Raw genomic sequence first — 101412 nt, 5'->3', positions numbered from 1 at the left:
CTGTACATAATATATTACTGTTCAAAACTTTTGAACTAGTTGTTATTTAGTTTTTTTTTCACAGTCTATAATAATCTACTATAAGTTTTTCTGACACACCTAATTTATTGAACACTCTCTATTTCTTGACCTTGTATCCCTTTTCCATCAGTTTGATGAATACAAACCAAGAGGAGTGTCCTGTAACATCAGTTAGGTTGCTTAGTCACTTTTTCAAAAAGTAACCATGCAGTGAAACTTGTCTAAGTGCTATCACGATACCTGGTGAGACAACTATTCCTTTTACATCAGTCACGTTCCTGTTCAGACTAGCTAGGGGCCAGTAACTTGTTTGTTTAAATGAGACAAACTTTTTTTTTGTGATCACCCGTACTTGGAGAATAAAACCACAAGATTCTACCATTTTGAACCAACAAAATTAAACTTTATAAAGTTAGAACAGCAAAACAATATATTACAAGTTAATCACTAGCATTCTGAATGTATATTAAATAACACGTAAGGAACAAAATATGATCAAACACCCAATACGGTTCGACAAATCATAAATGTGGTCAGCACTGATTTTTTCTGTGGCTTTCTCAGCACCCGAATCTCCTCCTGAAGGTATACGTTCAATGACTTGGATTGCTCGGCCTTTTAAGAAATGCTGAAATAAAAGGATCAGAGTAAGTGAAGTCTGGTGGGTAGCATGGTGCCTCAGTGATTAGCACAGCTGCCTCACAGTGCTGGAGACCCAGGTTCAATTCCAGCTTGAGCAACTGTCTGGGTGGAGTTTGCACAATATCCTCATGTCTGTGTGGGTTTCCTCCGGGCGCACCAGTTACCTCCTACAGTCCAAAGGTATGTAGATTGGGTGGATTGGTCATGCTGCATGCACATCTCCTGGACATTATTGGCAGTCTAGGTGGGTTTTCTGTGGGAAATGTGGGTTTATGGGGATAGGGTCTGGGTGGGTTGCTCTTCAGAGGGTCAGTGTAAACTCAATCAGCTGAGTGGCCTCTTTATGGATTCTGTTGTACTGCTGCTGTTGCTCTATCAGCAGGCCAAAACAAGGTAAGTTTGTGTTCTATAACAGTGCATACTTGCAAAATGTTGACACGCTTTATTTGTCTCAGTAATAAAATAGGCTGTCTGAAACTACTGACGTGCAAATTGTGAACTGCATTTTCAATGCACTACATGCTCTCGCTTTCAACTACATGTTCTGTGATTGAAAGCTTGCATGGCTCTGTCCCAGGGTGCACTGGCTTCTCTGCTGCAGAAGCTGCGTAAAGAGCATTTCTTCCCACAAATGCTGGGAACTCCACTTAAGCAACCCAGCATTTCAAATATTAGCAGCTGCAACACCAAGGAATGGAGAGCTCCCAGCAGTAAAGAGACTGGACATTAAATACACCTACACCCTGGACAGGACAGCAGGGGTCTCCTAGATGCTCGAAGCATACAGTAATGACTTTGTTGTTTTCTGCCTACTAGTGCAGTAGATCTCAGGAACTGATGACCTCACTTCTTTTTAGAGGGGCCGAGGTGTTGAAGGTTGACTGGCCCGGAGATTTTTTTTTCCCCCTGCTGTGTAGAGCAATTGTACTAAGAGTCATGACTACCTATCAACCTTCCTGCAAATTTACTGAATCCGTTTGAAGAGTTGCCCTTTTTAGAGGCTTGAATATATTGGTACGACCTGTCATTATGTTTTCTCCCAGTTTGCTTGTTGGGTGATTGCCCTGCTGCTGGCAAGTGACACTGAAAGATGCAGTTTGTTAACCAAGTTACACCGAAGAGAAACCTGTTTTGAGTTAAACTGGGATTTAGACAGTGGTGAATGCTGGTGCCCTGGATCCTGATTCTTAGCATTGCTGTCATAATAATTGTCGTAATCTTGGCTGATTGGAAAGATTTGAGCAGTACACAAAATGATTGTTTTGAAATTGGAGACACTTGCAAAACAACAAATAGCTCGAAGGTGCTTGGGGCACAGTGGAAGTATCCCTGTCTCTGAGCCAGGAGGCCTAGGTTCAAGTCCCATCCCCTGCAGAGGCATGGCACAATCCATCTGAACAGGTTGATTTAGAAAAACAAGTTATACCAGATCCTGAGGTAGCTGTAGTTTGCAGGTTCCAGTCCACAAAGCAGTTACTACATAATGGACCTATTGTTTATATCTTTGTTTCTAGACAACATGCAGCAGCAAATATTTAATTAGTCAGTAGTAAGATCATAAAGTTCTTGCTTCAAAATGCTACACAACTGGTCTCTGTGTGCCTGGGCTTTGGACTGGAAAACATTAGTAAGAGTTTGCCACTCCTACGTTTTTGCACAGCCTCCACCAGGACAGTGTGTGTATGTGTACATATGGACATTGATGAGGCTAGGATGATGAACAACTAATTTTATCAAGGAACTTTGAATAATAAGCTATTTTACAAGTATATCCACAAAAGGAGACTTTGAAGGCAACAGGACTGCGGACAGAGAGGATAATGCTACAGGTAATGATAACACAACTATTAAATGTTATTGCTTGGGAGTACAGTACCTGAGTATTACATTTTAAAAAAAAAACATGCACGCACACAATTGTTCAGCATGCGTTATATGTATCTGTAATCTGCTATTTGATAAGACCTACCACTCATTGGGACGTTGATGACAGGCAAGGTACTGATTGATTGCACTCAACTAGTATGTGCTTGCAAAACAAAATGTCTTCGCTGTACTTCTGCGATTGAATAACACTTAGCGCAATCAGAATTGTTACATAAGAATTACACAACCAGTTAATTGAAGAATGTCAGTAGGCTTGCAAATGGCTTTTGCATATTTATTCATGGAATGTTGGTATAGCTAGCTGAATTTAATATTTATTGCCAGTCTTAATTTGCCTGTTAAAGGGAGAGGTGAGCTGGCTTGTAGAACTGTGGCAGCCATTAACCTGTAGGAAAACTAACAATGCTGTTCAGAAGAGACTTGTGCCTTGGACAGACGTCGGGAAACCATGAGTTGAGTCAGTCACCATAGGATTCTGTGAATTCAGTGGATGATTAATGCCATTGAATGTCAAAGGGCAACAGTTAATTGCTATCACTTCAGGTACACATATGACCAGGCATTTGTCAGCCCAAACCTGGATATTGCCCATATCGTGTTGCATTTGCACACACAATGCTTCAGTATCTGTGGGGTCATGAATGGTGCTGAACACTGAACAATCACCAGCAAACATCCCCCTGCTGAGATGACTGACCTTCAGCAACCACAACCGCTTACCTCCATGCCAGGCATGACTCCGACCTGTGGAGCATTTGCTCCCTGATAACTGTTGATTCCAGTTTTTCCCCAAGCTCTTTGATGCCACACTCGGTCAAATGTGGCCTTGATGTCAAGGGCTGTCACACTCACCTCACCTCTGGAATTTGGCTCTTGTCCATGTTCCTTAAGTCGTACCTTTGCTGCCGCATAAACTTCAATCGCCTCTTCCATTACTTAGCCTGGCTATTGCTTCTTCTTCAAACCTCCTGGCTGGCTCACCAATAACCTGTCAGCTTTTATTCCCACTTTTCCTGGTCCATGGGGTTTACTCTAGCTATCAATAACCCAAGGCAGTTCTAACAACAGAATATATTCATAAAACCACGTATTCTACAAAGGCGTCCACTTACAAGTGAACACCTTTACATGGATTTGTCTGAGGATCAGACCAGAACAAGTGATCAGCCTGTTCCGTCTCAACTGCGAACTGCTGACTGGATGACCTATGTTCCCAAGCTAGCTACCTGTACTCTGAAACAAGCTTGTTTTCAAATATACTGTTTCCATACAATGGAGCTGTGCAGTCAAGCTTTGACGCTACCCAGTCTCCAGCAAGTGATAGGTCAGACCAATGACAAACCTCATAAATGTGTCATGTTTTCTTTTTGTTTTGATTGATTCACTCATTAAGACTTGCTTGCATACCCCTGAAAAGAAGCTTTTCTTGCTTTTACTAAACTCTGACCTCAGCTCTGGCTTGCTCACCCTTCATTTCATTCAATCAACTGTGAGATATTTACACAGCACAATTCTGTGACAATCACAAATTCAGCTGATGTATCAACAGTCCACATTATCATGTCTGATTCACTGTGTCTGTTTTAAACAAACGTTAAGCTTTTCCAGACTTAGTGACAATTCAGTTTGTTTTCCTGAGTTACAATTCTTAATCTGAGCTCAAACTCATTCCTTCAGCAAAACCCAGAAACACTTTAAAACCAGTGATCTTTCTGATCATCAAGTCATCAGCAGGCTTCATATGTTCTATTTCATATAATTTCATTTTGGCAAACCCAGCAAACTTTACCTTAACATCTACACTGGTACTGTTGCTTCAGAAAGCAGACTTTAGAAGGGATTGTTGAACTAGGCGTGAAGGAGATTTGATGAGCTCATCTATCTTGATGAAAGCTGCTGTTGAAGATTTTTGACTGAAGTAAACCGTGTCACAAAGAGTGCGCTGGCCTTGTTTCAGTATTTCTGTTGGATGTGCGCAGGGAAAAGACTACAATCTCTCAGATGCAGGACAAATCAGCTCCTGAATGGATTTGTGCCTTTCTCTGTAAGCACCTTTAATTGGTGTTTGATGAATGGGTGAGAATCTGCACTTACAATAGAATTCTAATCATTTTCAGTTTTAGTTCTTACATTTATTTCATGAAAGTCAGACTTTTATGAATGAGGTAATTTTCTTCTTAGTATTTATTTGTAATGAGTTAAATTACATACGTGAAATAAATTTCTGAATGGAAAATAAATTGGGATTATTAGCACACATATTTTCATTCTTTTAACCAAAATAAATTTGCTGACACACAGCCGTAAAGACGTATTAAATAGGTGCTATCTACCACCACCCTATACACCCAGCAGACATCACCTGTACAACCAGGAAGAGTCCATTTAGCCTGTTGTGCCTATTCCGCCACTCAGTTAAGACAAATGGCTCATTTGGATCTTAACACTACTGCCCTGTCTCAGCTCCAAATCCTTCAATACCCTTGGCTGACAATGGAATATATATCAAGCTCAGTTTTGACATTTTTAGTTGAGCTTCAACTGCAGATTTTTAAACACCTCCAGCTGATACACTTCACGCTCCTATTCAAAGGAGCCTGGGTTTCTCACATGGAACAGGATGTACACTCCACAGATCAGAGGTGCTCCTGCCATTCTGAATTTATGGAATCAACTAAACATAACTAGAGATGTATTAAAGACATGTATGGAAGATTTATCAAGTATATTAATATTAGTTATAGACATAATCTATACATATTATGTGTTCCTAGCTCTAGGTATCACCACTCGTAATTTACAGGAAACCTGGTTTAAAAAAAGTCCGATGTTCACTGAACTTTCAATAACCTCTTTCTAAAAAAAACACTCCACATATTTCCAGAAAACATGACATAAGGTTTAAAGGATTATGGAAAGTAAATTTAAGTCCTCCAAGCAATATTAAATATAAAGCATCTTTAGAACAATGTAAATGAAGAGAGTTTGCAGAACTCTGGGTGGGATCTGGGTGTCCTGGTATGTCAATCACAAATGTTAGGACATAGGCATGACAAGTGGTTAGGAAGGTTAATGAAATGTTGGTACTTTTTTATGAGAGATCAAATATAAAAGGAGGGAAGTAGAGCCTTAGTGAGACTACATCTTAAGTATTGGGCACAGAATTGGTCACCTTATTTGAGAGAGGATACAGTGCATCAGAAACAGTCATAGAGTCAGACAGCACAGAAACAGTCCCTTCAGTCCAGCCAGTCTGTGCTGACCATAATCACAAAGTAAACTAGTCCCACCTGTCTGCTCCTGGCCCGTATCCCTCCAAATATTTCTTAATAATGTACTTTTTTTAAAAAAAAGTGTTGTAACTCTACCCACATCCCCAGAAGTTCATTCCACACACAACCATTGACTGTGTAAAACAAATTGCTTGCGTCTTTCTTAAATCTTTCTCCTCTCACCTTAAAAATGTGCCCCCTAGTCCTGAAATCCCCCACCTTTGGGAAAAGACACCTGCCATTTGCCTTATCTATCCCCTTCATGATTTTATAAACCTCTAAGGTCAGCCTTCAACCTTCTATGCTCCAATGAAGAAAAAGTCCCAGCCTATCCATACAACTCAAATCCTCTATTACCAGCAACCTCCTGGTAAATCTCTTCTGAACCCTCTCCAACTTAATAATATCCTATCTACAACAGGGTGACCAGAACTGGCACAAAACTCCAGAAGAGGCCTCACCAAAAACTTCAACATAATGTTCCAACTTCTGTACTCAAAGGTCTGAGCAATGAAGGCAAGCATGCTAAATGCCTTCTTAATCACCGTATTTATATGTGATGCAAACTTCAAAGAATTATATACCTGAACCCCTAGATCACTGTTCTACAACACTGCCCAAGGCCCTATCATTAATTGTATAAGTTTGTATCACCAAAATACAAATAAACCTTCCGACAGGGTTTGCTTGACTGATTTCTGGTGGCTTTGAGGAAGGTTTGGACAGATTGGGCCTGTATCCATTGGAGTTTAGAAGAATGAAAGGTGATTACATTAACACATGAAATCCTATGCAGACTTATCAGGGTGGCTGCTGAGATCATGTTTCTTCTTGAGAAAAAGACGAGAATTAGGTAACACAGTATAAAGTTAAGAAATCTCTCTTCAAGGGTAGAGATGAGAAGAATTTTCTTTTTCTCAGAGGGTTATTAATCTGGAATTCTCGTCCCCCAGAGAACAGTGGACGCTGGGTCATTGACGATATGTCACTGAGACAGATTCTTGTCTAACAAGACAGTCAAAGGACATGGGAACAGACAAGAGATTCGAGCTAAAGCTACAACCAGATTGACCATGATCTTCTTGAAGAATGGAGCAGGCTTGAGAGGCTGAATGGCCTATTCCTGCTCCTAGTTCTTACGTTATTGTGGTGTGGGGTGTGGTATAGAATCATAGAATCCCTACAGCCCTTCAGCCATTGCGTCCACAATGCGAAACAGCATCCCAACCAAACACACCACTATCCTGGTATTTCCCATGGCTAGCATGCACATCTTTGGACTAATTTATTAGTGTTATTTTTGGAAGTAATTATTAATGAGACATACTTACATCTTGCATTTTACCAGGACAAACTCAAGAATGCTGAATTTCAAACAACAATTTATAATGACAAAAGGGTATGGATCGCTTGGCAGGTTGACTCTGATTGGCTGTGGCCCAGGCTCCACAAGCTCCTAGATCATTCAAAACGGGACCAGTCTTGAACAGCTTGTTTTCATTTTCCAAGAATAAGTCCCAATGTATGAGTGTATGTTACTTCTAGCAAACAAGCCACATGATAAGCTTCACTGACTTACTTAAAATTGTGTTAGTGTAGCTGCTAGCGTACTTAGGATTGTTCAGCACATGCTGTCCAATTGGGCAATCAATTGAAACAGGAGACATTTTGGTTTTGAGTATTGAGAGTGCAGGCCAAAAACCACTCAATCTTGACTTGGGATTTCACCACAGTTTCTTTATTGTCACCAGATCAAAATTGTGGAACTATTTCAATCAACATGAACTATCACAGTTCAAAAACCCAGCTCAACACCATCATCCCAAGGGGAACTGGGGACATATGCAATAAAAGCTAATCATACCTGCAACAGCCATATCTCAATTAAAGATGATAAAATTATCCAATTCCCTTGCAAAGCCACATTTGAATCTATTTTGAATATCTTGATTAGACCTCTGTACACAGTCCAGGTCTCCTTGTAGTAATGATGCAGAAATACTAAAAGGAGCTGTTGGCTGTTGCTCATCTATTTGAGAACCCAGGCAATTGGACATTATTCCTTTCCTCATTAAACACTGCAGGGACTCAAGCATTGCCCCCCAACTCCAGTGAATGCCATGGATATTCAGGCATCACCCACCCCATTGACTCCAGTGAAGATATGGCATCAGTCCTTCAAAAGACCCCCTGAAGACTGCCCCCCCTCCCCCCAAACCCCACAGCGGTGTGGGCATTACTGTCCCCAAACCTTACAGAAATGTGCACATCAACTGCACCCCACTCTGTGGGGTCTCCATACCTGCTTGCAGGAGCTGCCCCATCTTTTACCAGGAACAAATCAGCATCTGGAAGATGGTGTCCTCCAGGCAGAGATCTCCTGAAGCTATTGCCCGGGATCCACAGCTTAGGAATCCATACCTCCTCCCATCAGTGTGGGTTCATAGGGCTGTGGGTTACCAAGTTGACCAGAGTCATGGGCATACTGAATGGCAGAGGGAGTGGGCTGGATATTACTGGATGAACTAGCACAATGGGTATTCTAGATAAAATACAACTCGGTCAAAGTCATCAGATTTCTTGAAATCATGCCATTACTCTGTATGGGGCTGATACCAATGGTATAATGGACTGTGAAGGAAATAGCAAGATCTGTAGATGTTGCAGTCAGAGTCAATACAGTGTGGGAAGGGTCTAGGCCCAAAACGTTCATTCATCTGTTCCTCTGATGCTGCCTGACCTGCTGTGTTCCTCCAACTCCACACTGTATTGACTGTGAAGGAGGTTATCTAAGAGTACAATGGCATCTTGATCATAGAACATAGAACAATACAGCACAAAACAGGCCCTTTGGCTCTTGATGTTGCGCTGACCTGTGAACTAATCTAAACCTATCCCCTACACTATCCCATCATCATCCATATGCTTATCCAAGGACTGTTTAAATGCCCCTAATGTGGCTGAGGAATGGCAGATGGAGTTTAATCTAGATAAATGCAAGGTGTTGCATTTCGGTGAAACAAACCAGGGTAAGATTTACACAGTTAATGGTAGGGGCCTGGTAAGTATTGGTATGGAATAGGTTGAACAGATCAGAAACCTCCCGGGTCTGGCTAAGGTAGCTGTTAGCACATCTAGGAGTTTGGTAAGCCACATCTCCTGCATCTATTCAGCAATTATGCTTGTGTCTGAGTGCTCCTGGAGAGGGAATACACAGGAACAACAAGTATACTTGTTTTGAGGCCTTTCGTGACTGATGAGCACCCAGGTGTCTGATGTGCATTATCAACTCCAGTAATAACTTTTTAAAATTCCCTTCAAAAGTTTGACTTTGTTATCACAGTGGGTTAATACCATATTCAAATGGGGCACTTAAGTGAGAATGGGTTTACAGCAGAAAATGTAGTGGACTGAAATTGTTGTGGTCAGAATTAGGTGTGCGTGTATCAGTAAATAAATATTTAGATATGTAAAGATGAATCTTTCATTCTGCACAATGCTACCTTGATCAGAACAGTGAGGATGGTGCTACCAGAGGCCAGCCACATCACCATCATCCACAACTTCTCTCTCAATACTTCACATACTCTCATTTCAGGAGGACAGTGAATCATCAATATTTATCATAAAGCAGTTTATTATATCTGAAAGCTTTAAAGTGCTTCATACATAACGAATTGCTTTTTTGAATTGTAGCAACTGTTAACACAAAATACAGAAAGCAACTTTACAACCACTTAATATGCAGTTTAAAATAGGACTATACAAATTAAATAAAGACACTCAAACTGTGCATTAGTATGACAATAAACCACATATTTTTTGAAGTCCTTAACAGCTAAAGCATATTTTTGCTGGGCTGAAAATATTAGAAACTAGCATCAAGATGTGCAAAATAATTTGCTTTATGTAACTATGGTTAAAGGGGTGGATTAATTCACTGGAATTTTCTTTCAGTAAAAGCTTCAGCCTAACTATGCAACTGATATTGAAACTCCACTACGGTAAGAAATTCTGCTGAAACACTGAAAAACAAGATCCAAACCCTTAAGTGTTCTCATATTTTCAGCTTGTCTTTTACACTGACTGACAGAATAGCATACAAAGCAGATGAACTAGACTAAACTTGCTTTGATGGATATTAACTCCAGAGATTATTTTGACTGATAACAATGCTATAAACCTGTAATTTTCTGGTAACTTGATTGGTCTCCAACATTATCACATGGTTTTCTTTGTTTCTAATTATACAAAAGCAACATTACTCAAACTGTCAACATGCAACTCATTGATCCCATGTTGTCAGATCAAACTGCAGTTCCCAGCCAAATGCTGAAAGAACCAGCAGTTTAAATATGGCTAATTTGAGTATTACTGAATTAAATAAATTTTGTCTCTTATTAGGACAATTTGTCAGAATCACAATTTAAGGCAATAACCAAAGTTATTGAGAAGCGAGCGCTGCCTGCCTGGCAAATGCACGAGTGTGTAAAGAATTATGCCGATTGTTTATGCCGATTGGATTGTTAGTTAGGCTCACAGTCTGACACGCTTGCATCTATTGGAAGTTAAGTCCATGAACCTTCAGGTCCTTGCTCTTGGCAAACAAAAGAACATGCATGCCATTGTCTTGCAGTTAACTGTCAACCATCATTAACTGGTGCATTCTCCACAGTAACACTTCTACTACAGTCCATTTGACAACTAATCAGCACTGTCAGTATAAATGTCAGTTTTCCTCTTAAATAGATTATTTGCAAGAATACCAGATGAGTCAGTAGTCATACCAAACTTGAAACTTTAACACTCACTCTCTCCACAGAAGCTGCTAGACCTACCGAGCTTCTCCAGCATTTTCTATACTTATTTCTGGAAAATACATGCATAGGTTTTCTTGCTAATTAATGAAAACGAACTGCAATGCTTTTGTACCAAACTATTTTATTCCTGCCGGTGAGGTGACTGGATAAGGAATTGTCGTTACGGTGTTCATTAGTCAAATGGCAAAGAGGCAAATGTCTGCAGAAATTAACTAAAACGTTAAACAAAATGTGGGAACTAAAAGATACATATCCTAGAGGCACATGAAACTGAGACAAAAAAAATCACTGGGTACCAAGGTCACCACTTGGTCAGGTACTGGTACTGAGATTTTTATGAGCTGAGGTGGTGGCAGACAGCAGGAACGCCTTTAGCATCTGGTCTGGTTTGGGCTGGCACTGACAGCTTAATGACATCTTTTGCAATTGATCTCTTCAAACAGTGAGGTGACGATCAGGTTAAATTGATCTGCAAAAACTTTGCTGTGAAAACATGTAGCAGCAAGAGACAGATCTGGTTACAGGAGACAAGGACCATCCTGCAGACAATTCTCTCAGAAGTACCAGAGCTGATACAGACCACACATACATGTTCCACATCAAGTGGTACGACCAGGGAGTGGATGCCATGAGATGATGCTTTCTCCAAAGAGACAATGATAATGTTGTACTTCATATTACTGTCCAAATGACAACAAGTGTCAAGTCTTATTGATATTGAGGAAAATATTTCTATTGTCATCAATAAAGATCATTTCAAATTGTTTCAGAATTGGAGAAAGGAAGTAAAGGTTAACTGACTCTCGCATCCAACTTCTAACAGCTGATAGTGTAAATTGGAATATTGCATTCTGGAATGGCAACGCGAGTTTGTGTCCATGATCACTGCATGATCAGAGAAGGAAAAGGTGCCAAGGTAAAGCCAACTATTTTTAATATGCAGCAAGATCAGAGAGAGAGCCAGCTATCTATCTATCTAGCCCATAGAAACACCTACCTAAATAAAGGGCTGTGACTCACTGACAAATCCAGGCAATATACCAGCTAAGGTCTAACAAGTATCTTAAAGAAGTTCATTATTATTTCCCAGCTCTTGTACTCTACGCTTCCATTAATGAAACTTACAATACTGAGCTTTATTAACTGCTTTAACTGTCCTGCCATCTGTAATGACCTATGCATATATACACCCAAGTCTCTCTGCTCCTGCACCCCCTTTACACTGTTTGAATAGTGCCCTTCACTTTATACTGTCTTCCCATATTCTTTGCACAAAAGTGCATAACCCCACACTTCTCCACATTGAACTTCATCTGCCACCTATTCAACAACCATCTTTCTTCATTCCACCAACTTGTTAATGTGCTTGTGAAGTTCTACACTGTCTTCCTTCGCTTAAAATTCTGCCAAGTTTTGTGCTGCTTGCAAACTTTGAAACTGGCCCCTGCACACCAATATCCAGACCATATTTATGTATGTTAGGAAAAGCAAAGGTCCCAATACTAATACCTAGGAAACTTTACTATAAACCATCTTCCACAGCCTGAAAAATACTCAATTAACATCACTGTGTTAGCTATCACTCAGACAATTTTGTATCCCCATAGCTACTGTCCCTATTATTTCACGACCTAATCATTTTCTTAGAAGTTTGATGCCTGGCACTGAATTAAATTCTTTTTGGAAATACACTCTCACAATATAATCAGCTTTACCTTCATCAACCCTGTGTTACCTCTTCCAAAAACTCTGCTAAGTTAGTGAGACATATTTTGCTGAAGCAAGACTTTGGGATTTCATTTTACGTTAGCAGCCAGTCTTCTCCTCATAATTCCTTGCCACTTTTGATTTTGCTTTCTCACCTCCTTTCTGAACCTTCTGTATTCCTCTTGGTTCTCAATTGTATTTACCACCCGACTCTTGCCGTAAGTACAATCTTCCTTTTTTAAACTTAATTTCTATCCCCTTTGTTACCCAGGCAGCTCTGGATTTGTTTGTCCCACTTTTCCATTGACTACACCCGAACAAAAAGGAGGCCCATTGTTCAGCCACTGTTATTCTCACCAACTTTTGTTTTCAGTCTGACAGTTCTGTTCTTGCCTCACTGAAATCTGCTCTCTACCAGGGAATTATTCTTACTCTGGCTTGATCAATGTCATTTTCCCACTGCCAGCTGAAACCTTATCATACAATGATCACTAACCTCCAAGCATTCCCACAATAACACTTGATCTACTTGGCCCACCTTGTCCTGAAGAACCAGATCTAACAGTGCCTCTAGTTGGAAATTCTCCTGAACACAACCCAGAAACACTTGTTCCTCATTGGCCTTTGCACGACCTCTATCCCAATCTATATGTGGGTAATCAAAGTCCCCTATTATAATTACTCCATGATGTTTAACACCTCTAATTTCCTTCAGATTTGTTCCTAGCTGGTGGTTTATGTATTACACCAAGCAATATACTAGCACTGTGTCCTCCAGCCCCTGCATCCCTCTGGAGATCTCTGTGCTTCTCTAACACTGAGCTCCTAAATATCCCAAATTTCTATTGCTCTGCTGTTAGAGGCTGTGTCTGCAGCTGCTTTAAGCTCGAGACAATAACGAGTCTCCTCATGTAAGAAAAAGAACTTACCTGTCTATCCCTTTAGGTATTTTGTTGGTTTCAATTAGGTAACCCCTCATTCTTCAAAACTGGAGAATACAGTCCCAGTTTGCCCACTCTCTCTTCATGGGACAGTCCCACCGTCCCAGGAACGGGTCTAGTGAACATTTGCTGCACTCCCTTATGACAATAATATCCTTCCTGAGATGAGAAGACCTAAACTATTACAGGAGTTGTCTAAACAAGCTCTAACATAATCAAAACAAGACGTCACTATTCCTGTCCTCAAATCCTCCTGCAACAAAGCCTAACATTCCATTAACCTTCCGCATGGCTTGCTGACCCCTCACGTTAGCCTTCAGTGATTTGTCGATGACGACACTTATATTCCTTCGTACATCTACACTTTTCAACCTCTTACGGTCTAAGAAATACTCTGCATATCTGTTTCTCCTACCAAAGTGGGTATTTTTTCCACCGAATATTCCATCTGCCCACTCACCAAACTTGTCCAAATCCTCCTGAAGCCATTTTATATCTTCTCAACACAGATTCCCACTTGGTTTTGTATCATCCACAGATTTGGTCCCCACCCCCAGGCCATTTGTTGTTTTGTGAACAGTTGGGGCCACAAATTCTGATCCTTGTGGTAGCTCACTGGTCACAGCCTGCCAGTGTGAGAACAAACTAATTATTCTACTCTCTGTCTGGTGGCCAATCATTAAACCATTCCAGCACATTGCCTCCTATCCCATGTGATTTACTCTTTTAATCAGCAGCCTGTGGAGGACTTTAGCAAAAGCCTTCTGAGAATAAAGTATACTAGTGCCATTGGCTTGCCTTTACCAATTATGCTAGTAATCTCTTCAAAAAGACTCCAACAAATTCATTAAACGCAACTTTCCATTTGCAAATCCATGCTGGCTACGCCCATCAGATCACTTATCATCAAGCATTCATTTATCATGTTGTTTATGATAAATTCTAGCATTTTCCCTCCTGCTAATGTAAGGCTACTGGGTCTGTTGTTACTTTCTCACTCTCTCTCCCTTCCTAAACTATGGACTGATATTTGCAAACTTCCAATCCAGAGGAATCATTCCAAAATCTGCAGGAGTTTGGAAGAGAATCACCAATGCATTGACCATCTCTACAGCCACCTGCTTCAACACTCTGGGATGGAGACCATCAGATCCTGGGGATCTATCATCTCTCGGCCCCATTAATTTCTCCAGTGCAATGTTATTGCTAATACTAATTTCCTTCAACTTCTCAATCTCCCTAGCCATTTGGATCTCTGGTACCTGCCTCACTGGAAACAGACAATGTAATCATTTAGCTTCTCTGCCATTTCTCCATTAGGAATTTTTCTGACTGTCTGTATTGGACCCACAATCATTTTAGCTGGAAATTTCCTTTTATGTGCCTATCAAGTGTTTAGTTAGTTTTGATATTTTTTGCAAGACTGCATTCATTTTCTATTCTCCCTTTCCCTGGTCCTCCTTTGATGGATTCTAAAGATCCTCAGATTTACAACTATTTTTGCAACTTCATCAGCCTTTTCTTTTCTCATTGTCATAGTTTACTTTGTAACGCTCACGCAAAGAGTGAATACAGTGTGTATGAAATTCTATTACTGTCGAGCAGGTTCTATCAAAATCTTCTGAAACTGCAAGATCTTTCTTTAACTCTTTGGAAGTTTTGAAGGTGGGCTGCATTTAAAATTAACCCTCACTTAGCTAATGCCTCAGACAAACTTGCTGGCAGTGGGTTACAGGGATATAGAGACCCTTTAAGTTTTCCAATTGTGGACAGAGGAGAATCCATCCTGGCCAGAATTGGAAAATGCACTCTGCTAGCCTGTAGCAAGAAAGAGAGATTATCTCTAGAAAATATAGGAATAGATCAAGCATAAAAAGCCATCTGCTGATCAACTGCTGTTCTGCAAGCTAGAACTTTTGAAATTAATAACCTGTCCAAAATTAATTTGAACTAAATGTGCCTTCCTTTGTGTCAAGCTCATCAGAAACTTCTTGAATATTAGATCTTATAGAATAATGTTTAGAATATTGATGACAACAAACACTTTGGATACACAAATAACTGATCCTCCTTTCTCATTAGCCTCACAATGACGATTGTAAAGCTACAAACATCCCAAGTGATCCCCATGCAATTCTTCAACACCCTCATATGTTAAACATGCATAATCTATTTTTGTTATATCTGTGCAGTACTCAAGAGTTTGACATTCAGAATCATTGTCTATTTTTATTAGAATATCAAGTGAATTTCCACTTAAAAACAGCAAAGAAATGAACTGCCACCCAATTTTAAACCTTTCTTTTAATAGGTTTATACGTTTCTGTGAGACAGTGCTCGTGTTCTTTGTTCTAAAATTCCTGCCGTAACACAATGTGAAATTTTATTGAGTAGAATTATCTATTACTGTACTTACACCTGAATTCTTGCTTCCTACCATTTTCATGGGGTTCTCTTCAAGAATCTTATTCTAAAATCCTTGTCAGGGACCTATGACATGCAGGAATCCAGTGTCGGTTTTAAGCTGCCAGTGGGCAAACTGTGTACCAGGCACTTTCCACCCACTAGTACTCAGGTCTTTAGTGGTCTAACTAGCAAGTCTAAAAGGAATCACTTGGTATGTCCAAAAATGTGTACATACTCCATGACCCAAATGAGTCATCCTCTGCCATGAGGAAGACACTTCCTGCTTGGTTCTATTGTGCAGCTACTAAAATCCCCATCTCTCCGAAGCAGTGAGCCTCCTGTCAGCCAGTTAAAATCAAGCTACTCCATCCACCTTGGCAGCCCTCCCAGGTACTTTTACATAAAACCCTGACTTTACAAAGCCAAGCCTGTGATCAGCTCCTGGTCTATAGCCAGTGGTACACCCTGTCTTCTTTGGGGATTTGATCTGGTTTGCAGTCTGCACCTGGCTGAATTGCCTCTGCTCCTTTCATTGCCCAGTGTTTGCTTGAAACTCAGTCACGTGATCATTACTGAATCAGAAGCAGCACGCACAGCAATTCCAAAAATTCTAAACCACAAACATAATTTTTAAAAAAATCTAAACACTTGCGAATTATGTAGGAAATTTAAGGTGCTGACATGATGATTAGCATCAGGATGTTAAGGACATACTGTGAAATTGCAATGTAGAAAGTGCTGAGAGTAATCTATTTGTTGAACTATTTGCCCTCCCCTCCCAATAGCTGAGACCTGACAGTACATTGTGGAGGACCCAAGAGCTGCAAAGGGAAGTCAGTCAGCAGATTGAGGCCCAGCTATTTGCTGATGATCCAGTGATATGAAAGTGCTGTTAAGTTGGAATATCCTTCAGTATTTGTCTGAATGGTGAAACCAATGGTGTTGTAAACATAATGCTGGATGTGCTGCTTAATCTCTGCTCTTTATCCAAAAGCTATCACATGTGGCCATTCACTGCACCAAAGGTTATAAACTCCTGCTTTAGATTAATGAAACAGCAGCAATAAGCATGGAGTTAATTGCTACATAGATATATAACTTACATGCAAGTTTTGCACCCATATGCTACTGGACACTCTAATAAGACAACTGCACAGGAAATCTTACTGTTAGTGGTATGGTGTCCTGAAAATTAGCGTCACATGGGGCAAATTACATGATTCACCATTGCACTGTCTAAAACTTGGCAAGAGAGGGGCAAAAAGGGAAGCCAATTTGAGCTAACTAATGCAGTTTCTTCCACTTAGAGGAATGCGACAGAATATCTACAATCAGCCTATGCGAGGAGACCTGCTGTTGCTTCTTCCTCTGCATCATTCCCATTTGCTTTAAGGTCAGCGAGTGTTTGTGCAAAACTGGTCCATTCATCATTCCGGGGAACAGCTATTTGCTGCAAAGGGAAAACAAAAAAGAAAAATGAGAACAATTGCGGCATTTCTATGGTCATGCTGGTTTAATGTTTGCTGCACTTTATGATGAGGAGTACACCTGCATCACTGTGAATCATAAATACAACTGGCCATTCAGCCCATCAAGCCTGCACCACCATTTGATCACAGCTATCTTAATGTTACTTTTCCACAATATCTCTATATCTGCTAAAAACACAGAAATATGGAAAATAGGAATAGGCCATTCAGCCCTTCCAGCCTTCCCTACCATTCAATATGATCATGGCTGTTCAGCCAACTCAGTTCCCTGTTCCTGCTTTCTCGCCATGTCCATTGATCCCTCGATGTTGCTCTCTCCAAAAATCTGATCTCTGTCCTTCCACAGCCCTCTGGGGTCGAGAATTCTGAGGCTTCACCATCCTCCGAGTGAGTGCACTCCCCCTCAACTCAGCCTTCAAAGTCCAACACCGTTATTCTGAAACTGTGTCTCTTAGTTCTCAGCTCACCAGCACAATGACACCATTAGTTATAAGGGAGTCGATGTACTGCTAATTTCACTGGACTCACAATCTAGAAACCCCAGGCCAATGTTCTAAGCACATGGTTCTAATCCAACCGTGGCAGATGGTGGAATATGAATTCAATAAATTCAGGAATAGAAATGGCAACTGAGTAACCATTGTCGATTGTCGTAAAAACCCACCCAGTTCACTAATGTCCTTTAGGAAAAGAAATCTGCTGTTCTTGGTCTGGCCTACATGTGACTCCAAACCACAGCAATGTGGTTGACTCTTAACCTCTGGACATATGGCAAAAATGAAAGTTCAAAATGACACAAGTACAATTTAGCTAGTGAAGCTTTCAATGCAAGTTTCTTACCTCTCCAACATCATAAATCAACACTTGCCCTTCAGAATCACCCACAGCAATCTCTCGCCCTGACTGTGCCCAGCGTACACGATGCAATGCAGGGTTTCCCTCCATAGTGACACTTGCAGTTGGAACCTGCGTATTAGAAATGTAAGGAACTTGTTTAAGGTCTGATCTCTAAGCAAAGAGACATTTTTGATTCTAAAGTATAAAATGGCTTTACTAAGAAGCCATAAAGTAAGTGAAAAAGATATCCGTGATCCCGTATTAATACTAATGCTGCTCATATGAGGTTGTGTGTGTAATTCAATCTGTGAAGCTCATTTGGTTTGTTTTCAGTTTCAACAGCTTCTTTATTATTTTCATCTGCCTAACAGCTCAATGACGAGTGAATTTTTTTTTGCTTGTTATTTACTTGAGCAGGGTACACATCTTCGCCAACCAAAAGACCACAACCACCTGTTGTCTGCTCCCATGTCACAATTAATACTGCCACCGTTTGGTGCGAGAAAGCATCCTGGTAAAAATTCGACCACCCTGACCTCCCATCAATAGAGGCTCTTGACCCCATGTTGCAGGCTCCATTCAGCAAACAAGGGAAATGCAAGCTGCATTTCACCAGTGATGCTGAGTGGTGCTTTGTCACCTGAAGCTATCAATGTTAAAATGCAGGCTTTACTCAGTGAATCCAGTTTACAACCACTATCTTTTTGATGTACCTCAGAGTCTTCATTCAGATTCCAGAGATCAAGCCGGCCCATTCCATCAACACAGGCAAAAAGTGCAGGGTGGATCGGAGACCACATGACATCAAACACATAGTCTGAACTGTCCTCAAAGGAATATAAGGACTTGTTACTCTACAAGAAAGAAAGAAATTTTCATGACTTAACAGGGAAAGTAACACAAAACCCAAACACACAAAAAGACCTATGGAGACTAATGTAATCAATTTTCTCTCTCCACAATTTCTCATCTCCTGAAATCACTGACTCCTTCACTGGGGTACATTTCTAGCTGCTTGTTACTACCACATTCCAATGACCCTCAGCAGTGAGTGTAATCAGGCCACAAAGGTCCTCCCCCTCATAGTGAGGTCAGCTACCGTTTCCACCCGAAATACACACAAGCACACGGCCTTTTAACAGGGAATATTGTATGAACAGGAATCAGGACCGTTAAGTGCCTTTCCTACTCCAACTAGTTCAGCATAGACCAGACTGAACCAGAAACCGGAAAGAGGGAGATATTTGATCTGGGTCATTAAGGACGAGTTCACATCAATATTGGTGTCAAAGTGATCGTGGAAAAAGATACCCATATCACAATCCATTTAGACCCACCTTAGTTGACCAGAGTTTGACAGTCCAGTCAAATGATGAAGTGATAAAAAGATGAGAGAAGTCCACTGCCCCTGCTGCTGTGTGACAGTGGACCCCTGTCACGGGACCTTGATGTCCTTCAAACATCTCGATGATTCCAGCTTTACTGTAATTGAGAAGACAAACAATCATGCTACAATTTTGAAATGAATGATAAAATGGTGTTCCTGCTTTTACAGGCACGACTGCACTTACAAGCCATTTTGGTTGTCTCTGGAGTTTTCTTCTACTCTTTTCATTTCCTTTCTCTCTATCTCCATATGGGCTAAATTCCCAAGGATGTTCCAACAAACGTATTGTCAGGGCGCCACTCTGAAGTGATCTTTTACCTGAATGCCTCCATGTTTGCCTCCAATTTAAGACTGAAGGTGTCTTATCAAAGCTGGAGGTCCAAAGAACCTGGAGTACAAGTTGGCCAGTAGTCTCCCCGAGGGAGATGGCCACTGTTAATTGAAGTAGGAGAACATAAAGTGGAGATGCTTGCTGAACAGTTCAAAGCTAAAAACAAAGAATGACCAATCAGGCACATCTTTGCCAAGTGGGATGCTTGCTGCTGTGGCCCTCGGAAGCAGGAAATCCTGTCGGATATCGGAAAAATCCTGCCAGCTTCAGCCATTTGCCCCCAAGTGGGAATTTACACAGGACTCAGAAACAGGATCAGGCCATAACATCCTTTAAGCCTGCACCACTATTCAATGAGACCGTGACTGCTCAGATTGTGGCCTCAACTCCACTACCTGCTGACTGCCTTGACTATCTGGAATCTGTGTAACTCAGCCTCCAGTATATTCAACGTCCAGCCTCCAGTGCTCTCTGGAAGAAAATTCAAGTCTCAACCTTTTCTCAAAAGATAGTTTCCTCCTCTCACGAATGAATTGAATGAACATTTTCTGAATTACTTCGGAACCAATTACATCCTTCTCCAAATAAGGAGACCAAAACTGTACATCATACTCACCAAGGCTGCCTCACCAAGACCCTGTACAACTTTAGCAAGATTCCCCTGCTATTACATTCGCCTTGCGATTAACAATATCCCTCTTGCCTTAGCTGTCCCAACTGACTAATGGTTGCTGCTGGTTGACTGTAACCTGCCTATGGCAGGATCACTTGAAGGCAGGATTTCACCAGGGAGGTAACTCCATGCGCTATTTCCTCATTTCGTTTCACTGTGTGAGCCATTGTCTCATTAGATTCCCGACACAGGGTGGAAACAGGCCCCTTTGGCCCAACAAGTCCACACCGCCCCCTGTAGCATCCCGCCCAGACCCATCCCCCTATAACCCACACACCCCTGAACACTACAGGCAATTTAGCATGGCCGATCCACCGAGCCTGCACATCTTTGGGCTGTGGGAGGAAACCGGAGCACACGGAGGAAACCCACGCAGACACAGGGAGAATGTCTGTGTGGAGTTTGCACAGTCGCCCGAGGCTGGAATTGAACCCGGGTCCCTGATGCTGTGAGGCTGCAGTGCTAACCACTGAGCCACCGTGCCGCCCCAGGAGTAAATGCAACACTGTGGGTACCTACAACAACACATTTGTAGAAATAATAGAGTAGTTTTGGTTGCAGATTTTAACTTCCCTGTATTGACTGGCCCACCCAGAGTGTAAAAGGCCTGGACAGAGTAGAATTTGTCAAACGTGTCCAAGAAAGTTTCTGGAGTCAGTTCATAGAGGGCCTTACTTGGGGGGGGGGGGGGGGCGCAAACTAGGTCGGACAAAGACTGAAGTGTCAGAGAGCACTTTGGATCTAGTAACCATAACTCTCTTGGTTTTAACTTAATTATGGAAAAAGATCGGACAGCCCCCCAGGTTAATGTGCTAAAGTGGAGCAGGGCCAATTTTGGGGACATTAGGCAGGATCTAGCAGCAGTCGATTGGGCGAGTTGGTTTGAAGGAAAAAAGGAAGGACTGGCAAATGGGAGGCTTTTAAAAGTGTGATATCAAGAGTCCAGGGGCAGTATGTCCTTGTGAGGGTGAAGGGAAAAGCTGGCAGGTTTAGGGATCCCTGGCTGACAAGGGATAATGAGGCTGCGGTCGGGAAAAAGAAGGCAACATACCTAAGGTTTAAGCTATTGGGCTCAAGTGAATCCCAAGACGACTATCAAAAGTGTAGGAGCACAATGAAGATGGAAATCAGAAGAGCAAAAAAAAAACAGAAGGGTATGAAATGGATCCAGCAGATAAGGTTAACAATAATCTCAAGAGGTTCTATGTCTTCATGAAGAGTAAGAGTGTGGCTAGGGAGAGAGTGGGTCCCCTTAACGATTAGCGTGGCCGTCTATGTGTGGAGCCACAGGAGAGGGGGAGATTTTTAATGAATATTTCTCCTCAGTGTTTACTGAGGAGAGAATCATGGATGCTAAGGAAATAAGGGAAATAAGTCGGAATGTTTTGGACTGCATACATATTAACAGAGAAGTGTTTGTAGCCTTGAAGCGCATTAAGGTGGATAAATCCCCAGGCCTGATCAAGTCCATCCTCAGATGTTGAGGGAGGCTGGGATAAAAATTGCAGAGGCCCTTGCCAAGATTTTTGCTTCACCTTTTAGCCACTGGTGAAGTTTTGGAAGACTGGAGAGGGGCTAATGTTGTTCTATTGTTTAAGAAAGATAGCAAAGACAAGCCAGGGAACTACAGGCCAGTGAGCCTACCATCAGTGGTAGGCAAATTATTGGAGAGGATACTGAGGGACAGGATCAACATTTGGATAGTGAACGTCTGACTAGGGATAGTGAGCATGGATTTGTGTGTGGGAGGTCACGTCTGACAAATCTTTCAGAGTTCTTTGAAAAGGTAACCAAGGGGATAGATGAGGGTAGAGCAGTGGATGTTGTCCATATGGACCTTAGTGAGGCCTTTGACGAGATCCCACACGGCAGGCTAGTCGTGAAAGCTAGGTCGCGTGGAATCCAGAGCAAACTAATTGGTTCGATAGTAGGAAGCAGAGAGTGAAGGTTGAAGGTGGTTTCTCGGACTGGAGGCCTGTGACTAGTGGTGTGCCACAGGGGTCTGTGCTGGGACCTTTGTTATTCATTGTTTACGTAAATGATCTGGATGTGAACTTACAAGGCATGATTAGTAAGTTTGTGGATGATACAAAATTAGGAAGTATCGTTGATAGCAAGGAAGGTTATCCAAAATTAAAAAGGGATCTTGATCAGATGGGGAGGTGAGCTGAGGATTGACAAATGCAATTCAATTCAGATAAGTGTGAGGTGTTGCACTTTGGAAAGTCAAACCAAGGTCAGACTTGTACAGTAAACGGTAAGGTCTTGAGGAGTGTGGTGGAACAGAGGGACCTAGGATTACAAGTACACAGTTTGTCAAAAGCGGCATCACAGGTAGACAGGGTGTGGAAGAAGGCATTTAGCAATGTTGACTTTCAATCGGTTGAGGCATCGAGTATAGGAGTAGGGACGTTATGTTATAGTTGTACAAGTCATTGGTGAGGCCGCTCCAATACTTGGAGTATTGTGTAGTTTTGGTCACCCTGTTATAGGATAGGCATAGATAAACCGGAAAGCGTGCAAAGATGATTTACGGGGATGTTGTCAGGACTAGTAGGCCTGAGTTTATAGGGAGAGGTTGGCCAGGGTAGGACTTTATTCCTTGGAATGCAGGAGAATGAGAGGTGAACCTTATTGAGGCGTATAAAATCACGAGGAGCACAGATAAGATGATGCATAGTCTTCTTCTGAAGGATGGGGAATTGAAGACGAGAGGGCCTAGGTTTAAGATGAGGGGGACAGATATATGAAGGACCTGAGAGGCAACTTCTTCAAGCAGAGGGTGATGTGTAAATGGAATGGGCTGCTGGAGAAAGTGGTTGAGGCAGGTACAATAGCAACATTTAAACATTTGGATAGGTACATGGATGGGAAGGATTTAGAGGCAATTGGAACTAGCTGAGTGGGCACCATGGTCAGCACAGACCAGTTTGGGCTGAAGGGCCTGTTTCCATGCTGTATTACTCTACGATGCTGTCTTAAAACAGATAATGAGTGGAAATCCTGAAACTATAGCGATGGTATCTGTTTATGGCCAGAATGAGATCTTGAGTACTCAGACTTGAACGAAGAGCCCAAGGAGAAGATTTAGCAGGAAAGATGCAACTGATTGATTCATTCATTCTACTAATCTCAGTGTGCTACAAAACCAGTCAGGGTGCAGGAAAACTGGGGCTTGATTTCAATAATGGAGCCACCAGGCACCCTGAAAACCTCAGCTGTTAAAAGGAGAAAAAGGCCAATCAGTGCACAACTCAAATTCTGACAGACAGAACATAGGCTGATTTTAGATTTACCTTAAAATTATGAGCTCTTCTACCTGCTCAATTCTACTCTTGCTCAGCAGCTTAACAAAATGACCATCAGTTTCAAATTACTATCCATTAGATAAACATAGCAGGAATAGAATACATGCAGAGATGTTCTATCATATTCAAATAGCAACACATTAAAGGCAATGTAATGAAATACCCCAAGACTCTTCATAGGAGTACTATACATCTGTCATGAGGGGAAAAATTTAGAAGCCATTAATAAAGACATCATAACAGGGCATTTAGACAACTTCAGGGTAGTCAGGCAGAGCCAACATGGCTTTGTTAAAAGAATATCATCCTAAACCAATTTATTGGAGCTCTTTGAAGAAATACTGCATACTGTCAATAAAGGGGAACGAGTGGGTGCAGAGTCCAATGCAGGGCACAGCTGGCAAATGGTGGTGTGGCAAAGAGATGGCGCTCAGTTGAGCTGGGGGCCACTGTCTCCAAGTGAGACTAGATGAATCAGTACATAGCAGATCCTGCCAGCTGTGGCTGTTCTGGGCCAGAGTGCAAAGGGCTTGGAAAAGGTGCAGAAAGAAGAGCTCAGAAAGCATACTGAATTTTTCATTCAGCTAACTTGTTAAAAAAAACTTGTGCACAGTGTTCGAGCCAAAGTACGTTCAAGGCAGATTCAGCTGTGGCTTTCAAAGAGGAATTGGATTTATTTTTTTTCAACTCTTTCATAGGACGTGGGCATCACTGGCTAAGACAGCATTATTGCCCATCCCTCATTGCACTTGAGATGATGGTGGTGAGCTGCCTTCATGAGTTGCCTCAATTATTGAGTTGTAGGTAGACCCACAATACTGCTATGGAGAGAGTTGTGGGTGTTTAACCCAGTGACATTGAAGGAACGCAATATCGCTCTAAGTCAGGATGGTGAATGGTTTGGAATGGAATTTGTAGGGGGTGGCGTTTCCATGTATCTGCTGCCCTTGTCCTTTTCAGTGTCAAAAGCACCTGGGTAAGTTACGGCAGTGCATCGTATAGATGGTACACACTGCTGCTATTGTGCATTAGTAAAGGGAGTCAATGTTTAAGGGGGTGGGTGGGGTGCGAAGCAGGTCAGCTGCTTAGTCCTGGACGGTGCAAGATCAGAACCCCCTCCAACTTGGAAATTCATCAAATATGTCTGTAGGTTTTCAGATTGTCATAAGTACTATGAAATAAAAGCCAACCTTCAGCACAAACACACAGAGGTGGCTATGCAGTAAGGGGTTAAATTCAGACAAGAAGTAAAAGACTGTGGCTCAGCAAAAGGAAGTCAACACAGTCAGACTGCTTTCGTGGGACAATGGTCCCCAGAAAAGCCATGACCTGCCACTGCAATCAAACCACTGATCACCTAGTATGATCATACTGGAACTGTCACTTGTTACTACGAGCGGTTCCTATTGAGGAGGGAAATGGATCAGTCAAGCTTTGGCCATTTGTCAAATAGGTGGCATATCACCTCCAATCAGCAAGAAAGACCATTCAGAAATTATTCTAACTGATCATTTTGTCTGGACTGAGCTTTCTTCCCCCAAATGGATAATACCTCATCACATTCATCTGAACAGTGTGTGAACTATACAAAGTAAGATCAATGATCAGACACGTGAATAGCACGGACCACTGAAACAACGTCTGGTGTGGTTGTGAGATGTTTGATATGAATCACCAGAAGGGGTCACATCGAAGGTATGTTGATTGCAGGGAGGAGGGTCAGAGCAGGTCAGCACAGCTCAGGCCCACAATCAACAGCAGCCAGACCAGCCATCACAGCAAGATGGACCTGCGGCTTCTGGAAGAGTTTCATGACCAAAATATATGACAGAACCTTCTCAGGGTCTGAGTGATGTTGGCTGCAGTGAAAGGGTTTGCTGAGGGGAGCATTTTGCTGAATCTTTTAGATGTTTGCTGAATGTCAAGGCTAGTTTCTCACTAGGCAGTGGCAAGCTGCCAGCTTAAAACAATTACAGCTTGTTAAACCCCTTTTGAACTGCACAACTGATGTAATTAACATTCAGCCTAAATTCAACATCCTAAACGATCAAACAAGACATCATGAATTCTGGACATGGAAATCAGAGCAGGTACATGCTGGATTCAGCTCACTACTTGCTCAGGAAGACACCCACGTTGCTTCGGACTAAACAGAATCTCAGGGCATGATCCACATGCACCAGCTGCACGCATGTCCACAGACATTGGCATTCAAGACTTGCCAATCACTGACAGACATCATGACACCTCAGGAATCCAACTGCAGGATACTAAAGCACAGGCCTACATTGCTGGGCTGCTCTCTTGCGCTCAGTTAGCACCTGGCTGCATGCTCGCAGCATCCCTGCTTTGCTTTGCATTGCCTTGCCATGCTTTGCCTTGCCATGCTGTGCCAGTTAGCGCATTGACATATCAGCCAGAGCCCATGGCTCTTAGCATCGCTGGATTGATGAGCTCTTTTGCACAGACTCATTGACAGACAGGTTGCTGGTCAGTCCGGATCTGACTGGAATTTGGGATATCTTCACGTATCATGTCCATTCAAACAAATGGCCACATTAGAAAGTGGATGGGGGTTGGTCCTCAGTCCACGCAAGGGAGCTGTGGCAGCAATTAGTCAAGTTATCCCAGTACTGTCAGGCTGGGGTACAGACCTCACAGTCCAGAGGATTAACAACAGTTAATCAACAGATTAACAGTTGTCAGCTTGGGGAACGGTGCAGCAACAGTCAGGGAGCCGCGACGACAGGGGAACGGTGCAGCATCAGTCAGGGAGCCGCGACGACAGGGGAACGGTGCAGCATCAGTCAGGGAGCTGTAAGTGCTGCTGCGACAATGACTGGGACAAAACCCACGATGGGTGCAGTCAGTGTCAGTTTGATGGGTTAAAACACAGCATCTGCTAGTTGTGAGGACAACGAAGGGACAAATACATGGAACACATATTTGCAAACTTTAGCTGCACTCCATTTATAAAAATGTCCCCCCTATTTGTAATGCATGCAGAACGAACAGGCTTATGCCTGAAACACAGATTGAAGGCTGATTGCACCATGCCATCGTACTAGCTAAACTAACATTGTCAGCTCACCAAGGCAGAGATTAGCAACAATAAATTAAAGGGAGGTGAGTAGTGGCTAAAAGCACCATCATTTGTGGAACTTGTAAGGCTGTTTTGGAATGAGGGGAACATTGCTGCATCATGTTGTGAAGGTACAACGATTGATTCTGATGAATGCAATGGAAAGTGAAGTGGTTGAGATGGGTCCAGGAGTGTGTGCTTAAGAATGAGGACACCAAGTTGGGGCAAGTTCTCCCTGAGGATGACTGAGCTCAGCTGTGTTGGGTGCTTTGGGTGGTCCGAGGCAGACAGGATTGACACCCGGTTCCTGTGGATGACTGCACCTGGCAGCAGCACACAATCAGAGACTGTCGAGATCAAGATGCCAGCACTTGATTTGCATCTGCCAAGCATTTCCAGCAGTTCCTGTTAGATTCCAGATTTGGTTTCTGGGTTCGAGTTGGAAACACATGAACAGTATTTGGAGCAGGGACTCAGACAAAGGGCTTCAGATATCCCAATACTTCACTGGAGGAAATTTCTGCTCATCCGTTCCTGCATGACGGACGTGTAGCCTGCTAGTTCATTACCAGTGGAGGAACCAGGAGAAATGGAAGTGAGGTCAAGCTTGGTACTGTCAGTGTACACGTGAAAACTAACACTGTGGTTGAAGATGTTGTAGTAAAGGGATACATGAACATAGTTTAAAAATAAATCACTATAAAAAGTATTGCTTTCCAATACTCTTCACAAATAAAGACCACCATTTTGTCATTTGCGTTGAAATACCTTGACCTGTGCTTATTTCAGATCCTCCCACCTCTCTCAGCACCTTTAAGGATACACTCCGTATCCAGTTCTGTGCTCCATTGCATCTGTCACTTATTTGGTAGCAGTGCTGCCACTCAAAGCCTTTAGCATTGACTGGAGCCGAGAAGCTGCTTTGATCACAAAACGTAATGGACTTCTGGATTTGTTCGAATCTGCAATAAAGTAAACGTTCTGCAAATATTTTGTACCTGCCAAGGCGACATGCTGTGTACACGGAGCCTTCTTCGCTACCCACAACAAAGTTATTAATGTCCCCTAATGGGAAGGACATGGAGGTTACAGCAACTGCCTTCGATTGCTTGTGTACCAGCTCAATACTGTCCTGTAAAAAAAATTATCACCAATAACAACAGAATTCTTAAATGGATAATATAACAATGTGCATGATACAGCATCCCTTATTTGCAACAGTTGTTTCAAGACATGAGGTTAAAGATTTGTGTTATGACGGAGACAGAATTTTCTCAAGTTCAACATCAGAAAGACCAAATGTATAGTTCTTACATTCAAAATGACCTCTTTCCAGCTCTGTAATATTGCCCTGACTTCATGATGATCTCAGTTTCACCATTTCTGAAATCTTTGTTCATTCTTTCAGCCCTCCTAGGCTCAACTTCACCAAACATCCTCACGAACTTCACCCTACACAAAATCCACCGTACCAAGCACTTTACACCAACCACCTCCCAGCTTGCAGACCTAACATTATAGGGTGTACCAGCAATTCTCCAAGACTAAGTGTCTCTCCACTCCACTCCTCTTCTCCACTCACTAGTGACAGAAACTCCAGAGCTGTGCTCTGGAGTTCTTTTCCCTAAATTCCTCTACATTGATCTTGCATTCAAAATTCTCTTTAGGATCACATCTTCTCTACACCATCTCCATCAACAGTCACCTGCTCTTAGTGCAAAACCCTTGACAAGTACCGTAGAATGTTCCACTGTAGTTTAAGGCAACATGTCAATGCAAGCCATTTTGAAAATATATTACTAACTCTCCCTTTTGGAGCGATTTTCTGTACAAGGGCAAAAGCAGCATTGCTTCCATTCTAAATTAACCTAAAATCCTTTAGAATGAGTCAATAAAAATACAAGCTCCTGCAATTCAGACCCTTACCTGTGGCTGAGAGAGCATGTCCAGGCTCCAGGTACACAATTTCCCATCAGTAGAGACACTGACTAGGTTATGAGCATTTTGAGTACCAACAACATTCACACAGTACACAGGGTGCTGTAACACAAAACAGTTATAATGGGTTAGCGCAGTAAAGATCTGGAAATTAAATGTTTATTCCAATCTCTTTTCCAAGATAATTTTGTCCACCCTTATTCTGTCCACTTACTGGATTCATGCAAAGTGATTCCAATTTTGTAATAAATGGATGATTCTCACCGTGTGGGCTGCAGCAGACAGTGGAGTCCGCTGGACAGGCATCTTCTTATTACTGCGATTATCCCAAAGGACAATCTGACCAGAGTATGTCCCGCCCACCATGAGATTCGGGTGAAATTGTGCAAAGCAGGCAGACATGACCTTTGACTGCAGGAAAGAACAACAAAGTCTAATTACACCTTCTCACAACCAAAAATAAAAATCAAAGATTAGCTGCTTTCATTAACATTCTTTCTTGAAACTCCATGTTTAAGCTCAGTTTTTAAAACTATAAACATCTTATCAGATGAAACATTAAACAAAGGTGCTATCCACTTTCAGGTGGGCATAAAAGATGCTCTAGCACTATCTGAAGGGCAGAGGTGCTCTTCCTGGTGTCTTGACTGATATTAGTCTCTCAATTAACAGCACAAGAAACAGATGATGATTTGGTCAACAAAAACAAAGCTGGTGGAAAAGCGCAGCAGGTCTGGCAGCATCTGTGAAGGGGAAAACAGAGTTAATGTTTCAGGTACGTGTTCAGAGGAAGGTCACCAGACCCAAAATGTTAACTGTTTTTTCCTTCACAGATGCTGCCAGACCTGCTGAGTTTTTCCAGCAACTTTTGTTTTTGTTCCTGATTTACAGCATCTGCAATCCTTTCGGTTTTTGGATGAATTGTCCGTCAGTTCACTGCTACTTGTGGAAGCTTGCAGCGCTCAATGTAGCTGCCTCATTTTCTACATCACAACAGTGAACTATGCTTCAAAAACACATCTTTGGCTGAAAGGAACTTTAGGGCGTCTGAAGGTAGTGAAAAGTACAATATAAATACAAAACTTTTGATCCATTGAACAGTGTGGCTTGATGATGCCAACAGAACATCCACCCAGCAATTAGTCAGCAAGAGAAGTTCAGATTTGTTTGTGTTCAGCTACAACCCTCCCCTATCCTTGTCCTGTCTGGATTAAAGAGCTTAATGAACTACCTACTCCAGTTTGTGAGAAGGGCAAAACATGTGCAAGTACTGGAATTTACTGGAAATCTTTCTATGTATCACTGAGACTAGAGAAACAGAGAAACAACTAATCAGAGATAATGGGAACTGCAGATGCTGGAGAATCCAAGATAATAAAATGTGAGGCTGGATGAACACAGCAGGCCAAGCAGCATCTCGGGAGCACAAAAGCTGACGTTTCGGGCCTAGACCCTTCATCAGAAAGGCTCTCTTTGGAGGGTCTAGGCTCGAAACGTCAGCTTTTGTGCTCCTGAGATGCTGCTTGGCCTGCTGTGTTCATCCAGCTTCACACTTTGTTATCTTAAACAACTAATCTGTGTTTAATTTAGCAGAAAACTGGAATTGTGGTATAGACTGGTCAAGTCACCATTCAGATTTAGAAAAATTTTAACAGAAAATAATAGACAAGAAAAAAAAAATCAGGATTTTGAATGCAAGTACAGCACCAGCAGCTTCATGTGTACATGAAATAAGAATCAAAGAAAAGTTCTAACATGGACTGACATCATTTGACTCATTGCACCTTGCTGTTTGATAATTGCTATTCTGACTGAAGCCCATGGAGCCCCTGCAGGTCACTGCTCTTCAAGCAGCAGCAGCCCTTCTTAAATGTGATGAAGTTACTGCGTCTACTACCTTTTCAAACAAAGAGTTCAAGATCCCTACCACCCACATATAATTCAATGGTACAGAAATATTATTATCTCAGTACACTCTGGTGACTTGACGACTGGTTTGCAATGCTAAATGATATCATACGGTGCAGGTTCAATTCACACTAGCTGAGGTTGGTAAAGTCTCCTTCTCACCCTCACCGCCCCCCCCATCCAGAACTATGGTGACTTTACCTTTTACACTTCTTGCTACATGCCAGTGAATGAAATTAAACAACTCTAACATTTATTATTCAATTTTCTGTCATGCTGCCGAGAGATGATGCATCATTCACAAAGTTAGCCAGCTGTCAGGAAGAAACAGAATCCATAAAGTTAATGTAAGTAAAAAGATTCAACACGTCCCACGATACCTGGCAGTGAAAGATATACTCTGGAGTGGTCTTCTTAAACTTCATATTCCACACAACAGCAACACCATCAGGCTCATTCAAAGCATCTTCATTATTGGTATAAGAAGCAACCAGTAGTTCTGGATACTATTAGGGAGTTAGCAGTGAAGGAAAGAGTTAATACTAGATACCATACACAGTACTTCCTCATTCTAATGTTCAGCTGTAGGTTTACAACATTCACTCCCATTGCCCTACTGAAGACTGATCTCTCAGTGGCTCACTAAGCAGGCACTCTCTCTGGATTTACTGCTATGATGTGGGAACCTGATAGGGAAGTGGGTGGAAATTCACTGTGCACATTTCCGGGGAAGGGAACTAGGAGCTTCAGTAAAACATAAAACAGGTGAATGAGGAAGAGAAAACTACTGCACATAATTTCCTAATGCTTATACACTCAAGGATACTGTGCTGCCAGGTGTTCCAAGCATTAAAAAGACAGCTGAACTCAGCTTCAAAGTGCCTACTAAGAAAATCATTGTCAGGTTATGAGGGTTTTTGCAAGCCTTTCAATTTTTCTATTGTTCAGGAATTCATCTGAAATTTTCTGTGGGATATCTTTCTCTCCCCTCCCACTGGGCAACAATGGGTTGATCTGTTGAAATCTCCCATTGCTCTACCTGCTAGAAGAGGAGGACAAAAATCAGCCAGATCAGACACACCACAGATCGTGTACAATCACTAAGGTTTTGGAGTAGATTTGTAGCTCAGGTTGTGGGTGTTGAGGTTGTTTGGCTCGCCAAGCTGATTTGTTGTTCCGCAGACATATTGTTATCGTGCTTGGTAACATCCTCAGTGCAGCCTCTGATGAAGTGTCGGTGTGTTTTCCCGCCTGGTTTTTAAACTCTGGGGTCCGCTGCGATGGATTGCCTCACTTCTGGGTTTCCTCCGTAGTGGAATGTATATGGGGTCGAGTTCAATGTGTTCATTAATAGCATGGCCCTCCATGAAGCATAGTATTAACAAACACATTGAACTCGACCCCATATACATTCCACTACGGAGGAAACCCAGAAGTGAGGCAATCCATCACAGCGGACCCCAGAGTTTAAAGACCAGGCGGGAAAACACACCGACACTTCATCAGAGGCTGCACTGAGGATGTTACCAAGCATAGTAATGAAACATCTGCGGAACGACAAACCACCTCGGCGAGGCAACCAACCTCAACGCGTGTGCAATCACCCAACATTTAATCAAATTTCCACACTTGGCTGTGGCCGAGGAACGCTGCCCAGGATAATCCAGTTACAAAGAAACACGATGACACCAACAGGATTGTTGAAGGCCTACTGTGGGTTGTAATGGTGAATGGTCCTTCAAAAGGTACCCTGCCGAGATACCAGTAACAATACCTACATGTCACACCTATCTGACAACAAGTGTGGGGAAGTGTCTTCAATAAGATGAGCAAACAACCGGATGCAGAGCTCTGTCAACTGTTATAACCTACAAGTAGCCTAGGGCAGTTTATATAAATACATTAAAACTGTGAGATTCAAGTTCACTGGAACATAGCAAGAGGAGCAGGCTGTTGCACCTGTTTGCTATTCAATACGATCAGAGCTGACTGAACACTCCAACTTTTACCTACGCTATATACTCTTTTGTGAAAGAGAATTCTCTAAGTTCTACAAGCTTCTGAGTGAAAAAATTATCAGAGTTCTAAATGCCACCTTCATTAATTTTAAACTGTGCCTTCTCCAGTATTAGACTCCACAACCAGGGAAAATCTCTTACCTGCATTTATCCTGTCTATCCCTTTAGGTAATTTGTTGGTTTCAATTAGGTAACCACTCATTCTTCAAAACTGGAGAATACAGTCCCAGTTTGCCCACTCTCTCTTCATGGGACAGTCCCACCGTCCCAGGAACAGGTCTAGTGAACATTTGCTGCACTCCCTTATGACAATAATATCCTTCCTGAGATGAGAAGACCTAAACTATTACAGGCGTTGTCTAAACAAGCTCTAACACAATCAAAACAAGACGTCACTATTCCTGTCCTCAAATCCTCCTGCAACAAAGCCTAACATTCCATTAACCTTCCGCATGGCTTGCTGACCCCACACGTTAGCCTTCAGTGATTTGTCGATGACGACACTTATATTCCTTCGTACATCTACACTTTTCAACCTCTTACGGTCTAAGAAATACTCTGCATATCTGTTTCTCCTACCAAAGTGGGTATTTTTCACCGAATATTCCACCTGCCCACTCACCAAACCTGTCCAAATCCTCCTGAAGCCATTTTATATCATCTTCTCAACATAGATTCCCACTTGGTTTTGTATCATCCACAGATTTGGTCCCCACCCCCAGGCCATTGGTTGTTTTGTGAACAGTTGGGGCCACAAATTCTGATCCTTGTGGTAGCTCACTGGTCACAGCCTGCCAGTGTGAGAACAAACTAATTATTCTACTCTCTGTCTGGTGGCTGCATTCTATAAACTCCTTTATCCTCAGATTTACAGTATGTGGCTACTTTAGAGGTCTTTCTGAATCTTACACAATCCTGAACTTCCCTCGTCTTAAATAGCCTCAGCGTTATTTTAAGGTACAGTTGCCATACCTTCCTGACTCTCCTTTCAGACTAACTCACCTGCTGTGACCAGTCAAGGCAGGTAACTACACGGTCTTTTGACCAATTTTCATCATAGAACTGCCTGTTCAATGACAGCTTGGCTCCTGCTTGAATCTCCCTGTGGAAACATTTTACAATGAATTAAAAATATACAGCAATAGGCTTTGCCGTCTTGAAGTATCATGCAGTAGACGCTCGTCTGCTAGAAAGAATGTGATTTAAAATATGCTTAGTAATGATGATGAGGACATTACGCACCCTTCTTTGTCATCTAAATTGCGCCCACTGTAGTCAAAGAAGATGTCAGTGTGTTCAGTAAGTGCTTGCTCAATCACTCGGGAGGTTTGATTGAAAAAGGATAAAAATCCATCTGAACGAAGAATGCTTTCTTTTTCTTCCTCAGTCAGGTCCTGCCGAGTTGCTGGAAGGAAATGTAACATCATACTTGAGTTGACATCTCTACTCAGGAGCTCTTTCTTAAAAAAAAATGGATAAATATTACTATTTTCCCTTTCTCATTCCCTACTTCAAACTTCCTACATCCAACAACTTCCCTAGCACACCAGGTTTACCCATGCTCAACACATCTCTACCCACAATGAGGTAGTGGGACAGAATTTGGAGGTCACAATGGACAAAACCACAATGGAGGCTGTGGAGAGGAAGCTCTATCCTGGGACCTACTTTGCTGCCTCAATGAGAATCCTGAATAGACGAGCAGCAAGCAGGGGAAGGAGGACACAATGTTGGGCCAGGAAGTAGCCTCTGGGCATCTTAAATTATTGAGCATTAGTGCCTCTACACCTGCACCAAACAGTCCAGTGATTTGGTACAAGTAGGTCTCCATTTTAAGTTGCCCCGTTCAGCACTGCTTTGTGCTAGCATTGTGCCTAACCTGGCTCTCTGTGCACAATCAGTTCCCTCACAGTTTTGTTTTGCGCAGGGCTGACACAGCATGTTTGATCCAGTGCCTTGTTGGAGGAGCCTCTCCCATTCCCTGCTCTTCGCTCTCCTGATGAGCATGAAACCAAACACAAATTTCCACGCGTCTTTGTGAGAAAACGTGACTCACTTAAAGTTGCACATCTTTGGAACACAACTTTAAGTAAGGACTTATTGATCTCATTACTCGCTGTTAATCAGACCACGAACAGACAATTTTTTTCAGTAGAGTTTGTATCGCCAGCTGTCTATCTTCTAATTCCTCTGGAAATGAGAAACAAGGTGGCAAAAAGTGTGCGAGATACAAAGTGTGGAGCTGGAAGAACACAGCAGGCCCAGCAGCATCTCAGGAGCACAAAAGCTGACGTTTCAGGCCTAGACCCTTCATCAGAAAAGGGGGAGGGGGAGACGGTTCTGAAATAAATAGGGAGAGAGGGGGAGGCAGATTGAAGATGGATAGAGGAGAAGATAGGTGGAGAGGAGACAGACAAGTTAAAGGGGCGGGGATGGAGCCTGAGAGGTGAGTATAGGTGGGGAGGTAGGGAGGGGATAGGTCAGTCCGGGGAGGACGGACAGATCAAGGGGGCGGGAGGTTAGGAGGTAGGGAGTGGAGGAGCGGCTTGAGGTGGGAGGAAGAACAGGTTAGGGAGGCGGGGACGAACTGGGCTGGTTTTGGGATGCAGTGGGGGAGGGGGAGATTTTGAAGCTTGTGAAGTCCACGTTGATACCATTGGGCTGCAGGGTTCCCAAGCGGAATATGAGTTGCTGTTCCTGCAACCTTCGGGTGGCATCATTGTGGCACTGCAGGAGGTCCATGATGGACATGTCGTCTCAGGAATGGGAGAGGAAGTTGAAATCGTTTGCGACTGGGAGGTGCAGCTGTTTGTTGCTAACCAAGTGTAGTGTTCTGTAAAGCAGTCCCCAAGCCTCCGCTTGGTTTCCCCAATGTAGAGGAAGCCACACCGGGTACAATGGATACAGTATACCACACTGGCAGATGTGCAGGTGAACCTCTGCTTAATATGGCAAGTCATCTTGCGGCTTGGGATAGGGGTGAGGGAGGTAGTGTGGGGGCAAGTGTAGCACTTCCTGCGGTTGCAGGGCAAGTGCCAGGTGTGGTGGGGTTGGAGGGCAGTGTGGAGCGGACAAGGGCGTCACGGAGAGAGTGGTCTCTCCGGAAAGCAGACAAGGGTGGGGATGGAAAAATGTCTTTGGTGGTGGGGTCGGATTGTAGATGGCGGAAGTGTTGGAGGATGATACATTGTATCCGGAGGTTGGTGGGGTGGTATGTGAGGATGAGGGGGATTCTCTTAGGGCGGTTATTGAGAGGGCGGGGTGTGAGAGATGAGTTACGGGAAATGTGGGTGACAAGGTTGAGGGCGTTCTCAACCACTGGGTGGGGGGGGGGGGAGGCGGTAGGAGTTGGGGTCCTTGAAGAAGGAGGACATCTGGGATGTGTGGGAGTGGAATGCCTCATCCTGGGAGCAGATGCAGCGGAGGCAAAGGAATTGGGAATGGGGATGGAATTTTTGCAGGAAAGTTTAGGGCCAGTGTAAGTACGGAAGAGGTGGCCATGGGTAGCCGCATGGGCCCATGCTATGCCTGCCTCTTTGTAGGTTACGTGGAACAGTCCCTCTTCCGTGCCTACGCTGGCCCCAAACCCCACCTCTTCCTCCGTTACGTCGATAACTGTATCGGCAACACCTCATGCTCCTACAAGGAGTTTGAACCTCTTAAGGGTAAGGGCAGTAAGTCCGAGGGACCCTGGATATCAGGGGGTATTGAAAGTTTGACAGAGAAGAGGAAGGAGGCATATATCAGAGCACTAAAAATGGGGGAGGTGTTTCAGAAGTAAACAGAGTGTAGGAGGTTGCTTTGAAGGGAAATTGGGAGGGCAGGCAGAGACAGGCCACAAGGTATCTATGACGGATAAGATCAGGGAGAACCCCAAGATATTTTAAATGAGTATACTGGGAGTCAGAGGATTACAGCAGACTTAGTGTGACCTATTAGAAACCAAGGGAGAAACCTGTGCATGGAGGCAGTGGACACGGTGAGGTCTTGGATGAATGCTTCCATTTATATTCATAGAGGAGAAGGACATCGTAGCTCAGGATGCATCATTTGGGATGGTGAGGTTCTGGTACATGTTAAGTCTAATAAGGAGAAGGTATTAGATGTTTTAGCGGACACACGGGTGCATAAATCCCCAGGGCCTGATGGGATGTATCCTATGGGAGGCAAGGGAGGAGATTGCTGAAGTCCTGGAGATATTTAATACTTTGCTGGCCCTGGGTGGGGTGCCAGGTGACTGGAGGGTGGTTAGTATGATCCCATTGTTCAGGAGGGGTGGTAGGGATGGGCCAGGTCATTGCAGACTGCATCAACAATGGCAAAATTGTTGGAGGGAATTCTGGGTGTTGGGGCAGCATTGATTAATACTTGGTAAGGCAGAGATTGGTCAGGGATAGTAAGCATGGATTTGTTCGAGGGAGGTCCTTTCTGGCTGGTTTGGATGAAGTTTTTGAAAAGGTGACAATGTATTGATGAGGGTTGTGCAGTTGATGTGATTTACATGGATTTCAGTAAGGCCTTTGACGGGGTTCCACATGGAGAGCTTGTCTGGGGATAAGAGCCCATGGGATCTAAGGCAGGTTGGCGGACGGATCCAAAGTTGATGTACAAATGGGTGGCAGTGGCTGATGGTGGAGGGTTGTTTTTGTGACTGGAAGCCCATGGTCAAAGGTGCACCACAGGGATCAGTGCTGGGACCCTTGCTGTTTATGTAAATTAACGACTTGGACGTGAATGTAAAAGGTTTAATTAGTATGTTTATAGATGACATGAATTTTGGTGGTGTTGTTGATCGTGAGAAGGATGGTCTCAGGCTACAATCTGATAGTGATCAGCTGGTAAATAGGGTAGGGGGATGGCAGATGGACTTTAATCCTGCTAAGTGTGAAGTGATGCACTTTGGGAGGTCTATTAAGCGAAGGACATACACAATGAATAGTAGGTCCCTAGGGAGGTCTGAGGTACAAGGGGGCATTGATGTACAAGTCCATATTTTCCAGAAGCCGTCAGCACAGGTGGACAAGATAATAAAATGTGAGGCTGGATGAACACCGCAGGCCCAGCAGCATCTCAGGGAGCACAAAAGCTGACGTTTCGGGCCTAGACCCTTCATCAGAGCTCTGATGAAGGGTCTAGGCCCGAAACGTCAGCTTTTGTGCTCCCTGAGATGCTGCTGGGCCTGCTGTGTTCATCCAGCCTCACGTTTTATTATCTTGGATTCTCCAGCATCTGCAGTTCCCATTATCACCAGCACAGGTAGACAGGCTGGTGAAGAAGGCATATGGGATGTCTGCTTTCATCAATTGGGACATAGAATATAGGAGCAAGTCTATACTTGAAAGAACAAGTATAGTCTTGTTACAACTTTAAAAAACATCGGTTCGACCACCAATGAAACACCGAGTGCAACAACCAGCTGCACAATCAGAAGGATGTGACTGCAGTGGAGGGGGTGCACAGCAGATTCACCAGGATGTTTCCTAGGATGAAGAGTCTCAGATAGGAGGAAAAACCAGAAAGGCTGAGTTTGTTTTCCCCTGGAGCAGAGGAGGCTGAAGATGGATCTTATTGGGGTATACAAAATTATGAGAGACATAAACAGGGCAGATTATGAGAATCTTTTCTCTTTGGCAGATATTTAGGGTTGGAATTAAGTGGATTAGAAAAGATTTGAGGGAAGAAAGTTTCACCTAAAGGATAGTAGATATACTGGTGAAGCACCCGAGATATACAATTGCTTTTGCTCTTCAAACTGATTCATGTACTGAGGGGCATGATGCACACATACTGGCTGTTGTAGAATACACATCGGAAAATAGCATTCTTGAAGACATTTAGTTTTACCTCCTGCACACTGAACATGAAACAACACAGGGAACATTCCATGTGTTACATGGCTATATGGAACGAGAAAAAGTATTCCTTCGGATCATCTGGATGGATTTTGCGCTGGTGTTGTTCCAGCTTTGGCAGTCTGCAAGTCAAGCCCGCTTGCCGTGGTGCTCCATATGCTGTTTGGACTCACTGTACAATTTACAAGTAGCAATTGGTTATGAACAAGCTGAGCTAGGTGAATTAATTTATAATTGATAAGATCCAGTGCACTCAAAGTCACCCACCTGCCATTGCTCTGCCCTATTTACCAGCTGATCACTATCAGACTGTAGTGTGAGACCAGTCACAAGACTGCATGCAGATGTAACATCTGATCATGATGTGTTGTTGGATCATACTGAGGACTGCTAACTGGCCAAGGTGTTTGGAACTAAGGGGTCAGGTCAACTGCTCACATTTGCAACACACTGCCAAAAGAACCAGGAATTCACAGGTCTCCTCTGTGACTAAAACAGAACGCATCACCCTCCTTGTGATGCACATATATTTTAAGAAGCCAAATTAACTGAATACAACAATGCAAGGAAAGAACAAACATTTTGAAACAGAAAGATAGGCTCAAGGCATTCACAAAAAAAAACTGCATTCGAGAAGGGTAACACACTGACGCTGATTTCTGACTCTTTCCCCCACTTTCCGAGTTTAGCTCTGACAATCAATTCAACCTGTGCCCCAACTCCTTTTGTGATTGATCATAACAGTCGCCCGGGCACTGGTTTTATTTTGTTTTGAATGAAATATCATGCAGGCAGTCCCCACATTGCAAATAGGTTCTGTTCTGGAGTCCGGTCACAAGTTGATTTGTGTGCAAGTCACAGCATACGGAGGCGAATGTAAAACAGTCGTTTGTAAATAGCACAGGAAACAATTGCATGTCAGATCTTTAAAATTATATGTCTGTATGGGATTGCTTTCGTAAGTATTAGTGTTTGTAAATCAGACCATTTGGAAATCAGGGACACCTGTACTTACTTCCATCCAAACCCCTTTTCAATGTCTGCTTGAAATTGCGATGAATGAAAATAGCTGTAGCTGAAATTCAAAGTGTATTGGAATTTCTCACAATTTATTTTTTTTACAAAAAATAAATTTCCAGAGTATCTCTGACAGATTGCTGGTTTGATGTGAAGACCGACTATCCTGGCATCATTCAACATGGAGCTCGACAAGGATGGTTCCTTTCCACAGTATGTATTTCTGTGAAGCTGCATTTAGCACACTGGTAAACATCAAACTCAATGTTGATCAAGTGTGGAGGTCACATCGGAAATTAGATGCCAGATTTTGAGCGACTGTGATTGCATGTCCGTGTGTCTCATGAAGGTAAGTGCAATGCCCTTTAATTTCACATTGAAATTTCATATGCTGTTCTGTTTTAGACTTTAATAATACAGTAACTAATATTCTTGGTCTCATCATGCTGCTCATGAACATTTACTGTCTGCTGAGAATTAAAATGGGGTCAACATTGTAGAAAGGTTGGGAAGCACTGCCTTAAACCTTTCAGGGCCATTCTTCGTGCAATTTGCATCAATCCTTTCTGTGTGGTGTAAATGCATACCCTGAACCATTGTCCTCTCTCCGACCTAACTGTTGGCGGCGCGTGATTCGCTCAAAGCTGTCCCTCCAATCAGTGCCCCTGCAGTAGGTGTGCATGCGTGCGTGAGAGAGAGATGCTGAAGCCAGCTTCGATGTTTTGGGCAGAACAAGTAAGTGAACTGATGATTAAGTATACTAGGATGCAGGGGATGTATTAAATAATGAATGATCAAGAATAAGAACCAGGCCAGCAAGAAGATAACAAACAAGAGGAAAGTAGGGCTATAGCAATATCTGAAGAGGATGCAAAGGAGCTAAATATTCAAAAAGAAACTGCAATAGTTATTGGAACAAACTGAACAAGTCACCAGGCCCCACCAAAACTTTTCTCAGAATGTTGATTAGATAGTACACACAGTAGCCGTAACTTTTCAGAAACCTTAAGAACATGATATATAACAAAAGGAACAGAATGGCAGATACAAATTGCTTCTGAATAAGACCTTCTATGCTGAATGAATCAACATTAGTAGACTTTATTCATAACTAAATGATTTCTAGATTGAGGGATGCTGCATGTCAATGCACCAAAACATAATACAGGACAGTAGGGTAACAAAGTGTGGAGCTGGATGAACACAGCGGGCCAAGCAGCATCTCAGGAGCACAAAAGCTGACATTTCGGGCCTAGACCCAGGGATTTGATCTTCAAATGTGGATTGGTGTCACAGTTACTCACAGCAGGAGATAAACCGGGGTAGGCAGGGTTGTTGTTCAGACTAGAGGCCTTGTGACCAGCACTGTGTGGCAAGGAGGCCAGGTTCGTAAGTTTGCGGAAGACACCAAAATTGATGGTATAGTGGACACCGAAGATTACAAAGGGTTCTTGATAAATTGGACCAATAGGCTGAGGAGTTTAATTTGAATATATGCAAAGTATTGAGATTTTGTCAGGCAAACCATGGCAGGACCTTTGCAGTTAATGGTAGAGCTCTGGGGAATGTGGTTGAACAGAGAAATCTTGGGATGAAGGTGCATAATTCCTTCAAAGTGGGGTCACAGGTAGACAGGGTCATGGAGAAGGCATTTGGCATTGGTCAGTGTGCTGATTACAGCAGTTGGAATGTCATGTTACAGCTGTACAGGACATTGGTGAGGCCACTTTAGAATACTACGTATAATTCTGGTCACCCTGTGATATAAGGGATGTTATTAAACTGGAAAGGGTGCGAAGAAGTTTTACAACCATGTTACAGAGACTGCAAGGTTTTAATTAAAAGGAGAGGCTAGACGGTCTGGGATGATTTTCCTCTGAAGCAAAGGAGGCTGAAGGGTGACTTTATACGACCATGAGGGGCATGGAGAAGATGATTAATTAACATCTTTTCCCCATGCTACGGGAGTCTGAATCTAGGGGGAATAGGTTTAAGGTCAGAGGGGAAAGATTTAAAAAGGGATCTGAGGGGCAACTTTTTCCACATAGAGGGTGGTGTGTGCATGGAGCAAACTACCAGAGGAAGTGGTAGAGGCGAGCACAATTACAACACTTAAAAGACATTTGGATTGGTACATGGAGAGGAAAGGTTTATAAAGACATAGCCCAAATGGGGACTAGTACAGTTTTGGAAATCTGGACAACATGGACAAGTTGGGCTGAAAGGTCTGTTTCCCCTGCGATATGGCTATGACTCTATTTGCAAGACGAAAATGTTGCCAATTCTACGAGACACAGTAGCATTTGCTAGAGCTGAAGAACAGCTCAGTGCCCATCCTCTTTAACAGATACGTCCACCCTCAACTCAAAGAAACCAAAGCAACTCAGAACTTCACAAAATAGACGAAATGGCAACTGCTAGCATTGTCCCACTGCCACACAGGCAACAAAACTTACAGCAAATTTACATGTAGATTTGAAAAGAAATACAATGGCTGCCATCCAAGAACGTGGTGCAGGATTTTGATACCACAGCTGCACAAACCAGGAGCCATTCCAAAATTAAATCTCTCAGATGAAAACATTTAGCTGGAATGAAACATTTTGCAAATTTTACACTAACAACAATCTCATACTTGGGTTTGTATAAACTACAAAAAGTAACAATCTAAGCTTCTGTTGGCAACAATATCTTGTACGTGAAAGATGACAGAGGCTGTTGCGTAGTATTCGAACAAATAAGTGAACTTTGGAGAAGGGGTCAGGAAGGAGATGTAAATGTGCTTTCATTACAAGGTCTGCCCTATACTAAAATCTCCTGGCCTGTGTTTCACAGTGTCAGAGAGCAGACATTCCAAATACTGGAGACTTTTGCATGTTCACTCATAAAAACTGAGCACCCCCAACAATTCAGCAAACAACAGCGCCCTTTGCAAGTCAATTCCAGCTGAAAATCCAACAAAGATGTTTCTTGAATAGCTTTGTTCAGCGAAGTGTAGTACAAGAAAATGCTAGTCTATTCCAATGCCTGAGTGCAGTTACCTTTATGCCCTTCTTCAGTTTGCTCTTGGGGTTCTTCAGGTACCTCAGGCTCTGAGACAGTTGATGCCTTTGTTGGGGCTGGCGCTGCTTCCTTCTCTAAGTATTTCAATCAAAAAGCAAATCAGTGCAGATGGAACGTATTAAAACCGACCCCAAATGACAGATATGTTATAGTTTGTAGCTTTACCCCCCACACCCCGCCCTATTCAATTTATTACCTCATTTAGAGTCATAGAGTCCTACAGGACAGAGACAGGCCCTTCGGCCCAAACTGTTCCATGCTGACCAAAATGTCCATCCATTCCAAACCCCGTTTCCCTGCACTGGGCCCATATCCTTCTAAACACTTCCTATCCATGCATTTGTCCAAATGCCTTTTAAATGTTGTTAATGTCCCTGCCTGAACCACTTCCGCGGCAGTACATTCAATATGCGTCCCACCCTCTGTGTAAGAAGTTGCCCCTCAGGTTCCCATGTATTCTTTCTCCTCTTACCTTAAACTGATATCCTCTCGTCTTCGATCCCCCAACCCCAGGAAAAAGACTGAGCGCATTCACCCTCCCCGTGCCTCTCATGATCTTACACACTTCTGTCAGATCTCTTCCCCCCTCAGTCTCCGACACTCGAAAGAAGAAAGTCCTAGTTTGTCCAACCTCTCCCTGTAACTCAGCCCAAGTCCTGGCAACATCCTTATAAACAGCTTCTGCACACTTGCCAGTTTAATAACGCACTCCCTATAGCAAGGTGACCAAAACTGAACACAATACTCCAGGTGCAGCCTCACCAATGTCCTGTACAACTGCAACATAACTTCCCAACTTCTATACACAATACCCTAACTGATGAAGGCCAGTGTGCCAAAAGCCGCCTTCACTGCCCGGTCTACCTGAGACTCCACTTTCAGAGAACCGTGCACCTGAACACCAAGGTTCCTCTCTTCCACTACACTCCTTAAGGCCTTACCATTCACCATGAAACTCCTGCCTTGATTTGACTTTCCAAAATGTAACACCTCACAATTATCTATATTAAATCCCATTTGCCATTTCTCGGCCCACTTCCCCAGCTGATTCAGATCCTGCTGCATTTTCTGATAACCTTCCTCACTGTCCACAATACTGCCTATTTTAGCGTCATCCACAAACTTTCTAATCATGCCTTATACATTCTCATCCAAATCATTGATATTGATAGCAGACAGCAATGGGCCCAGCACTGACCCCTGAGGTACACCTCTAGTCATAGGCCTCCAGTCTGACAAGCACCCCTCCACTATTACCCTCTGCTTCCTACCATCAAGCCAACTGTGTATCCAATTTGCCAGTTGTCCCTGGATTCCATGCGATCTAACCTTCCAGAGCAGACTACCATGTGGAAGCTTATCAAAGGCTTTACTGAAATCCACATCATCTATGTCTATTGCCCTGCCCTCATCAACTTTCCTGGTCACTTCAAAGAACCCTAACAAATTTGAGGCGCATGATCTCCTCCACACAAAGCCATGCTGACTACTCCTAATCAAACACATTCTTTCCAAATGCATGTATATCTTATCCCTCAGAATCTTCTCAAATAATTACGTACCACAGATATTAAGCTTACTGGTCTATAATTCACAGGTTTTTCTTTGCAGCCGTTCTTGAATAAGGGCATAACATTCGCTACCCTCCAGTCTTCCAGAATCTCACCCGTGGCTAACGATGTGAATACATCAGGGTGTATAGCTGGATGAACACAGCAGGCCAAGCAGCATCATAGGAGCAGGAAAGCTGACGTTTCGGGCCTAGACACTTTTCACTTTCTGAAAAAGGGTCTAGGCCTGAAATGTCAGCTTTCCTGCTCCTATGATGCTGCTCAGCCTGCTGTGTTCATCCAGCTATACACCTTATCTTAGATTCTCCACCATCTGCAGTTCCTACTACCTCTGCAAATACATCAGCCAGGGCCCCCGCAATTTCTTCCCTAGCCGCTTGTAGGATTCTTGGATATATATGGTGAGGACCAGGAGATTTATTCATCTTTGTACATTCTAATACCTCCTGTACTGTAATGTGGACTGTCCCAAAGATATAACCACTAACTTGCCCAAGGTCCCAAGTCTTCATGTCTTTCTCTATGGTAAACAGAGGAGAAATATTCAATGAGGACCTTGCCCATATCCAGCAGTTCCACATATACATGTCCACTTTGGTCCTTCAAGAGTCCTATTCTCTCCCTAATTATTCTTTTTCCTTTAACAGACTGAAAGAATCTCTTTGGATTCACCCTAATGTTCTCAGCTAAAGCTGTCTCACACCCCCTTTTGATTTCCTTCTTCAGTAAGCTCCTGTATCCCCTATTTACCTTCCGTGATTCCCTTGATCCCAGCTGCCTGCTCCTGAGCCATGCCTCCTCCTTTTTTCTGGGTCAAAGCTTCAATATCTCTTTTCATTCAGGGTTCCCTACTCCTGCCAACCTTGCCCTTCACCCTCATAGGAACATATAGACCTCAAACTCTGGCTATCACAGGCCTCCCACTTGCTGGAGGTCCCTTTGCCTGCAAACAAACTATGCTAATGAATCCCCGCAAACTCCTGCCTGATTCCAACAAAATCTGCCTTGCCCCAATTTAGGACTTGAACCTGTGTATCAGTTTAGTGCCTCTTCATAACTGTCTAAAATTAATAGAACTATGGTCACTGGTCCCAAAGTGCTCCCCCAGTGTCACCTCAGTCACCCACCCTGCCCTATTTCCCAAGATTAGGTCAAATTTTGCCCCTCGACATACTGCTTAAGGAAACTTTCCTGAACACATTTAACAAATTCCAAACATCTAAGTCCTTACCTCTATGGGAGTCCCAGTCTATGTTAGGAAAATTAAAGTCACTCTCCGTGACCATCCTATTGCTCCTGAAAGTCTCCCTGGTTTTCCTGCATATTTGTTTCCCTAATTCCCATTGACGATTTGAGAGCCTATAGTACAACCCCAATAACGCCACCATCCCCTTATTATTTCTTAGCTCCACCCACAAAGCCTCACTGAATGATCCCCCCAGTTATTTCATCTGATTATTGCTGAGATACTCCCCTAAATCAAATATGCAACTCCCCCTCCCCTCTACCTCAGTCCCACTTAAAGCACCTGTACCCTGACACATTAAGCTGACAGTCCTGTCCCTCAATCTTTTTTCTTTATTCTATCATGGGATGCAAGCATCATTTGTTAACCATCCCTAAATGCCCTTGAACTGAGGAACTCTGTACATCATTTCAGAGGGAAATTAACAGTCAACTGCATTGCTGTGGCTCTGGCATCACATGTAGCCCAGACCATTAAGAACAGCAGGCTTCTTTCCCTAAAGAACACAGGTAAACCTGATGGGTATTGACAACAACCAACGTTAGTGATGGTGTCCATGAAACTGATACTAGCTCTATGTTCCTGATTTGTTAATGTAACTTAAATTCCTGCCATGGTGGGGCTTAAATCCATATCCCCAGAGCATCAGCCTCTGCCTTTAGTCCAGAGACTACACCTGAATTGTCAAATGCCATTGACAGGCTAACTCACACTGAACACAACCTAACCTACAGGTGTGCAGTGAGAGGAATATAGTCATTGGAATATCCCTTCCCTTTCATTTAATATGTTTCTTTTCTCCCCTCCCAATAGAACCTAGTGCCATGCACCAATTGCTGGTTAACAGGGCAGCCGAGTGATCTATGATGCTGCCACTCAGTTGGGCGCGAGGGGATTCACAAGAGCATGGGCATAGTTTCTAGACCCGGTACTGAAAGTAGCAGCGCAATTGAGATTGCTAATTAAACTGCCTGCTTTTGCGAATTAACACAGCAATTTGGAGAAAAACTTAAACATTCAAATAATAAGGGTCACTGAGGCCAGGATGCCAACTTACATTCAAACAGTTTTCACAAGTTCAAATGTCTCTCTATGGCCTGGACACCTATAACAGCTGGTCAGCAACACGAACAGCACTATCATCGCCGAAGAATTAATCTGTGGCCTAGGCAGCCCTACTCTTTACCTGCTGTGCCACCAGACAGTCGGTGATAATTGCTTTTGAAGAAATTATATACCAAACTATTTAAATGACAAAATAGGCTTTCAAAATCTGAGGCAAAATGGCACATGAACTTGCCAATCACACTCATGCAATTTGTCAGTTTTCAGATAGGTAGCAGGTCGCAGTACTCTAATCTCCTGACTCACGGTTGAGGCAAAATAAATTGTGCAAAATTCTGAACAATGTGCTTCTTAACGGTTAAAACACAGAGCAGCACAACAAAATGCAGGTCAAGTAAGCCTTGTTCACAATTCAAGGGGGAAAAGAAAGTGAAAAGAATAATGAAGTGAGAAAATTATTGAAAAATGCTTGGTCTTAGCCTACCTTCATCTGGTTTAGCAACCACAGGTGTTTGGGTCTCCTTACAGTGTGCGAGACGCTCACAAGGTGCAATATCCACATGGGTCATTCGGGCTATGCCTAGTTTTTGCAGGTGATGTCTACATTGGAATCGATAAACAAAGATCACTGTGGCGCACCGAGTAGTGAAGCAACAGGCAAATCTTGAGGACAGCTTTGCTTGTACAATCAAAGCAGTGGAAGCTCCAAGATTTATATTCTTAATGGCCAAAGTTACACAGTTCAGGTAAGTATAGAAAATACTACCTTGTTACAGGGCTTCTGTTGTTTGCATTTCATCTTTTAATTGTCAACACAACTACATAAATGCTTTCAGTCCATCTTTGCAATGCATCATCATTTATACACCCCTGGTATTACTGAGCCATACGTACAAGATCAGAATTTGGATTTGACACGAATCCCCATCACTGACGAGGAGTCCTCATCATTTGGGCAAATAATGGAGGTTCCACAATGCTGTGAACTAACAATTGCTTGCCTACAACAATCAGCATGGTTAACATGCAGCCCAACACAACATACCTGCGCATAAAACATGACTTATGTATACTGTGCAAGCAGGTAAGCTTACCAATTATATGCAAAACATTTCATGCAGAGATCACACAAGTAAACCAACAGAAATATATACTTTAAATATCTGTCTTAAGCCCTTCTAGGCCTGACATTAGACATGTGACTTTAGATGGACTTGTGCAAAAGTCAAATTTTCAATGCTACACAGTAACAGTATATATACTGGAATTAGATAGTAACAAATAACTTACTGGGGGCAATTTTATCTGTCAGAATTGTTACAGTGCAGACAGAAGCCATTCAGCCCATTGTATCTTGACTGGCTCTCTGGGCATCAATCCTTGGTGCCATTCTCCTGCCTGTCCACAGCAACCCTGCACATTGTTTTGATTTAAATAATCATCTCATTCCCCTTGAATGTCTCAACTGAACCTATTTCCATCACACTTTCAGGCACTGCACTTCTTCAACTCTCAGCCTACTGATCATCCATTTACGATGGCACTCAGACTGAAATTAAAGGCTAATTGAACAACAAGCAAAGAAGAGCCACACCATGCTGAGACTTTTGCCACATCAATAATTGTTTGCATGAGACAAAGCTCAACAAACAGACCTAATAACCATCATTCTCATTATGCTTTTCTCCACATGTACTAACTTCTAAAGGGGAGTAAATCAAGAATTAAATTGACTATTAGGAAGAATAGTGCATGTAAAAGCAACAATTAAAATACCAAACAGATACTCATGTACTACAATCATAGTCTTTCCAGGTTTCCTCCAATGAGAATGTATTTGATTCCACTGTTCGACATTCTCGTGCTTAATCTAAAGAAAAGGCCTGGGGTTGCTGTAATATCAGCTGCTGAACACAGATGATAATGGCTACCCACTGATACCAAAATTCATATTTTATTCAGTGTATATCACTCCAACAGTGTAATCAAAATGTAAACAGTTCTGAACAGCACTGCTGTGCTTCACAGTTTGAGTTCTCTCCTGGGCATTTTGGTGAATCAGTGAACGTGTAAGGTAACAAACACTGTTAAAATTACAGTGTGTGATGGACCATGGAAATTTAGGTGACCTCCTTGTTCAATCCACTTACTGCTAACAGCCAGGCCAAGATACATGGGTGGGTAGTGGTGGGTGGTAGTAGCATCTTTAAGTAAGTTAAAAACAAGGGCAGATCCTGGTTTTGTGAGGCGCTCCCTGAAGAGCACCTGCTGCTACAATTTAAATCCAAATATGAAAAGGGGCCAACACCCATTTCCAGCAGATATCCCTGATGCCCACATCAGCGTTTTAATTAATCAGGTGGGCAACACAGCACCCACCATACTGGGCTCAGGATTTCAAGGCCAGTAATTATGGTTCAATGTAGCAGTGATTTCCGTGAGACAACATCTCAAGTTTAACTTGCGGTTTATTATAATCAATACCCTACTTTTCCATCTTTAAAAATCACTTTACATCCCCAGTCAGCAGCTGTGAAAGACAGGTAGTCATTTATTCTGCTCCGCGGCATAACTAAATGAATTAAAATCAAATTATTGTACTCTATTTTCACTTCAACCCTCTTCCACGTTCTCATTGACTTACCTAGTTTGGCGAGCACAACTAGAAACCTAGTATGAAGCACCGTGAATGCCTTACCGCATCAATCGCAAATCTTTATACATTCCTCATTTGTCAGCATTTGTTCAATACTATGACTACACCTTCAAATGTTTGCTTAATTATTACAATTTTCTTAATTCAATCATGCCTGCTTTATTTTCCAACCTTCACATATCTCAATTAAAAAAAAACTCTGCCCAATTGCTCAGTCACTGAAATTGAATCATTTTTACTGAAAGCATTCTCACTCAATAAGCTAATGCATTGAATCCCAAAGAACACATGGATTGCAGGTTTCACAGTTTAGCAAAGTTAATGCAACTGTTATTTGTTCCAAAAAGTAATCCAGTAGCAGCAGAAAGGAGAAGAAGATAGGTACCGCATTTCAGAATCAGTCTGAAGTTGAAGGACAGAGAGATCTGTATCCCACTGCAGCATCCTGAAGAGGTTAGCAGAGTAAACCATAAAGGTAAAAATGTGAAAGGTTAGTTTCATACACATTGAACAAAGCTCTGCAGTTAGCAAAAAGGAAAAAGTCCACTGGCACTGCTTGAATTTCTGAGTTTGTAAATATACCAGTAAAAATATTTTATCTGACCAGATCCAATACCAATAATTCATGTCACTGGGAGTTATTTATTGATTCACAGATTTGAGTGCTTCTTAACTAAACTGAGGCTGAAATATATATATAATATATAATATATTTTAATTGTTAATGGTTCCAGGGATGTCAGCAACACTGATTCCACGAATTACCTCGACAACACGAACATTCAATTTGTTAAATGCCGGTGCAGCTTCATGCAGCTCGTACCAAGGATGGTGGTACATGAACTTTTGTTCCTGGTACCAGCCTACAAATTTCCATGGTAGGATCTGAAATCAACCCATAGTTTACTGGTCCAACACCGTAAAGGCTGCTACATTGAACCTGTTCAAAAGATGTTGGGGCCATTGGACTTTCCAGCACTGCTAATGCTCAATATTGACTTCACAGCAAAACCTGAACAGAATCGACAGCCATTTCAGACTCACTGGCAGTTTTACAATCAGACAAATAAGAGATGACTTGTGCTGCGAAGATCTGAAATAGTACTCAACCAATCCAAATTCCAGAAAAGTACACGTCATTTTGCAGAGTTGAGAATAAGGATAAAAACAGATAATAAAAGGATAAAAGAAGTCAAAGATCATTGAAGGAAAATTACAGATATTTGTAATCACTTTGGCCCAAATTAGTATCAATATAAAAGTTCACCTTTCTCCTCGATATTTTTAAACACCTTTACAAGCAAAAATCTGTACCAAAACCTGGCGGTCAGATCAGTGACCACTAGGAAATTTTGTTTGAAAATTAGCAAGACAATGAAATCAATCTATGAGGAGCAACTTTGAACTTACCTGACACACAGATAATAGTACAGTCAGGGAGTCACAAGGGACCTACAATTCGGGATTTGCCCACATGCTGGGGAGGTTGATCGGAGGCGGTTGGTCCCTAGTGCAGCTCAGGAGTCTGGGTATCAAAGAGTGGGAGGGTGGTGGAGTTGGAGAGAGATTGGAAGTCTGCTGGCAGAGGTCAAGCCTGATAGTGGGGGAGGGAAAGCACACAGCTGGTAAAGATCACTGCTGTCATAACTTTGCAGTGATTTGAATATATGTTTTGCAAGAAAATTTTTCTTTAAATGGCACAAAGTACCTAAAAAGATGGCTCCCAGGAAATAGTTCAGGAAATCTACGTACAGCTCAGCCACCGGCTCCCCATTATCCATACTTCATGTTACTTACTCAAACAAATTGGAGGCAAACTATCTGCTTGTACCACCTTCAACTCTTTCAGTTGCCAGTATGATCATTCATTGCTTGAGTAGACTGACTCTCTCATTTCTGCTCTTATGTAAGCTTTTGTGAGCATCACATCATTACTCTGCCTTCAACTCTCCATTAGGAAATGTAAAGACATTTTGTATATGTCAAGCACAGGTAGTCCTCCAGGCAATAGCTCTGCAGGCAGCGGGAAGTCATAATTGTGAAGGTCAATACTACAAATATTGCTCCGAACAGTGGAGGAAGAAATAACAGTTTTGTGCAAGTTGAGGCAAGTCAGTGCAGCCCAAAAGGAATTTCCTACCAAGTTTTGCATTAATCTCGGCCACTGCTCAATTCACTACAACTCATCCATGGCTACCAATAATCTCCAATCAGAATTCATATGCCTCAACTCAGCCGTTCACAATTTAGCAATGCTACAACCCTACACTTGCAGCTCATATACACAGGCAATTACACAACCAATATTGTCATATCATTCCAACATATTGCAGGAAACTCATCAAGTTTCTTGCAGGACATGGTGACACACGACAGGAGGGGCAAAGAGCTAGAAGACAAGGACATCTGCACATTTTCGAGAAGACAGTGCTTTGACCACTGTGGCCACTGGTGGGGCTGAATGACAAGGCTATCTGCATTCCTAACGCACTCTCTCACATTCCACTTCTACCTCATCCCCTCAATTTCTTTCTACTTAAACACGCAGACCGTCCTTTCTCCCCAACCCTGACCCTTTCTCATTGCAGAAAGGAGAACTGAAAACTGCCCAAATAGAGGTGGAAGGGGGAACAGGCAATGAAAACAAATAAGTACTACCACTCAATATCACACATCACCACCATCATGGAAACTGACAACTTTTGCATTTGCGAAGCTAGAAGTGGCATCTGCAAATGGTGTGCCAATGGGCACTTGCACATAGTAGATGAGGCAGAGGGAAAAGGATTGGCCTGGTGCCAACCTACTGGACGACAAAGCTGTTCATTAGTTCTACTTCAGAAGAATCAGACGAGGTGTTCAATGGACCAGGCTAGAGGATGAGGCTGGTGCATAAATGGATCTGTGTTTGGCAGGATGTGACATTTGGAGTCCCGCTGGGGTCTGTGCTGGGGTCTTAACTTTTAACAGTTTATATTAATGACTTAGCTAAGGGGAGTGAAGGCATGGAGCTAAACTCGCAGAAGACACAAGACAAGTAGGAGAGTATGTTGTGAAGGACATACAAGGAGCTTACAGATTGGTATCGATGGGTTAAGTGAGGGGGCAAAAATCTAAACGGTGGCAAATAACGTGGGAAAATGTGAAGCGGTCTATTTTGGCAGAAAGAATGAAAAAGCAGAGCATTACTTAAACAGAGAATGACTGCGAATTCTAAGGTGCAAAGGGATTCACTTGTTCCAGTGCCCGAGTTACACAAAAGTAGCAGATTAAACACGTAATTGAGAAGACGAATAGGATACAATCCTTTATTACAAGAGGAATTGAACAAACGAGTAAAGATGTTATACTTCAGTTATACAAGACATTGGTGAGACCACATCTCAAATACAGTGTGCAGTTTCGGTCTCCACTTAAGGAACATGTAACTAGGTTGGAAGCAATTCAAACAGGTTCAGCAGATTGATACCTGGAATGAGTGGATTGTCTTATGGGGATATGCTGGACAGGCTGGGGCTTGTTTTCACTGAGGTTTAGAAGAGGGAGGGGTGACTTGATTGAAATGTGTAGGATAGTGAATGGTCTCAACAAGGTAGACACGGAAAGGATGTTTCCACTTGTGGGTCAGTCCAGAACTCAGGACACTGTTTAAAAATTAGGGGTCACCCTTTTAGGTCAGAGAGATGAGAGCAATTTTTTTCTTTGAGTGCTTTGGAACTCTGCACCTCAGAAGATTGGGGTCATTGAATACTTTCAAGAGGAAGATAGATCAATTCCCCAGCCTTACAATATTGGGGTAGAGGTGGATGGGATTGTGGACTTTGAAACACAACCAGATCAATCACTATCTAATTGAGCGGACTCGAGGGCTGAATGGCCTACTCCAGGTATAATTTGGGTAAATTTACGTGGCTGTTCCCTCAAAGCCAATATAACCTTTCTAAAGAATGGTGCCCAGAACTGCTCTCTTTTCTCTGCTATGTGCTAAGGAGGGCTTTCTGTAGCTGCAGTGTAACTTCTACCCCCTTGTATTCCTGTCCTTTAGACGTCAAGGCTACAATTCCATTCATTTTATTTCTGAACCTGTTTGTGATATTTTAATGATGTGTCCATTTCAATTCACCTTCACTAATACTAGCTTTTCTATTCCCGTTCTATCTGCCTTTAAGTCTTGACTCATCCGCACATGCCTTATCTCCGTGCTGGGTTCATACAGAATTTCTACTGATGTTTCCAACAGCAGGGGATTGATGCTAGGCTGATCCAAAATAATTTTCAGTATTGCCAAGTTTTTGGTTAACTTGTCTACCAACCAACTGATCAGAACCCATGTCAAATGCAATGAACCCGTCAAAATGTGTGACAACTGAACAATTTCAGTTCTTGGTTCACAACCTGCAGTGCGATTGCATGTTGTTGAACAGTAAAATCGTTTTATAGGTATCTCAAGTCAAAGCAGGTTACCAACAGGCTGAGCAGGCAACAATGTTTTAAAAGTTCATTGGCATCAAAGATGTCTGAAAACAATGCCTGAAAAGGGAAGAAAATCACAGCTAATAAAAAAAAAAATCAATCACTGGTGACTAAAGCATAGAATTGTCTTACCGGGCTCCAGCTGTACCCTCCACAGATTCCTGGCTCTCAGATTCGCTTGGCGTTCCCAACGATTTGTTCGATGGAGAAATAGGAGAATGGACTAAATAATTGAACAAACAGGTGTCTCCAGTTACTGTCCGCAGTGGCTGCACTATTAATGATGTTCATTAATTAAATTAAATTAAATGGGAATTGTTAGATAAAAACATTATGGAGAAATTAAACGGAAAAAGGAACGAAAACAAAGAAACACACAGAGAAGGAAGAAAATGACATTTGTTAAAAGACTGTCCAACCAAGAAGCTGTATTGTAAATAGTCGTTTGGTAGTATAGGACTTGACTATTGCTGAAATGAAGCACTTTGTCAAAGCTTTCACCTTGCACTCAGGACAATTTGCAAGAAAGCAAATTCAAAGGAATCAACATTTATACTGCATGAGAGCAGAGTGCTGATTGGTACAGCCTTGACCGCTTGCCAACCAATCAGCACTCTACTCTCATGCAGGACAAATGATGGTTTTTCCCTTCAATTTGGTAATCTGACAAATTGTCCTGATGAGCACTCTAACAAAACGATTCTCTTTTCAGCAACATTCAAACTGTATTGTAATAGAAGATATTCTTAACCAGCCTATACAGGTGAGTTCTGACACACCTCTAAGTTTGCTGCCCTTTTATAGCGGGAGGGGTGTGAGCCTAGGCCTTCTGGCCCAGAGGCAGACACTAGCATTGTGCAACTAGTGTCCTGGTAAATTGTAAAAGCAAGCTCCTCCAAGACAGTTCCAATAGTGATAATTATACGGTAAAGAACATAAAACAGTACAAGGAGACAGAGTTCAGTTTACACACTGACAATCTGATTGTCATCAGCGACTGAATCTGAAAAATCAGCACAAGAGTGGAAATTATTGCTTCCATTCGAACTTTCAAAGTCTCTTTGAAGTCTCATTGCATTTTTGTCCAAGAACTGGACTCAATGCAACATTTTGTGTACATTCATGTGACTACATCAGTTTAAAATTGATTTTGTCTTTTAAAACCACGTATGCAGCAGACATCTGGGTGAGTCAGAGAGAAGGGGATAAAAACAAAAACAATAAAGATACCACTGAGTGTCATATACAGTTTGTTCATCTTATTTGAGGGGCATATTTCCATTGGTTGCAGTGTCGGGAAGGTTGACTAGGCTGATTCCTAGCATGAAGGGGTTACCTCATGATCTCATTGAATGGTGGAGTAGGCTCAAAGGGCTGAATTTGGTGAGGCACAAATGAATCTAAAACAGCATGGTCTTCTTCAAGAAAAGTTGTGTCTAACTAACTTGATTTTTTTTTGAGTAACAAGCAAGGTTGATGAAGACAATGCAGATTACATCTACTTGCAGTCGAGCCAGGCTTTTGACAAGGTCTCACTTGGCAGACTAGTCGTAAAAGTTAAGGTTTGAACAAACAGAGAGTGCATGAGTGACCACCAGGTAGATGAGAGGAAGGCAGGTCATGCAGAGTCCCCTGTGGCCATCCCTCTTCCTAACAGAGGTGCCATCGTAAACCTCCTTTGCACCCTCTCCAAAGCCTCCACATCTTTCCTATTGCACATGTTGTTCCAGCTGCACCTGTCCAGGCGAATGGGAAGTATTTCATCAAAGTCCTGACTAGTGAACTGTAAATGATGGACAGGCTTTGGGAGTTACTGTAGGATTCCAAACTTCCGACCTGCTCTTTCAGACACCGTACCTATTTGGTACTTAATGTGGTCCCAATATGAAGGTGACTTGGCTTCATACACAATGGATGCCAGAGGATATCAGTTATTCATCGATCCATTGTATACCTTCTGGCATTTTTCCAAACCTTAGTCATATCTTTAAATTGAGATGACGGAAGAAGATGGAATACTTTTCTACAGCACTCTCTCGGATGAGACATTCAGGTCATGTTGACATTGAGAAGGTGCCCTGTGTCTTGAAAAACATTAAGGTAGGTAAGTCCCTGGGCCTAATGGGATCTATCCTAGGATCCAGAGGGAGGGCAAGGGAAGAGATTGCTGGGGTCTTAACAGAGATCTTTGTATCTTTATCCACAGGGAAGGTCCCAGAAGTCAGAAGAGTAGCCAATGCAGTTCCTTTGTTGAAGGGCAACAGGGTTAATCCAGGAAATTAGACTAGTGAGCATTACATCTGTGGTAGAGAAATTGTTGGAGATGATTCTTAGGGACAGGATTTATTTGCATTTGGAAAAGAATGGAGTTATTAATGATAAACAGCATGGCTTTATTTGGGGGAGGTCTTGTCTCACAAGTGTGTTTTCTGAGGAAGTGATGCAAGTGATTGAGAGTAGGGTTGTGAATGTTGTTTACATGGACTTTACTAAATCATTTGACAAGGTCCCTTATGGTAAGTCGGTCCATAAGATTAAGTCACATAGGATCCACAGTGAGTTGGTAAGTTGCATACAAAATTGGCTTGATCATAGAAGACAGAGGGCAGTTGTGGAGGTGTGTTTTTTTTGACTAAAAGTCTACAAACAATGGTATTTGGCAAGGATCAGTGCTAGGACCTCTTAAGTTGGTGGAGTTGTAGATAGTGAAGAAGGTTGTCAAAGGATACAGCACAATAAAGATCAGTTAGAAAGTTGGGCAAATAGAGTTTCATCCAGAACAGTGTGAGGTGATGAATTTTGGGAGGGCAAGTACAAGAGCAAACTATACAATAAATGGCAGGACTCTGAGGAGCACTAACATACAGAAAGATTTTGGGGTGCAAGTCCATAGCTCCTTGAAAAGCAGCAGCATCAGTAGATCAGATACTAAAGGCATGCTTGCCTTCATCAGTCAGGGCACTCAGTATTAAAGTTTACAAATCATGTGGTATCTTAATAAAACATTAGCCATATTTGGAATATTGAGTGCAGTTCTGGTTGCTATACAGTAGGAAGGATGTGGAGATTTTGGAGAGGGAACAAAAGAGGTTTATCAGGATGTTGCCTAATTGGTGATAATGAAGGGTCTAGGCCCGAAACGTCAGCTTTTGTGCTCCTGAGATGCTGCTGGGCCTGTTGTGTTCATCCAACTTCACATTTTATTATGTTGCCTAATTGGAGTGTATTAGCTATGAGGTTGGACAAACTGGGATTGTATTCACGAGAGAGTTGAAGGCTGAAGGGCGACCTGAGAGAAGTGGAGAAAAGTATGACAGGCATGGGTAGTGTGGATAGTCAGCATATTCTTCCTGGGGTTGGAAATTATAATTAATAGGGAGCATAGGTTTAAAGGTGAGAGGGGAAATGTTTAAAGAGGATGTGCAAAGTAACTTCACACAAGGGAGATAAGTGCCTGGAATGCACTTTCAGGGGAGGTGGTAGAAGCAAATACGATAGCAACGGTTTATGAGGCAGGGAACAGAAGGATAGGAACCATAGGGTTAGTTTAGAATGGAATCATGGTCATTGTAATCATGGTGGGCCAAAGGGCTTGTTCTTGCTCTGTACTGTTCTATGTTCTAATTCCAGTCAGAGTTAATTTAACCAAATTAGCTCATTTGATGCAGCATAACTGCCCTCATGATTTAGCCCTCAGATCCTAATGTTGGACCTACTTTTAACCAACACTGTTTGATATGTTATACACGCACACATCTCGGGACAGGGGAGACCTTCCGGTCGCAAGGAAAGGTCATTATCACTGAGTAACAAAACCTTCAAAAAGCATGAGTCATCATCTTTTCACATTAATCTCCACTCTAATCCTTATTCCAGTTATTTCAAATCAGAAAATAATCCAATCGTTCTCAGAATTAAAATCCTCCACAGCTGGCAACATCCTGTGCCCACGTCCTCAGTTTATTGATATCTTCCTGCCATCTACAGTGTTCTTCCAAATTAGCGACCATAAGACATAGGAAACCGCTTTGCCAATTTTCAGAGCATTTGTAAATTTCTTAACTCATGTTTTCAACATTCATGTCACAATTACTGATGTGTAAAATTAACAAAGGATCCAGTATAGAGCCATGCAGAACCCCATTGGAAACAGCCATGAAGTCACAAAAGTCCACCTTGTTCATCAGGTGTTTTCATTAAAATCAACCATCCAACCTCGCCAAACTCCCTTGTGCCTGATCTGGTTTAAATTTCCTTTGCCTTCCTGACTCGCTGTTTCTTCTAATGCTAGCTTTGCAACTTCATCTTTTGAACCTTCTCTCAGGATCTCACTTCCCAGCCTAGTGAAAAGCATGAGAAAAGGTCTCTGCAAGGATGCTGGTCCTATTTTGGTTCAGATGCAACCTGGCCACTTTATACTAGTCCTATCACACCCCTTCTCTAAAAATGGTCCCGATATCCCAGAAACCTGAAGCCCTCCCTCCTGCACCATTTCTCCATCCACACATTCACCTGGACTGATCTCCTATTCCTGTACTTACTAGAACAGGGCACAGGAAGTAATTCAGAGATTACTACCTTTTGGGCCCTGCTTTTTAATCTACTTCCCAGCTCCCTAAATCCTGTTTTCAAGAGCTCATCCCTTTTCCTACCTATGTCATCAGTGCCAATATTTACCAGTTCTCTGTCTGTTTGCCCTCCCACTTGAGGATGCTCTGCAGCCATTCAGTGACAGCCTGACCCTGGCATCAGAGAGGCAGCACACCATCTCGGAGCCTTTTTTACAGCCACACAAAAAGCCTGTCTCCTCTCCTTAAATTTGTATCCTGTACCACTGTAGCCCTGCCATTTCTATTCCTCCTTTCTTGTGTAGCTAACCCACCCATGATGCCATGAAGTTGGCTGCCACTGCTTTCCCCATGCGCAGTCATCTCCCCAAACAGTATCCAAAATAGTATCTCTGTTAGGAAGAGGGATGGCCACAGGGGACTCTGCAAAACCTGCCTTCCTCTCATCTACCTGGTGGTCACTCATGCATTCTGTTTGTTCAAACCTTCACTTTTACGACTAGTCTGCCAAGTGAGACCTTGTCAAAAGCCTGGCTCGACTGCAAGTAGATGTAATCTGCATTGTCTTCATCAACCTTGCTTGTAACTCAAAAAAAAATCAAGTTAGTTAGACACAACTTTTCTTGAAGAAGACCATGCTGTTTTAGATTCATTTGTGCCTCACCAAAGCATAATTTATACAATTTCTAAGAATGTTTTCCAATTATTTATTCACAATCAAGGTAAAACCATCTGTCCTGCAATGACAAAGACTATTTCATCTTCCCTTTTTTAAACAATGAAACAGTGATACAGTCCTCTGGCATCATACCCATAACCAAAGACGACTGGAAAATGACTGTCAGAGCTTCCACTCATTCTACACTGCTTCTTTGAGCAGCTCAGTATACATTTCATTTTGGCCTGACCATTTATTTGGCTTCAAAACTGCTAAACACTGCAATATTTCCCCCCTTAGATTTTTGTCATACTTTAGAATAATTAAAGAGTAAGTTTGGAGGTCCCCATTTCAATATTTTCACAATGTAACTACAACAGAAAAGATGCTGCATTCGAACCTGAAACAAAACAAGCACTCAGTGCTGGAAATCTGTCAGATGTGTATGTGATCTGAAACCTATTAAAAACTGTCAATTCTGTTTCACTACAGAAACTTAGAAGTTATTTCTTCCATTTTCCAAGAGGAATAACATGGCAGAAAGAATAACAATTGAACAGAACAAAACAAAATGTTATTCTGGTCAACCAAACCAAACAAATTTTGCTGCTGGTAACCATGTAAAGACACTATATTATTTCAATCTATCAGTTATACTGAGGACTTTAGGATCCAATTTTAGACTCACCCATGGAGGGCTCCGTAGTTATCCCAATGCTCTGAAGTAGTGCCTCAGTCTCTTTACGCTTTCTCTCAAGATCCAGCTCATCTTGTGAGGCAGAAGTAGCCTCTTTCTTGAAGTCACCCTGAAAGCAGTTTCAAAGATTCACTGCTGAAGGTTTTTACACATCTCACAAATCCATACTGTGTGTTATACTTCATCTGGAGTCAAAGCCAGGAAAGATGTAAATGTTTCCAAATAGAAATTACTTGATGAAAAACATGCAGTTTATTTATTACTTACAACACAAAATTAAACACACACAAAAAATATAAATTGTATCTTAGACAGCCATCTCCTGAGAAAACTCCTCACTGTGCAGTTAGCAAGCTCCCTAATTGGGAGGCTGGAAAATTAAATAATTTTACATCTTTTGTCAGAGACTGCAAAAGAAACAACTCCAAATGGCATAGTATCATGATTGATGTTTTAACATTAAAGTTTAATATTACTTACATAAACACACATTGAAGGTAAACAAATATAAACAGTAAATTGGAGGAAATTAACTCAACATTGATGACAAAGACTTTGTCAGTTGAGTCTGTCCGCGGTTGTTTTTACCCGCATGGTGGAATCCAGCTTGGTTTTCAGACTGTTTTATACAAGTCTGGAAGATTCCAATGGGGAAGTTTCTGTCATTAAGCAATTGGGACATTTGTGGAGAACAGAGGCAAGCGTCTCCAGGACAAGCAAGCAAGCACGTCACAAAGCCTGTACCTTCATCCATCTCTTGGACACAGACATCACATGCAGCGTTTGCAATCTGTTATTCAAATTGAGACTTGTCCTAATGTCATACAAGATGACATCAAACATGACTGTAAACTGGCCTTTTTTTGGCTGAAATGGGAATTAATCTTAATCATCAGCAATGTGAGATTGATTGGCTGTTAACAAGTTCTCAGCTGTTATCCTATTTCTCCATTCATGCCGATGAATAAAGCCAACATTCACACTTTTGCTGAATGAGACTTCCATAAAAGGATTTCAACTTCTCCCTCAAATACAAAACATCATTCATAAGGCCTTCAATTACAATGAGAGGATCCCTATCCCTGTAATACTGGCCTTAATTTTCTTCATTGATTTCGGATGTAGTAGCTGAAGCGCAGAGTAAATTAACTACACTCATTCCTATTCAGTATTTCTCATATATTGTAATGGAGGCACACCTACGCTGTGTAACACAGACAGGATGATGTCCATGAAAAATAAGCATCGTTCTTCCAGTTACCACCAGCCACATGACATAATTGTAAAACGTAGATTCAAAGCTAATGAAACTCATTTTAACTTAAGTATATTTTTCTTGCATTCCCAAGAAATTCATTCACATATTTGACATGAAGTCACTGTACATACAAGTTTACATTCTTACAAATAGCTCGCGAAGCTAGTCCTCAAGTTTCCCTGTCATACAGCAGGGAAACAGACAATACAATGCAACCAGTCCATGCCAAACATAACCCCAAACTAAACCAGTCCCACCTGCCTCCTCCAAATCTTTCCTATTTATGTACCTATCCAAATGTCTTAGAAACATTGTAACTGCATCAACATTCACTACTTCCTCAGGTAGCTCATTCCACACATCCCCTCAGTTTCTTTCAGTTTATGCTCAAGTTACTTATCCTATATAGGATACATCAGTCAGTATTCAATGTAAGTTTGGAATTTTCATCTGCCTCATATTTCTACCTCTGTTAACACTGCATAGCTTTTCCACTGCCTCATCCATGCCGTTGTGACCTATACACTCGACAAATCGTACATACCCTTGAATGGCTTTCCACATTCTATGCTCTATAAACCCGTGATCCTCCATGGCCGCCTTACCAGTCTTAGATTGCATCAAATCTCATTCGTCCATCAACATTTTTGCTTGCTGACCTTCACTGGTTTTTGGTTAAGGAACACCTTCATTTTATAATGAAAATCTCTCTGCTGCTGAAACCTCTTCTGATCCCAGAATCTGCTGCGATCTCTGCACTCTCCTAAACATATCTTCAGCAGTGTTGGGCCTCCAGCCACCAGTATCTCAAGCTCTGGGATTCCCTTTCTTCACCTCTCCATCTCTGCCTTTCAGATGCTCCTTAAAGCCAATTTCTAACCAAAACTTTTACCTTCTGCCCCCCCTATCTTATTGTGAGGCTTGGTGTCTAATTTTGTTTTATAATACACCTGTGGGGTGGACGGAGATGCTTTCTTATGTTAAAGATGCTATTTAAATGCAAACTGTTGTCATTTGTTTGCCCAGTTGCGTAATTGTTTTGAATCCTTCTGAAAATCTTTGGCAATGTTATTTGTCTTTCCTGTTCTCTCGACACCAATGTTGTCCCCCAAATTTAAGGAATCACATCACGTGTCAAATGTAAATGATTGTCAAAGCTTTTAATAGTCCAACAACAATTGGTTTGCAGCTCATTACAATTCATATTTTAGGAATGAAGGAAGAGTTTTCCACCAATTTCAACAGTTCTCACTCTCTACGAAGTACAAACACTTCTACTATCCCTCGTTAAGGGTAGTTACTTACACTCAAGTTTTACATACCAACATTAAACCTGAACTGCAACAGGCAGACTGAATCCACCGGATGTTGACTGTGCAAAAAGAAAGGGAGATCACCCCTGCATTGTAGAATCAGAGCCCATTATAGTGGCACAACTAAAGGAGGGATAAATCGGTTCCTCACTTTTTATTCTCCTCTTTCGACTGCAAAGATCTTCAATTCTTTCCAGTGTACAGACATATCACACTCCAATCAAAACTCGCTCACTACTTGACCAGAATCAAACAGGAAGAAAATTGTAAGGTTATCATGAGGCAAGAAAAGTGAAATTTTATTACTCACCAACCTGGAGAGAAAAAAAATAAAACTCAAACACGTCAATGTTAACATCACCTCAAAAATGGGGAAAGTGTACAGTACAAAAAGAAAGATCAAGAACATATAGTTTAAAAAAATCCATGGAGTCTTTGATCAGTTAGGCTTGAACCAGAGACTACAGCTGTTCGACTGATGACTAGTGTCATCAGCAGTAGTGATGTCTGTAGGTATATTTGAGTGTTTGGTATTTGCTGGCCTTATTCTTCCAAACTGTAGAAGTTGAGAGTTTAGGCAGAGGCAAATTCGCCAGAGTCCCAGAGGATCATAGAGCTACTCTTTCATTAGAGAGAGGGGTGACTAGTGCTGTGTTTAATACATTTATGCCGAGCATTCTGAAATAGCCTTTGGTCTGCTACTGCTTCTCTATTGATCTGCTAGTCTAGTCTACCAGCTCACTTCAGTGAGCTCAGTGTTTATGCCCACATTGTTGTCCTTAAATTTAAAAATCCTATTCCGAGACCCAGTCTTCTCCCTTTCAAACTTGATATAAAATTCAATCATATTGTGGTCACTGCTGCCTAGATTTGCTTTTACTCTGAGGTCAGGAATTAATCCTAGCATATTACACAATACCAAATGTAATACAAACCAGTTTCTGGCTGGTTCCAGAAAGTGCTGCACTAAAAAAAACCCTATCTTGAAAGCATTCTATGAACCCATCATTCCATGCTATTATTGGCAACCCGATGTTTCCAGTTTTTAACATATATTAAAAACACTCATCATTATTGCATCTCTTTATCACACTGCAAAGGTGCTCTGGAAACACATCAAGGCAATAGAGGGCAGCTCTAACATGTGTCTGGCCTGGGCACAATATTACTTGCTCCAATCTTATTGAGGATATTCTCAAACATAAACAGCGCTGCTTTGGGTTTCACAAAACTGGCCAACGTGCAGACTCACATCCTTTCTTTTCTTCTCCTCCTCTTTTCTCTTCTTCTCTTCTCTGATCTGCGCTAACCGTAGCTTTTTGCGCTCCAGCTCAGCTTTGAGTTCACTCTTGTCAGCCATGGTGGGGCACCTGAAATAGAAATAGTCTCCGTGAGATGGAAAAAGAAATCAAAGCTGCTCTACGTCAAAATGTGGTGAGGTTTGCGGTCTTGGCAGCCAATAGCAATGATGACAATGTATGCTTTTACCCGTGTGGCTAGCCACACGCATCAACCTGGTGTAGCAACACTCTAGTCTTCGCATCAGATGAAGACAAAGATACAATCAAGTTATGAGAAACCTATGTCTGAGCCCAGCAAGTCTCTGGTGTTGAATCAAACTACGCCCTTGCTTTGTTAGAAGGGAAGGAGAGAAACTAGTAAATGCTTACACAAGCTGCTGCGGTTTCGGTGGCACTGGGTCAAATTCGTTCAACACCCACAGCATTAGGGTTGCAACTTCATGGTCTCTACAAAGGCCTTATCCAGGTTTCATTATGAACTCCCCCTTGTCTACAAAGAACAAAGAAAATTACAGCACAGGAACAGGCCCTTCAGCCGTCCAAGCCTGCACCGATCCAGATCCTCTGTCTAAACTTGTTGCCTATTTTCCAAGGATCTATATCCCTCTGCTCCCTGCCCATTCATGTATCTGTCTAGATACATCTTAAATGACACTATCGTGCCCGCCTCTACCATCTCCGCTGGCGACATGTTCCAGGCACCCACCGCCCTCTGCGTGAAGAACTTTCCACGCATATCTCCCTTAAACTTCTCCCCTCTCACCTTGAAATCATGACCCCTAGTAATTGAGTCCCCCTCTCTGAGAAAAGGCTTCTTGCTATCCACCCTGTCTATACCTCTCATGATTTTGTAGGCCTCAGTCAGGTCCCCCCGCAACCTCTGTCTTTCTAACGTAAATAATCCTAATCGACTCAACCTCTCTTCATAGCTAGCACCCTCCATACCAGGCAACATCCTGGTGAACCTCCTTTGCACCCTCTCCAAAGCGTCCACATCCTTTTGGTAATGTGGCGACCAGAACTGTACGCAGTACTCCAAATGTGGTCAAACCAAAGTCCTATACAACGGTAACATGACCTGCCAACTCTCGCACTCAATACCCCGTCCGATGAACGAAAGCATGTCGTATGCCTTCTTGACCACTCTATCCACCTGCGTTGTACCCTGAAGGTGGCAATGGACCTGAACACCCAAATCCCTCTGTGTATCAATTTTCCCCAGGGTTTTTCCATTTACCATATAGTTCGCTCTTGAATTGGATTTTCCAAAAATGCATCAGCTCACAAAGAGGTCTAAGGTTAGGCAGCCTGCAGGATTTAGTCATTTTGACCTAATAGAAAGAACACACATTTCTACAGCACCTTTCCTGGCTTCAGGGTGTCCTCAAAGTGCTTTGCAGGCAATGACATTAATTTTAAATTGTAGATAATTTTTTGTTGAGCAAAGGTATTAAGGGAAATAAATAGACCAAAGGCAGGTATATCGAGTTAGCCATGGTCTAATTGATTGCCAGAACAGGCTTGAAGGGCTGAATGGCCTATTCCTGTTCCTACAACATACTTTTGAAGAGGAATCACTGGAGTAATTTGTAAATATAATAGCCAAATTGCAGTTTGTGCAATCTTTCTATGTGTTATGTAATGACTACCAGATAATCTGTTTCTTGTGATGCTGATTGAGGGATATTAGCCAGGACATCTGTCCCAGTCTTAAATTCCTGTGCCAACTTGTTGTTCCTCATGAACTAGTCTTTTCGCTTCCATTTTTGCAAAACTTAAGCTTTCAAGTATGCTGCAAGAGCTGGTTGGGGCCATCACAAAGTGTTTCAAAGGGGTTCCTCAAAGTTGACCCATGATCAACGTATTTGTGCATGGTTGAGTGTGTATTTCATGCCCTTGGAGAGAGTGAGTCAATTTCATGTAGCCCAGCAGCAAGCCTTTTGTATAGGAAAGGCAAGACAGGATTATTGTTCACACTCTTGCATTGCTGTAGAGGTTTTGAAAGAAATGATCAGACACACACTAATTACATACAATGATTAAAGCAATAGTGACCAACACTACTTTTATGCAGGCCTTTAAAGTTGAGACGTCATACCGTTTGAAGTAAAAGCTTGGAGATTGCAGATATGCCTCAGCAGCTATGAGACCTACCACTGCTAACTTAATGGAGTATGGGTATCCCATGCCCATAAGGGTATGGGATGAAGAAGGTTGCTGCTTCTGTGATTCTGTAGGCATGGCATTTTCAGCCTCTCAAGTGATCAGAGCAAACCTACTTCTGGATGTCTTCTCCTCTCTGAAATAACTCCAAAGTCAGTATCCCATCACCAAGTCACCCTTTATTTACACGGGGCGAGTCCTCGACACTGATCCAGCTTCCTCAGAGCTAACTCTTTGAGTGAACAGAATCTCTGACCTTCCTGTTTATATCTGTCAGCCAGGGCTCCCTGATTGGACCAGGTCAAAAGCCCCCAATCAGGGAACTCATTCCAGGAGGGCCACTTGACTGACCTTGTTACTATCACTACAGACGATTATTTCCTTCACTCAAGTGGTGTTCCCCAAGCTCAAGTGGGCTGGTGAGGGTGTCCACTTTGATTGGAATACCCTGTAACTCATATGCTCCACTTGCTGCGTTCTCCAATGATAAAGCCGGTTTAAGTGCCTGTTTGAAATCCAGTAGGTGCTTTTGCATAGTTATATAATTAATCCTATATACCTAAACCATCTCTCAGCATCTCATTAAGGGTTAAAATAAAATCACATGTCTCTGTCAGTCGTCCTAACCTAGTCAAAAATCCAAATATGGACTCCCCTGGTTCTCAAACTGCCAAGTTAAACCAACAGCATCCCAGAATTAGGGCAGGCTTGGAATCGTAATGCTCCTGAATTAAATCCGCCAACTCTTGAAAGGTTTTAGTATCTGGTACCTCAGGGAAAGTTAGGCTCCTAATAACCAAAAAAGCTATTGTTGCTTTTCGTCTGCCCCAATGTCATGTGCCCAGAACATATAACACATTCTTTTCACATACTCAGCCCAGTTTTAAACAGCAGGATTGAACAGGCTAAGCTTCCCAAATAACGGCATGATGCCAGAAATACTTACCCCAACTCAAAGATGACCGTTGTGAGTGAAGTTCTCATCGCCAGTGAAAGAACTCCAGAGAGGCCTGTGTCCCATCACAAAGTCACCCATTATTTACACATGGAAAGCCCCAGACACTGATCTAGCTCCCTCAGAGCCAGCTCTCAGAGTGTACACAACCCCTGACACACTGAAGGGTCTAGGCCCGAAACGTTAGCTTTTGTGCTCCTAAGATGCTACTTGGCCTGCTGTGTTCATCCAGCTCCACAGTTTGTTATCTCGGATTCTCCAGCTTCTGCAGGTCCCTTATCTCTAACACACTTGTTTCTATCTGTCAGCCATAAACAGCCCCAATCAGGGAACTCATTTTCTAAGATGTTCACCCCATCTCTGTCTGTCTGTCTTCCCCAGAGATGCAACTCTTCTCCGTCTCTGAAGAGACTATCTTGCTCATATTGATTTTAATTTTGCAGCTTGTCCTGTCATTTCCATATTTTGACAGGCAAGCAAACATGGTGACTGCATCCTGAGACCTTAAATTAAATGCTGAATCATGTTCCAAATAAGCTAAATGGTAATCACACTGAACAATCTTAAGTCTTTTTTTAACCAGTTCCAAAAAATTATGTTGGACTTGAAACGTGAACTGTTTCTCTCTCGACAGATACTGCCACGCTTGCTGAGTTTCTCCAACAACTTGTTTCCATTTCTTCTCTACAGCATTCACAGTATTTGGCTTTTATTTCAGTTTACCAGGATATCAGGAAGCCAAGGCACTTAGTTTATAAATTCAGGGCTTTGCACATGATAGAAATACATCTAGTTGAGCGATCTTATTTGTATCTGTGCAATACTCATGAATTTCAAATATGTTTTGTTACTATACCTCCGAGATTGTTTTTGACATGCCTCTTTGAAAGTGAATCTGGTTTGGGTCCACAAGGAGGTAGCCAGTTACCTGAAGAATCCATTTTGAAAACTGCCAAGTGTCAAAACCACATTGTTTTATTAACACGATGATGCATTGTGGACTGAATTGGGAAAAGGACCGTTTTACAATGAACTGAGGAACTGACAAACAACACTTCTGTACCTTCAAAAAAAATCATGTTCACACTGCCGTGTAAGCACTGAGAGTAAACGTGAATAAAAAGCACAACACTGGGGCTTCTGCACTGACGACAGCATTGACAACACGCTGGTGATTGCCCTGTGCAGGAATGACCAGTTAGGAATAACAAAGGCCATCACTTTAACAACAACTTTCTGACTGGCAGCAGGGGAGCTGAACAGCTTGCGTCACAAATGATGAAACAAGAGGCTGACAGTGAGTGCGTCACCATCAGGGGGATGGTGCGGTGCTGAGGGAGCGCCGCACTGTTGGAGGGTCAGTGCTGAGGGAGTGGGCACTGTCGGAGGGTCAGTGCTGAGGGAGTGGGCGCTGTCAGAAGGTCAGTGCTGAGGGAGTGGGCGCTGTCGGAGGGTCAGTGCTGAGGGAGTGGGCACTGTCGGAGGGTCAGTGCTGAGGGAGTGGGCACTGTCGGAGGGTCAGTGCTGAGGGAGCGCCGCACTGTTGGAGGGTCAGTGCTGAGGGAGTGGGCACTGTCGGAGGGTCAGTGCTGAGGGAGTGGGCGCTGTCAGAAGGTCAGTGCTGAGGGAGTGGGCGCTGTCGGAGGGTCAGTGCTGAGGGAGTGGGCACTGTCGGAGGGTCAGTGCTGAGGGAGTGGGCACTGTCGGAGGGTCAGTGCTGAGGGAGTGGGCACTGTTGGAGGGTCAGTGCTGAGGGAGTGGGCACTGTTGGAGGGTCAGTGCTGAGGGAGTGGGCGCTGTCAGAGGGTCAGTGCTGAGGGAGTGGGCGCTGTCAGAGTGCTTTCACTGCTTTCTCAAGGCAAATGGGGGTTGAACAGCGATTGAGGCCCAAAACGCAACCAAGTCTCCAGCTCAACCCCGCCCCGGGAACAGCTGCAATGCCGACAGTTCTCCATCGCGCAGAAAAACAGACACTGCCATCGTCTAAGACATTCACTCCATCAGCGATCCTTACCGCGAGAAAAAACAAGCCGAGCGAGCCGGGGGCAGCTTCCAAACAAGAGAAAACTGAAGTCACCGAATGGCGGCAGAGACGCAGGATGTGATGGAGAGAGGAGGGACTCGCTGGGAGAGGGGAGGAGGGAGGGATGTGATGGAGAGAGGAGGGACTCGCTGGGAGAGGGGAGGAGGGAGGGATGTGATGGAGAGAGGAGGGACTCGCTGGGAGAGGGGAGGAGGGAGGGATGTGATGGAGAGAGGAGGGACTCGCTGGGAGAGGGGAGGAGGGAGGGATGTGATGGAGAGAGGAGGGACTCGCTGGGAGAGGGGAGGAGGGAGGGATGTGATGGAGAGAGGAGGGACTCGCTGGGAGAGGGGAGGAGGGAGGGATGTGATGGAGAGAGGAGGGACTCGCTGGGAGAGGGATGTGATGCAGAGAGGAGGGACTCGCTGGGAGTGGGGAGGAGGGAGGGATGTGATGGAGTGAGGAGGGACTCGCTGGGAGAGGGGAGGAGAAAGGGATGTGATGGAGAGAGGAGGGACTCGCTGGGAGAGGGGAGGAGGGAGGGATGTGATGGAGAGAGGAGGGACTCACTGTGATAGGGGAGGAGGGAGGGATGTGATGGAGAGAGCAGCGACTCGCTCTGATAGGGGAGGAGGGAGGGATGTCTCTGAGAGAGGAGGGACTCGCTGTGCTAGCGGAGGAGTGAGGGATGTGATGGAGAGAGGAGGGACTCGTTGGGAGAGGGGAGGAGTGAGGGATGTGATGGAGAGAGGAGGGAGGGATGTGATGGAGAGAGGAGGGACTCGCTGGGAGAGGGGACGAGGGAGGAATGTGATGGAGTGAGGAGGGACTCTCTGTGAGAGGGGAGGAGGGAGGGATATGATGGAGAGAGGAGGGACTCGCTGGGAGAGGGGAGGAGGAAGGGATGTGATGGAGAGAGGAGGGACTCGCTGGGAGAGGGGAGGAGGAAGGGATGTGATGGAGAGAGGAGGGACTCGCTGTGAGAGGGGAGGAGGAAGGGATGTGATGGAGAGAGGAGGGACTCGCTGTGATACGGGAGGAGGGAGGGATGTGTTGGAGAGAGGAGGGACTCGCTGGGAGGGATGTGATGGAGAGAGGAGGGCCTCGCTGGGAGAGGGGAGGAGGGAGGGACGTGATGGAGAGAGGAGGGACTCGCTGTGAGAGGGGAGGAGGAAGGGATGTGATGGAGAGAGGAGGGACTCGCTGTGAGAGGGGAGGAGGGAGGGATGTGATGGAGTGAGGAGGGACTCGCTGGGAGAGGGGAGGAGGAAGGGATGTGATGGAGAGAGGAGGGACTCGCTGGGAGAGGGGAGGAGGAAGGGATGTGATGGAGAGAGGAGGGACTCGCTGGGAGAGGGGAGGAGGAAGGGATGTGATGGAGAGAGGAGGGACTCGCTGTGAGAGGGGAGGAGGAAGGGATGTGATGGAGAGAGGAGGGACTCGCTGTGATACGGGAGGAGGGAGGGATGTGATGGAGAGAGGAGGGACTCGCTGTGATACGGGAGGAGGGAGGGATGTGTTGGAGAGAGGAGGGACTCGCTGGGAGGGATGTGATGGAGAGAGGAGGGCCTCGCTGGGAGAGGGGAGGAGGGAGGGACGTGATGGAGAGAGGAGGGACTCGCTGTGAGAGGGGAGGAGGAAGGGATGTGATGGAGAGAGGAGGGACTCGCTGTGAGAGGGGAGGAGGGAGGGATGTGATGGAGTGAGGAGGGACTCGCTGGGAGAGGGGAGGAGGGAGGGATGTGATGGAGAGAGGAGGGACTCGCTGGGAGGGATGTGATGGAGAGAGGAGGGACTCGCTGGGAGAGGGGCGGATGGAGGTATGTGTTGGAGAGCGGTGGGACTCGCTCAGAGAGGGGAGGAGGGAGGAATGTGATGGAGAGAGGAGGGACTCGCTTGGAGACGGGAGGAGGGAGGCATGTGATGGAGAGAGGAGGGACTCGCTGGGAGAGGGGCGGTTGGAGGGATGTGATGGAGAGAGGAGGGACTCGCTGGGAGATGGGAGGAGGGAGGGATGTGATGGAGAGAGGAGGGACTCGCTGGGAGAGGGGAGGAGGGAGGGATGAGATGTAGAGAGGAGGGATTCGCTGTGAGAGGGGAGGAGGGAGGGATGTGATGGAAAGTGGAGGGACTCGCTCTGATAGGAGAGGAGGGAGGGATGTGATGGAGAGAGGAGGCACTCGCTGTGATAGGTGAGGAGCGAGGGATGTGTTGGAGAGAGGAGGGACTCGCTGGGAGAGGGGAGGTGGGTGGAATGTGATGGAGAGAGGCGGGACTCACTGGGAGAGGGGAGGAGGGAGGGATGTGATGGAGAGAGGGTCGACTCGCTGGGAGAAGGGTGGAGGGAGGGATGTGATGGAGAGAGGAGTGTCTCGCTGGGAGAGGGGAGGAGGGAGGGATGTGATGGAGAGAGGATGGACTCGCTGGGAGATGGGAGGCGGGAGGGATGTGATGGAGAGAGGAGGGACTCGCTTGGAGAGGGGAGGAGGGTGGGATGTGATGGAGAGAGTAGGGGCTCCGTGGGAGAGGGCAGGAGGGAGGGATGTGATGGAGAGACGAGGGACTCGCTGTGATAGGGGAGGAGGGAGGGATGTGATGCAGAGAGGAGGGACTCGCTGTGATAGGGGAGGAGGGAGGGATGTGATGGAGAGAGGAGGGACGGGCTGTGATAGTGGAGGAGGAAGGGATGTGATGGAGATAGGAGGGACTCGCTGCGAGAGGGGCGGATGGAGGGATGTGATTGTGAGAGGAGGGACTCGCTGGGAGAGGGGAAGAGGAAGGGATGTGATGGAGACAGGAAGGACTCGCTGGGAGAGGAGGGAGGGATGGGATGGAGAGAGGAGGGACTCGCTGGGAGAGGGGAGGAGGGTGGGATGTGATGGAGAGAGGCGAGACTCGCCTGGAAAGGGGAGGAGGGAGGGAGAGAGGAGTGACTCGCAAAAGAGGGGCGTCTGGATGGATGTGAGGCATCAGGGAGGAGGGAGGGATGTCTCTGAGAGAGGGGGGACTTGGTCGGAGAGCTGAGATGGCAGCGTTGTCCAGAGAGACACCACTACAGTCTATTTCAATCCATTCATTCCTGCCACTGAGTGCCTCTGTCTTTCTTCAGCTAAGTTGTGACAAAGCAGCACTAACTGTTTTCTCTCATCCTGCCATATGCATCATTTGCAAATTGAATGGCTGCAATAATATGCTCCATCCGAAGAGTCTGGACTTTTTGTCCTTAAATTTCTCCAAACACTTTCATGGGTTACCATCAGTGCCTACAACTGTTGCAGGCATTTGCTGGCATTATATATGTTGAAATGTTGTTATGCCAACACCAAGCTGAAGGTTTCAAGATGATGAGTGGATACCCAGAGACGTTTTTCCCCAGGGCGGAAATGACAATTACGAGCGGGCATAATTTTAAGGTGTCTGGAGGAAGGTATATGGGAGATGTCAGAGCTACATTCCTCACGCAGAGATTAGTGGGTGTGTGGAATGCACTGCCGACAGTGGGAGTGAGTCAGATACCTTAGGGACAGATAAGCAACTCATGGATAGGCACATGGATGACAGTAAAATGTAGAACATGCAGGGTAGTTGATCTTAGAATAAGAGCATAAGACATAGGAGTGGAAGTAAGGCCATTCGGCCCATCGAGTCCACTCCGCCATTTAAATCATGGCTGATGGGCATTTCAACTCCACTTCCCTGCACTCTCCCCGTCGTCCTTGATTCCTTCTGAGATCAAGAATTTGTCGATCTCTGCCTTGAATACATTTAACGTCCCGGCCACCACTGCGCTCCGTGACAATGAATTCCACAAGCCCACCACTCTCTGGCTGAAGAAATGTCTCCTCATTTCCATTTTAAATTTACCCCGTCTAATTCTAAAGCTGTTCCCATGGGTCCTAGTGTCCCCACCTAACGGAAACAACTTCCCAGCGTCCACCCCTTCTAAACCATACATTATCTTGTAAGTTTCTATTAGATCTCCCCTCACCTTCTAAACTCGAATGAATACAATCCCAGGATCCTTAGCCGTTCATCATACATTAAACCTACCATTCCAGGGATCATCGTGTGAATCTCTGCTGGACACACTCCAGGGCCGGTATGTCCTTTCTGAGGTGTGGGGCCCAAAATTGGACACACTATTCTAAATGGGGCCTAACTAGAGCTTTATAAAGCCTCAGAAGCACATCGCTGCTTTTATATTCCAACCCTCTTGAGATAAACGACAACATTACATTCACTTTCTTAATCACGGACTCTACCTGCAAGTTAACTTTTAGAGAATCCTGGACCAACACTCCCAGATCCCTTTGTACTTCTGCTTTCCAAATTTTCTCACCGTTTAGAAAATAGTCCGTGCCTGTATTCTTTTTTCCAAAGTGCAAAACCTCGCATTTGCTCACGTTGAATTTCATCAGCCATTTCCTGTACCACTCTCCTAAACTGTCTAAATCTTTCTGCAGCCTCCCCACCCCCTCAGTACTACCTGCCTGTCCACCTATCTTAGTATCATCGGCAAACTTTGCCGGAATGCCCCCAGTCCCTTCACCCAGATCATTAATATATAAAGTGAACAGCTGCGGCCCCAACACTGAACCCTGCGGGACACCACTTGTCTCCGGTTGCCATTCCAAAAAACAGCCTTTTATCCCAACTCTCTGCTTTCTGTCCAACAGCCAATCCTTAATCCAAGCCAGTAGCTCACCTCGAACACCATGGGCCCTCACCTTGCTCAGCAGCCTCCCGTGAGGCACCGTATCAAAGGCCTTTTGGAAATCTAGATATATAACATCTATTGGGTTTCCCTATCTAACATACTTGTTAGCTCTTCAAAGAATTCTAACAGCTTTGTCAGGCACGACCTCCCCTTACTAAATCCATGCTGACTTGTTCTACTCTGACCCTGCACTTCTAGGAATTTAGAAATCTCATCCTTGACAATGGATTCAAGAATTTTACCAACAACCGAGGTTAGGCTAATCGGCCTATAATTTTCCATCTTTTGCCTTGATCCTTTCTTAAACAAGGGGGTTACAACACCGATTTCCCAATCATCTGGGACTTTCCCTGACTCCAGTGACTTTTGAAAGATTTCCTCAGCCACTTCCCTCAAAACTCTTGGATATAGCCCATCGGGGCCAGGAAATTTATCAATTTTTAGACCTTTTAGCTTTTCTAGCACTTTCTCTTTTGTAATGCCTACCATACTCAACTCTGCCCCCTGACTCTCCCTAATTGTTGGCATACTACTCATGTCTTCAACTGTGAAGACTGACGCAAAGTATTTATTAAGTTCTTCAGCTATTTCCTTATCTCCCACCACTAGCCTTCCAGCATCAATTTGGAGCGGCCCAATGTCTACTTTTGCCTCTCGTTTGCTTCTTATGTATTGAAAAAAGCTTTGACTATCATTTCTAATATTACTAGCTAGCCTGCCTTCATATTTGATCCTCTCCTTCCTTATTTCTCTCTTTGTTATCCTATGTTTGTTTTTGTAGCCTTCCCAATCTTCTGATTTCCCAGTGATCTTGGCCACTTTATGGGCTGTCTCTTTTTCTTTGATACATTTCCTGACTTCCTTTGTCAGCCATGGCTATCTAATCCCACCCCGGATAGTCTTTCCTTTCTTTGGGATGAACCTCTGTTCTGTGTCCTCCATTACTCCCAGAAACTCCTGCCATTGTTGCTCTACTGTCTTCCCTGCCAGGCCCTGCTTCCAGTCGATTTTCGTCAATTCCTCTCTCATGCCCCTGCAATTACCTTTATTTAACTGTAACACCATTACATCCGATTTTGCCTTCTCTCTTTCAAACTGCCGGCTGAACTCTACCATATTATGATCACTGTCTCCTAAGTGTACCCCTACTTTAAGATCTTTTATAAAGTCAGGCTCATTATATAGCACTAAGTCCAGAAAAACCTGCTCCCTTGTGGGCTCCATCACAAGCTGTTCCAAAAAGTCATCCTGCAATCATTCCATGAATTCCCTTTCTTTGGATCCACCGGCAACATTATTCACCCAGTCCACCTGCATATTGAAGTCCCCCATGATCACTGTGACCTTGCCTTTCTGACATGCCCTCTCTATTTCCCGGTGCATCTTGTGCCCCTGGTCCTGATAACTGCTAGGAGGTCTGTACATAACTCCCATCATGGTTATTTTGCCTTTGTGGTTCCTCAATTCCACCTACACAGACTCGACATCCTCTGACCCTATGTCATTCAGTGCCGTAGATTTATTTTCATTCTTAACTAACAAGGCAACACCACCTCCCTGTCTTTTCAATAAGTTGTGAATCCTTGGATGTTTAACTGCCAGTCCTGAACTCCCTGCAACCATGTCTCTGTGATGCATACCATATCATTATCATAAAGAGGATTTGTGCTGTTAATTCATCTACTTTGTTGTGAATACTATGAACGTTTAGGTAAAGTGCCTTAATGCTAACTTTCTTATCATTATTAGAGATATTGGAAATCCTAAGATGTCTTAAGCTATCCTTCCGTTTTGCTGTATTCCTAGTCTGCTTCGAGCTTAAACCCACCTGTATACATGCTATCCTGTTGCTTATCTTTCCATTTATCTCCATACTCCCTGTCACTTTCGCTTTCCCTTTCCCATGACTCAGAAGTTTAAAGTCCTACTGACCACCCTATTTATCCTTTTCGCAAGAACACTGTTTCCAGATCAGTTCAGGTGGAGACCGTCCCAACGGTACAGATCCCCCCGGTTCCAAAAGTGATGCCAATGCCCCATGAAATGGAAACCCTCTTTCCCACACCAAGCCCCTGGCCACGTGTTTACTTCCCTGGCTCAGGCAGTAATCCGGAGATTATGACCCTTGAGGACCTGTACTTCAATTTCTTTCCTTTTGCTTGATAATCCCTGAACAGTTCCTCTATCCTAGTTTTGCCGATGTTGTTTGTCCCAACGTGGACCACAACAACTGGATCGTCCCCCTCCCGCTCCAATATCCTTTCAAGCCGGTTGGAGATGTCCCGCACCCTGGCACCAGGCAGGCAACACACCATGCGGACTCCCGATTTGGCTTGCATCGAATAATAGGTCAGCATAACATTGTGGGCCATAGGGCCTGTACTGTGCTGTATTGTTCTATGTTCTCTGCTTCCTTCTCAATTGTGGAATAGCATTCGATTTTCTGGAAAAATACCCAATAGATTTTTCTATATTCTCCATGTCTTCTTGCAAGAGCGCATCACCAACTCCCATATCACTTGCATCGATAGCTATTTTTAATGATTGTGTAATTAAATGTGGCTAACACTGCGGCAGTTGTTAGCACTGCTTTCAGGCTGTCAAACGGTTTCTGACACTCTGCTGTCCATGGAAATTTTCTGCACTTCTTCAACAAGTCAGTCGGTGGAGCAATCACATTGCTAAAATTCGCTACGAACTTCCAACACAAAAAAACCACTCAATCCCAGGAATTGTAGTACTGTCCTCTTTGTCACTGGTATGGAAAACTCCCCAATAACCCTTGTTGTCACATCCAATTTAACCATCTGCCCATATCCAATGATATGGCCCAGGAACATGATTTGGGTTTTTGCGAACTCACGCATAACCAGGTTTATTACCAAACCCAACTCCCAAAGTTGATCAAACAATTCTGATAGATGTCCTAAAGTTCCTTCCATAAGTCACCAGGCCATTGATGTACACCATGCAACTGGATAATCTTGAAATGACTTTATTGGATGGTCTTTGAAATTGGCACATTTTTCATACTAAATAGCATGATTTTAAATTGGTACTGTCCATTCAGTGTCACAAAAGCCAAAATTGAGTTCGCATTTTCAGATCACGGTACCTGCCAGTTCCCTCTGAGCAAGTCCAACTTAAAAATGTAAGTTGCCTATACCAGCATCTCAATGCATACCTTCAAATGTGTAGTAAGACATGAATCAAACGTTGTGACCGCTTTGAATTTGCAATAGTCCACATGTAACCTTTGGATACCATTTGGTTTTGGCAACATTACTATGGATGAGCTCCAGTCGCTACAAGTCACTCCAATTATGTTGTCTTTGAGCAAGTGTTCAATCTCTTTTTGAACCTGTGCCAGCTTTAGAGGGTTAAGACTGTAAGGATTTTGCTTAATTAGAACAGCATTTCCAATGTCTACATCATGCATAATTAGATGGGTACTTGCAAGTTTATTCCCACATATCTCCTCAGGTGATTGGAACAACTCTTTCAGGTCATTCCAATTTTCCCTTGGAAGGTAACTCAATAATTTATCCCAATTTTTGAGAACTTCCTCATTGTCGAGTTTAATTTGAGAAATGTTGTATTCAAAACCATCTGAACTTTGTTCTTCACTTTGTGTTATAACAAGTGACATGTTCTCCTTTTGCTTTCCTTTCCAACCAAGTACCTTTTGAGCATATTCCATGACACGCTCTGTGAGATTCCTTTCTATCTGCTGTTCTTATCAAATAATTCACCTCACTCATTCTCCATTCAATTTGATAATTCCCATAAAACCTTGCTTTTAAAGGTTCACCTACCACTGAAAGTAACACTAACACTATCACCACGAACAAAATTGCAAATTTTGAATTTCTTGTCTACTTCCGCTTTCATCAAATGCTGTGCTACTTTTAAATGCTGTCCAGCCAACTCCCCTGCTCTATTTAATCTTTCCCTAAAATTTGAACATAGTCTAAATTTCAGTAATCCTCTCACCTCATGCCCAAAACCTAATTCAAATGGACTGAATTTGGTTGATTCATTTGGTGTATCCCTAATTGCAAAATGTACAAATGGAATTCCTTTATATTTTAACAAAGATCTGTAGCTTGTGTTGTGGCTGCGGATGTTGGTTGGTTCGTTGAGCTGCCTGGTTTTCGTGCAAACATTTCGATCTCCTTCTAGGTGACATCTTCAGTGCTGTTAAGCCTCCATTGAAGGCCTTCTTTGAGGCTTCAGTGGAAGCTAGACTGCACTGAAGATGACACCTAGAATGGGGATGAAACATTTGCATGAAAACCAGTCAGCTCGGTGAACGAATCAATAACTCTGGAATTCCTTTATCCCAATTCTCTGGCCAGTCTTGACTATAAGCCCTCAACATGATTTTTTTAAAGTTTGTAGCCACCATTCTCATACTCCCTAAAATTCTGGATGGTATGCGGTGGATTTGTTTTATTCCTGAGCCATCTGTAACTTTCTTGAACAATTGTGATGTAAAATTTGGCCCTTGATCTGATTTGTATCTCTGTTGGTGGTCCATATCTCGTAAAAAAAAGAATAACTCTTGGCCAATCCTCTTTGCCATGATACTGTATAATGGATTGGCCCCTGGAAATCTAGTGCACACATCAATGATGGTCAAGAAACACTGATTTCCACTTTTTGTTTTAGGTAGGGATCCTACGCAACCAATTAAGACCCTTGTAAAAGGTTACTCAAATGCAGGAATGGATATTAAGTGTGCTGGTTTTATCACTGCCTAATGTTTTCCAATTACTTGACATGTATGACATGCCTGGTAAAATTCAACTCCATCTTTATGCAGTCCAGAGCAGTAAAAATGATTTTGTATTTTGGGTTAAGTTTTCTCTCCTCCCAAATGACCTCCTACTGATAACTATGTGCTACCCACAACACCTCCTTTCTATAACCCACCAGTAATACAACTGGATGAATTTCTGTCCATTTCTCATCCACCTGAATATGTGATGGCCTCCGCTTCCTCATCAGGATTTCACTTTTAAGACAATAACATTCTGGGATGTGCTCAGATTTTTCGTTTTGATACAATTGCTTTAGTTTTTCATCTTTCTGTTGTAACTCAGTAATTGCCCTGAACAAAAAAAAATCTACTTTGGCCTCCACAGATTCTTGTTTAATTCCTCAAAAATGTGATCAAACGTGGTCATTGATAATTATACTTCAACTTCCTTATCTTGATTCCTTGATTTCTCCTCCTGCTTCAACCTGTGACTTTATGACTATGTGACTTTATCACACAGTCAGGAAAAATCCCAGAATATACTTCCCAAAACACCTCACTTGCCTGATTTTCCATTGGCTTTTCAACCACAGTAGGCAGCACTCCCACCTGTGAACCAGTCATGTCAATTTGTATCCCTGAAGCAGAGTTTCTCCAATACTCCTAACACCACTTCTCCACTTTTCACCAGACTCTCCAACCTCACTGTACATAATGGAGCACTGCACTTCGCACTATAAATCCTACATATTATCACCTTTTCTGATAGTCCTCCTGAATGAATAACTTATCTCCTCATCTCTCACCATCAAAAATTGACATTCTCCCATATCTCTTAAAATATTAATTGCTTTACCTGCTCCTCCTAGTAGATATGAGTAAACCGCACCCTCGCAAGAAAATTCTTTAAAGGGGCCTGGCACTGTTTCCTAAACCAACCCCTGACCAGGTTGTACATTGTGACACAGCGTTTTATCTTACATGATGCTTTCCTTTACCACATAACAGAACTCACTGGCTTATCCTGTTTCCCCACATCCATCTTCCCAGTGCTGTCTCTAAACCACCAACACTGTGACTTCATGTGGCCTACTTTGTTACGGTGAAAACATCTGAGCTATTTTTATTTCTCTTTCCCCACATGGGTTTCCTTTTGACCCTGTGGTAAACTCTTCACTATCTTCAGTGAGATCTCTTTCTCCCCCACCACCTGAGGATTTCTCCTTTCCACGATTTCTATCCCACTCAGATTAAAATCGATGTCAGAAGCCAAATTTTGATTTATGAACCAACCCATAGCCATCAGCCATTTCAGCTGCTAATCTTGCAATTTTAACTCTGCTCTTCCACGTAAGTTCTCACTACTTCAGGAAGTGAATTTTTGAACTCTTCCAAAATAATGGTCTAAGAGTGTCATATGTTTGGTCTATTTTCAATGCCCCTGTCCACCTATCAAAATTACTTTGGTTGGTCCTTACAAACTCAATGTATGTTTAACTTGGGTCCCTCCTTTGATTCCTGAAATGTTTTCTATAGGCTTCTGGCACGAACTTGTCTAGGCCCGAAACGTCAGCTTTTGTGCTCCTGAGATGCTGCTTGGCCTGCTGTGTTCATCCAGCCTCACATTTTATTATCTTGGAATCTCCAGCATCTGCAGTTCCCATTATCTCTGATACTATTTTAACCTCACTGCGAAGCCTCTTCCAGGGATGCCTAACCTGAAGAAGTTACCCTCCTCCCTCCGGACCAACCTCAGGGAATCTCTCTCCCATTGCAACTCTCTTGTACTCTCCATCTTCGGTCCGCCTCCCCCTCTCTCCCTATTTATTCCAGTTCCCTCCCCCCATCCCCCTCTCTGATGAAGGGTCTAGGCCCGAAACGTCAGCTTTTGTGCTCCTGAGATGCTGCTTGGCCTGCTGTGTTCATCCAGCCTCACATTTTATTATCTTGGAATCTCCAGCATCTGCAGTTCCCATTATCTCTGATACTATTTTAACCTCACTGCGAAGCCTCTTCCAGGGATGCCTAACCTGAAGAAGTTACCCTCCTCCCTCCGGACCAACCTCAGGGAATCTCTCTCCCATTGCAACTCTCTTGTACTCTCCATCTTCGGTCCGCCTCCCCCTCTCTCCCTATTTATTCCAGTTCCCTCCCCCCATCCCCCTCTCTGATGAAGGGTCTAGGCCCGAAACGTCAGCTTTTGTGCTCCTGAGATGCTGCTTGGCCTGCTGTGTTCATCCAGCCTCACATTTTATTATCTTGCACTTAATATAATGTATGGTTTAGAAGGGGTGGACGCGAGGAAGTTGTTTCCATTAGGCGGGGAGACTAGGACCTGTGGGCATAGCCTTAGAATTAGAGGGGGTAAATTTAAAACGGAAATGAGACAACATTTCTTCAGCCAGAGTGGTAGGCTTGTGGAATTCATTGCCGCAGAGTGCAGTGGCGGCCGGGACGTTAGATGCCTTCAAGGCAGAGATTGATAAATTCTTGATCTCACAAGGAATCAAGGGCTACGGGCAGAGTGCAGGGAAGTGGAGTTGAAATGCCCATCAGCCATGATTTAAATGGTGGAGTGGACTCGATGGGCCGAATGGCCTTACTTCCACTCCTATGTCTTATGGTCTTATGGCTTTCTTCACCTCCTCATACTCCCCAGATACCTCCTCTGATAATGATGCAAATACCTCACTAGGTCTACCTATCAACTTTGTTCAGATCGACAATATCCACATGATAACCGGCCACTTTATTTGGTTGGCCACTTTCTGAAATGAAATGAAAGAGGCTTCTACGCCCTTCTCGTCAAATTTAGGCAATGCTTGGACATATTTAAACAGATCCCCACCAGGCCTCTGGCTGTGATGGGTTTGCACAACATCACTATCCTCTTCATTAAGCCTACTTTCAACCTTTGCTCTGCGCTTTAAGTCGACTTACGTCTCTAATTGCCAACTTCTGAAGTTCAAACTCTTTCTCTCTCTCCCTTTCTTCTCTCTCTCCCTTTCTTCTCTCGCTCACTTTCTTCTCCCTCTTGCTGCTTTTCCTCTGCTTTTAATCATAATTCAAACTGTTTCATTTCCTTTTTTTCTTTTTGTTCCATCAGGGCAGTTCTGTCCTTTTCTTTTTATCTTGCTGTTGCCTCTAATTCAAGCTGCTACGGTTGCAATTGCCAAAGATTCTGATGGCATTCCTGACCATTGTAAATCCTGCCCAATTGTAAAAAAACTATAGTACAGGTGTTGCGATGTTATGTTGCAGTTGTATAACTCGTTGGTAAGGCTGTACTTGGAGTATTGTGTAGTTTTGGTCACCCTGTTATAGGATAGGCATAGATAAACTGGAAAGTGTGCAAAGATGATTTACAGGGATGTTGTCAGGACTAGTAGGCCTGAGTTTATAGGGAGAGGTTGGCCAGGGTAAGACTTTATTCCTCGGAATGCAGGAGGACGAGGAGTGACTGTATTTAGGTGCATAAAATCATGAGTAGCACAGACAGGATGAATGCATATAGTCTTTTTCCCAGGATTGGGTAATTGAAAACTACAGGGCATAAGTTTAAACGTGAGAGGGGGAAAGACTTAAGAAGGACCTGAGGGGGAACTTCTTCAAGCAGACGGTGGAGCTTATATGGAATGGGCCGCTGGAGAAAGTGGTTGAGGCAGGTACAATAGCAACATTTAAAAAATATTTGGACAGGATCATGGATGGGAAGTGTTTTGAGGGATATATGGCCCAAATGTGGGCAGTTGGAGCTAGCTGAGTGGGCACCATGGTCAGCATGGACCAGTTTGAGCCAAAGGGCCTGTTTCCATGCTGTATTACTCTCTGACTCTATTTCCCCTTTCCTCGCAGACATAGGAAACCTCAAGTCCAGCTCGTTTGCCAGTTCTGAAAGCCTTGCTTTGCTCACTCTGTAAAACTCCTGAAGTGATGTCTTCCACCCCCAGGAAATTCTTACTGACTGAAAGAGCCATTACCACACAAGGCACACTCTGTATAAACCAACTGAATTCTACACCCGAGGCAAAAGACACGAAGTCTTACCAATCGCTGCCTTCGAGTCCAATAATTCTAAACCCAAACTAGAATCAGAAATTTTAATCCCAACAAGAGCCTCCGATTTGTTATGGACTGGAGAAGACCACCTCAAAATATATTAAGAAGGCAACCTAGATCCTAATCCTAACCCTAACACTAATCCTAACCCTATCGCAGATCCTCACTTTTTCTACCTTCAAAAGTAAGTGTGAGGTGCTGTGCTTCAGATGTAATTTAATTGGTCAAATGACTTTCTATTAATGGAAACACAACTTATTCAAACATTATTGTTAAAATATGACAAAAGAAAGAGGAACTTGGAATAACAACTCTATTGGAAAGCTGAACAGAATAATAGTTGATTTTAATATTAAACAGGAACTGTTTTAACATACTAATGCCCCATAAACACACCCTGAACGAAAGGCAAATTCAGAAAACAGACTGTCTCACAAGCGGTTCTTCAATGCAGGAGGAAAGAACATTGAAAGACCATTTGAAGAGAAAGCTCAGAGACAGAGTGTGTTGTAGCTGTTGCCTTCCAATCCTGCTGAGATCCCAGCAACAACTGCCAAAACGAGGCTAAAAATCCTGGATCCCGTGAGAGCTTGTCCATATCCATGCAAGCTGCTTCTATTCTTCCAACTTGAAAAGAAAAACCCAAGGCCTCATAAGTTGTTTAGCCTCTCATAGAAAGTTCCATACCTGTCCGCCAATCTCTCTTGGAAAGAAGCCAAGACAAAACACATTGGTGAAAGCCACAGCTGTTTGCGGTCAGATGGCAGTGGAACCTTCAGCCGGATGACACCACTCTGTCCGTTCGTTTCCTGTTTTGTCCCCTTTTTCCTCCCTTCTGTGGTTTTAATTCTCCTGTTTTACGACGATTGCCTGGCCCCGGCCATTGAAGCAGGATTGGTGCGAAGGCAGCAGCAAGCAGACCGGGCCGGGGAAGGTACTGACCAGCAGCCCCAGGCTGGGGAAGGCAGTGACCAGCAGCCCCAGGGTGGCGAAGGCAGAGACCAGCAGCCCCAGGCTGGGGAAGGCAGTGACCAGCAGCCCCAGGCTGGGGAAGGCAGTGACCAGCAGCCCCAGGGTGGAGAAGGCAGAGACCAGCAGCCCCAGGCTGGGGAAGGCAGTGACCAGCAGCCCCAGGCTGGGGAAGGCAGTGACCAGCAGCCCCAGGCTGGGGAAGGCAGTGACCAGCAGCCCCAGGGTGGCGAAGGCAGAGACCAGCAGCCCCAGGCTGGGGAAGGCAGTGACCAGCAGCCCCAGGGTGGCGAAGGCAGAGACCAGCAGCCCCAGGCTGGGGAAGGCAGTGACCAGCAGCCCCAGGCTGGGGAAGGCAGTGACCAGCAGCCCTGGGGATGGAGAAGGCAGTGACCAGCAGCCCCGGGGTTGGAGAAGGCAGTGGCCAGCAGCCCCGGGGTTGGAGAAGGCAGTGACCAGCAGCCCCGGGGATGGAGAAGGCAGAGACCAGCAGCCCCAGGCTGGGGAAGGCAGTGACCAGCAGCCCCAGGCTGGGGAAGGCAGTGACCAGCAGCCCTGGGGATGGAGAAGGCAGTGACCAGCAGCCCCGGGGTTGGAGAAGGCAGTGGCCAGCAGCCCCGGGGTTGGAGAAGGCAGTGACCAGCAGCCCCGGGGATGGAGAAGGCAGCGACCAGCAGCTGCGGGACAGGGAAGGCAGTGACCAGCAGACCCGGGGGTGCATCAGCAGTGACGAGCGACATGGTGCAGTTTGAGGCCCACAACCAGCAACTTGAAGCAACGTTTGCGTGTGGAGTGGGAGCTTATGTTCCTTCATTTCTCTTTTTTTAAATAAGGATGATACCTGAGTACTCTGAAATGTAGATGGCACTGTCTGTTGGTGACATTGTTACACTGGAACTAATCTGGAACTGGAGAAGGAGTATGATGGTAGCTATACACCTGACATGGCACGATAAGAAGTCACCGAAAAACTTTTCACTGCACACAATTGGGAGGATGTGGCAATAAGGCAAATTCGATTCAATTTGTTACAATTGTCATGTGCAATGCTGAGGGAGCGCCGCACTGTCGGAGGGTCAGTGCTGAGGGAGCGCCGCACTGTCGGAGGGTCAGTGCTTAGGGAGTGGCACTGTTGGAGGGTCAGTGCTGAGGGAGTGGGCACTGTCAGAGGGTCAGTGCTGAGGGAGTGTGCACTGTTGGAGGGTCAGTGCTGAGGGAGTGGGCACTGTCGGAGGGTCAGTGCTGTGGGAGTGGGCACTGTCAGAGGGTCAGTGCTGAGGGAGTGGGCACTGTCGGAGGGTCAGTGCTGAGGGAGTGGGCACTGTCAGAGGGTCAGTGCTGAGGGAGTGTGCACTGTTGGAGGGTCAGTGCTGAGGGAGTGGGCACTGTCAGAGGGTCAGTGCTGAGGGAGTGTGCACTGTTGGAGGGTCAGTGCTGAGGGAGTGGGCACTGTCGGAGGGTCAGTGCTGAGGGAGTGTGCACTGTCGGAGGGTCAGTGCTGAGGGAGTGGGCACTGTTGGAGGGTCAGTGCTGAGGGACTGCCGCACTGTCGGGGGGTCGGTGCTGAGGGAGAGCCGCACTGCCGGGGGGTCGGTGCTGAGGGAGAGCCGCACGGTCGGAGGGTCATTGCTGAGGGATTGGGCACTGTCGGAGGGTCAGTGCTGAGGGATTGGGCACTGTCGGAGGGTCAGTGATGAGGGAGTGTCGCACTGTTGGAGGGTCAGTGCTGAGGGAGTGGGCACTGTCGGAGGGTCTATGTTGAGGGTGTGGGCACTGTCAGAGGGTCAGTGCTGAGGGAGTGGGCACTGTCGGAGGGTCAGTGCTGAGGGAGTGGGCACCATCAGAGGGTCAGTGCTGAGGGAGTGTGCACTGTCGGAGGGTCAGTGCTGAGGGAGTGGATACCGTCAGAGAGTCAGTGCTGAGGGAGTGGGCACTGTCGGAGGGTCAGTGATGAGGGAGTGCCGCACTGTCGGACGGTCAGTGCTGAGGGAGTGCTGCACTGTCGGAGGGTCAGGGCTGAGGGAGTGGGCACTGTCGGAGTGTCAGCGCTGAGGGAGCGAGCACTGTCGGAGGGTCAGTGCTGAGGGAGTGCCAGACTGTCGGAGGGTCAGTGCTGAAGGAGCGCCGCACTGTTGGAGGGTCAGTGCTGAGGGAGTGTCGCACTTTCAAAGGGTCAGTGCTGAGGGAGTGGGCACTGTCGGAGGGTCAGTGCTGAGGGAGTGGGCACTGTCGGAGGGTTAGTGCTGAGGGAGTGGGCACTGTTGGGTTTGTCAGCACTGAGGAAGTGCGCAATACCGGAGTGTCAGCGCTGAGAGGGCGGGGCACAGCCAGATGGTCAGTGCTGAGGGAGACGGCACTGTCGGAGTGTCAGTGCTGAGGGAGTGGGCACTGTCGGAGAGTCAGTGCTGAGGGAGTGGGCACTGTCGGAGGGTCAGTGCTGAGGGATTGGGCACTGTCATAGGGTCAGTACTGAGGGAGTGGGGACTGTCGGAGGGTCAGTGCTGAGGGAGCACCGCACTGTCGGAGGGTCAGTGCTGAGGGAGTGGGCACTGTCGGAGGGTCAGTGCGACGGGACTGCCGCACTGTCTGGGGGTCGGTGCTGAGGGAGAGCCGCACTGTTGGGGGTCGGTACTGAGGGAGAGCCGCACACTTGGAGGGTCAGTGCTGAGGGATTGGGCACTGTCGGAGGGTCAGTGCTGAGGGAGTGCCGCACTGTCGGAGGGTCAGTGCTGAGGGAGTGGGCACTGTCGGAGGGTCAGTGCTGAGGGAGTGGGCACTGTCGGAGTGTCAGTGCTGAGGGACAGCCACACTGTTGGAGGGCCAGTGCTGAGGGAGCGCCGCACTGTCGGAAGGACAGTGCTGAGGGATGTGTGCACTGTCGGAGGGTCAGGGCTGAGGGAGTGGGCACTGTCGGAGTGTCAGTGCTGTGGGAGTGCCAGACTGTCGGAGGGTCAGTGCTGAGGGAGTGTCGCACTGTCGGAGGGTCAGTGCTGAGGGAGCGCACACTGTCGGAGGGTCAATGCTGAGGGACTGGGCACTGTTGGAGGGTCAGTGCTGAGGGAGTGCCGCACTGTCAGACGGTCAGTGCTGAGGGAGAGCCGCACTGTTGGAGGGCCAGTGCTGAGGGAGTGGGCACTGTCGGAGAGTCAGTGCTGAGGGTGTAGGCACTGTCGGAGGCTCAGTGCTGAGGGAGTGCCGCACTGTCGGAGGGTCAGTACTGAGGGAGTGCCACACTGTTGGAGGGTCAGTGCTGAGGGAGTGCCGCACTGTCGGAATGTGAGTACTGAGGGAGTGCTGCACTGTCGGAGGGTCAGTGCTGAGGGAGTGTGCACTGTCGGAGGGTCAGTGCTGAAGGAGTGGGCACTGTCGGAGGGTCAGTGCTGAGGGAGCACCGCACTGTCGGAGGGTCAGTACTGAGGGAGTGCCGCACTGTCGGAATGTGAGTACTGAGGGAGTGCTGCACTGTTGGAGGGTCAGTGCTGAGGGAGTGCCGCACTGTCGGAGGGTCAGTGCTGAGGGAGCGCCGTGCTGTTCAAGGGCCAGTGCTGAGGGAGTGGGCACTGTCGGGGTGTCAGTGCTGAGTGAGTGGGCGCTGTCGGAGGGTCAGTGCTGTGGGAGGGGGCCCTGTCGGAGGGTCAGTGATGAGGGAGTGGGCACTGTCGGAGGGTCAGTGCTGAGGGAGTGCCGCAATGTCGGAATGTGAGTACTGAGGGAGTGCTGCACTGTTGGAGGGTCAGTGCTGAGGGAGTGCCGCACTGTCGGAGGGTCAGTGCTGAGGGAGTGCTGCACTGTCGGAGGGTCAGTGCTGGGGGAGTGTGCACTGTCGGAGGGTCAGTGCTGAAGGAGTGGGCACTGTCGGAGGGTCAGTGCTGAGGGAGCACCGCACTGTCGGAATGTGAGTACTGAGGGAGTGCTGCACTGTTGGAGGGTCAGTGCTGAGGGAGTGCCGCACTGTCGGAGGGTCAGTGCTGAGGGAGTGCTGCACTGTCGGAGGGTCAGTGCTGGGGGACCGCTGCACTGTTGGAGGGTCAGTGCTGAGGGAGCGCCGCACTGTCGGTGGGGCACTGCTGAGGTTGTAGGCACTGTCGGAGGGTCAGTGCTGAGGGAGTGCCGCACTGTTGGAGGGTCAGTGCTGAGGGAGTGCCGCACAGTCGGAGGGTCAGTGCTGGGGGACCGCCGCACTGTCGGAGAGTCAGTGCTGAGGGAATGGGCACTGTCGGAGGGTCAGTGCTGAGGGAGTGGGCACTGTTGGACCGTCAGTGCTGAGGGAGCGCCGCACTGTCGGAGGGTCAGTGCTGAGGGAGTGGGCACAGTCGGAGTGTCAGCGCTAAGGGAGTGGGCACCATCAGAGGGTCAGTGCTGAGGGAGTGTGCACTGTCGGAGGGTTTGTGCTGAGGGAGTGGGCACTGTCGGAGGGTCAGTGCTGAGGGAGCACCGCACTGTCGGAGGGTCAGTGCTGAGGGAGTGCCACACTGTTGGAGGGTCAGTGCTGAGGGAGTGCCACACTGTTGGAGGGTCACTGCTGAGGGAGTGCTGCACTGTTGGAGAGTCAGTGCTGGGGGACCGCCGCACTGTTGGAGCGTCAGTGCTGAGGGAGCGCCGCACTGTCGGAGGGTCAGTGCTGAGGGAGTGGGCACAGTCGGAGTGTCAGCGCTAAGGGAGTGGGCACCATCAGAGGGTCAGTGCTGAGGGAGTGTGCACTGTCGGAGGGTTTGTGCTGAGGGAGTGGGCACTGTCGGAGGGTCAGTGCTGAGGGAGCACCGCACTGTCGGAGGGTCAGTGCTGAGGGAGTGCCACACTGTTGGAGGGTCAGTGCTGAGGGAGTGCCGCACTGTCGGAGGGTCAGTGCTGAGGGAGTGCTGCACTGTCGGAGGGTCAGTGCTGAGGGAGTGCTGCACTGTTGGAGGGTCAGTGCTGAGGGAGCACCGCACTGTCGGAGGGTCAGTGCTGAGGGTGTAGGCACTGTTGGAATGTCAGTGCTGAGGGAGTGCCGCAGTGTTGGAGGGTCAGTGCTGGGGGACCGCCGCACTGTCGGACAGTCAGTGCTGAGGGAGTGGGCACTGTCGGAGGGTCTGTGCTGAGTGAGCGCCGCGCTGTTGGAGGGCCAGTGTTGAGTGAGTGGGCACTGTCGGAGGGTCAGTGCTGAGGGAGAACCGCTCTGTCGGAGGGTCAGTGCTGAGGGAGTGCTAGACTGTCGGAGGGTCAGTGCTGAGGGGGCGCCGCACTGTTGGAGGGTCAGTGCTGAGGGACTGGGCACTGTCGGAGGGTCAGTGCTGAGGGAGTGTGCACTGTCGGAGGGTCAGTGCTGAGGGAGTGGGCACTGTCGGAGGGTCAGTGCTGAGGGAGCACCGCACTGTCAGAGGGTCAGTACTGAGGGAATGCCACACTGTTGGAGGGCCAGTGCTGAGGGAGCACCGCACTGTCGGAGGGTCAGTACTGAGGGAATGCCACACTGTTGGAGGGTCAGTGCTGAGGGAGTGCCGCACTGTCGGAATGTGAGTGCTGAAGGAGTGCTGCCCTGTTGGAGGGTCAGTGCTGAGGGAGTGCCGCACTGTTGGAGCGTCAGTGCTGAGGGAGTGGGCACTGTCGGAGGGTCAGTGCTGAGGGAATGGGCACTGTCGGAGTGCCAGTGCTGAGGGACAGCCACACTGTCGGAGGGCCAGTGCTGAGGGAGCGCCGCACTGTCGGAAGGACAGTGCTGAGGGATGAGTGCACTGTCGGAGGGTCAGGGCTGAGGGAGTGGGCACTGTCGGAGTGTCAGTGCTGAGGGAGTGCCAGACTGTCGGAGGGTCAGTGCTGAGGGAGTGTCGCACTGTCGGAGGGTCAGTGCTGAGGGAGCGCACACTGTCGGAGGGTCAATGCTGAGGGACTGGGCACTGTCGGAGGGTCAGTGCTGAGGGAGTGCCGCACTGTCAGAGGGTCAGTGCTGAGGGAGAGCCGCACTGTCGTAGGGTCAGTGCTGAGGGAGTGCCACACTGTTGGAGGGTCACTGCTGAGGGAGTGCTGCACTGTTGGAGAGTCAGTGCTGGGGGACCGCCGCACTGTTGGAGGGTCAGTGCTGAGGGTGCGCCGCACTGTCGGAGGGGCAGTGCTGAGGGTGTAGGCACTGTCCGAGGATCAGTGCTGAGGGAGTGGGCACTGTCGGAGGGCCAGTACTGAGGGAGTGCCGCACTGTCGGAGGGTCAGTGCTGAGGGAGCGCCGTGCTGTTCAAGGGCCAGTGCTGAGGGAGTGGGCACTGTCGGGGTGTCAGTGCTGAGTGAGTGGGCGCTGTCGGAGGGTCAGTGCTGTGGGAGGGGGCCCTGTTGGAGGGTCAGTGATGAGGGAGTGGGCACTGTCGGAGGGTCAGTGCTGAGGGTGTGGGCACTGTCGGAGGGTCAGTGATGAGGGATTGGGCACTGTCGGAGGGTCAGTGCTGAGGGAGTGGGCACTACCGGAGTGTAAGCGCTGAGAGGGCGGGGCACAGCCAGTTGGTCAGTGCTGAGGGAGACGGCACTGTCGGAGGGTCAGTGCTGAGGGAGAGCCGCACTGTCGGGGGGTCGGTGCTGAGGGAGAGCCACACTATTGGAGGGTCAGTGCTGAGGGATTGGGCACTGTTGGAGGGTCAGTGCTGAGGGAGTGGGCACTGTCGGAGGATCAGTGCTGAGGGAGTGGGCACTGTCAGAGGGTCAGTGCTGAGGGAGTGGGCACTGTTGGAGGGTCAGTGCTGAGGGAGTGGGCACCGTCAGAGAGTCAATGCTGAGGGAGTGGGCACTGTCGGAGGGTCAGTGCTGAGGGAGTGGGCACTGTCGGACGGTCAGTGCTGAGGGAATGGGCACTGTCGGAGGGTCAGTGCTGAGGGAGTGGGCACCATCAGAGGGTCAGTGCTGAGGGAGTGGGCACTGTCGGAGGGTCAGTGCTGAGGGAATGGACAATGTCGGAGGGTCAGTGATGAGGGAGTGGGCACTGTCGGAGTCTCAGTGCTGAGGGGTGGGCACTACCGGAGTGTCAGCGCTGAGAGGGCGGGGCACAGCCAGTTGGTCAGTGCTGAGGGAGACGGCACTGTCGGAGGGTCAGTGCTGAGGGAGAGCCGCACTGTCAGGCGTTCAGTGCTGAGGGAGAGCCGCACTGTCGGGGGGTCGGTGATGAGGGAGTGGGCACTGTCGGAGGATCAGTGATGAGGGAGTGGGCACTGTCAGAGTGTCAGTGCTGAGGGAGTGGGCACCATCAGAGGGTCAGTGCTGAGGGAGTGGGCACTGTCGGAGGGTCAGTGCTGAGGGAGTGGGCACCATCAGAGGGTCAGTATTGAGGGAGTGTGCACTGTCGGAGGGTCAGTGTTGAGGGCGTGGGCACCATCAGAGGGTCAGTGCTGAGGGAGTGGGCACTGTCGGAGGGTCAGTGCTGAGGGAATGGGCACTGTCGGAGGGTCAGTGATGAGGGAGTGGGCACTGTCGGAGTCTCAGTGCTGAGGGAGTGGGCACCATCAGAGGGTCAGTGCTGAGGGAGTGTGCACTGTCGGAGGGTCAGTGCCTAGGGAGTGGGCACTGTCGGAGGGTCAGTGCTGAGGGAGTGGGCACCGTTAGAGAGTCAGTCCTGAGAGAGTGGGCACTGTCGGAGGGTCAGTGATGAGGGAGTGCCGCACTGTCGGACGGTTAGTGCTGAGGGAGTGCTGCACTGTCGGAGGGTCAATGCTGAGGGAGTGGGCACTGTCGGAGGGTCAGTGCTGAGGGAGTGGGCACCATCAGAGGGTCAGTGGTGAGGGAGTGTGCACTGTCGGAGGGTCAGTGCTGAGGGAGCACCGCACTGTCGGAGGGTCAGTGCTGAGGGAGTGCCACACTGTTGGAGAGTCACTGCTGAGGGAGCGCCGCACTCTCGGAGTGTCAATGCTGAGTGAGTGGGCGCTGTCGGAGGGTCAGTGCTGTGGGAGGGGGCACTGTCGGAGGGTCAATGCTGAGTGAGTGGGCGCTGTCGGAGGGTCAGTGCTGTGGGAGGGGACACTGTCGGAGGGTCAGTGATGAGGGAGTGGGCACTGTCGGAGGGTCAGTGCTGAGGGTGTGGGCACTGTCGGAGGGTCAGTGATGAGGGATTGGGCACTGTCGGATGGTCAGTGCTGAGGGAGTGGGCACTACCGGAGTGTCAGCGCTGAGAGGGCGGGGCACAGCCAGTTGGTCAGTGCTGAGGGAGACGGCACTGTCGGAGGGTCAGTGCTGAGGGAGAGCCGCACTGTCGGGGGGTAGGTGCTGAGGGAGAGCCACACTGTTGGAGGGTCAGTGCTGAGGGATTGGGCACTGTCGGAGGGTCAGTGCTGAGGGATTGGGCACTGTTGGAGGGTCAGTGCTGAGGGAGTGGGCACTGTCGGAGGATCAGTGCTGAGGGAGTGGGCACTGTCAGAGGGTCAGTGCTGAGGGAGTGGGCACTGTTGGAGGGTCAGTGCTGAGGGATTGGGCACCATCAGAGGGTCAGTGCTGAAGGAGTGTGCACTGTCGGAGGGTCAGTGTTGAGGGAGTGGGCACTGTCGGAGGGTCAGTGCTGAGGGAGTGGGCACCGTCAGAGAGTCAGTGCTGAGGGAGTGGGCACTGTCGGAGGGTCAGTGATGAGGGAGTGCCGCACTGTCGGACGGTCAGTGCTGAGGGAGTGTCGCGCCTTTGGAGGGTCACTGCTGAGGGAGAGCCGCACTGTCGGAGGGTGAGTGCTGAGACAGTGGGCACTGTCGGAGGGTCAGTGCTGAGTGAGTGGGCACCGTCGGAGGGTCAGTGCTGAGGGTGTAGGCACTGTCGAAGGGTCAGTGCTGAGGGAGTGCTGCACTGTCAGAGGATCAGTGCTGAGGGAGAGCCGCACTGTCGGAGGGTCAGTGCTGAGGGAGTGCCGCACTGTTGGAGGGTCAGTGCTGAGGGAGTGCCGCACTGTCGGAGGGACAGTGCTGATGGAGTGCTGCACTGTTGGAGAGTCAGTGCTGGGGGACTGCCGCACTGTTGGAGGGTCAGTGCTGAGGGAGCACCGCACTGTCGGAGGGGCAGTGCTGAGGGTGTAGGCACTGTCGGAGGATCAGTGCTGAGGGAGTGCCGCACTGTTGGCGGGTTAGTGCTGTGGGAGTGCCGCACAGTCGGAGGGTCAGTGCTGGGGGACCGCCGCACTGTCGGAGGGTCACTGCTGAGGGAGCACCGCACTGTCGGAGGGCCAGTGCTGAGGGAGTGGGCACTGTCGGAGGGTCAGTGCTGAGGGAGTGCCGCACTGTCGGAGGGTCAGTGCTGAGGGAGCACCGTGCTGTTGGAGGGCCAGTGCTGAGGGAGTGGGCACTGTCGGGGTGTCAGTGCTGAGGGAGTGGGCGCTGTCGGAGGGTCAGTGCTGAGGGAGTGGGCACTGTCGGAGCGTCAGTGCTGAGGGAGTGGGCGCTGTCGGAGGGTCAGTGCTGCGGGAATGGGCACTGTCGGAGGGTCAACATTGTGGCAGCATTACACTGTGGGAGGATGTTTGCTGATGTATTGCAACATTGTTGGATCGTTCCAGCAGTGGGACACCTTTATTTCATTTGGAGTTTCACTGTTGTAACAGCACTGAAATATCATGAAAGATGCTGGAGTCAATTATAAAAGATGAAATTATGAATCATTTGGATAGCAGTAACAGGATAGGTCAGAGTCAGCATGAATTTCGAAGGGGAAATCGTGCTTGACTAATCCTCTGGAATTTTTTGAGGATGTATCTATGAAGATGGACAAGGGAGAGCCAGTGGATGTAGTATACCTGGACTTTCAGACAGCCTTTGATAAAGTCCCGCACAGGAGATTAGTGAGCAAAATTAGGGCACATGGTATTGGGGACAAAATACTGGCTTGGATTGAAAATTGGCTGGCTGACAGGCAGCAAAGAGTAGTGATAAACGGATCCCTTTCAGAATGGCAGGTGGTGACCAGTGGGGTTCCACAAGGTTCGGTGCTGGGACTGCAGCTGTTTACAATATATATTAATGATATAGATGAAGGCATTAAACGTAATATTAGCAAATTTGCTGATGACACAAAGCTGGATGGCAGTGTGAAATGTGAGGAGGATGTTATGAGAATACAGGGTGACTTGGACAGGCTAGGTGAGGGGACGGATGCATGGCAGATGCAGTTTAATGTGGATAAATGTGTGGTTATACACTTTGGTGACAAGAACAGGAAGGCAGATTACTATCTAAATGGAACCAAGTTAGGTAAAGGGGAAGTACAACGAGATGTAGGTGTTCTTGTACATCAGTCAATGAAAGCAAGCATGCAGGTACAGCAGGTAGTGAAGAAAGCTAATGGCATGCTGGCCTTCATAACAAGAGGAATTGAGTACAGGAGCAAAGAGGTCCTTCTGCAGCTGTACAGGGCCCTGGTGAGACGGCATCTGGAGTATTGTGTGCAGTTTTGGTCTCCAAATTTGAGGAAGGACATTCTGGCTATTGAGGGAGTGCAGCGTAGGTTCACGAGGTCAATTCCTGGAATGGCGGGACTATCATATGTTGAAAGATTGGAGCAACTGGGCTTGTATACACTTGAGTTTAGAAGGATGAGAGGGGATCTGATTGAGACGCATAAGATTATTAAGGGATTGGACACTCTGGAGACAGGAAGCATGTTTCCGCTGATGGGTGAGTCCAGGACCAGAGGACACAGTTTAAAAATAAGAGGTAGGCCATTTAGAACAGAGTTGAGGAAAAACGTCTTCACCCAGAGCGTGGCGGATATATGGAATGCTCTGCCCCAGAAGGCAGTGGAGGCCAACTCTCTGGATACTTTCAAGAAAGAGATGGATAGAGCTGTTAAAGATAGTGGAATCAAGGGTTCTGGGGATAAGGCAGGAACAGGATACTGATTGTGGATGATCAGCCATGATCATAATGAATGGTGGTGCTGGCTCGAAGGGCCGAATGGCCTACTCCAGCACCTATTGTCTATTGTCTATTGTCTATCAGAGGAAGGATCAAGAGGTAGTGCGGCCGTCTCCTAGAATCAGCAATTTGAGTTTCTTTTCACACGGAAAAGGGGAGTTATGACTCTGGCGTGCAACTGAAGATGTTCCACTTTCATTCAATTCTCGATTTTCTCGAAGAAACACAGAAATGTTTATTTCTCTCATTCTTTCTTTCTCATTCATGTCACACTGCAGGTGACCCCAACACCTTATAGAGTCACACACACACTGATACACTCTTTCACACACTCACACATAAATCTATGGGGTGAATTTGCAGTTTTGTAATTGCAGATACAATCTATTTTGTCAAAAAACAGCCAACCTCTAGACAGTCAATGTGGGCATTTTATAAATTCCTTCTTTGCACATAAAACCAATCTGACACCAGTTTGATGCCCAGTCAGGTTCTAAACAAGGTGTCACACCTAAAGTGCATTGTCTGACCTGGGGTGTCACCTCTCGTGCACTGAAGGAACTGTTTAAGCCTTTAGTTCTCTTGGGGCAGTGACTTGATAGAAATTCTTGAATTTGCATATTAATCCGTTTGGAGTAATTAAAAATTTAACAGTGACCTTAAGTTAGTTCAACAGATTCGCATCAGTTCTATGACCGTTTGATTTTTTTTGCTTATAAATTCTGATGCCACCTCTCTCACTGACACCTGAAGAAGGAACAAGGCTTCGAGAGCTCGTGTCTTCAAATAAACCAGCTGGCCCAAAACCTGGGGTCATGTGATTTTTTATGTTGTCCACCCTAATCCAACACTAGCACCTCCACATCATTCTTATGTGTGGGCAGAGGGTGGGATTTCGTCCTTGGGTGATTGTTTTGATGTCAGCTCGTGGGCATAACTTCCTCCTCCAGAGGCCGTGGAGTTCCAAATGTCGTTTATGAAAGTGAATTTAGAAGGTGAAAAATACCCCATCACAGTGACAACTGCTTGGATATGCAAGGCGTGGGATTCAGGGAATGAAAGCAAATCAAATCTGGATCGCTCCTTTCTGACAGCACAAACTCTGGGAGACGAACAGTCCCCTCTCCTCCCCCTTCCCCTGGACAGGGAGGTTTTCGAGATGGGATTCTGGTTTGTGGCTGTTCGGCAAGAACTGATCGTACTGGGTACACTCAGTGTCTCTTCGTTGCTCACACCAGGAAGAACTTTGCGTTTCACCTGCTCAGCTCTATTTCTGACGAGTCTCATTACTCAGCTCCAGTGGATCACTGAGGGAAGGATCCTCGAGCTGAATGATTGATAGAGTGATCATCTGGCTCACTGAGAGAGTGATCCTCTGGCTGGATGATTGATGGAGTGATCATCTGGACAATTGAAGGGGCAACCCTCTGGATGATTGAGGGACTGACTCTCTGGATGATTGAGGGAGTGATCCCCTGGATGATTGGAGTGACCCTCTGGATCACTGAGGGAGTAGGGATCCTGTTGCTGGATAACTGAGGGAGGAACTAGCTGCCTCACTGATTAGCTCTCTGGGTGAGTCATGGATGAATTGTTTTGAGTTTGGATTTGATTTGATTTGATTTATTGTTGTCATATGTACCTAAGTACAGTGAAAAGTTTTGTTTTGCAAACAGTTCAGGCAGATCATAACATACAAGGACATACAGATCATAAGGTGTTTAGACAGAGTGAAGCACACAAGGTTATAGCTGCACAGGAGGTGCTCAAAGCAAAATCAGAATTTGATTTAAAATTAGAGGGGCTAATCAGTCTAACAGCAGCGAAGAAGCTGTTCTTGAGCCTGTTGATGCATGTGTTCATGCTTCTGTATCTTCTGCCTGATGGAGGGTGGGAGGGGTCTTGATGATGTTGGCTACCTTTCCAAGGCAATGAAAAGTGTAAATGGAGCCCATGGATGGAAGGTTGGCTTTTGGGATGGCCTGGGCCGTGCAAACAACTCTCTGTCGTTTCTTACAGCCCTGGGCAGAGCAGTTGCCATACTGCCATGCATCGGGATAGAATGCTTTCTATGTTGTATCTGTAAACATTGGTGAGGGTCCTTATGGGCATGCTGAATTTCCTTAGCCTCCTGAGGAAGAACAGGGATAATAGGAACTGCAGATGCTGGAGAATCGAAGATAACAAGGTGTGGAGCTGGATGAACACAGCAGGCCAAGCAGCATCTTAGGAGCAGGAAGGCTGACGTTTCGAAGGATCTAGGCCCGAAACATCAGCTTTCCTGCTCCTCTGATGCTGCTTGTCCTGCTGTGTTCCTCCAGCTCTACACCTTGTTATCTGAGGAAGAACAGGCATTGTTTACCTTCTTGACTGTCACAGCAATGTGGAAAGTCCAGGACAGGTTGCCGGTTATCATCACTCCTAGGAACTTGACGCTGTCAACCTTCTCAACTGCCACTCTGTTGATATAAATGGGGTGTGTTCTCCTCCTTTCTTTCTGAAATACATGATCAGTTCCTTTAGTTCTGCTGACATTGAGAGAGACATTATTATCATTTCACCACAATACTAAGCTGTCTATCTCCTTCCTGTATTCTGAATCATCATTCTTTGATACTCAGCCTACAACGGTAGTGTTCTCAACAGACTTATAGATGGCCTTTGGATGAAATTTGGCCACACAGTTGTTAGTGTACAGGGTGTACAGTAAGGAGCTGAGTATGTATCCTTTCGGCGGGGGAGGGGGGGGGGGAGGTGGGGGGGCAGTGTTGAGGGTTGTTGTGGAAGAGGTGCTGTTGTCCGTCTTCGCTGATTGCAGTCAGTGGGTTGGGAAGCTGAGGATCCAGTTGCAGAGGGCGGAGCTGAGGCCTAAGTCTCGGAGTTTTGAGGTTTGGCTGGTAGGGATTATGGTGTTGAAGGTGAAGCTGTAATCAATGAGTTGGAGCCTGGCGAGAGTGTCCTTATTATCCAGATGTTCCAGAGATGATTGTAGGGCCAGGGAAATGGCATCTGCTGTGGACCTGTTTTGTTGGGGGGCAAATTACAAGGGATTGAGGCATGCTGGGAGGCTTGCGTTGATGTGGGCCATGACGAACCTCGCGAAGCACTTCATGATTCTGGAGGTCAGAGCCACTGAACCGTAGTCATGTGTTTTCTTTGGTACTGGGCTGATAGTGGTCTTCTTGAAGCAGGTGGGGACTTTGAATTATGGCAAGGAGAGGTTAAAGATGTCAGGAAATACTGCCACCAGCTGGTCCGCACTGGATCTGAGTGCGCTGCCAGGGTCTCTGCTTGGGCTTGTTGCTTTCCGTGGGCTCACTCTCGGGAAGGTCAATCTGATTTCTGCAGCAATGACCGAGGGAACAGATACAGTTGGGGCTGTCAGGGCATGTGACACCATTCCACTGGCATTCTGGCCGAACCAAGAGTAGAAAGCATTGAGCGCATCGGGTTGGGGGGGGGGGGCGCGGTGCAGGTGGGTGTGTTTTTGTTCACTAATTAGTTCTGCTTCATGTTGTATTCTGTTACATTGTGTAGGCCTTGCCGCAGGTGGTGGGTGTCCATTTGGTTAGTCTGAGCTTTTAACTTGGTCCGTTACTGCCTCTTGGTGTCGCTAATGGACTTGGGGAGGTCATATCTGGATTTTCTGTATACGTCTGGGTCCTCCAACTTGAACGTCGCATGCCTGGTTTTCAGTAGGCAGTGGATTTCCCAGTTCATCCAAGGTTTCCATTTGGGGAACACACCAATTGACTTCTTTGGCACTCAGCCCTCTACGCACTTGCCAGTGAAGTCCACGATGGTGGTAGCATATGTGTTTAGGTTGCCCACTGAATGTGGTCCAGTCCACTGATTCCAAGTAGTCAGTGAGTGAATGAGTGAGTGTCTGGACTGGTGAGTGGGTGATAGACTGGCTAGATGTGGAAATAAGGGAATGCGTGGTTGCGTGAGTGTGAGGGGCCGGCAGATTGTTTGTCTTGCTGTGTGACTGAGTGACCGAGTAGGGGAGGGACACAGAGAAACAGACAGACAGAGAGGGAAAGAGACAGACAGAGAGAAAGAGAAGAGCGAATAGAGGGAGACGGACAGTGAGAGACAGAGAAAAATAGACAGAGAGGTAGAGACCAACAGAGTCAGTGAAGTAGACAAAGACTGAAAGAGAAAAATAAATCGGGAGAGATAGACAGACAGAGACAGACTGATAGATGGAAACAGACAGTGAGATGCAAACTGAATAATACACAGAGTGAGAGAGACAGAGAGAAAGATAGAAATAAAGAGAGAGAGAGAGACAGACAGTGAGATAGAGAGTCAAGAATTGATAGAGAGACAGAGAGGAAAAGTCTAAGACAGTGAGAAGGAGAAAGTGAGAGAATGATAAAGTGCAGAAAAAACTTTCATGATCCTCACACCTTCAGCAATGCCAAAGTTAACTGAAATATTCACTGAGGCTGTTCAGTTAAGTGTGAAGATCACAATTTTACACTTTAAACTGCAATTAACGATTTCAACAGCTCCAGCCACATTCATGTCAGTCATTTCCTGTTTTTGACTTAGATTTGCAGGTCGGGGAAATGTCATGGAAACATGACCTGTAGCTTTTTTGTATCAGAGGCAACAGGCTTAGAACCCAAACTCTTCCCCTCACAAACTGGAATTCAGGAATCTGGGAGAATTGGAGTGAGAGTGAGCTCCTGATTCAGGAATTGATCTGGAGTGAGAAGACGAATCTTGGTTGAGTATTTAGATTCTTTTCATTGTTATTAGTTTGTAAGGACTTTAATTTGGGTATATTGCTTGTAAAGGCAACGCAGATTTCCAGAGAAGAAGGTCTTTGATTTTAGGGGAAATCTAATGGTCTAATTAAAGGGAGGAGTCCTGTCAGGGGAGCTCAGAGTTGTGGTGGGATCTCCCTGCTCTGTGTAGGGTGTCAGTTACAGTCCCAATGCCTGGGTCTGGAGCGTATGCGGGCAGTGGCCCCGGCTGTATCTCCTGAATGTCCTTGCTTGGAATTGTAGCAGCGGCTGGGGAACGTTATGGATCATCTGTGGAGCTGAGAGAATTGTGGTTAGCATGTGCAGGGAAGTGGCCAAACCACAGGCTATGAGTCCACAGGCAGCAAGGGAATGGCTGACCAAGGGGACTAGATTGGCTCTGCAGGAGACCCCTGTGGCCATTCCCCTGCTAAAGCGCATAGGCCATGTTAGACACTGCTGATGGGAATGGCCTCTCAGGGGAAAGTGGCAGCAGCTAAATTCAGTGCACACTGCTGGGTGCACGGGGAGAGGATGGGAACGTGTGGCAAGCGAATAGTAACAGGGGATTTGATTGTAAAAAGAACAAATACAGTATCTCTGTGGCTGCACGTGAGTCTCCAGGATGGTGTGCTGCCTCTGTGGCGCGAGGATAAAGGATGTTTCAGAGCAGATGGAGTCGGGAGGGTGAATAGCCAGTGGTAGGGGCACACATTGGGACCAACGACTTCAGTAAGAAAAGGGATGACCTGCTGGAAACAGTGTATGGAGCTAGAAAGCAAGTTAAAAAACTGGACATTAATGGTAATAATCTCAGGATTCTCCTCTCAAGGGCAACTAGGGATGAGCAATAAATGCTAACCTGCCAGCGATGCCAAGGCCCCACATGAGAATAAACCAAATATGTGCCAGCTGGAGTAGAAATAACAGAATCTATCACATTAACAAGGGGCTGAAGGGAGAAGTATTCAGATTCCTAGGGCATTGGGAGCAGTTCTGGGAGAGTTAGGATCAGTACAAACTGGATGGGAGCATGGCAGCTGGCTAAGACCATGAACTGGGGGATGCATTTACTCGAGTGGTAGAGTAGGGTATAAAGTGGTAGCGAGATGTGAACACCGACAGGGAGACAGTAGAGCGAGATCAAGGGCAAAAACAGAATACACAATGGGAAATAGGAAGAGTGAGAAGCAGAGGTGTTCAGGTGGCCTGTGGCTGAAAGTAGCATAAAATGGCTAAAAGTGGTTTTCAGTTCACATCAAGTGGCTGGGAAAGAGTTTAGCTGAAACAGCAGCTTGTTTAGTTTGATATTTGAAGTGAACTAGAACAATTACGCATCTGTAGAAGTAATATATCCGAGGTACACAAAGGGTCCTACTTCCATAGTAACAAACATGATGCTCTTGTTTATACAAGGGCAACATGATAAGGAACATTTTTAAGAATGTACTGACAGAAGATTCCCCACATCAGGCTGCTTTAAAGTCTGTCATTCACCACAGGATGGAAGGGAATGGGCTGACCCACCTTAGATAAGACCCCCACCAATCGTTGCCACATGTTATATATACTATAGTTCCACAGTGGGAGGAAACCAGAGCACCCGGATGAAACCCACACAGACGTGGAGAGAACGTGCAAACTCCACACAGACAGTCGATTCCCCACCACCCCCCCCCCCCCCCACCTTGGGCGGCTGTCTGTGTGGAGTTTGCACATTCTCCCCATGTCTGCGTGAGTTTCCTCTGGGTGCTCTGGTTTCCTCCCACAGTCTAAAGAATTGCAGGCTAGGTGGATTGGCCATGCTAAATTGCCTGTAGTGTTCAGGGAGGTCTGGGTTATAAGGCGATGGGTCTGGGTGGGATGCTCTGAGGTTTGGTGTGGACTTGTTGGGCTGAAGGGCCTGTGTCCACACTGTAGGGATTCTATGACCTGTAGGGATTCTAGTTTTCAATATACAAGCATGAATACATTCAACTGAATAACGTGATTGGTTTGTATCAGCTAAAGCATCAGCTAAAACCAATGTATAAAAGTTTGTGTCTTTCCTTTTGTTCAGTGAATGAGTTCCTGGTCTGTCAGAAGCTCTATTGCCACTGGTGTAAACCAAATCAGCTCTTTAATGCTTGAAGTCAACCTTGAGTGGGTGTGATTCATCTAGTCATTACGCTCGAACAATTGAATTCAAGCATCAGGACAAAATATTGAGATCAGGCTGTAACCATTCAGAAGACAAGCCTTAGGGCCTTGCCTGAATCCATGGAGAATTCACAATAATGTTGATGAGTTAATCGTGCACGTGGATACAAACAGGTCTGATAGAGTTGGGATTATGAAGACATAGCTGCAGAATATCAAGGGGTTTTCAGGTTTGCGTGAATACAGAAAAGAGGAAAAGGAGTTGGGGGAGCGTGGCTGGTTAAAGAGAACATTAATGCAGTAGTGAGGAAGGGTATTAGCTCTGGTGAAGTCATATAGTCATAGAGTCATAGAGATGTACAGCATGGAAACAGACCCTTCAGTCCAACTCATCCAGGCCAATCCAATATCCTAAATTAATCTCATCCCATTTGCCAGCATTTGCCTTCTATCCCTCTAAACCCTTCCTATTCATGTACCCATCCAGATGCCTTTTAAATGCTGTAACTGTACCAGCCTCCACCACTTCCTCTGGCAGCTCATTCCATACATGCACTACCCTCTGTGTGAAAAAGTCCCCCTTAGGTCTGTTTTATATCTTTCCCCTCTCGTGTTAAACCTATGTCC

At 45.4% G+C, this 101412-nt stretch overlaps 1 protein-coding gene across 2 annotated transcripts; it reads right to left on the bottom strand.

The window, feature by feature from the left end:
* Positions 1 to 10628: 10628 nt before the first annotated feature.
* On the bottom strand, positions 10629 to 68693 carry LOC125448194 (cytoplasmic dynein 1 intermediate chain 2-like). 2 transcript variants are annotated; one of them, XM_048523304.2, is made up of 17 exons: positions 68539 to 68693; positions 63358 to 63475; positions 59526 to 59643; positions 53744 to 53834; positions 49524 to 49583; positions 46967 to 47082; positions 42579 to 42674; positions 33911 to 34073; positions 33671 to 33770; positions 31031 to 31156; positions 29007 to 29153; positions 28731 to 28844; positions 27803 to 27936; positions 19361 to 19505; positions 18737 to 18877; positions 18027 to 18152; positions 10629 to 17146 (listed from the first exon to the last, which is right to left on the bottom strand). In XM_048523304.2, exons 2-17 carry the CDS (start codon positions 63463 to 63465, stop codon positions 17033 to 17035), a joined length of 1899 nt encoding a protein of 632 aa, XP_048379261.1. In that variant the 5' UTR covers positions 63466 to 63475; positions 68539 to 68693; the 3' UTR covers positions 10629 to 17032. The 2 variants fall into 2 exon arrangements, with proteins under 2 accessions (XP_048379261.1, XP_048379262.1); XM_048523305.2 differs by lacking the exon at positions 49524 to 49583 and having other exon boundaries at positions 68539 to 68692.
* Positions 68694 to 101412: the final 32719 nt, after the last annotated feature.

The sequence above is a fragment of the Stegostoma tigrinum genome, chromosome X (assembly GCF_030684315.1).
Source record: "Stegostoma tigrinum isolate sSteTig4 chromosome X, sSteTig4.hap1, whole genome shotgun sequence".
Lineage (NCBI taxonomy): Eukaryota > Metazoa > Chordata > Chondrichthyes > Orectolobiformes > Stegostomatidae > Stegostoma > Stegostoma tigrinum.
This window is presented reverse-complemented; position numbering and strand designations above follow the sequence as displayed.

Coding starts and splice junctions, on each gene's coding strand:
- LOC125448194 (XM_048523304.2), bottom strand. CDS start 63,465: ATGGCTGACAAGAGTGAACTCAAAGCTGAGCTGGAGCGCAAAAAGCTA. Junction 53,835..59,525: donor AACTACGGAGCCCTCCATGG/GTGAGTCTAAAA, acceptor TCAATTATTTAG/TCCATTCTCCTATTTCTCCA. Junction 18,153..18,736: donor ATCTGAATGAAGACTCTGAG/GTACATCAAAAA, acceptor TCTAATACGCAG/GTTCCAACTGCAAGTGTCAC.